This window comes from Lutjanus erythropterus, chromosome 18, assembly GCF_056507025.1.
Source record: "Lutjanus erythropterus isolate fLutEry1 chromosome 18, fLutEry1.hap2, whole genome shotgun sequence".
Lineage (NCBI taxonomy): Eukaryota > Metazoa > Chordata > Actinopteri > Lutjaniformes > Lutjanidae > Lutjanus > Lutjanus erythropterus.
In genome coordinates, this window is record NC_139334.1 from 18,766,588 (window position 1) to 18,887,634 (window position 121,047).

The window sequence follows — 121,047 nt, forward strand, 5'->3', positions numbered from 1 at the left end:
CAATATGAAACAACAATATTTAGATATATTAATTCCAATTCCACATTGCCAAATATTTGACCAAACTTTCATTTCTGTACAGTAAGAGCGATAGAATTGCCTTTTATTTGTAATAGTATGTACAGAATATAACATGCAACATTATTGCATATTTTTGTAGATTATAAGACATAGCTCATTTTTAACTGATTTACTGTTAAAAGTATTTATTGATACGCAAAGCTACATCAAATGGACCAAAGAAGCTGCTTACCCTGCACAACTTTTGTTTCTGACTAGAAAAACGACTGACTTTAGCTGCCGATATAAGACTATCCCAGAAATCTTTGATCGTCACATTATAAAGTAAATAGTATATTTAAAGATATAGTCAAACATAAAAAACATTAAAAATCAGCATTCCGTTTATTTTGTTTTAGTATTAAACAATACAGTATGACAATATTTAGTGGGAATGCTTAAGGCATTCCCACTATTGTTCTTCTATTCTTTATTATTAGTGGGAATGCTTAAGGCATTCCCACTATTGTTCTTCTATTCTTTATTATTATTATTATTCTACTTCCGTACCTTTTTTAACATGTTTCAACTCCTTCATACTTTATGCTATTTAAACCATTCAACTATTATACTGTTCAGCTTTTTTAGGACATTGCTGGTATTACTTTTGAGCTTTCTCACTTTTATAGTTTTTACACTATTAAACTTTTTTTAACCAATTTTTACAATGGAACTCTATGGGGAAAATCTTCAAACCTGCTTCTTCTGCTACTACTACTACTTTTGCAACTAATAATACTGCTTTTGCTACTACTACTACTACTTCTGCTACTACTACTACTATTACTACTACTTCTACTACTACTACTACTACTTTTGCTACTACTACTACTACTACTTCTGCTACTACTACTACTTCTGCTACTACTACTTCTGCTACTATTAATACTACCTTTGCTATTACTACTACTACTTTTGCTACTATTACTACTACTACTTCTGCTACTACTACTACTACTTCTGCTAGTACTACTAGTACTGCTACTACTACTACTACTTCTGCTACTACTACTACTTCTACTACTACTACTACTACTTTTGCTACTACTACTACTACTTCTGCTACTACTACTTTTGCTACTACTTCTACTACTTCTCCTACTACTACTTCTGCTTCTACTACTACTACTACTTTTGGTACTACTAGTACTACGACTTCTGCTACTACTACTACTACTACGACTTTTGCTACTGCTACTTCTGCTACTAGTACTACTATTTCTGCTACTTCTGCTACTACTACTACTTCTGCTGCTACTACTACTTCTACTACTACTACTAGTACTATTACTACTACACTGTAAAACTATTATTAGTTTTAAAGTGTAGTAGTTGTTTTTTTTAACCAATTTTTACAATGGAACTCTTCAAACCTGCTTCTACTAATACTACTACTACTTTTGCTACTACTACAACTACTTCTGCTTCTACTTACTACTACTACTACTGCTACTACTAGTACACTGTAAAACTATTATTACTACTGCTATTAAAAAACTACTACTTAAACTGAAATACTTGGTGCTACAGATACTGTTCAGCCGTTTTAGGACATTGCTGCTATTACTTTTTGGCTTTTTCACTTTTATAGTTTTTGCACTGTAAAACTTTTTTTAAGTTTTACAATGTAAGTCTATGGGAGAAATTTTCAAAACCTACTCAACTTTGAAATTGCACCACTTCTGCATATTTTGTGCTACAGAAACTATTCAAACATCATTCTGCTTGGCTCTTTCGGCACATTTAGCCTATTAGTCTTCAACTTTTGTAACTTTTATTCTTTTTACAGTCTTCAACTTTTTACAGTACTCGACTTTGAACTTGTACTGCTTCTGCATACTTTGTGCTACAGAAACCATTCAACCATCATTCTGCTCAGCTCTTTCGGCACTTTCAGACAATTGCTCAATTGCACAATTTCTGCATACTTTGTGCTACAGTTATGGCGTTTTCAGCAACTTTTTTCAAATTCTTTTCAGCATTAAGCATTCCCACTGCATTTCCGCCAGGAAATGCAATTTTTCTAGTTATTATTATTCTACTTCCGTACCTTTTTTAACATGTTTCAACTCCTTCATACTTTATGCTATTTAAACCATTCAACTATTATACTGTTCAGCTTTTTTAGGACATTGCTGGTATTACTTTTGAGCTTTCTCACTTTTATAGTTTTTACACTATTAAACTTTTTTTAACCAATTTTTACAATGGAACTCTATGGGGAAAATCTTCAAACCTGCTTCTTCTGCTACTACTACTACTTTTGCAACTAATAATACTGCTTTTGCTACTACTACTACTACTTCTGCTACTACTACTACTATTACTACTACTTCTACTACTACTACTACTACTTTTGCTACTACTACTACTACTACTTCTGCTACTACTACTACTTCTGCTACTACTACTTCTGCTACTATTAATACTACCTTTGCTATTACTACTACTACTTTTGCTACTATTACTACTACTACTTCTGCTACTACTACTACTACTTCTGCTAGTACTACTAGTACTGCTACTACTACTACTACTTCTGCTACTACTACTACTTCTACTACTACTACTACTACTTTTGCTACTACTACTACTACTTCTGCTACTACTACTTTTGCTACTACTTCTACTACTTCTCCTACTACTACTTCTGCTTCTACTACTACTACTACTTTTGGTACTACTAGTACTACGACTTCTGCTACTACTACTACTACTACGACTTTTGCTACTGCTACTTCTGCTACTAGTACTACTATTTCTGCTACTTCTGCTACTACTACTACTTCTGCTGCTACTACTACTTCTACTACTACTACTAGTACTATTACTACTACACTGTAAAACTATTATTAGTTTTAAAGTGTAGTAGTTGTTTTTTTTAACCAATTTTTACAATGGAACTCTTCAAACCTGCTTCTACTAATACTACTACTACTTTTGCTACTACTACAACTACTTCTGCTTCTACTTACTACTACTACTACTGCTACTACTAGTACACTGTAAAACTATTATTACTACTGCTATTAAAAAACTACTACTTAAACTGAAATACTTGGTGCTACAGATACTGTTCAGCCGTTTTAGGACATTGCTGCTATTACTTTTTGGCTTTTTCACTTTTATAGTTTTTGCACTGTAAAACTTTTTTTAAGTTTTACAATGTAAGTCTATGGGAGAAATTTTCAAAACCTACTCAACTTTGAAATTGCACCACTTCTGCATATTTTGTGCTACAGAAACTATTCAAACATCATTCTGCTTGGCTCTTTCGGCACATTTAGCCTATTAGTCTTCAACTTTTGTAACTTTTATTCTTTTTACAGTCTTCAACTTTTTACAGTACTCGACTTTGAACTTGTACTGCTTCTGCATACTTTGTGCTACAGAAACCATTCAACCATCATTCTGCTCAGCTCTTTCGGCACTTTCAGACAATTGCTCAATTGCACAATTTCTGCATACTTTGTGCTACAGTTATGGCGTTTTCAGCAACTTTTTTCAAATTCTTTTCAGCATTAAGCATTCCCACTGCATTTCCGCCAGGAAATGCAATTTTTCTAGTTACACATATTTTTCACTGGCAAATATTTTGGCCAGTCTTTCATCTCTATAAAGCCTACACTAAAAACTCTCTTTCTTTGGTAAATGTGATATTTGTATGCTAATAATATAGCCTAAATCATAATAGCATCTTAGATCAAGATTCTGGCAATGACATATGGGCCAATATTCTTTATTTATATATGTATACATATTTAGAAAACCCAAAATGACATCAGGGCACTGAAACTAAAACTTTCACTGTTCTTTTTAATAGTTATGCAGGATTATAAATAAACTAAATTAATTAATTTAAAAAATATATACTAGCTGCTTGTATATATGCTGCTTATAAAACAATAAATAAATAAATAGTACATACATACATACATACATAGATAGATAAAAACCAAATTGCATTATGTTCAGTGAAAAAAAAATTATAAGACAACATATATGATGATATCACTATAGACTGATATAGCTATGCTAGGACAATTGAGCCTATAATATCGGCTGACAGATACGTTGGTTTGGCTCTAAGATGAGATAAGAGTCCAAAATAGGAGTAGAAAAGAGCAAGTGATAAATAAACATACAAATAAAATAGAAAATATATAAAAAATAAAAAAATAGATATACTTTTTCCTTGTACTGATATATAAATAAATGTATGGGATAAAGCTGCAACAAATAGGGTCAAATAGGTTGTTTATACCACAAGTTTTTAAATGGATATATAAGTGTCTAAACAACAGCATGTTTTGACCAGCTGAGCTGAGAAAGCTCTGCTCAGCTGGTCTCATATTATATCATCACGCAGCCTCCTGACATATGTCTCGCCCAGCAAACAGACGTCCCCTGTAACTATAAGCCCCTGTGCCCACAACTTCCCTCGTCCCTCTTCTTGCATAATAGCGTCTTGTCTGCACGCTGCAGCTGGAGCATCCCAGTGACCCAGATATAATGAGAGTTTATGGCCCTCTGCTCCTCCAGCAGCAGCCTGCAGTGCTCCGACTCCACCACCAGCCACATGTCTCCTCTCCTCCTCTCTCTCTGCCATCACTCCATGACCCACATCTCCATGGTTACCAGTCCAAAATGGCTCCAAGGAAGAGGCTGCACGTCGAGCACTTTACAGCGATCATGATGACTCGTGGTTGTGGAGGAGAAGTAGGGTGAGAGTGAGTTCAAAAAACTAAGCACAGCGCAGACAACAGTTTGAGGATTAGGGTGACTTCTTTCAGACACCCTCCCTTCATCAGGCTAACTAGGCCACGCTCATTGTTGTGATACTCTGATTACATGCAAAGCTGCAATTATTATGGTGAGCTGCCATGAATATGTAAACCAGCGGACAAAGGCAGTGGAGCATGAAGTGTTTTTAACAACACCATGAAGCCAGACATTCAGACATAAAGACTTCTTCACCTGCAGGACACTATGTCAGAATCCCAGGTGGAGTGTGTGTGTGTGTGTGTGTGTGTGTGTGTGTGTGTGTGTGTGTGTGTGTGTGAGCAAAATTTGCACAACTATTACGCACAACTGCTTCGATGACAAACAATCTTAGTCATGCCAAAAGTTGCCATTAATCCTTTCACTTAAGGACCAGTGTGTAGGATTTAGCGGCATCTAGTGGTGGGCCTGCAGACTGCAAACACCTCGTCCTACCATCCCCTTTCAAGCATGTAGGAGAACCTGTACTGTAAAAAATCATGAACAGGAATTTAGCGGAATCAACTAACCTTTTCTCATTAACTTAAGTTTAATTTAATGAAGTAAATTGAATTGTGAATCATCCTGAACTGATATATTTCACAATAATGACCTGCTTTCTGTAAATTATCCCACTTATTAGGTTGTTACTTAACAAACAAAATCAGTTATTTGACACCAAATATCAATCTTAATATGATTTTAGTGATTTAAAAAATATTTTATTGCTGTTTCAGAGAATGGTGTCCATAACGACAGTCTGTTCTTCGGAGCAATGGTCTGTTATACACAAATTACAGACCTTAGAATGATGAATTGAATAATCAGAATCAAGTTTTTAACAAAAGTAATTAAATTAAGTTTCTAAAGAAAAATGATCAGCATATTAGTAGATTTCCCAGCTTGCATTGTTTGAGAGTTTAAAGTCTCTTGAGATCCTTTTGTTTTACAATTTGAAGAAAACAAAAATGATGAAAACTTGCTAGGTGTCTCTAATACACTTCATTAAAGACAAGTAATGGTTGTTTGTTCTTAACAACAACGAAAAAACTGAATCATGATGACAGTTAGTATTGAATTCAATCACTGTCTCCCTTACAGTTAAAATTTAATAAAATCATAGAGAGCAGTTTCGCATCTTGTCTTTGTGCCAAAGCTGGAACAAAGAAGCTCAATCAGGACCAGCTGCAGCTGTGAGGTCTTTGTGTGAATTGAAGAACTGACTTCTCAAACTGAAAAAAAGTACAAAGAACTCAAATTTGTTTGTAATGTTCGTCAGTGTGACTGAAGATTGTTGGTTTAACTTGATATGTTAAGGTTTTTGAGCGCATTTTCTCATGTACAGCTGAATTAGTAGAAAGTTCATTTGGCCAGAAAAGTTTATTTGAATCGTTACAAAATTACTTCAACTTGCCTTTTCAAATACAGTCAACTTAAAATTTAGTTAAACTTAAAATGTGAAAAGCCATATTCACAGCCAGTTTGCTTTGTCCATTCTGAAACAAGGTGGTTCAACATTGCGACCACCATGGAAGAGAACTCACATCATCTGCAGACATAAACATACTTCTGAGCACCATGTTCCATTCCTGCTATATTCTGCAAATAAAGTAGCTTATTCAGTCAACAAAATAATTCTGGAGTGCATGTTTGGTGTAAAAACAGCAGCAAAACTGGAGAAATGGAGGTCAGAGATCAACATTGTGAATCAAAATTATATTCCTGAGCAGATTTAACTCTGAAGTATCAACAATTAGCCTGTAATAATATGAGTGAAGATTGTTTGTCTCCATTGTGGGAATATATGTTACATTTTGTACCCAATACTCCCTCTCAGTGGCTGAATGTTGCTGATGTTTTCACTCATACAGACAGAGGCACTGTTTTCTAGTTTGTTTCTTGGAAAGCTTCCAGCTTCTTTTTTGAACATTACTTGAAATGTTTATTTTTGATTGTTCTTTTGGCTATTGGTCATCAGGGTGCAGCTTCACTATGCTATTATTCATGTGCCACTTATTTGGGAACAATTGGGTTTACAGATTTAATTCCAACAAAGAAAAACTCAGCATGATTTTAGTTTTCAGTGGAACAGAAACTAATCCGCTTATGCCATCGGGGGGGAAATTGTTGCACACAATGGGATGAAAAATCAAAAAATATACTCAAAGGTTTATGAATTTCTTTTGGCTCTAATTTAAACACTAGCTTCATTCTTTCTGTATGAAGTTCTGTGCTTTTTAATCACATTTACAGACTTAAAATGAGAGCATGTAAACAGAACTCTGCACACTTGAACAAAAACAGACAAATTGACCAACCTTGCCCTGTTTTTCAGTCACTCCACAGACGAGGAGGTGTCCCACTACAAATTGTAACCTGTGATTGGAGGAAAGCGATGTCAATCATAGCTCGTGCTCGGCGTGGATACGCAATCACAGCTGCGTCAAGACGCACGCAGATAAACCGGAAAATAAAACAGCATTTGCAGGTCAAAATAAAAGCACATAAGTTTAGATTTTTTTTAATACTGCATATAACAGACAAGGGTATTAGTAAACTAAAACTTATCTAAAAATTAAAACTAGGTGTGTAATACATTTTCCACTTCCCACAGGTTTGGAAAAAAATTAAGAGTATCAAAAAAATAATATAAGAACAGTATCATTAAGAGAGTTTCATCATATTTTTACCAGTGGATTTTATTTACCATTTTATTTTACTTATCTTAATTATGACTTCCCATCCCTGATTTTATGTTCATTCTTTTTATGTGAAGGACTTGGTGCATGTAATTTTTTCTTTGTTGTAAAGCTGCATTTCTTGCATGATAGGTGCATACAAATTAAATTTATTGTTGTTGTTGTTGTTGTTGTTGTTGTTAAATAAAACTAAAAATTAGACTTCAGAGAAAAGAAAAATGACAGAGACACTATAGCATACTTTTAAAGCTAATATAAAATCAAATAAAAATGTACAGAATATACCTATACCTGTGTTTGTTTTGTAAAACCTATTCTGACCCTCTTAAATTTTGTCCTTGCCCAATATCCTTATATTATAATAATAAAAAACTAAAACTATACACTGAAACTAATTAAAAACTAAACATGTTTGAATATTAAAATGCATTACAAAACTAGCTGAAATAATAATCTAAAAGCATTTAGTTTATCTTTGTTTGTATTGTAATACTTATTCTGAATTTCTTAAATCTTGCCCCTGAAACTCAACAATAATCAATAATTTAACATTTTTAAAATATTTTATATTACTTATTTAAAATATTAGAATACACCTGGAAACTGAAGCTAAACTGTAAAAAAAAAAAATAATAATAAAATAAAATAATAAAAATTTAAATTAAAAGTAGAAACTGGTTAAAAATACAAAACTATAATAACTCTGGTATTGGGCGTGCTTAACATAATGTTTTTAATACAAAATTGGCAGAATTACCACCTTATACATTGGTTAAAAATATCAAATTAGTTTTTATTTATTCGTATGTTCACCTTGAAACGTTTTATCCAAAGAAAGCATCTTTATTGTGACAGGATAACCGGAAGCTGCAAGTATTGTTGATAGTAACTTGACGCTGGTCGCCATCGTCATCATCTGTACGCACGGCGGCGACAGGAGCTCCGGAATCGGCTGGCAGGGACTGACGGGTTATCCCACCGCTATTCTGTCTCAACGCGAGGAAAAAACACTGACAGAGAGTAGAAAATATCGGCGGTTCCCTCAACGAAAGTCCCTCTGCAAACTCCGATGGATTAATCTTGATTTTTCTGCGGTAAGAACGCTTTTTTTCTCTCTCTCTCTCCTCTGTGTTGAATTTCAATTGGTGCACCCGCCTTGTCCCCTATTTTGCGATGTGGACTGCGAGATGAATTCATCTCGGAACAGAAAGACAGAGAGCAGAGGAGATAAATAACACACCGTGGCTCGGTGTGTTCACTCCAGTCATTCTTGCAGGTGTAGCTGCACGTATTTGCCCTCAGAGGGGGACGAGCAGAGGAGGTGGAGGTGGTCTCGTAATGATGTTTTGCAGTGCTGTGATTGTGGAGAGGGGGCTCTTGTGTTGCAGCAGCAGCAGCAGGGATGGATGGATGCGCTGCAGAGCAGAGCAGAGCTGACCACTGAGGCCATGCACACACATGATGAACGCCACAATGGCCTGCAGACAGCCTCCTATTGATTCACCCCAAAATAATTGTCATATGCTTTGAGCTAATTGCATTGCCGCACTGTTAAATATCCAATTAAAGCTGTCCTAATCGGGTTATCTGATGTGTGTGGAGGTGCAGCCATCCATCTTGGAGGCAAACACCGGGGATGATGATATATGAACTGTTGTGTAGCTGCGAGCCAGAGCCTCATGTGCAATAAGTTGTGTGTTACTTTGTAAATATGCACTCAGCAGCAGCAGCCTGGAGCTGTGAGCATTCAGCTTGTCATTGGTCCACGAACGACTACACAATCACATGCGTGATATGTATCAAATGTGAATGAAAGGAGGTGCGTATTGTGGTTCATGGACCATGTTCATTTCCCCTCAGGCCCTCTCTGTCCATACAAGTGAGCCTTTACTGGCACGTAAGCTGCTACTTGTGACTTTAAGTTCAAATGAGAGCTGCAGCTGGACTGGTCTGTTAGTTGTCAACTGTTAAATTAATCACCACTACTCCAGTTAATCGTTTTAAGTCATTTTTTGAGAAGAAATGTTGAAATTCTCTGCTTTCAGCTTCTCAAGTGTGAATATTTTCTGGTTTATTTTGTACTCTTATGACAGAAAACTGAATGTCTTTGAGTTGTGGACAAGGCAAGACATTTGAGGACGTCATGTTGGCTCTGTTAAGCATGGATCAACGTTTGTCACCATTTTCTGATATTTTATGAATTGAGAAAATGATCGACTGAATAACTGATGAAAATAATCATTAGTTGCATCCTAGTTCAAATGAAACATATCATCACAAAGATGAAATATTTACCCCTATAAGGGATTACTTTAATGCTTTGGTTAAAGCAAAATGTGTTCATTTTCAACACATCTGGGAGGCTAGTTTGTTTTTGTCAGTAAATAAATGTCACACACACAGCTAGGGCTGCAGCTAATGCTTTTTTTTCATTTAGAGCTGATCAGCAGAATATTTTGATAATCAATTTATCATTAAAGTCCTTTTTGAAGCAAAAATGCCAATCATTTGATGGTTTCAGCTTCTTAAATGTGATGACTTGCTGCTGTAGTAGTTGTAGTAAAACCAAATATCTTTCAAGTTTGGACTGTTGATCGGTTTCTGATGTTTTACACACTAAACGGTTATTCAACAAAATAATCTGGAGAGAGAGTCTACCAGTCAGAGATGTTACGATACCATAGTTGAATTTTTATTCAGCATTATGCTAGTACAAAAAAACAATACTCAATACTTCTTTTGATACCACAACAAAAATCAGAAGTGTCCTAGGTACACATTTCTGTCTTTTTTTAAATGAACAAACTGCACACAGTGCAGGAAAAAGTCACTAAAACCTGTCTGGTTGTACTACAAGTCAAATTTCAGGCAGGACAGTAAAGACTGGACTGAGCTGAAGCCTTGAATGGGCACTTAGGTCATTTGTTTTATAGCTTTCATATTTTTGCCACTAAAATTAATGGATATCGTAGAATTTTAAATATGTGGTATGGAAAGAGAATTGAATTATCTATACTCTTGACAACCTTCCTATCAATTAATCATCTAATCTTTGCAGCCCTGCATGCAGCACTCATGTGGCTCATCATCCTTCAGTTTGCACTTTCTATCAACCCGAGTGTTTTTCACTTCTACCAGAAAACGTCCAACCCCCATCACTGTAGAGACCCACCACATCATTATTTCCAGTGGATTGTTACATTGAACGTTGCCCTCCACTGGCACCAGATTTGGAAAGAACCGTTTAAACCCCTCAGTGCAGACTGACAGGCAGAATCTGCTCCTGTTTGTGGAAAAAAAAAGAGAAAAAGTTTTTCTAATTTGCCCTTTTCTCCCATTTGGAAAATATTCATCTACGAGGGACAAATCTCAGTGACTAAGTGGACATGCGTTTACAATGGGCTCAGTGATTTAACAACATGACTCAACATACTCAACTGTGAACACTGTGACACCAAAACACAGCTCGGCTTAAACCCACACACGTACATACTGTATGAAGCTCAGCTGTGGGTTTTATAACTAGTTCATTCAGTATGTAAAGAATGCTTTGAAAGCCTAAACAGTGCGTTTCATTGTGCTGATAATCTTGTAGCAGAGTGAGATGTGGCCATTGTCTTGTTGTTGACACGTTGAATGAACTCAGTTGTCCGACACAAGCAAATATTGTAACTATTCAGAGAATGGCAGCCATAAGGAGGAGATTGTCAGAGTTGTACCAAATCCAGTAAACACACCATTGAGTTTTATACGCATTTAAATGGCACGCAGCAGAAAATGATCCTCTTTTAGGTTGTTTCTTTGGTGAATGAACAGAAAGTTGAGTCCTGGAGTTGAATAAGGTCGCCGGGAGTGCGACTTCAGTAGGAGGGGTGTGGGAGGTCTGACCTTGTTTTGTGCCATGTCAATGATCTGAGTGTACAGGGACCCCTCACTTCAAATTAAACAGAGCTGTCTTGTTACAGTCTGTGTTGAATTGCAAAATGATTGTAGTCTGGAGAGATCTGCAAGTTCATCAGGGTTAAATAATGAAGGCAGTCTTAGACGTAATGACCAGTTTGTAAGTCAAATTTCCACTGTTTAAAGCACTTACGTAGCTTAACTATAGAAAAGAAATAACATGCAGGTCAGCTTGTTACCAATTAAATAGCATATTCCCATTGGAGCTAAAGCCATTAGCCTATTATTTTGAACTATTTTGATCATTTTCAAGCAAAAATTACAGAAAAAAAATCCCTGGTTCCAACATCTTATGTAAGTATTTGCTGCTTATCATACATAATAAAGCATTGAAAGACTTCGGAGATTGTAATGGCCTTTTTTCTACTATTTTCTGACATTTTATAGACAGAAAGATTAACTGATTCATCTTGACAGTAGGGCCGCAACTAATTATTATTTTCATTATCAGTTAATCTGCTGATTGCATTTTTAATTAATAGATTAATCTTCTTGTCTGTGTCACAAATTGTCCAAGTCCAAGGTTAGATTGGTCCAATATTCTCTAGGGTTTTTGAGCTGTTTGGTCCAATATTCTTTGGTCCAATATTCTTTAGTCCTCATTCCCCAGATTGATCCAATATTTTCTAATCTTTTAGTCCTGGTTTAGTCCAGTATTCTCAAATGTTTTAGCTCCAGTTTGGTCCAATATTCTCCAGTGTTTTTGTCCTGATTTGGTCAAGTATTCCCTAGTGTTTTAGCCTCATGTTGGTTGAATTTTCTCTAGTGTTTTGTCCCCAGTTTGATCTAATATTCTCTAGTCTTTCAGTCCTGGGCTGGTTCATTATTCCTATATTGGTTCTTTTGTCTTTTATCCCCTGTTTGGTCCAATATTCACTAATGTTTTAGCCCCAAGTTGGTCCAGTATATTCTCTAGTGTTTTAGCCCTTATTTGGTCCAGTATTCTCTAGTGTGGTTACTTTTTAAGGATTTGTTTTTGTTTCTTTAGTCTTTAGGTAGGCAGGAAATGGGGGCAAGAGTGAGGGCATGACACAACAAAGGGCCACTGGCGGGAAGCGAACCCATGGCTGCTGCTGCTAAGGACTGATATCCTCTGTACATGTGCTGCACGCTCTACTAACTAAGCCACTGGAGTGCCCCAATATTCTCTAGTGCTTTAGCCCCCGGTTGGTCCAATATTGTCAAGCCTTTCAACCCCAATTTGATTCAGTATTCTCCAGCGTTGACTCCTTGTTCGGTCCAGTATTTTCAGTGTTTTAGCCCTAGTTTGGCCCAATATTTTCAAATGTTTTCTCCCAAGTTTTGGTCTAATATCCGTAGTGTTTTGGTACTGGGCTCATCTTCAAATATCTTGTTCTGTTCGACCACTAGTCCAAAACCAAAAGATGTTTTAATTTGCAATGATATAAAACATAAAAAGCAGCAAATCCTCAAATTTGAGAAGCTCTTAACATGTTTTGAGTTGATAAACAGTTAAACAACAAATTAATTATCAGATGTGTCATTGACTGAGCTGTCTGTTGATTGACTAATTGATTAATACAGTAAATATTTCAGCTCTGTAGTGAATCACCACCAGTACTCTTTATTATTTCAGTCCACACGTGTCATTTTTTTTCAGACTGCACATCTGTCTGTTTCCCAGGCCTGACGGACTGTCTCCTGTTAAATCCATCAGTTATGCTGTGTGACCCTGACATGTCTGTCCTCTTTAATTTAGTATATTGATCTGGCAGCTTTACTATAAATGGCTGAGAGTATCTCATTATGGCTCGCAGCTCTCTCTGTTGCTGTAGATGATTAACACTTGTGCCCGTACAGCGTCAAAATAAAGGCCATCATTTGGGGAAATTAATTTCCACTTGATTCCAGCAGCTGTGACTGATGTAGTAGCATTAACCCCGTCCTGTCCCTCTACATTCAGATAATGTTGGCGTCGTCATTCCTCTTTACTTCCTGATGTGCAGAGATCTTACTTGCAGCAGCATTGACAAATACTATCCAACAGATTTGGCCAGACATCAAAGTCAGATTTCAGACTGCATCTTGAGCCAATCAAAATGAGGAGAGTTAATGCGATACCCTTGCCTGTCTGGGTTTTCGTGTGAAAGTCAGATCCTCAGTTTCTTTTCCTCTTTCTCTGCCTTTTGCTATTAACTGTTCCAACACAACCACGTAGCGATGATCCTGTCATACTCGGACCTTCCACATCACTCCACTGTGGTCCTCTCTGAGGCAGGCTGTTCATTTGGGTCTGAAAATAGCGTGATGAGTGTTCTCGCAGGCCGAGGTGGTCATGCGATACCCAGGCAGTGCCACGGAAAGGAACGAGGCCCGCGGCTGTGATGCCATCATCTGCTTTTTTTGGGGAGGGGAGGACTTGTGCCGCAGGTCGGGCACGGAGCAGTCTAGTATTTGGCTGTGTGTCTCACCTAAAATCATGATGTCGCAGGGTTTTGTCTTGACATTTTGTTGTGATCCATAGTATTCATGTGTGTAATTGAATAACAGAGAGTAGTTGTCTCTTGGATCCAGAGATGAATGCTTCTGTTATTCTGTTATTGTAAAAATGTGATAAATCTGCCTGTTGCTGTCAAGCTTAACTTGATAAACCTTGATTTATGTTTATCTCCCTTAAAGGAAAGTGTTTCTTAGGTCCAAAGATGGCAGATTTTCCCAGCAAACCAAATCAGCAACATCAACAACACGTGATTCATATGCAAATGTTTACTAAGCGAAAACCATGCCAAAAAAACGATACTCAGAAAGGGAACATATGTACATAAACAATACAAGATGGCCTAGTTTCTGTGCAGCAGAATGGTTACAGACATGTTAAAGCAATGGTAGTCCCTGGCCTTTTTACTTCAAGAGCAGGGAGATTTTCATAATCCCCACAGGCAGCACGACGACGTGAGATCTCCCCTCATTTACTCTGATCCCTCCAGGAGGGGATGCAGTGCTATTTCAATCACTGCAGTTAAAGAGAAAATGCACTAGAAAACAGACTTTACCTGCGTTATCTTCCCAGGCAGCTCAGTTAATATTTCCTCGCCTGTGCAATTCTCCACCAGAGTTGTCAAAGATTTTAATGTATTGCTAAGCCTGTTTCCAACAAGCAGGAGGCTCTTCAAGACTGGATCACTGTTTTAACTTGTATATGTGTTAGAGCAGCAATGATTAGTTGATTAATCAACAGGGCTGTCACAATTTCAATATTAAGTTGAAAATTGATTGAAATGAGTTTTCGGTTTCGATAATGAAAAAAAAGGCAGACTTAACATTTCTCTCAGTATTTTATTTTTGTTTCCACTCCCAGTGGAAGAAGAAAAGACGTCAGTGTAACTTACCAGCTGTTATATTACACTTAACACTTATAACATATTAGACCATCCTTTTAAAGAATTTGAAAATGTAAATCCAATAATTCATTGATCTTTACAAATCAAGACTAGGTAGTCTAATAAGGGCATAGCCATGACTGCTAAAAAATGTTAAAATTGAGAATTGTGACCTCAAAAGGGAAGTAGAATCATGGATTTGAAGAATCATGACACCTATTATCATAAATATTTTGATCATCAATTGCCACTCATTTTTTTAATATTTCCATAATTTTGGTTGATTGTATCAGACTCGTTTTCATTATTAGTGTAAAAGTTGTCTATAAAATATCAGAAAAAAGTGCAAATCAGAGTATCCCAGAGCCTGTGGTAACATTTTTAAACTGCGTTATTTGTCCAGTCAACTGAAAAAACAGCTTTATTTCATGATCTAGAGCCAATGAACCATTTTCAACTCAATAAATCTTTGAATTTAGGATTTTTTGTTTGTGAAAATTAGTGCTGCACAATTTATGGAAATTTTATCGAAATCACAGTATGGCTTTCTGAAATTTTCAAATTCACTGAAGGCAAAATGTGCAACAAAAAACTTTTAAACGACTGAATGTCGTGAAGCAGAGATGTCCTCTCCTATAAAATCTTCATTTGATACAGATTCATGCAAAAAATCACAAATCAAAATAAGTAAAAAAAAAGTAACATCATGTCTAATATCACAGATCATATTGCGATTTCAATATCAGTCAAAATAATTGCATTTAGATATTCTTTCAAAATCGTTCAGCCATAGTGAAAATTTCTGTTTGCAGATTTTCTAAATTGTTTGACAACTGTGTCAAAGTCTCACCAGTATCGGAAAATACCTCTGATTCAGCCTGAAATGCAACGGCAAGTGGGCAAGTCTATATGCACCGATCCAATACCACGTAATTTGTTAACACAGAAATTGGACCCTGTTACTTCCCAGCAGTGTTCTGTATTCCTTTTTTTGTCCAAGATGGCGAATTCATGTTCAGTGGCATTAATTTTCTCACAATGATAGCAGTCATATCACATCCATACAGTGTGGGATTAGTATACTCTGTATCAGCCGACAAACTAAGTTCCCAAATCAGAATCAGCATCAGGAAGGAAAAAATGGTTTCAGAACATCTCTAAGAAAACAGATGTCACTTTCTTATTTCTACTGTTTTGGGGAGGCTTGTGCATTTCCCCTTAAATGGAAATTTTCAGCTGAACATACATTTTACGGTGAGTTTTTACTTACCTGTTATACTGTAGACAGGGGCGTTGTAAAAACCAGAAGATAGAAGATGTAGATATTAATGTCACAGAAGATTATTTGTTATTTTAAGGACTAGTAGACACTCAGCAGTCCTCCTCCTCCTCCTCCTCCTGCTCCTTGTATTTCAGTCTGTGGTCTCAGCTTTGGTCTGGACTCATACTGTAATGCTACCGCTGCTGGGCTTGTTTCTTTCTGGGTATTTAATGGGCTTTTATTGGCAGTAATGAATCACAGTGATCTCCTATCTGCAGTGGCTCTGGTCTTCTGTTAGTTAAGCAAGTGTGGAGCAAATGTAGGACTGGAGAAAGTGAAAATGCTGTGCGCAGGAGGTGAATTCTGTATTTTAAACTTCCATGTACCTGTGGGATACACGTATTTTGATATTTGGATGTTCATAGTGCACATTATGTGTGATTTGTCTTGTTTTTAAATACGAGTCTTGTTCAAGTGTGGTTTCCAACTCAAACATGACGTCCACAGATGAATCCATCCAATTTTTTTCTTCTTTTCTTTTCTTTTGTTTGTCTTTTTCTGCTCATTTCTGGTGTCAAATGACAGTGTGACACCATTAATGTTGGCCTATGTTGACCTGGTTATTTGAATTTAGTTTGCTTATTTCAGTGTGTGCTTTCAAGCACCACTTTCACAAAAACAAATAATCCACTGACTGTAACCCAAACTATACACATTCCCTGACCAAAAAGCAGCAGGAAGGAGAAAGATATCTTATTATTACCTGCTCCTTTCTTAATAATAACATCAATACAAATGGCCGTTTTCATTTCACAGATCACAGATCATACAAATTCAACTCAAATACAGTAAATTACATTAATCTCAAGATAAATATCATTCATAATGTCCCGTTATTTTTCCGCCTTTTTCTAAGATTGAATAGTATTTGAGCAACATTTTAATTTTAACTATTATTTGATAAACTTGATAAACAGTCTTGTACATTCAGAGGTTTAGTATTTGTCATGTGCAGCAACCAAACATGGATGTACAGTAAAATTTTCATTTGTCTTCAATATTGGATGCTTTGAATAAAGTTAAATACTGATGTCCTCGATGTCTGCTGTACCCTGGTGCAGAATTCAGTGTGCAGCAAGTGACACATCTGTTTGCACTTTTTTTTTTCTGGTCTAGGCATTTGGGTTTCTTGCTGGTAAATGTAAAACAGGCCTGAAGGAATTTAGTCAAACACTTTGTAGCGTTCTGTGTGACCATTAAGCTCTGGCGTTCATCAGTTCATGTCTCTGATTCCAGCTTCTTAAGAATACTTAAGATTTAAAAGTTCAACGGTCTTGAAAAGTTCTATTTTGCGTCACCTTAAAATGACAAACTTATCGTTTATTGAAATTATTTTTGGGACAATATATCATCCAACACAAGTATTGATGATGGCAGGCCTACTGACTGACTGACTAGGAGTCCAAACCTGAAAAATATTTAGTTTACAATCTTAGAAGATGAAGACAAGCTGAAAAATTTAACATTTGAGAGACTGGAAATGGTGAATTTTTGGTGTTTTTGTTTAAAATTGTTACTTAAAAGATAAGTTGATTATCAAGTAGATTGAATTATTTGATTGAAATGTCTAATATTTTAAGCTCTAACTCAGATGTAATGAGCCAAAACTGTTCCTTCCTAAATCTTTAGATTTGTGATGCTGCTGCTCATTTTTATTTACATTAGACATTGCTCATTTTCACTTATCCTGGCCGAATACTTTGGCAAACGCACTTTTATAAGCTGCAGCTGCACTGTCGGTGTGGATCTGATCTTTAGCTGAGGTCAAGAGTGCTGTGATAGTTTCCCTTTTCCTCCGTCTGCTGCAGCTCTGGCGTTTGCCCCCTAGCACCACCTCCTCCCTCAATCCACAGCGACTGTAAACAAGTGTGTTTCCAATTAGTCGTCTCCGAAGTCAGCTGGCCACTAAAGCTGATGAAAGACAACAGTGCTGTCAGCGGTCTCTTCCTGGCCCTGTTGCACCGGCTTCATGAGCTCCCAGGGCTTAAAGGGGGGGCACGGTGAGCCGAAATGTGCATTAGTTTAACTGGGTCTTTAAAGACGGTAAGGCTCTTTTTAATTGGCAAAGCAGATTGCCTCACTCATTACAGAAACTGGTTTAGTTTTGCTTTAGTGAGGCCAAATGCTCCGTCAGTCAGTCTCCCTCATGACGCTGAGCGTAGAGCCAGGGAGTGGTTTGCTGTTAAGGGTCTCTGTGTGCGTTTTAACTTGCTGCTGTGAATCTATAGACAGGTTTGTGGCTCCTTGTAAAGAAAACAAAAATAAAGTGCATGCCAACTTGTAAATGCAATGGACGGGTGTAAATTCTTCTCACAACTGTGGCTGTGCAGTAAGATGGAAAAACAGACTGTGATAAATAGAAGTACCAGAAAAAAACTGTGATCAGCCTCTCAAATATGTTGTGTTCTATTGAATACAAGTCAAAAATGATTTGAAAATCATTTCATTCTGGTTTCATTTACATTTTACACAACATCCCAACTTTTTTGGGAATTAGGGTTGTATTATATGAAACTGAATATCTTTGGGGTTTTGACTGACAAAACAAGACATTTAAAGATATCACCTTGGACTTTGAGAAACTGGGATGGACATTTTCCACCATTTTATAGACAAAACAATTAATCTATTGATCTAGAAAATAATCATCAGTTTAACTGATACTGAAAATAATCATTAGTTGCAGCCCTAATGTGAATATTTTTTGCTTTAAATTGTAATAGTGCTGACAAATTATTTAATGCCAATTTAAACTGGATGTTCTCAGCATAAAGTATCTCAGCACACGTATTTACAACAGTGATCACATTAGCCTTCACTGCAGCTCTGTCACATTATGTTCCTCTGTATAATTAGTAATGGAGTTTAAAGTATCGTGTTTAATTTCAGCCTAATTGAAAGGTTTTTCACCAGGCTCTGTGCGAGTCTCAGAGGAAGCTCTGAAATAATGGAATATTGAATCATAATTTCCCCAATGGAGACGGCTTTCGAGCTATTATTTTAACCTACGTACTAATTTCCTCTCCGTCTCTCTCTCTCCACCCACAGACAGTAGAGAATGGGCTGTGTCCAATGTAAGGATAAAGAAGCAGCAAAACTCACTGATGACCGCGAGGCCAGCCTCTCACACAACTCGGGGTACCGCTATGGGTCCGACCCCACGCCGCAGCACTACCCCAGCTTCGGGGTCACCACCATCCCCAACTACAACAACTTCCACAGCGGCGCCACACAGGGAGTGACCGTGTTCGGAGGAGTCCACACGTCCTCGCAGTCTGGGACGCTTCGGTCTCGAGGAGGAACAGGTGAGGCTGAAGAAAGTCTTTTTAAAAAGTCTGAATGCTTGTGAGATGGTTCAGATACAAGGCAGCTGTTTAGTAACTAGAAACGTTTGTCAGGTCCAAGTCTTTGAGGCTTGTAGCTGTTCTAAAAATAATATTTTGTGCAGGGATTGACCGATATTGTTTATTTGGAACCCATATACAGTACCAGTCAAAAGTTTGGACACATCTGCTCATTCAATGTTTTTTCGTTATTGTCAAGCATGGAATTATGTTGTCAGCAAAAATGAGAAAACAAGGCAAAATATGTTTTGTATTTTAGATTATTTAAAAGCAAAAGGACGCTTCCACACTGTCCTCTGCACTTTAATAATGTTGTTGTTATTAATTCTATGAATTCTAATATTCTAATCAATCCTGCAGCCTATACCACATTTTGCTCGCTGGTAAGCTTAGCTTAGTGTAAAGACTGGAAAAAAAAGGAAAGACCTAGTCTGGTTTTGTCTGGAGGACATGGAAAGAAACAACAGTTCCTACCTCCTACCTATGTCACTACTTGATCTAACCAGTACATAACATTTGTAAAGGATAAGATGTGTCTTAAAGGGCAGACTCACACAATATAATACAATATGGCAACCCCTCATATCACACCTTGCATGTAGAAGTTCTTGAGTTGGAGGAACCTCTGTGGCTCAGTTGGTAGAGCGTGTGCTCCATGTACTGAGGCTGTCAGTCCTGCTTCAGTGGCCGTGGGTTTGATTCCAGCCTCCGACTCTTTGCTGTATCTCATCCCACCGCTCTCTCCCCCCCTTTCATGTCTCTCTCCAGCTGTCCTATTCTAATGAAAGAGAAAAGAATCCCGAAAAATACTTGAAATATGAATTCCCTGAGTTGTAGGCTGTTTTTACACACCATTTCATTTTATTTAATCAGTAAATGAGCGACTACTGAACAGGGAATATTTTTTTAATTAATATTTTATATTTTCATTCTCCTTTTTACATTTATAGCCATTTGTAGTATATTTATTATGTATTTCTCACTCCTTTTCAACACGTATTTTTAAGCCTTCAGCTGTTGTAACAAGTGAATTCCCCAGTGTGAGATCAATAAAGTCTGTCTTATCTTATCTTAACAGCAGAGGTTTAGGAAGTTGAGAGGACTAAAGTAGGAAACTAGTGCTCCAAGATCTTATCTGAGTTATCTTCCTATTCTTACTCTTATTCTCTTTTATTTATTTAGTATGTAGGCATTTATTTTATCTGTCAATTTTTATTTTATTTATTCTATTTCAAAACATTCACCTTTCCTTTTTAATGCTTATTTTCAAAGTGTTCAATCTTAAAATACAGTTCTCATATATTTATATCACCTGTTAAATATCTCTGAATGTATATGAATATAGTTTTGTTATTATTTTACATAAATGAAAATGAGCATTGACAAAAACAATATATGGAATCTATAATTTCCCTTAGCTTAATAAAATATATCTGAAACAGAAAGTTACTCTGTCTGGCCAGCAAATATCTTTGGACAGAGCCAGGCTAGCTGTTTCCCACAGTTTCCAGTTTTTATGCTAAGCTAACCCAGCTGTGGCTTCATATTTATATTACAGACATGAGGTAGCTCTTTATTTATTCCTGTGGGGAAAAAAAGCAGAGATATGAGATGAAAGGAAACAACAGTAAATAAGGGAAAACAAACAAATAAATGAGACAATGCAATAATATAATACAGTGCAATAAGAAATAATAAAGAGTAGAGATAATACTGATACTCATACCGGTGTGAGAACAGGTACATCAATAAGCAGAAGAAGTATAGACTAGAGTATATAGAGTTTAAGAGTTGAGGGTGTATAGTATAAAAACAATGTAGATGGTGCAGTAGACCGTTTACATCAATAAATTTAATTTTATTAAATGTGTAAAGTGCAAAAACAGAACAAAAATATTTATGAGCAGTGCAAACATTTATAGTTGTCATTATAAAATCATCAAGAGTGAAATTTATGAAAGAACAGGTCACTGGGTAGTTATAAAGTGAGATATTTATATAAAGTTGTGCAAACAAGCAGAGTCAATGTGAGTTGTGATATGTATAAAAAGTAGTGGAAACAGGATCCACATGGAGAGTGATGAAATATGAGATGTGTAAAAAGTAGTGCAACCAGACAGAGTCAGTGAATAGTGATGAAATGTATAAAAACTGTGCAGTGATGCACAGTGGGTGAAACAATAAATTAGTTTTACTTATTTATTTTTATTTCCTTTCCTCTCATATCTCTGCTGCTATGAGACTGAATTGTTCCCACAGAGGTAAATAAAGAGCTACCTACCCACCCGAGAGTGGTATCAGTCTCCATCTCATTTGACTTACCGCAAGGAAGCGAATAAACATATGTCCAAAATGTCGGACTGTTCCTTTAGGACAGGGTGACTTTGTGGAAGTGGAAAGTTCTAAAATATGCCGCTGTCACTAAATGGAGGTCAAATTACAAACAGGCCAATTAAAAGAGAAATAAAATGTCAGTCGAAGTTGTAAAGCTGTAAACGTCCGTGAGGACCACTCACTGTCTGGCCCCCGTCCAACATTCAATAAACAGCTTCATGTCGGCTGAATGTTGACTGTCTGTTATACAGTATTTGTCCGGCAGTTTTCACTTTCAGACATATTTGATGATTTAAATCAACTCCGCTCAGAGTTTCTTTCCCACCTGTATTCTAAATAAATATGTAATTTTTCTCCTGTGTGTGCTAAAAGTGTGCCGCTGCAATAAATTCACGTTTCTGCAGAAGATGAATGTCCACTGGCTGAAAGTTAATGGAAAAAAAGAGTGACCTAAATTATCGCCGGTACTCTGTGAGACACATCTGATGAGCATAAAGATCAGACGTTGTGCTGAATAGTGCTTTCTGTGTTTGAGGAATGGGCTTTACAGTCGCACACTTAAGATTTTAAAGATACATATGATGTGTGATGCATAAATAAACACCATCTTTTTGCTTTGATGTCAACTACTTATGGATTTTTTTTTTACCCAGCACAGATAAACACTCTGCAGAGTCAGCACCACCAATTTGTATGAATAAGAAATTACTCCAGGAGGGCAGCATGAAGCAAGCTTCATATCTGAGACTGTAAAGACAAGACTCAAGACTGGACTTAAAAAAATAGTCAAACAGTGAACTAGGGTGGAGTAAAACCTAAAACCTCATCTGAACCTCCCTGTGAAGACATGAACATGTTTGTCTCTGCGACAGAGAGCAGTTAGGTGTATTTCAGGGGTCACTGCATGGACAGGGAAATGTGCAGGACTTTACTGCAGTATTGTAGCTCTGACTGTCCAGGGATGATTCAGATCAAATCAGAAAATTAAATCATTTTACAGTTTGAGGCTTATTAAGAGATACAGGGACTCCAGGGCCGCTGCAGATCACATCAGATAAATTGGATTGGCCTCAGCATTCCTAGAGGATCGTCTCTCTGATAAGGCTTAAAGTCAGATTTGTGTTTTGTATGCAAAACAAAGAGGTTTATTTATGTGCATGCTAAACCAGTAATAATAGATTTTTGTATGTTTTGTTTCTTTTGGCAGGTGCAGACAGTGCAACAAGCTGTAGTATCATTAGAAAATAGATGGTCAAGGCGACTGCTTTTGTTTATTCAGCTTCTCCTTGTTTGAGTTTTAGTGGTGGATGACAAACAACCAGTAAGATGTTTATTTAAACAGCAATGGTGGTGCGTTGAACACCCTGTTGTGTGCACATGCGCACGCCGCTTCATGCCTTTTTAATATGGCTGCGTGTATTTATATGTTGTTACTGACTGGATGACACCTGTGGCACGCTAACCAAATGAGAGAAAACATATCTCAAAGGCTGTTCCTCACCGTTGTGCACTGTTTTGTGCTTTCATTGCAATTGATTAGATTTTTCCATTTGATGCATTGCTAATATAGACATATTGATGAGCTCATCTTTAAATGGTTGTTATATTTTCTTTATAGTCTGATTTTAAGCTGCAGTCAGTATTTTTCATTAACAATGTCATGTGTTAAATGACTGTATGTAACGTAAAAAGAGTCACTTGCAATGACAGACTAGGAGTGGGAACCACCAGAATGAATCTGTGAATTACTCTGAAAATAAGGCACCAAATGACCTTTAAAATTTCTCCATTCAATTTGCATGTTGTTTAAAAAAATAAAAGTACATAGATGGAACTGGAGAATTTTAAGTATCTGGGGAAAAAAAGCAGCAGAAGAAATAGAAAAGGGCAGTAATTCTTACTGTCATCATGTAACCAGCAGCCCATGTGTTCAACAGATGAACAAACCCAACAGTAACACCACAATGAAAATCTCAACATAACACATAACCAACGCATGTCACTTTGTTTTCCTGCAGGGGTGACTCTGTTTGTGGCTCTTTATGACTACGAAGCCCGGACCGAGGATGACCTCAGCTTCAGGAAGGGGGAGAGGTTCCAGATCCTCAACAGCACGTAAGTGTGAAAACATCTGCATGACAGCATTTAGGGTGGCGGTCGTGTTTTCTCTCTCTGTTTTTCGTCTGTCGAATGTCTGAATGCTGCATTTGGAAATGAAAATGTTGTTTCACAGGCACAGACAGAGGGAACGGGTCTCTTATAGACCTGATGTGGCTCATTAGTGTTATGTTAAATGCAGGGTCTGACAGATTTGTCATGTTTTGATGGTAGCTTTATGACAGTTTGCATCATAGAAGTAAAATATCTTGTTCTGATGTGAGTTTCTCTGCTTTCACATAATACAATGTGGTATATCTTGAGTGAATAGCATCCTTCTTTACTAGACTTTTCTGTGTCTCCATACGCATTTCAAGTGACAAGTGACTTGTCATCATGCAAAAAAAAAGATAGAGAGATAGCTACATCATTTGTTTACAACGATTAAATGTTTTGTTTTGCTTTGTTGTTTTTTTGTCCCTGTTGTAGCCAATATGCTGGGACAAACATTCAATGTTTTTATACAAAGCAAGAATCAATTTAACATGTAAGATATGCAGAATCTACAAAAAGGTCCAAATAATTAAGAATATATTGAAGACAGTATTGCACAAAGTTTGTGAGGTTTCTCCCATCTCAACAAATCACAAAATTGCACAATTTAATAAGCATATCTGCAGACCACAGGTAAGAAAAAAGTAGCCTATGGTGGTTACTATTCACTGTATTTGTAAAATTTTACATGTTTACTGTAAATATAATATCTTCTTTCATACATTTACTCTTCTTTCAGTCTTTTAGTTGGTGCAACAAGTGTGGGATAAATAAAGTTTATCTTATCTTAAATTAAAAGAGGCCAAACATGCAGTTTGCACTACAGTGAACCAAATGATGTACGAAATAGTACGAAATAATCAAACAAACTAAAGTACCAAATGATCTCGGAGCTCTCCACCTGTGATCAGATCACACAAGACACATGTTAAGGCCAGGTGTAAACAGCCTACGACTATGACTACGAGCCAGACAGAGACCGACAGCCAACATTAGCTCTCCTGCTAAAGTCTCCATCTTATGTAACTTACAAACATGGACAGGTTCATACGGGTGTTTGAAATCCTTGAAAGCACTTGAATTTTAATGTTGTAGTGTTTTCAAGTTTGAGAAGTGCTTGGATTTTGAGTGAAGTGCTTGAAAATGCTTGAAATTGTAGTTGCATCACTTTCATAATAACCTACCTGACTCAGTAGTTTGCTTTTTAGATAAGCAAATAAAATAAGACGCATACCGGCTCAACCAGTTTGTGTAGGATATCAAGTCTACTAACAGACAGGTAACACATTTTGAAACATGAAACTTTGTTGTTTTCTTGCAATTTGTCCGATTTAATGTGAAAAGGGAATGGATGAAATAATCATTTTGAGTATGTATATATAAAATTTTAATTTACCACAGCTGTGAGGTGCTAGAAAAGCTTAAAATGCTTTAAAAGGGCTCGAATTAGACTTTGGAAAAGGTGTTGGAACCCTGTGAACACACATCTTGTTCTGCATCTTGGGGTCTAGAACGAGACTAAACAAACATTCAGGAAGTGCACTGCTAATGTCAGTTTGTGGGCTAGTTAGAAGCTCTGCTGCAGCACATTAACCAGCATGTAAATGTACCTGCAAATATGCTTTGGTCCAGTGAGATGTTGGTGTGCTCGGTACTCTTCAACGCCACAAACAAAACTCTGTTTGCACATGACATGTAGGCCACAGTGCAAGTTTGTTTACTTTGTCTCTTGTCTCTCTGGCAGCCTGCCTGCTGCTGTCAATCAAACACGTAGACAGACACGCCCCTCCAGACGGCTGAGACAAACAATCACATTTCTCCAAAGACCTTCTTTCTTCCTTAATAATAATAAAAAAAAATGAAAATGATACATTTAAAAAACACAGTGACAATATTTCTGAGTACAAAAAGGGATGACTAACCAATTTCAGTTGGACTTTAAAGAGATGATTCACAGTTGGAGCCCACGCACCAGAAAACAACTGCTTTAAATGTTTTTATGTGCTCTCTGCTCAGCACTCAGAGACAAGACAGCCAATAAATCTGATCACCCACAACTGAGTGTTTATCTGTGCCTGTCTGCGCAATGTGTAAATGTTGATCTGTCTCTCTGTTCATCCTACATCTCTCTCTGTCCTTCTCTCCTCAGTGAGGGGGACTGGTGGGAGGCTCGTTCTCTCACTACAGGTGGAACTGGTTACATTCCCAGCAATTATGTTGCTCCAGTGGACTCGATCCAAGCAGAAGAGTGAGTGAAACTTTTTTTTTTATACGAGTCTCTGAGGCACAGCAGCCTCATCAGCAGAGAGCATGTCATGAATATTTGAGAGCTCATCTCACTGCCTTTTGTTAAACGTGGCATAGCGGCACGGACGCTAAAGACAAACACATTTAAAAAAAGTTTAAAGCGCATATTACGCTCCACAGTGTGACTCCTTCTGTTTCTCTTCCCGCAGCTGGTATTTTGGTAAATTAGGTCGAAAGGACGCAGAGAGGCAACTGCTCTCCAACGGCAACGCCAGAGGCACTTTCCTCATCCGTGAGAGTGAAACAACCAAAGGTACTCTGACCAAGCAGCAGCTAACATGCTGACATGTTGGGTGCTTTTAAAGTTTGGAAACACACAGAAGTCTTTGTGAATAAATAAGTACTTAAGAACACTTTACTTAAATTTGCAATGTGGCAGTAAAAGCTGTTTATTTATAGATAAACTCATGAAATCATTGCAACTTAAAATTCAGTGTACTGGGTTAGTTCAGATTATTTGAAGTGGGGTTGTATGAGGTACATATCTATAGTCAGTGTATTACCTGCAGAAGATGGTGGCACAGCCCCGACATGGACAGTAGAGAGGAGTACTGGTGTAGCAAGCTAAGCAATGCACTGCAGAGCACTAGAAGGTGACACAACAGTGGATTTTCACTCCCGTCTCATTCCAGTCCCACAAAAATATTCCTGTCTCGTCCAGATCCCACAAAAATACTCTTGTCCCGTCCCAATCCCCAAAGAATGGCTCTCGTTCCTTTCTGTTTCCGTCAGTCTACAGTCCACACACATCATGCGCTGGTCAAGTGGCTGCAACCAGAGCAGACAGGAGAGAATAAAAAAAAGACGACAGAATGACTCATGTTTAAAATGAAGAAAATTGAGGTTATTCCTGTGTTCTGCAGGGTAAAATGACATTTTTGCCATTGGAGTTTAGTGGCTTTCTTGACAGTAATATTTGGCTTATGTCGAGGAAAAGGTTGTGTGACAGCATCTTACATTTTCATATTTAATCATGAGTTTTAAGTGGCTAAATTATGTTTTTCTGCTGACCCTGATCCTACACTGGTAATCCTGCTATTCCCCCAAACTGAGGCCATGCAGACCGCCAGCTACTGTAGATAACACACTGACTATGGATAAGTACCTCACACAACCCCACTTCAAAAAGTCCAAACTATCCTTTTAATATCATGTCATTAACTATGCAGCTGCTCCATATTAATTGCCCTAAATCTTTGCACAATGTTCTTTATATGCACTCATTTTGTTCCAGTCTACTTGAATCCACCAGTTTTCATTGTGTGTGTGTGTGTGTGTGTGTGTTTCTGTTGTAGGGGCCTACTCTCTGTCCATCCAGGACTGGGATGACATCAAGGGAGACCATGTCAAACACTACAAGATTCGCAAGCTGGACAGTGGAGGCTACTACATCACAACCAGGGCCCAGTTTGAGACGCTCCAGCAGCTCGTACAGCACTACTCTGGTGAGGAAAAACCCTCCTGACATGATGTATCTGCTTTCCCTCTGCTAACATTACAATGTCATATGGTTTTATACAGTTTAATATGGTTTAATATCATTTAAAATTCTAACCGTATGCTTCATCCAGCCAGGGCTGCAGGGCTGTGCTGCCGGCTGATCGTGCCGTGCCACAAAGGCATGCCCCGTCTGACCGACCTGTCCGTCAAAACCAAAGACGTGTGGGAGATCCCGCGGGAGTCGCTGCAGCTCATCAAACGTCTTGGCAACGGCCAGTTTGGAGAGGTCTGGATGGGTGTGTATCTTTTTGGCATCCTGTTTTTGGCACAAATGAAGAATTGGACAGCTGTGAGCATCTGTGTTGTGAAACACACTGTATGTGTTGGATGATTCAAAACTAACACCCAACCAATGTTACCCACAGGGAGGGGTGTTTGTTATCACTGATTTTATTTAGAAATTTACATCCTGGATACGTCTCTGCATGATCTCAGTATCCATTTATGCTGGATTCCCATGAAAGGGCCTTTAGACTAGTTAAACTTGGTATATATGGGATTTGTTTTGCCTAATTAGGTTTCTGTGACATGGTTTATCTAAAGTCAGTTCAGACACATGCTGTCTCAGTTCATCTGATTTCCGTAACAGTTAATTTGTCCCATATTGGTTAGTAAAATGCTCCATGTGTGTCTGATTTGCTGAGATCTGAACTTATTGTTGGTGCCACAAACATTTATCACGGTATAAGTCAAATCCTAGAATAGATTCTTGTTCAATAAATGTTACAATTAGAAGCATCTTCTTTATTAGTCTGGCTCAAAGCTACATTAAATCCTTAAAATCTTTAATGCATTATTTTTAACATTAACGTTATATGTCTTCAATATAAAGGGTGATGTTACTTATGAATAAAAGATAAGTAAGGGATAATGTACTAATAAAAAACTCTGACAGTGTTGTAAGACTTGAATCACCCTGAATGAGTTTATTTCTCATTCTTACACTGCCTTGTTAAATACTCAGTTCTGATTGGTCAATTAAAGCTTCCTAGCGTCTGTTATTTATGTATAGCAGATGGTTGCTATAGACACAGTTCTGATCATAGACTGCAGAAAAAATAAAATCATTGTTAAATCACTAAAATCATTTTAAAATTCACATTTTGTGACACAAGTGTGTGCCAAATATTTTTTTCTGCATGTTGGCATTTATTTCCAATAATGACCTGCCTACTGCACATTATCCCACTTATTACACAGCCGTATGCTTAAAAAAATATATTTGACACAAAATATGAATTATTTGATTGATTTTAAAATGTATTTAACAAAGTCACGTAATAAACTGTGACGAAAGTCAGTCTTCATTTATTTTCTCTGTTATTAATAACCATACTTTTTTTCATTGACTTCAATTTTATTGCTCTGATTTTGTCAGGGTTGGGTCAGATTACTGTAGTAATTGCATCAGAATTTTTGTAATTACTAATGTATTCCACTGGATTGCAAAAAAGTAATCTAATCTGAATACTTCTGGATTACTTCAAAATCAAACATTGAGAATACTGCACCAAGATCTTAATGTACTTTTTTTCCTTCCATACCTCTTTACTTAGCATCATATTTTTCAAATGGTGACCATCTCCTTTTCAAGATAAAATCCTGCTGAAATGCCCCCTAACATCTGGACAATTACCCTTTAACAAACTCTTTTTTTTTTCTGTTTGTCAGGCACATGGAACGGCACCACGAAGGTGGCGGTCAAGACTCTGAAGCCCGGCACCATGTCGCCCGAGTCCTTCCTGGAGGAGGCTCAGATCATGAAGAAGCTCCGACACGACAAGCTGGTGCAGCTGTACGCTGTGGTGTCCGAAGAACCCATCTACATCGTCACCGAGTACATGAGCAAAGGTGGGTGTGCTGTGATAAACTGACACTAAAAAAAGACTCTATGAATTTTACATACATGCATCTGTGCACACACCTACACATTGTGTACATAATTTATTCATCTGCATGGACAGTCCTGTATGTGTCCTACTTCACAGCAGAGAAACTCAGTTTCCACAGCAATAACTAACAAATAAAACTCTCAGCCAAGTGTAACATGTGGCAGGAGTCCCAGAATTGATGTCACATTAGCTGAAACATTTTGCTTCAGTTTTCATCCAAATCTGAGTTAAGATCTGGCAGCTGAAGACAATACGACACAACAGATCCTTACTCTGTTTTCATCTGTTTTTTAGGGAGTTTGCTTGATTTCCTTAAAGATGGAGAAGGACGAGGCCTCAAACTGCCAAATCTAGTGGACATGGCAGCTCAGGTACGCTGCTGGAAATAATCCAAGTCTTGATGCTGTGGATTTGTTACCAGAGCACTTTGAAAGAGATTTTCTTTTCCATTAGTTCACTTTAATCATCTCCAGCTGTATTTACCCAATTAAGCTCAGTGTTGCACATTTACAGCCATTTTCATCTAGACCAGCCATTCCCAAACTTAAAATTGCAGCAGCCCAATTTGAAATCTGAAAATGTTCTGCAGCCCACCGAGACCTTTGAATCACAACTCTGATCAACGCACAAAACTAAGACCCTATATTTCCATATATTTTTTTTTTGTTTCATAAACAGAACAATTCTATGTGAATGCAATGCAAATTGATAATCCAAACACATCACAATTTGTAAACTCGCATATCTTTAATTTTTAACTCTTGTTGCACCATTGTTCAGGGATTCTGTCAACTGTGATTCTGGTGTTAACATGAGGGGTCACCAAATGTTGTATAACACCTGTTAATTAAGTTTAAAATTACCGTAACATATCTAGAATTGTATATTTACATTTAAAAAGAAACAAATGAAACAAAGCCATGGGATTCAAATCACGTCTTACTTTTCATTTATCTGACTTCATTTAAAACTTTATTTTTAATGACCTCTTGCAAGCCACCTGTTGTACCTTCACGACCCACCAGGGGACCGCGGTGCACAGTTTGGGAACTTTTGAGATGTTATAACAGTATTTGCAGTTTCAATAGGAAATTTGTCATTTTAACAGACCAAATGGACAAAAGAGAAGATAAAATTAGTAATTTGTCATTATGATTGGAGCCCTCAGTCGATGCATCTGTTCTGAAGCTGTGCTTCATCACTTCCTGTGGGTCGATAAGTAATCATACCTGACACTTGAGTTTATTTTGCAAATCTGGCAATTCTGTATATATTCAGTGAGCAGATGCTCCTCTCTGTTGCAGCCCCTTTTATGTAGGCATGTAAAATGGTTGTAAATCTATGTAAAAATATTTCTTAGTTCAGATTTAATCACCTTTAAACTGTTCAGTGATGAAGATGATGAAAAAAATGACTCCATTTCCCAGGTGGCAGCAGGCATGGCATATATTGAGAGGATGAACTACATCCACAGAGACCTGCGCTCTGCCAACATCCTAGTTGGAGAAAGTCTGGTGTGTAAGATCGCTGACTTCGGTCTGGCCAGGCTCATCGAGGACAATGAATACACAGCAAGACAAGGTAGGCCAACAGTGTTGGGTTGAACCAGCTTTTGCAAATCCATCTCTAAGGGTTTTGTGTAAAATCTTAGTAAGTATTTACCAAATTGAGATGCATCATTAAAACTAGCTTGTAAAGACTTAGGTAATGTCTAAATCGGTTGCTGGGGAACATTTGTAGTGATGTGGCGTTGTCAAATCAGCAGCAATCAGCAATATAAAAAGGCAATATTTAGCGGCATGTATTCTTGTGTTTTTTGTGATGTATCTTTTGGACCTGATTGTTGTCTGTACTTTCATATGAAACCTTTTATTTTGTCTTTTTCTGCTAATCTTGACCAGGACTCCCTGGCAGGAAGGATATTATATCACAATCTGACATTCCAGGTTAAATAAAGGACAAATAAAATAATAACTGTAACATAACTTTGAAAATTACTTTTTCAAACATGACTGTATTAAACTTAACCGCCAACCCCTTGCAAAATGTAGGTAAGACTTTTATTTATATGCATAGGCTTCATGGAGGTATGTATCTCAGGGTCAACAGCATTCATACAGTTTAGACCAGAGGCAGCGGCTCACAGCTTATGGAGGCAAATAAGGTACTTTAAAATTCATATCACCCTGCCGCCACAATTTGCATCAAAATACTGCTCCTTATAATACACATATTTTTATCTTCCCGAAAATATCATAATCTCAGATGTCCATTTTGAATTAATGGGCATAAATCTGCATAAAAATCACAGAAAAAAGTTGCGCATTAAATTCTAGAATTTGCCTGAGAATCATTCAAGTTTTCTTCAGTATCGAAGTGATCCAGTGATAGATGTCAGTGCATCCATGGTCACTTTGTAAACCAGAACTGTTTGAACAAGTTTGCCAAAATGTAAAGCTAAAAAAAAAAAAAAGGGGCTCAAATTGCAGCCCGCAGTGTAACTCGCTGAATCAATGGCAACATTATACTTGCTGTTTACGTCACTCACAGTTTGAAAAACCCCAGTTACTGGGTAGAAAATCTGATTACGCTAATTCTAACTTGGCACACATAACTGAGATTCCTAAGTGTCAAGTCAAGTCACAACCATACAACATAGTACCTCTTTTACTCACATGTTAGCACGCTAACAGCTAATGTAAAATAAACAGGGCTCAAGTTGTGGATCACAGGTGAGATTCTAATCAAGTATCGGTGTAACTATGTTGATCATATTACACTTTACCTCTTTTACTCACACATTTACATGCTAACATCTAACGTAAAAAAATGAGAGTTCATGTTACGGCCCACAGGTTACTGGGAGGAAAATCTGATTACAGTACTAATACTAACCAGATACTTATACCTGGCATATAATTGGCAACCATAATATATAGTACCTCTTTCAGTCATATATATCATATATATGTAGCAAGCTAAGCTACAATAAAATGACAAAAGTAGCTTAACTATATCAAAGCTATTTTTTTAAGTAAAAACAAAGTATTTATGTATCTGTCTGTCTGTGTTTAGTGGTATATTTATTAGCCCCCTTCTGTACTAGGAGCCATCTAAACAAATTGAATTGAATTGAAATCTTTATTTCTCATTACACAAGTGCAACGAAATTACCTTTGGTTACAACTTTTTTTACAACTAGTTGTGTTGTGTTTAAGTATAATCATGTTTAAATTAGTAAGCACTTCATACATATTTTATATAACTTACAAACAGCTGCATCAACCATAGTTTAAAGAGTTACTTTTGATTTATTGGTCCCAGTCTGCAAATGTAATGTTTTTACAGGACTTTGTTGTAATAGAATTTAACTTGTGACTTGTGAACCCATCTGTTGTCTGACTTTAATGTTTTTGTAGTATACTCTTAGTCCGTAACCACAGCATCTTCTGAAATCTTCACTGTCAGAGGAAAAAGCTGGCGGGCTGGCAGATGACTTGTTCCATTTAGTGTATTCCAAAACACATTTTACACACAGCCACATACACACACACTACTTTTCAGAATAAGTGCAGTAAATGAGCAGGAATGTGTCTTGGTGACACCAGCGGAAAACTGAAGCACATGTGGTTACAGCACGGCACAAAGACAAAATAACACATTTGTAGGCTACGAGGGCACACTGCAGGATTTTAGACACGGCACATGTTAAACACAAAAATCTGTCACTGTGTATCTCGTTGGGAGGATGCAGAAGAAGAGGCCCTACCCTGAAAAAAAAACAGCAAACCTCCCCTGACTGTGTTGGCAGACGTGAACTACACCAGGAGGACTTCCAGGCTCCGTTAGTCACCCTGTCAACACGTTCAGTCACTCATTTGTTAGCAATTCAAACGTTTACTTGTTCAAGTAAACATGGGCCAAGTGCAAACTGAGAGACAGAGAGATAATGGAATTGTTCCGTTTTTTCCCCCTGGTGGGATGTTATCATGTCCTCATGTCTCCTCACTAATGAAATCACAGTTGAAGGGGAAAAAAAAAATCATACAGACGAAACTGACCTACTTACTCCTTCTGCTTGAAATAACAAAAAATGTTGCGGCAGTTTGAGAAAGTTTTAAAGGTTAAAAATCATGCATCTGAATTTCTTTCAGGTGCAAAGTTTCCAATAAAGTGGACCGCACCTGAGGCCGCTCTCTACGGGAAATTCACCATCAAGTCAGACGTGTGGTCGTTCGGCATCCTGCTGACCGAGCTGGTGACCAAGGGCAGAGTGCCGTATCCAGGTGAGTGTGTTCAGCTGCTCTGCGGATTATGTAATCGTCACTCGATTCCAGATGATTGCCTGTGTTTGATTAATGCAGAGTGTGTGAGAGTGTTAGAGCCTGCTGAGATACGAGCCACCACGGTTCTGTATGCTAAAAAAAGAGCAGCGTGTTGCATAATGTACATTACATTGTGCATTATGCAGAGAAATGTTCCCAGATGACTGTGTGGACATGTGAAATGTTGCCAGACACATTTTGACAGTATGTTTGAGGCATTTAAACTGATTAATTTTTTATAAACCACATAGCATGAGTAGAAAATAACTATCAGTAGTCTCATTGGCGTTTATGAGTAGGTTTTTCATATACTTGTGCTGTTTAAAAACAGAGATTCGGCTTTAATTTAAAGGCCCTGCACACCCACGCAGGCGTTCCAATTACTCTGTCTGATTAAATCTGTAGGTAGGTGGAAGTTTGGTGGAGCTATGATGGGAAATATGTGCTTGCACAAACTCTATGTACTAAAAATAATAATAATATCAATATATGTTCTGCCCTAATAGATGAAACAAAACTAACAGGGGAGTCAGTGAGATGTGACACAGTCTGCACATGCCCACACAATCCTGAGAGGAATTCTAATCACGTACCTGAGAGGGTGGACTAAAGCTGTGCAGGGGCTATAAGCAGATAAAACAATGTCTATTTTAATTTTTCTCACCCAGTAATTGCATTTCTTGTTGATAAATTGTTTTGTCAAGGAAATATCAGAAAATAGTAAAGAAATACCTCTTGTAACTCCCAGTAGGATTGTGTGAAGGTGACATCTTCTAATCAACAGTCAAAAACCCCTAAATATTCGGTTTACTATCATATAAACAAAAAAAGCAAGTCTTCATATTGAAACTTCAGCAAATATTAGGGCATTTTCACTCAAAACGATTATTCAAATTCAATCATCAGAATATTTCCAGATTAATTTGTTTTCCCTCGACTATTTAACTTTTATTTAACCAGGAGGGTCATTTTGAGATTAAAAATTCCTTTTTTTGAAAGAGTCTTGGCCAAGACAGGCAGCTGTATAAAATAATAACAAGTAATTAAAACGGATACAAAAGAAAACAGACACTGTTACAATACATACCAAAGAATAAAAGTGCAGTTAAAGCCATGCATCCAACAATCTCATTTTAAGCACTGACACCCCAACGATTCCATCTCCAGATCTTTCAAAATGGATTCAAAAGCATTCAATGAAATGAGACAATGGAGTTTTAAAACTTTCTGTGATGTTTTCCGGTCTGAAGGAGCAGAGTGTCACAGCACCCGGTTCCCAGTCTCTGCACAAACATTTGGCACAGACGACATCTAAAAGTGTGTTGACCACAATCACTCTTCCGTGAAAGTACAAAGATTGGACGGGAGCAGTCCAAGAGTGGCCTTGTGTATGAAAGTATATCAGTGTTTGCTCCTGTTGGTGGCTAGATCAGGTCATTTCTCCTCAGAATAAAGCTCAGAGTGGTCTTGACAGTTAGTGATGAATGTAAGGCAGCATAGTAATAATCATACGCAGTGCCATATCATATAAGGAAAACTACAGGTGTAAAATAGAAAATTAACAATGGCTGATTAGTCCATTTCTCACAGCAGCCGTTTTGACATGAAATAGTAGGTAAAATAACTCTCCCAACCCTGACCGTCACACTGTCAGGGTTTACTGGGACAGAGAGCGGAGTGGCCATTAATGGTATGCTTTTCCTGCCACAACAAGTCAGAATGGCTGCTGTGGAAAAAGCCAGATCAGGCAGTAAAAGCCTGCGAGCTAATTCAGGCAGACAACTCCAGTTTGCTGTATTTAAACTGTCAGCGCTCACTGTCATGCCTGCTGCCACACCGCTCACCTTAAAGCTGTGCTGTAACTGACATCTGTCACCTCCTGCTACTGTTGCCCCCTCTGCTGTCAGTCATGTAGCATTTAATAAGCTCCACCACCGTCTGTGGGCTGTGAGACGGTCTACCTTCCTCATGAAGTTAGTATAGTCCTTTGTTAAAGCAGCCATTTTTAACCTGAAATAATACTGTCAACTCAGGCTTATCTATGACGCTAATTACGGTTCTGTTCCATTCAGGTCAGACAGCGTCAGGGTGCTGCTATTGTGCATGTTAGCTCACTGGAAAGGCTCCGCTACACTAAATGGAACAGCACCTTAATTAGTATCATTAACTAAACCTGTGTATACTTGGTATTACGTATCAGTATGGCTGCTGTGAAGAAGAATGTCTATTGTCACTCCTCGTTCTCTGCTGTGCAGAGCTTGGTGTATCCTTGTAAGGAGTGTATAATATTGTTTTGAATATTGTTATGAATTTCTTGTTGACATGTGTATTTTGTGTTCCTCTCTCCAGGCATGAACAACAGGGAGGTCCTGGAGCAGGTGGAGCGAGGCTACCGGATGCCGTGCCCGCAGGACTGCCCCACGTCCCTGCACGAGCTGATGGTGCAGTGCTGGAAGAAAGACCCGGAGGAGAGGCCCACCTTCGAGTACCTGCAGGCCTTTTTGGAGGACTACTTCACTGCCACTGAGCCTCAGTACCAGCCGGGGGATAACCTCTGAGCACCGCTGCCTTCATCTCACGTCATTTCCCTGGCTCTCCACCGGAGGGAGCCAGTCTCCACCTATTCTCTCTGTCATCCTGTGGCTGTGACGATCTTAAAAAGCTCATCGACTGACTTCCTGACTTCCAAGCTTCATACGAACAAACAGGGACGGTGCAGCTCTGACAGCAAACTGACGATCAAATCAAAAGGATGTGTTGGAGGAGATGACTGAAGAGTTAAACTGACTGCCATGGATGAACGAGATGTGTTGTGTAACTTGTACGTAGTGTAAATATAAATTGCTTGTTTACTTATCTCTTTTTGTTTCATTTTATATTACTTTTGATATTTTGGAAATGTGTGGATTTTTTTTTAATCCAAGGTCAAAGTTATTTCACACTCTTAGAAGTAAAGGTTCTAATTAGAACCATATACAGTTCTTCAGCTTGTTCCCGATACAACCTTTTATGAAGATTCCACCTGGAATCCTTACACGAGGTTCTATCAAGAACCCAGCAAAAAGGGTTTCACCCAGAACCCCCTATGAAAGGTTCTATGGATAACCTTTCTATGGCATAGTGGTTCCACCCAGAACCTCCCTGCTGATACTATCCACAACCGTTCTACCTTCCACGGCTGCTAATAGGATCTCTCCTAAGGGGTTCTAACAAGAACCCTTTTATATTCCGTGGGTTTCACCTAGAACCCACCGTAGGGGGGTCCTACTGAGAACCCTTTTAAATTCCAAGAGTTTGATCTAGAACCCACCCAGGAGCCTCTATTCAAAACCCTTATATGTTCCAAAGGTTTCAGCTCGAACCCACCCGGGTTCTTCTAACAAGAACTCATATTTCATATTTCAAGGGTTTTATGTAGAACCCACAAAGGGCGCTCTAGCCAGAACCCTTTTATATTCCAGGGTTTCATCTAGAACCCACCCAGGGGGGTTTACTGAGATCCCTTTTGTATTCCAAGGATTTATCTAGAACCTTCCCAGGGGATTCTACTGAGAACCCTTTGAAATTCCAAGGGTGTCACCTAGAACCCTCTTGTCTTCTGAGGGATCTAAGAAGAACCATATTATATTCTACAGATGAGGAAAAAAATTCTTGAATTATTGAATCCCATGTATTGTATATTGTGGTCATCAATCATTTTTAGAATCTATGTTAGAATCAGATTTTTAAATGGACCCATTTGAATCATGGGTAACCATCTGAATATGTGAGGCTGAGGATCTTTAACTCCCGTGACTTCAACAATCCTTGAAGAACTCTTTCTTACAAAAAGGATTCTTTGGATGAAAAGGGTTCTTAATGCAACCCTTAGTCTTACAAAGGACCGTTGAAGAACCCTTTCTTTAAAAAGGGGTTCTTCAGAAGCAAATGGTTCTGGGTGGAACCTTAGCCCTCCAGCAAGAACCCTTTTTGAACCCTTATTTCTAGGAGTGCAGATTTACAGCTCGTAGAAAAACGTGTGAGGCTCACAGTTGGTAACAAATCGTGACATAATAATAATTGTAGGAATGGTAATAGTTAGACCTCGTGGACCGAAGTATCTCCCAAGTTTTTCTGGAAGTCCACCGACCTTTTTTACGAGGTTAATATAACAAATACTGCTCTCCTCTTCTCAAGGAACTTAGATGTACTATAACACCTGTTCTTGCCTTTTCATGTTTAGTAATATTCTTATAACGTAAGGGAATGCCTTCATGCTTTCTAAACACTAACTTAGTGCATCATGGACTCTTCCACCCAAACTTGTATGCCATTATATGCACTAATATTAAGTGCATTCATCGCATTTCAGCTTCAGCCAATGATTTTTAGATCGGCTCAAAGTAATTTTTAGTTCCTGCTTCTTGTAGTTGAAGAGGAGGCTGACTTCCTCTCCAACTGCAACCATTGTTCGGCTGACTGCTTATTATACTGGCAATATTTTAATAATGTATGTTGCATTATTGTATGGCAGCAGGCTGTGTAAGAAACTCTCGTTGTCTTTTTCGCTTCAGCAGTCAAACAAACAAACAAACTGCCACTCACATGACGGGAAATGAAGGATACGTACCTGTGTTTGTCCCTCCATAATGTGTATCTGGAAATAACATGTTGTTTACGAGACCAAACATGTTTATTTCAGTGTATTATTTTGCTCAACATCTCAGCCAGTCTCATATGTGGTGAAAGGGATAGGTCGGATTTTTTGAAGTAGGATTATATGAGGTACTTATCCATAGTGAATGTATTACCTACAGTAGATGATGGTCAGCACGCCCCCAGTTTGGAGAAGCTGCAGAAGTACTGGTGTAGGAAGCTAAGCAATGTTCTGCTATTGACAGAGACGCCAGAAAAACACATTTTAGCCACTTAAAAAAAGGCCCACTTAAAAAAAAAGTAAGCAAATATCAGTTTAAGTGTACGCTTTTACATTTTTGTTGTACATTTTCATCACTTTACTTGAAAAAGACACTGTCCAAAACCTGTATATACTTTTTTTAAACACCATGCTGAGGATATTTCCACTGAAGCTGAAAAGTACATACATGTTTTGGAGCAACATAGGATGCCATCCGGACAAGGTATTTTTTGGGTAAACTGATGAAAATGTTCAAAGTATAGCGTGCACTTAAACTGATATTGATTTCTTTTGTTGTTGTTGTTGTTGTTGGAAGTGGGCCTTTGTTAGGTGGCTAAAATACATTTTGCTGCTGGCCCTGTCTACTTAGTTCATCGCTTAGCTTTCTACACCAGTATTCCTTTTGCTGCTTCAAACTGCTGTGAAAATGCCAACTACTGTAGGTATTGCACAGACTATGAATAAGTATCTCACACAACCCCGCTTCAAATAAACCAAACTATCCCTTTAAGATTACATAATTATGTGATGTTTTTTTTTCCAGGGAAATCTGCAGCTCTGAATGACATTTTTATCATCCTCAAGTATCAAACTTCTCTCTGCGCACGAGAAGGAGCATTCCAGGTCAAGACGCCATTTCTGTGTGTATTTAAGTTGTTCTTCATGGGTGGAAAAGTGAGCAAAAACTAGTTTTTGAATCACTTTGTTTGACCCTGATTCTGTAGATATACAGAAAATGTTTTTTGGTCTCTGCATTATTTATTGTCTCTGTCTGTTACTTGTACACAACTGGTTTTGAAATAAACAATCTTGCCATCATCGTCCTGTGGACTTGGAAACAATAACTACGTTTGATTTAAAAGCTTCTCTGACAATTAACTTTGAGAACACCGCAGCCTTAACCTTTTTCAGCACCAGGGGAAAATTGACAGCAGGAGTCAATCATTAAAGTGTCAATAGACACACCTGAAATTAACGCGGTTGTTCTCTGTGGTTTTCCCTCAGGCTGAACTTGACTGAGCTCAGAATATGCAAATCACTTACTAGGTCCACCCAGCAGTTGGAGAGCAGTCAACTCCATACAAAGTAGTGAATCAGTGTTTAAAAGGATAGTTCAGTTCCATGATGTACTTATCCATTATGCACTACTCACAGAAGATGGCAGCCGATACACTCCCAGTTTGGAGCACTGGTTAACCTTTGTTTACAGTCACTGGTTGAAAGAGGCAGAGAGGAATTGCAGCATGGAGGCTAAGCAATGTACTGCTGTGGACAAGGTCAGCAGCAAAGCCATTTTTAACCACAGAAAAAAAAAAGCCAACCTAAAAATATCAAGTACACATAGATGAACAAATATTCCGAATATTTTCACTTCTTTATTTTGCTATCTAGACAGCCTTTTCTAACAGGAAACCACCATTATGTAAGATAAATATCGCTCTCTCCAAACCGACCAATTTTCTTTGGCAAAATCAGTAATTTTACCTCACAGAACACAGGAGTTGCTGGTCGATCAGTTAATTTGTTTGGGTTCCTGAGCGACTTTGGTTTTTAATGGGTTATTTTGGATTCATTGAAATCACACAATAACTCAAACGCATCAACCGATCAAGGCAGCGGTTGACCATCAGCTCCTGCGTCCTGCAAAGTAAAATTTGTGTTTTTTGCCAGTGGAGATTGGTTGCTTTTGACAGAGCAGTATTTGGCGTATATAACAGGGGTTTTCCATTGGAAAAGGCTGTCTGACAGCAAAGGTAAAGCAGTGAAAATATCCTAAATATAGCGTACACTTTTTTTAGGTGTCTGAAATACATTTGGTTGCTAACCCTGGCCACCGCAGGGCATTGCTTAACTTCTGAAATCGGTACTCCTGCTGTTTCTCCAAACTGTGAGCATGTCAACTGCCATCTACTTTAGGTAACACACTGAGAACCTCATAGAACCCAACTTCAAACAATCCAAACTATCCCTTTATTTTAGAACCTGTTCAGTTTGGGTTCATTAAAAAAATCATAATGATCTGAGCTTTTTAATTGTTTGGATTTTCTGTTCTGACTTTAATACTGAATTCTGGAGTTTTATAGGAATATAGGCTCTTGCTGGTCATTTTACAGCCTCAGTGTATCATTATTACTGTCTTATTGTTATAGCTGAACATTAACATTTTTTTTTATTTTTAAATCCCAAGATTAAGACTCCACTTTTAAAGATTATCCTCCCCAGCTAAACTTTCCTGGCAGATCTGGCTGAGCAACACAAACACTACATTCTTTGCTCTGATTGGACGCAGCTGGAGCTGTGAAGAATTTGCATATAGCAGGCTGCAGCACACACAAGCCTCTGCACTGACAGGAGTGTTAAGAATCCAGAAAGGAACAGGTAGGTCATTGTGTCTTGTTCTTTTCACATGAAGTCCCTTTAGTCTTGTTATGTATAAATGTTATATAGGGACATGTTGTCATGCACTGTATAACCTATATTAACATCTGGCATAATTTCTTGAGAATAATATATGAAAAATGTCTTAGTTAAACTATATATTAATCATTCTGCCAATTTACAAAGAATTCTGTGGTTTTTCTTCTAACTGATGAAGATTTTTTTCTGCCTCTGTTACTTGCAGGACAACAGGCTTATTCTAAGGTAACCTGGTTAAGATGGAGAAATCAGAAAGGGTGCTCTCCACAATGAATAAATCAGATAATTCCCCTCAACCTTTTTTCCCAGAAGTCACAGTAAACCAAATTTTTCATGCTAATCCACATCATGATAGATTAATTCCAAGCTGTTGCATGGATGCAGATTATTTCTGCCAAAAAACCCCATGTAGAGTTGGACAAGTGAACCAAGAGTTCAGTCAGCCTGCTTGTGCTGTGCAGCACAAAGAGCTGATGCAGCGCAGAGAGCCGGGAGATAGAGTAGCAACTCCTGCGAGGATGAATCTCCATGATCAGCTACCTGATGTCTGCGGCCCTCGTCCTGTGGGAACCAGGGAGAGTGACGTGAGAGCAGACTGTTACTGGGACCGTGGACCAAACCAGTGTGGAACAACCAGACCGGCAAACAGAGACGCAACAAGGTGAGGAACCAAACTAGAAAATCAATCAAATAATGGAGTAAAATTTGGATTTGCTTCATTATCTGTTTTCATATATATTCAGTGGGGAGGATGAATACAACTCTCAGCTTCAGAGTGATGAGGAGGATCTTGAGCCTCCTTTGCCACTAAAATCTGATGATGAGTGGCAACACTACAATCCCTTTCTACCTCCTCACCACTACACGCACAACCATGGTAAGGACATTTCTATTACAAATATTCAGTGGTGGAAGAAAAACTTTAGTTAAATAAAAGTCAAAATAGCACTGTGTAGAAATACACCATTGCAAGTAAAAGTCCTGAATTCAAAATGTTACTTCAGTAAAAGTACAGAAGTTGTATCATCAAAATTTACTTCAAGGGCCAAAAGTGAAGGTACTCATTATGTAAATGGCTTCTTCCTCAGTTTTAAATCATTATAGAATAATATATTATCCTTTGTTTTTTATCACTAATGGATGAAAGAGCATTTTAATTTTTGAGTTTGTCAACGTGGAGCCAATTTTAGATGCTTTAATACTGAGTAGATCAGTAGAATAGAAGTTCTGCATTATATCATAATCATATGTTTCTTGATGTAAAAAAGTAACAAGTAACAATATGTTATCAAGCAAATGTAGTGGGCTACAAAGTGCAATATTTCCCTTTTTCACTTTAGTGAAGCAGAAGTATAAAATAGTATGAAATGTAAATACTTAAGTAAAGTAAAGGTAAATTGTGTTTAAGTAGAATACGTGAGTGAATGTAAAAGTCACAATACAAAATACTCCATTCCAAGTTAAAGTCCTGAATTCAATATTCTTAAAGTAAAAGTGCAGAATTATTATCTGAAAATTGCACTTGCAGTATTAGAAATAAAAGTGCTCATTATGCATCAGAATGGCACCTTTCAGAATTGCATTATTATATATATTTGGATGATGATTACTGATGCAAGAATGTATAAGCAGCATTTGTAGTTAGTTGAGGTGGAGCAAAGTGTAATTGCTTACTATTTATTAATCAGTATGGAGGAGTATTTCAATCTACAGGGTAACAATGCATCATATCTTATTAGAGGATCTAATACTTTGTATATTTTAATACTTAATACTTTTTAATACTTTGGTGGAAAATGTGAATAGTCTAGTAAAGTAGAAATACCTACAACTGTACAATACTGAATCGGTACCAGAATCAGAACTTAATGTCAGGTGTTTTGGAAGTGAATTGTGAACAATACAAATAGTGCACAGTAATAAATATTGAATGAATATACAATACGTACATGGGGTGGATGATTGTGTACAGCAAATTCAGTAGCAAGTGGGGGTTTGTGAGACACACAAAAACCTTAAATAAATAACTTAGTATTATGGTAATAGATTTATATCCCTGAGCCCTCAGGAAAACTGGCAGAAGACTAGCCATGATTGACTTGTAGTGCCGCTTACCATTACAGCACTTGTTGAACAGTAAACCTGTCAGTTATTACTTGCTGTGACTGTGAAAGTAAATAAATTATTGTCAGTCCATGCATTCTGGATTTGGCAATTTTCAAAATCAGCTTTATGTCTCAAGAGAGACATTTGATTTTTGTTGTTAGGTTAGCTAACATGAGCTTCAGGCATTTAAATGTGGAAACTATATCTGCAGATCGTCATCATGCTATGGATGTCAGGTATTATCATTCAGCAGGAGAAGGGCAGCACAACTTCAATCTAGGCAACAGGTATCCGCCTCAGCCGTGTCACCACTCTGCTCCCTGCCTGCACAGAAATCCCTGGGATCACCCTCACTGGTAAAAACAACGAATATTAACCTGACACATCTGTACACAAAGTTCCTCCAACCTCTGTTAATGTTTAAGAAAAATGCAGTAAGCCAGGTGCTGCAACTGTTGGTACTTTGCATATTACACAGACACATCACATGTCAGCACGATTCAACTGAACAGTCTTTGTTTGTTTTCACTTTCTTGTTGCTTTAGGCTCCAGCGTCAGGAGAACTTTATAAATGACAGCGTGGCTCAGGGAAGTGTCTCGGTTAATGTGCCTCAGTTCTTCGCCCCCCCTGTGGATGGAGTGTCACAGGTCAGCGTGATGAACCTGAACTCCGTGGGGGCAGAGGCGTCACTCTCACATCCACAGGAGAAAAGAAGAACCATCAGCCTGCCTGATGTGTGCCGTGAGTCACTTTTTAAGCCTTGTTTCCACCCTAAGTACCCAGGACTTTTAGTCCCAGGAACTATTTTTCAAGGAACTAAAAGGTCCCCTCAGCCCACTATTGTCTGTGTTTCCACCATGGATGAAACACCCATGTAGATTAATTTAGTAATTTATGCGTGCCCCACCCTTTTGAAAAGTACTTCTGTCTGAGCAAGGACTTTTTAGCAGGTAAAATGATGTCCCTGGAGCTAAATCTAGACCCTGGTCCCTGCGGTGGAAAGGCACAGAGTACCTCCCTGGGGAAAGTTCCTGCGATCACTATGCAGATTTTGTACTTTTGTAATTTCACCCCCAGGTTTAAAACCATAAAATGCAGAATTTTTAAAAACTTGGGACTAAAGAAATGTCAGTATTAAAAATAACAAATTCTCCCCTTTTCATATATGGATGTTCAGTGAAAGTCCAGTCAGTGTTGATGGTTTGTAGTCAACTGAAGCAATAAATTCCTCATGGTGGCATTAGTACATTGATAATATTTGAAAAAAAAAAAGAAGCAGATTCCTTTGGCTCCTTCTGGTTGTTTTGTTCAGGCACGGTGGATTACTTGCATTTACAGGAATCCACCACGTCTGACCAATCAGAGCCAGCTTCCACCCTAAAACTTAAGTCCTGGAAACCGACCTGGAAATGAGACTCAGCAATCCATCTTTCTACAGACTCGCCTGTGTACCTCTTTAAAAGGGAAGGTGCTCATGTTTTGGGCATGTGGGCTATTTTGGCAACTCGGTCTATATTTGATTAAAATAATTCTTGCACGCACAGCAGATAATTGTGATAAGGCAATTAAACTTAACTGCAGACAATTACTATCATAAAGTCTCAGCAGGGACCAGGGTGTGTTACCGTAGTATGGTATCTTTATAAACCCGCCAGTCCTGTTTAGGGGCTTGTGAAAATTTTTTTTTATGAAATTGATTTTAAGGATGCACTGTTGTTTCTGTGCTTCTGTTGTTTGAGGTGAGCAAACTTTGTGCACTTCATTTTGATTTTATGATCTGTTCTCTCTGCAGGAAACGTTTTTATAACTTATTCTTTGGACATTTCTTCAGAGATAGTCCCCTTCGTAGAGTTCCTGACAAAGCAGGGATTTCGACCAGCTGTAAGCTACTTCCTCATCACTCAAAAGTCATATATTAAAAAAATAATAATAATAAAAACAAGGCACTTACAGCCCTGAATTTTAATTCCACAGATTGACCTATTTGACAACCCAGTCAGATGCATGGACATCAACAAGTGGAAGGACAGTTACCTGAAAGATGTAAGTGAAAAGTTAAAACCTGATTTGTGTACATTTTTGTACTGTTATTATTATATTATCACATAAAATCAGTAGTAATACTTGTACTAGATAATCAGTAATGACTAAGAAAACAGAATCAGACTGAATGTGACTATAATAAGTGAATGAATACTCCATATTCCATGTTTTAACTTAAAACTACAGTTGTTTTTCAGACAGTGAATATCTCTAAAATGTGCATTTTTTTAAAACAGCCTTCAACCCTGATCATCATCGCCATCAGTCCAAAGTATAAAGCGGACATTGAAGGATCTGTAGCAGATAGCCATGGCCTACACACCAGATATATTCACTCTATGGTGAGAGCATATTTGCTCTTCATTTGAATGAGACATAATCGATAATAGGTTCTTAAATGTTAAAATATTCTAATTTTGCCAGATGCAGAATGAATTCATCCAGCAAGGCAGCTTGAATTTCAGATTTATACCGGTTCTCTTCCTCAACGCAACCCAGGTCAGAAAGGATTTTTTAAAATAACAAAGCTTTTTTTATTACTCTGACTTTTTGCAGTCACTCATATTTTTTCCACTCTTTTCCCACCATTTCTCTCCCTCCCTCTCCCTCGCTCTCTCTCTCCTAAACCTTTCTCTTCTGTGAAAATAAAACATGTTAATGCAGAAACACGTCCCATGTTGGCTTCAGAACACGCGTGTTTACCGCTGGCCGCAGGACACCGAGGATTTATTACTGCGGCTGCTCAGAGAGGAGAGATACGTTCCTCCTCCTGTACCTATGGAGCTCACTCTCATCATCAGGCCTGTGGCCCCCAGCTCTGCAGCAACACTGTAAACACACACACCTGTGCTTATGCATGTGTGTGTGTGAGTGTGTTTTGATGATTTGAATATTGTGCAGCTTGTGTATTTTAAAATCATGGAATTGATCCAATCTAAGCCCATATTCTAAGATGTGTTGTATCTAGTGTATACTTGTTTTTCAGCTGTTTGAATAAAGGTTTTTCTCTATGTACCTGTTCACGCATATTAGTGGTGCGGCTCTGGGGATGGAAAAGTCTGCGTGTCTGTCTGTTAATCAAGACTGAAATATCTGAACAACTACTGGATGAATTGCCTGAAGTTGTTCAAACATTTATGTCCCTTTTTTTATCAATTATTATTTATTCACCCATCAGCTGTATATGGTTTGGGTTTTGTTTTTGTGAGTAGCATAAAGGGACCAACTTATAACACTCATCTCATTATGCAACCCTGTGTTGTAAAAAGGTCAATAAAGTAATCTAGTAACTTGTAAATGATTACATACAGTATACACGGCGTTGCACTTGTATGTTACTAAAAGGGTCACAAGATGGCACTCTTTTAATACACATGCTGGATCTCTTTTTTAGGTTCATCGGTGAGGTGATTTATAATTTTGGACATGTTTATTTTAAACTGACACATATAAGCAAATGTGAGAACATAAAGAGAAATTGATGAGTAAAAAGTTTAACATGGTAAACATTATACCTAGTTAGTTATGGCTGTAGACTGTTTTGTAATACTTTCAGGGCAAATATGACTGTCTTTCAACATATTTATATTTTACTTATTTACCTTCACTTGTTACCTTCAATTATTACCTTATGATTTATTATAAAGTCACCCATTCATTATAAATACAGTTTTTGTGTGTTTTGTTTTTATGAGCAGCATAAATGGACCTAACAGCATCTCATTATACAACCCTGTGTTGTAAAATGATCAATAAATTAACCTGATATCATAACCATTTCTAGAGCATACTGTACTATACAGTATACAAAGTTTACACAGCATTAATAAACACAACAGGTTGTTAAGAAGATGGTGCTCTTATGAAGCACATGCCAGACCTTTTTTTAGTTCACTGATGAGGTAGTTTATAATTTTGGGAATGTGTTTATTTTGAAGCTGCTGCATTTAAGCAAATGTGAGAAGAACACAACGTAAAAAGAAAGTGATGAGTAATTAAAAATCCCTGTGAACAGAATTGACTTTACAATATATATTTATATATGTTTATAGTTTAAGAATAATGTTTTCTGCTGGTGTTGGACTCAGTGAGACTTTTTAAGGGCAGTTTCCACCTGTGTTGTTGTCCATTCCTCATCTAGAAGCACCTGATTTGTTCCAGTTTAGTGGGCAGATTACCACTCCAGTGAGGCTGCCCAGTTCAGCCAACTGATCTTCGACACACACGCCTTCAACCGCCAAAAAAGGCCTGCCAGAGCGGCTGGTGTGCAGAGCTCCGGCTAAGAATAACCCGGACCTTCTGGGGGGGATAAAGTTACCTTGAAGCCCCCCTGTGCTGTGCTCTGACCTATACCCATGTGAGGCACCAATAACACTGGGTGGAATATTCTGACTGTTCCCCCTCACCCTACCCAGCCCTGTGCTTAGCTTGGCTCTTTCCTTCCCCTGCGTTGCTTCGCTTTGCTCCACCGTCCCCAGACCCCCCTCTGCAATGCTGCCGCACTGGCAGCTCCAAATTCCCCAACACCTGTGAAACTTTATGTTTGACTTTCCATTTTCTTCATTTTCTTTTTAAACTCGGAAAGGATCAACCTGTGGATTACATGGTTCAAGAAACAAGATCCTCAAGTGGAAATGGAATAATTAAATAAATGGGACTTTTTTTTTTTACTAACAAGTGGATGCCGATTGGATTCATACTGAAGCTGTGATTTTTCCATTCACTCCTGCATGAGGAGGCTTTGCCCCCTACTCAAAGGATAATACCTGAAAGTGTCTCCATATCACCATGGCTGAAGGTAGGACTGATACACCTGCATCAGCCCTCAAATTAACAATTCTTATTGTTTCTTACTGCGTGGTACAGCACAGAAAGCCTAAATAATATATGCCATGTAATAAATAAATGTCAATGTTATGATGCTGTGTGTCCTCTTAGGAAAATGTGTTGAAAGTCCGGTGCTATAAATACAGGATATCATGTAGCCAGAGTCTTAGTATTGCTCTCCTGTGACAGACATGACTGCTGCAGAGCCTGACCTCTGCTTTTCCAACAACTTTCTGTCTTTGCTATTTAAAAATAAGCTTTCCTCAAATGTGATGTGCTAAAACAAGTGGCATTTGACAAATACATATTTTCTCTGACGAAATTCAAGGACTAAAATGAATTGAACAGGTGGTTTTCCTTAAGAATAGGTGTAAATTTGTGGTGAAATACTGACACCATCTGTCCATCCAGAATAAATCAGTTGCCTGAAGGGACCGTTTTGAGTTTTCATAACACGGCATTTGTATATGAGGAAGTGAATCATGAGTCAGGCATGCTCAGAGTTCATTCACAGACAGAAGGTGTCTCTAACACCTTGGCACCTTGTCCATGTTGGAAAGTATAGCAGTGTTGCGGCACTCACACTTATTAGTTGACGGTGGTGAGGATATTAAATACCATCACAAGAATTTTCCACTGCAGTAAGCAGGAATCATGCACATATATGTTTGGATATCTGATTAAATCAGAATGACAGATTCCTGTCTTCTCTGATTTTAAAGGTACAATATGTAAGAATTTCATTTTAAAGGTCCAATGTAAGATTTATGTGGGTTTATTGGCAGAATTTCAATATGATATTCATAAATATGCTTTTCTTTGTGTATAATCACCAGATAATAAGAACTGAGGTTTTTATTACATCCACAAAGGGCAATGCTGCACTGCCATGTTTCTACAGTAGCCTAAAATGGACAAAGCAAACACTGTCTCTAAATTCGGCCTGTGGCGTTTTGTGCAAGTTTCGCAGTCACCAGGGAAGAGAGACACAAGCTGTTCGTCATCTGCAAGTTCACTGCTAGATTCCATTAAATCTTGCACACTGGACATTTAAAGGTACAATGTGTAAGAAATTTAATTTAAAACATTCAAAAATAGGCCTCTGAAGATGGTGCTGAATGATGCTCGTCTTCCACTCCTCTCCTGTCCCCACCTGAACTCGCTATTTCTTTACAGTTCCAGGGTCAGAATCTTGCTTGAAACCTCTGTGAGTCACCTCAGTACTCTATTCCCTGTTGTCAACTGGCCTCCGTCGGTCTTGGAGGTTGCATTCAGTCTCAGGTCTTACTTAGGCTGGTTTTGTTCCACGCTCACTTGGCTCACCAGCGTTGCCTGCTAACTTCCCTCCGGGCCTGGGCCTTAAAAGCCTCCTCCTGGTGGTCCAAAGCTATTGTGCACAGCTAACTGAGCTAGCTAGCTAACAGCAGCTACACTTAGCTACAGTTAGCTATAGTTAGCTACAGTCAGAGGTTACCCTGATGATATGCTAACCTGAATTTGTTTGGCATATGAATTCCACAGGTGACCAATTCTCACATACTGCACTTTGCATCAGAATGTTTCCAAATGAAATCTCAGATAATTTTTTATTGATTTAGATAAAATGCTCTTAATCAGTTTCATCTAATTCACATAATCGGTCAACATCAGGACATGATGTTAATGCAGCACAGAGGCAGAGACTGTTATTTGATAAATGCAAAGGTCAGACACACTGTCTCCACCGTGTTATGTTTAAATCCTTTGATCACAAAGGAAATATCTCTCACCTGTCATGGATTAGCTGCAGTGTGTAGGTGAGTGAGGTAGATGAGAGTGTAAAGGTCAGTGGATAGGATATTATTTTCCCAAACATGTCACAGTGACTTCCTTGTCAGACATGTGTCTAAGAGATGATACTGTATTAAAGTTATAAGTTGCTAGTATTAAATTGAGTTTTTAGATCTATTGGCTATTTGTTTGTTTTTAACAAGATATTATCTTCAAGGTAAAAATATATCTGGAATCTCTGCTTCTAAATTTTGTGCAAGAAGGTTATATATCATTGTTTATCATTTACCGATCCACATCTTTTATTAACGGCCCTAAAAACACATTTTCTCCATTGGCTTTTTACTACAATGTGTCCTGACACGAACACACAACTTTATGTTTTAGTTGGACCGCACCAGAGATTTCTGCATTTGTTTTTATCGCTGATCTAAAATAGGTTTGGCTCAGCTGGGAAAATGTTATGTAATTTATTTCTGTGCACAAATCAGAGTTGACAAAGATTTGGATCAAAACTTGATGATAGCTGTGTGGCTGTTTGTTGACGGTAAAGAACGAAGGTAACGCCAGGACACCTACTCAAAAATTAACATTAACAAATTCAACCTTGTGAATTTTTTGAGTGTTTACTACTAATATGGGTGAGGTTTTCATTGTTTGAACAATCTGACCTGACGAAGATCCAAGTGGGATTGAAATGCTGTTTATTAAACTTTTTGTGGTATGGAGTAAGTATGCAGGCATTACGTTTTTTCTTTTGACGCTGTTTGAAATAACCTCACGTACTTACATGGTGTGTGTACGATTGTTCTTCCTCTACCTGTTAGTTGTTGTTGTCTTATCTGTCAATCAAATGTGATCAAACCACAGAGTCCTCATGAGACAGTTTAGAAGAGTTTTTGAGTTTAATCTCTTAATAAGTAATACCTAAGGATACTTTTCAGAACTTTAACTTTGATAAATGTTTATTTAATTGGGAATATTTAGTGGGAAACACACACACACACACACACTTCCACAACCCTGAAATCGAGGTTTTCAAGGCTTACAACTAATTTATATAAAATTCTAAATTTTAAAAAGAAAAATCTGATATCATTATATTGGCTAATGTTATTTTTTTTTCTTTTACTTTTGCATTTCTGCATTGCCATACATGCAGATGCTGATATATTTGCAATAATAATAAAAAAAAATACATAGGCATTCATATGTTTGAAGTTGCAAAAAGAAAGTGCAAAAAAGAAAAAGAAAACATCTGCATATAACACTTTACCAAAACACATACTGTATGAATGAATTATGATCAATATTGACCTGCCTGTTGCTGAGCAATAGGCAATAGTGAGAGCAAAACAAAAACATTTTGATGACTTCTCAGAGTGACTTCAGTATCTTTTCTCCTCCTGTGCAGCCACTGGGGCCGATGGAGCGCCGGCCACACAGGCGAGCTCTGTCAGGGCCAAAGGTCTGGGGCTCCTCAGGAAGCTGAAAATGTCTGCAGAGCTGGTGATCGCCCTGGCTGCCCTCCTGTCCTGGGTGGTGGTGGGAGTGGTGATGTTTGACTTTGTGGAGTACAAGGCAGTCCCTGGTGGGTCACACACACCTAAAAAAAAGTATCTCTTTAGAACTTTAATCATCAGTAAATCATGCATATTTACCAATATGTCTGTTATTATTCTCAGACATTCAGCAAATCATGACGGACCCTGTTCAAGCTGTAAACGACGCTGTTGATGAAGTATCCAGTCTGCTCAATAAGTTCCAAGGTACATACAGATACTTGCTGCATGTCTTTTTTGCAGCATTGAAGCAAATATTATAATATCTGACTGTTATTTCTGGGCCTCTAGAATGTGCACCTGATTTAAGTGACCCCGCATCTGTAGCCACGTACGCTGCTGAAGAAATATCGGCAGCAAAAGATGGAGTTGTTCGCTATTTTTCAGATGAGGAAGGTATGAAAACAACCAGCAAAGAAAGACGTTAACGTTTTAACATACATGTGATGTAACCACGACTCTAATAATAATCTCCCTCATCCAAACCCACAGGGACTTTCTACCTCAGCTATGTTGACCCTGTGGTCATCGGAAGACGAGCTTTCCATTCAACTAATGATTTCATGTGTGGAGTTGTGGGCTCCTTTAAGGACACGTTGTGTGCTATCATGGATACTGTAATGGATACTATATCGGGTGTAAGTAAAGGTATGTATTCTGTATTTTAATGCTTATTTCTAACTGAGAAATTTGCCTGCCGTTCCTTTTACTTCACAAGCAAATAACATGATAATAAACCTAATTATCTCAGTAAAAACACTCATCATTTGACTCATTCTAATAAAACTGTACTTATATAATTTTTGCCTTGTTTGATTATTAATAAATTAATGTTTCCCTCACAAATGTCCTTGTTTTTCTCAGGAAAAATTGACCTCAGCTTCATGGACCCTGTGGTCATAGGCAGAGGGGTCTTCACTGTTACTAATGAGTACATGTGTGAAGTGGTGGGCTACATCCAGAGTGTGCTCTGTGGCATTCTCGACACTGTTCTGGATGTAGTGAAAGGTATTTACTCTCCTCTAATCTATAATCTCTTAATATCTTGAAATAACTATTTAACTTAATTTAACTTGATTATGGTGTGGACTCTAGTCACATTTCTTTGACTAAAGTTAGATTTGACTCACGAATTTGATGACTTTAGACTCGAGGTGACAAAAAAAAAAGACTCACCAATAACTCGAGACTTCACCTGGACTTCAGCCTTTCAACTCAAAAATACTTGATACCTTCATCCAAGGCCAAAGATGAAAAAGTAAGCTATGCTATTTAAAATTGTGCCATATATCAAAAAATTTTCCTTCATGTCCTGAATAACGTTCTTAACGTTCTTCATTCTCAGCAAGTTGACATTTAATCCCCCAGATCTACTTTGAATCAATCCGACAGCATCCAATCAATCAGTAAAATTTCTTATTAGAAGGAATAAACTTGTTTCTTAAATGAGTAGGGTTGTCCTATGCCGCTGTATTTTAGCATTAGTCATAATGGTGGTACTTGGAGAGCCTCAAACGCAACAATTCTCAGATTTGTTTCAGGTGAAGTTGCACAATGTACAGTAATCCAAGGCCAGTATTAACATAGATACATCGTGACTTGTTTAGGACTCGAAACTCAAAGTTAAGGACTTGGGACTTCACTCTAGACTTGAGTGTTTAGACTTGAGAGTTACTTGTGACTTGCAAAACAATGACTTGGTCCTACATCTGCTGTGTAACGCAGAATGCAGTGCATTTTTGTACTTATTTATTTTCCTTTTGTTTAATTCCTCAGGAACCATTGACATCACCTTCATGGACCCGGTGGTCATTGGCAGGGACACGTTCAGTGTTATTAACGACACTGTGAATGGAGTCATGGGGTACATCCAGGACGTACTCTGTGCCATCACAGACAAAATACTGGACATAGTAAAAGGTACCTGCTTCATATTTTAACCTTTGTATTGTTTGTGGAGCAATATGTACATTAAATGTCATTACGTCTGTAGTGTTGAATCCTTATTTGTTGCCTTAATTTATTACTAAATCAACATTATTACTCAATAACTCTTATGTGTTTTTTATGGGTGTATAACAGTACTAGTAAAAATGATTAATTACTGGCCAATAACTTTTCCCGTTGGTCTCTAACGGTCTTTTCAATTATCTGTATAACAAAAAAATATTAATTAAATTTGTTGAATGTAGTAACTGACTGGAGGTTTGGCCTGAATGTCTGTTGTTCTTCTCAGGAACCACTGACGTTAGCTTCATTGACCCCGTGGTTATTGGCAGAAATGTCTTCAATGTTACTAATGACTTTGTGAGTGGAATGGCAGGATACGTCCAGGGTGTGCTCTGTGCTATCATGGATGTAATACTGGACACAGTACAAGGTACAGTATCTGTCATGGTCTGTATCTAATCTATGTATTTGTCCTACTACAATGTGTGAACTGTAACTAATTACTTAAGGAAAAAATCAGGTATTTGTGCTGTACTTGAGTATTTTCATTTTATGCAGCTTTGTTGGCCTACTTCTACTCCACTACATCTCAGAGGAAAATATTGTACTTTTTACACCACTACATTTGTCTGACAGCTTTAGTTTCTAGTGAGTCAGATGAGCTTCCATACCCTTCCAGTCAAATGAAAACCATGTCTGTACATATACATGGTCACAAACATATGATGATCTTTTAGATTATGATCCATTGCTGTAAATCAAACTACCCAACAGTATATAAAATAATTAAAATTAGCACAACCGTCTATGATGGTTTGCAAGCATTAAAATGCAGCATATACACACAACAGTAATGTTAATCCAAAAACATTGTATATAAAAGTAAAACACTGACAGTTACTTTGCATATTCAGTATGTTTACTTTCAATACTTAGTATCAAAATTGATCTATAAATACATTTCCACATACAAACAACTGTCACAATATATCATACAATCCACCCTCACTTTATATGTATATGAAAATGTTTTGTTTGGATTCGCTGAATATGACAGAAACTTCTGTTCACAGTGCTGTTTTGTTAATTTGTTTATCATTTTGACGAAATTTTATATTTACAAATACAAATTCTTGAGCAAAAAGATAAACTTTTCAGAGCTGAGTCACATATCAAACAATACATTAATACTATAGCTCAAATACACAAAAACGCTGTTAAAAATATAGCTTTACAAGATATTTATTTATTTGGGTCTGTTTTTTTATACGACGACTTTTGGTCCCCCTGGTGTGTTTGTGTAGATTCAGGTGATATACACAAGGTGTTGTAAACTTCTTGCAGTAAAGTTGTTTTTTAAGAAAGGGGTTTTGAATGCTGGACTATTTTCATGGTGTTGTATTGATAGTTTTATTGAAGTAAATGGCCACTTCTTCCACTGCTGATATAATGTATACTGTTCCACTTTGACTTCTCTGTTGATCAGTTATCCAGGATGCTGTGGGATTCAGCCCCGTGTCAGTTCTGAAGAGAACAGCAGAAATCACCACAGAGCAGATAAACATGCTCGTGAGCTACGTCTCCTCCATGTTTATCGGAGAACAGGGTCAGTTTTAACACATGATGGTATTTAACATATCAGCTACAGTTCATTACTACCACTGGTATTTCACTGTTTACATTTGATGTGATCTGTCTGAACTAACTTTTCAGGGATCATGCCTGAAGTATCCATCGATCCCATGAAAATTGTCGAAGACGCCATGTTGGAGTTCACAGACAAGAAGGATTTGTTTGTGGCTTACATGTCGAGCATGCTTGTTGGTGATCAAGGTATGCTTCTTTGCATTAGTTAAATACAAAACTATTCAAACTAAAATGCTTCATTACTATTGATCAGGAAAGATAAACACCCACATAGTATTTAAAGAAAAATATGCTGACTCCCTGATGCATATGTTAACATACTTTATTTTCTTGTTCTAGGTGAACCTGTTACCACGCCAGGTGTAAACATAGTGACTGAAAAAGGTTTCACTTTTCATTAGTTTTAAAACACCTAAAAGCATCTTTCTACAACTGACTGCAAGTTACACCATGTCTTCTTCTTGTCTTTGTTTAGAGGAAACTGTAGAACCCATACCTGATATAAAATTGGTACAAAGGAAAGGTAAGAAATGACTGTATTTTTCTGTTTTTACTTGCTGTGACACTAAAAGATGTTTCTTAAAAATTAAGATTATTGTTTTTCATTATTTTAGGAGAATTTCTGCCACCTTTTGAAAAAGGTAGGAAAACACCACACTATAACTTTAATTTTGACAGGTGCAGTGTGTGTTGCCAGCAAATACACTAGTGGCCTTTCATGCATGTTTGCATTTGAATTTTTTTTTCTTTTTCCTCTTTTGTATGAATTGGTCTGGTCTCTCTTATGTCATGTTCAGTGTAATACAGCAAGTGTGAAGTACAATGAAACTGTATGTCGATCATGTTTGAATAAACATTTTGACTTATTACATCATACCATTAACAAATATTCACCATAACCACTGTATACCTTTATTCCTTCATTGTAATAAATGTCTATATTGGGTTTTCAAAGTCTGAGACTGTGGGACTCCCTATAACATTCAGACTATTCTATCTATATCTACTAATGTCATAATAACTAATGTCATATTTTGTCATTTTCGTTCACTGAGCCTCCCCTGAAACTGTTTGGAGCCTCCCAGGGGAGCCCCACCTCACACTTTGAAAGCCTCTGGTCTATATGATTTGGCGACTGCATCTCTTCCCCATTTGTTGGCTGTGACATTTCATGTAACTCTGCATTCATGTGTCTAACCATTACATTGGTTTTGTTCCAATCATCATTGTCATTAAAAAAGATGTATGTAATACTGAGCATGAAAAATCATCTTGAATATGTGTCTTTTGGTGTTGCATTCCTCTGTTGCTTTCCCCTGCATTGTCCAAGCATCTTCTGTAAAACCGATTGATTGACCAACTGCCTGAATCACCTGTATTTCAACAATTTAAACATCTCTCTATGTATGTATCTGGATTGTTTGTACTGCGTGACAAATGTTTTTCGTGTGAAATATTTCATTTTATCTTTGCATGCAATCATACAGTACAAGTCACACCACATGTTAGATTTAAGCACATTATTTACTATAGTAAACGAGTGGTATAGTGGTGGGAAGATGTTTTTCTTGTTGCCAACAAATCCCATGAAAAGACTAAAGCCAGTAATGAATTGATCCAACTAATTAGTCTTATCTATGTAGCCAGATATCTTATTTTTCTGTCAATGTGTTATCAGGAGACAACATTGAATAATGTAATTATAATTAATGAGTACAACGCATCATTCCTTTTAAGCAACAGATTGATTTTTATGAGTCAGAACAACACCAGTGATATGATCTGAGAAGCCCCTGAGAACTGTGCAGCACTGTTATGCACAAGCGCTCACTGAGCTTAACAAAACAACACCAGGCTGCTACAGTATAACCATACAGACCTCTACGCATTTCTGACTGGTCACTTAAAAATCAAGATTTTGTTTTTTTATGAAGGAGATGTCTGATAACCAGGGCTCAACTCTTTGTGTGTTCACATTCTGATGCTCTGAACTGTCCAGTTTGCTCATTATCATATTTAACTGTGACTGTCTGAGCTGTTTCAAAACTGCCTTATGAGACTTTTACACACTGTGCTGCACATATACATGAATCAAAATAGAAACTTCACATGGAGATTCACAGTCCTTGCACCTTCAGTATACTCCCAAATGGACATGTATACAAACAACTGCCGACACCACAGATGTGTGACCCCCCACCTTGCACTCGGCATATTCATGTTTCAGCTGAGGGTGCGAAGAATGCTTTCACACTCTCGCAGAATTGGCCCTGCCTACAATCTTTACTATGATGAGCACTGATTTTGAATCAATCCAATATACAATGGTCTCCTGCCATAAATGCTAACTACAGTATGAAATGTAAGCAGCAGAAAATAGCCACAGCAAATGCACTATTTACTGCTCTGACAAGTAAAGTTTGCTGAGCTGTGCATCACCCAGGTGTTTTGGGAAAATACTGAAAATTAATCTTTATTTATGTGACACACTTGAACTACCATTTGATTGGTTTTGGTCATTTCCTAAGATTTGTTGACAGTAAGCTAATTTAAATGATATAAACATATGAAGAAAGTCATGAACTGCAGCATGTGGTGTGTACTAAACAATGTGATGAATGTTCATCGTCATTGTTCCCATTTCACCCCATCAAATTCCCTCTGTACCATAAAACAAGCTTGGAGATGCATTTCCATGTAAAATGACAAAGATAAGACAGGTCACATGGGTTGATGATGCAGTTGCAGAGATCATGCAGGCCGCCAAAGAAGAAGCTGCTGCTGCTGCAGAGTTAAGTGAAGCCCCTGACTCAAAGGTAGAGGAGGAGGAGGCTGAAGTTCCCGCTGAAGCTGCCAGTGAAGAGGCACAGGAAGATGATGATGGTATTCACACGGTTTTTCTTTAATAGTCTCAATCATTAGTCAGATACAAGATCAATTACAGGCACTAAACTTGTAACTATCACATCACATCATAGTGAAACATGTCGACCTCGAAGAAACAGAACACGAGCCATCACCGGAAGATGAGAAGAGCCCTGATGACGACAGCAAGGATGCAGAAGAGGTTGATACTGAGGAAGAAGAGACTAAATCAGAGGAGCCTGCAGCACACATGGAGGAAGAGGAGAAAGAAGATGAGAAAGGTGCTGGCACAGAAGAGGCGGACGAACTAAAACCAGAAGATGATGGACAAGAACAAGAAGAGGTAGACATTAAAGCAGAGGAGGCTGAGGTAGAGGAGGAGGAGAAAGAGGAGAGCAAAGCTGAGGAAGCTTTGATAGTTGGGGAGAAGGATGAGGAGGAGGTAGTGGAAGATGAGGAGGAGGAGGAAGAGGAGACCAAAGAAGTTTTGGCAGATGGGGAGAAGGAGCAGGTGGAGGAGGAACCAAAAACAGAAGATGTAGTAGAGGAGGAGGAGGAGGAGGAGGAGGAGGAGGAGGAGGAGGAGGAGGAGGAAGAAAAGGCCAAAACAGAATATTTGGTAGAAGATGAGGAGGCAGAGGCGGAGGAGGAGACAAAAACTGAAGAAGATGCAGCAGATGAGGAGGAAGAGGAGAAGACCAAAACTGAAGAACATGCAGTAGAAGATCAGGAGGATGAGGAGGAGGAGGAGGAGACAAAAGCTGAAGAACATGCAGTAGAAGATAAGGAGGAGGAGGAGGAGGAGGAGGAGGAGGAGGAGACAAAAACTGAAGAACATGCAGTAGAAGATAAGGAGGAAGAGGAGGAGAAGGAGACCAAAACTGAAGAACATGCAGTAGAAAATAAGGAGGAGGAGGAGGAGGAGACCAAAACTGAAGAACATACAGTAGAAGATAAGGAGGAAGAGGAAGAGACAAAAACTGAAGAACATACAGTAGAAGATGAGGAGGAGGAGGAGGAGGAGGAGGAGGAGACAAAAACTGAAGAACATGCAGTAGATGATAAAGATCTTCATGAAGAAAAAGATGAAGAAAACATTGAAATAATTTACACTGATGTCAAAGAGGAGTTTGTAAAACCTGATGAGGATGATCAAGCTTTAGACCTGGACGATGAAGAAGCTTCAGAGGAAGGAGAAATACAGGACCAAGTGGAGACTGGTGTGGAGGTGGATGATGAGGACGAAGAAAAAGAACCACCAGTCCAACAACTTGATCTTAAAATCCTGTCAGCTGAAAAACTCGATAATGCCAGTGTAGTATCTGTACCTGATGATGATGAGGAGGAGGAGGAAGAAGAAGAAGAAACAACTGATCTCAACCAAGATGATTACTCCGACATCATTGATGATCATGATGAAAACAACAACAACAGTGAAACCGGCAAAACTCAACCTAAACGGAAGAGAAACGTTCGCATTCACTTCGAGAGGCTCAGAAGACTCGGCTCCAGAGCTGAACACGGGCACGAGAAAGGTACAACACTTTTGACCATTTTACCATTATCATCACACGTTTTCATCATTTATTCATTATCAGGACATGAAAATGTGTCTGAATGGTGAGTGTGTTAATAAATATGGAATGTGGAATGACAGTGTGAATATTCATAATGTCTTTTCAAACACACTGAATGTTTTTTTTGACATGACTAAAGGTATTAAGGCCTAACAGGTAGGCTATTTATGTTTTATGTTGTATGTTATCATTTCAGTACTTTTTGTTAACAATGTGTTTGTTAATTCGTCAAGTGACTGTGTTACTCATCAAACAGGGCATTAAAGTTTTCAACCAACAGAATGATTTTCATCATATAAGAGATTAGATTAAACTTTTAGGAAATACTTGTTTGCTGTTTTACCCAGTATCAGGTGAGGTACTGTATATATCAGACTACTGTCTATATCTATATCAGAAATGACAGGCTACATATATTTATAGATTCAGGGTGACATACTTTTCCCTAGCATATCATTGTTGCCAATGTCCATTGCAAATAAACATAAAGGCTCTCAGAAATCATAGAAAAAAGACGCTCTTTATATTATAAAACTTGCTTGAGAAACATCACAATTTTAAGTTTTCTTTATTATCAAAGTAATCTAGTGATAGTTGTCTGTATATTCTTGGGTGAATTGCAAATATGAACCTCTAATAGCTAATTATACCTACTTTTATTGGCTCTAATTTGCCAAACTGAAAACAAATATAGGTGAAAATACCTAGCTGTAACCCATAGCTAACTCACTGGCTCCAACGCAACTCTGTACTTCCTGTTTACATCCACCAAATCATTCTGTGAACTGTAATTCCAAAACTAGGAGCATTATGATTCACCAAATAGAAGTAAGACAAAGAATTATTAATGTGATGTATAATTATGTTGCACTTATGTTGCATTAATAGTTGCATTGACATCTTATATTCCTGGAACAGGACACTTTCCTCTTTATATCCACCAACAAACTGAATTTTAGTATAAACTTCTTCCATTTTATTTTATAGTACACACCCCATTTGAAAGATGCCATGCAATTGTTAGAACAGCTTATTATTCTGAAACCCAAATAGTCTCATTAATGTCCCATTGGATCGAAAGCCCATTTGTCCGATAGCCCTTACTGTGTGTATTTTCCTAGCAATCAGCTTTTAGAGGGTTTTATTTTTGGGTGTTTGTTTTCTGTCAGACGAATGGGTCCAATGCAACATTGTTCTGACTCTTGGGGTTTCAGAATCCTGGGCTACCAGGACAATGGGTAGCCCCCATTTTTCTGCGAGCACTTTTTAGCTAAATTAGGCAAAGTCCCTCTGAAGGTTTATATCTTGTGTTATTTGCACAAATATGATGATGGGATTGCTTTTTTTGATTGCCCCGATCAACCTATGTGTGCTTCTGACTGTAAAGATTATGTTAGCTAGCGAAGTATGCATTGACTGAGTGTGCAGAGTGTAAAATCTGCATTGAGTTCAGTCTGGGATCATGATATATTCCAGTTCCGTAAAGGAAACACCTTTGCCATGAACCTTCTCCGTGGATGACTTCTGTTCCCAACTTAGAAAAGAAAAGCTTGTCCGCCTGACCAACTGCTCCCTGTATTTGACACCCAGCATTAAACTGATATGGATCTTCTCATCTGACTGCAGGAGAGATGAGCACATTTCCTAAAGTGTTGGTGTGTTTCGTTAAGAGACAATTATAGAGACGGTCTTAACTAAAAACTGAAAGATGGACATCAAGTCGAGTTTTTTATAGATCAGAGACTCATCCTGATGAAGGTGTGAATAGCTGCAGAAAGAGGATCTTGGGACTAATATGGTACAGCACTGATTAATTAGCTCCTTTAACAGTGCTATTTTTCTCTTTCTGATGACTCAGTAGAGACAAATCTATTTCCCAACTGAGTGCTTCAGTGTTCCTTCTTTGAACCCAACAGTCATTGCCACAGAGACTGAGCTATTAGCACAGAGAACAGCTAGATGGAGCTAACGAGCTGAGAAAAACATTGATAGATTTCTGGATGAGGACATGAAAAAACACTCTCATGTCCTGAATGATGTTTCCATCTTCACATTATGTATCACTGACAAACGATTACTAAATAGTTATGTATTATTACTTTATATACAGCTCTGCAGGGTAACTCTAGGTCAGATTTTAACAATTTAACACCATTTAGCTTTTGGTGTGTTTTTCATCATAGTGTAGCGCTGTAGTGCTTATAGCGCTTACGCAAGCATAACTGTTTGTCATAACGACTAACAGGTCTATTAACTGGTTAGAAATGCACTGTTATGTCCTGTATATTTTTATACATTTTTGTGTGATATACTTTAGTTCTCAAAGAGGCAAAGGAAAGGCACGCAATAAAAGAAGTTAAAGATGCCATTATTAAAGGTAATATGTTTAAACTGTCCACCCTCTTCACTTTGTTCGTTACCAAAGTCTGTATTATATTTGAGCATTTGTTCTCATTAAATGCATTAATTTGGTATAATTTAGTGAAAACAAGAATGCACAAGAGCGCCTGGTAGTGTTGCCCATGAAGATATATTGTTATTCACAGAGCTGAAAGCCACAGAAGCTGAAAAGGAGGAGAAAAAAGAGAAAGAAGAAATAAAACTAAAAGAAGAAATGCCAAAGGAGGAGGGCAAACCCCTTGAGAAGAAACCACAGAAGCCCAAAGGTAATTATACAATGCACACTAAATATTGTATGTGTATATGAATATGCGTAAAAAAACAAAAACAAAAAAAAACACCTGTTGCATTTTGTAGAGTTTATAGACAAAATATTAAAATATACATGCATAAATGGTCCCTATTAGCACATACTGCTAGTAGTGTCCAACATGATGTCAACAGATGTAAACCATGAGTATGTTTTCTAAACAAATTGTTTTCTGGTATTAGAAACATTCCCTCCTGTGTGGAAAAAATACACTATGTCTGTGATACTTTATGTTATATAAAAAAACTGACACTTTGATAAACTTTTAGAAGAGAAGCCAAAGCCTTCTGAAGACAAAAAAGAAGTAAAGAAACCAGCCAAAGAGGAGGCAGAAGTAAAGAAGCCACCCAAGGAAGAAAAAGAAATCAAGGAACCACCTAAAGAAGAGAAAGAAGTGAAGAAACCTCTCAAAGAAAAGAAAGAAATCAAGAGACCACCCAAAGAAGAAATAGAAGTGAAGAAACCTCCCAAAGAAAAGAAGGAAGTCAAGAGACCACCCAAAGAAGAAAAAGAAGTGAAGAAACCAATAAAAGAAAAGAAGGAAGTCAAGAGACCACCTAAAGAAGAAAAAGAAGTCAAGAGACCTCTCAAAGAAAAGAAAGAAGTCAAGAAACCAACAAAAGCAGAGGCAGAAGTAAAGAAACCTCCAAAAGAAGAGAAAGAGGTCAAGAAACCAGCCAAAGCAGAGGCTGAAGTAAAGAAACCCCCCAAAGCAGAGAAAGAGGTCAAGAAACCAGCCAAAGAAGAAGCAGAAGTAAAGAAACCCCCCAAAGAAGAAAAAGAAGTCAAGAAACCTCCAAAAGAAGAGAAAGAAGTCAAGAAACCAACCAAAGCAGATGCAGAAGTAAAGAAACCCCCCAAAGAAGAAAAAGAAGTAAAGAAACCTCCCAGAGAAGAGAAAGAGGTCAAGAAACCAGCCAAAGCAGAGGCTGAAGTAAAGAAACCTCCCAAAGAAGAAAAAGAGGTCAAGAAACCAGCCAAAGAAGAGAAAGAGGTCAAGAAACCTCCCAAAGAAGAGAAAGAGGTCAAGAAACCAGCCAAAGAAGAGAAAGAGGTCAAGAAACCTCCCAAAGCAGAGGCTGAAGTAAAGAAACCTCCCAAAGAAGAAAAAGAGGTCAAGAAACCTCCCAAAGAAGAGAAAGAAGTCAAGCAACCTCCCAAAGGGGAGAAAGAGGTCAAGAAACCAGCCAAAGAAGAGGAGGTTGAGAAACCAATCAAAGTAGAGGCTGAAGTAAAGAAACCTCCCAAAGAAGAAAAAGAGGTCAAGAAACCTCCCAAAGAAGAGAAAGAAGTCAAGCAACCTCCCAAAGAAGAAAAAGAAGTCAAGAAACCAGCCAAAGCAGAGGCTGAAATAAAGAAACCTCCCAAAGAAGAAAAAGAAGTCAAGAAACCAGCCAAAGCAGAGGCTGAAGTAAAGAAACCTCCCAAAGAAGAAAAAGAAGTCAAGAAACCAGCCAAAGCAGAGGCTGAAGTAAAGAAACCTCCCAAAGAAGAGAAGGAGGTCAAGAAACCAGCCAAAGAAGAAAAAGAGGTCAAGAAACCAACCAAAACAGAGGCTGAAGTAAAGAAACCTCCCAAAGAAGAGAGAGAGATCAAGAAACCAGCCAAAGAAGAAAAAGAGGTCAGGAAACCAGCCAAAGAAGAAAAAGAGGTCAGGAAACCAGCCAAGGAAGAAAAAGAGGTCAAGAAACCAACCAAAACAGAGGCTGAAGTAAAGAAACCTCCCAAAGAAGAAAAAGAAGTCAAGAAACCAGCCAAAGAAGAAAAAGAAGTCAAGAAACCAGCCAAAGCAAAGGCTGAAGTAAAGAAACCTCCCAAAGAAGAGAAAGAGGTCAAGAAACCAGCCGAAGCAGAGGCTGAAGTAAAGAAACCTCCAAAAGAAGAGAAAGAGGTCAGGAAACCAGCCAAAGAAGAAAAAGAAGTCAAGAAACCTCCCAAAGCAGAGGCTGAAGTAAAGAAACCAGCCAAAGAAGAGAAGGAAGTCAAGGAACCAGCCAAAGCAGAGGCAGAAGTAAAGAAACCCCCCAAAGAAGAGAAAGAAGTCAAGAAACCTCCCAAGGAAGAGAAAGAGGTCAAGAAACCTCCCAAAGCAAAGGCAGAAGTAAAGAAACCAGCCAAAGAAGAGAAAGAGGTCAAGAAACCAGCCGAAGAAGAGAAAGAAGTCAAGAAACCTCCCAAAGTAGAGGCTGAAGTAAAGAAATCCCCCAAAGAAGAGAAAGAGGTCAAGAAACCCATCAAAGAAGAGAGAGAGGTCAAGAAACCTCCCAAAGTAGAGGCTGAAGTAAAGAAACCAGCCAAAGCAGAGAAAGAGGTCAAGAAACCAGCCGAAGAAGAGAAAGAAGTCAAGAAACCTCCCAAAGTAGAGGCTGAAGTAAAGAAACCAGCCAAAGCAGAGAAAGAAGTAAAGAAACCAGCCAAAGCAGAGAAAGAGGTCAAGAAACCAGCCGAAGCAGAGGCAGAAGTAAAGAAACCTCCCAAAGTAGAAGCTGAAGTAAAGAAATCCCCCAAAGAAGAGAAAGAAGTCAAGAAACCCATCAAAGAAGAGAAAGAAGTCAAGAAACCAGCCAAAGCAGAGGCTGAAGTAAAGAAACCTCCCAAAGAAGAAAAAGAAGTCAAGAAACCAGCCAAAGCAGAGGCAGAAGTAAAAGAACCTCCCAAAGAAGAAAAAGAGGTCAAGAAAGAAGTGAAGCCTAAAGAGGAAAGGAAAGAAGTGAAGAAACCCTCTAAAGAAGAGAAGGAAGAAAGGGAGCCACTTAAGGAGAAAGAAATTAAGAAACCCACAGAAGAAAAAGAGGTTAAAAAGCCCTCAAAAGAGAAGGAAGAAGAAAAGCCTTCCAAAGATGAGAAAGAAGTCAAGAAACCACCTAAAGAAGAGAAAGAAGCCAAGAAACCCAAAGACGCCAAACCCAAAAAGGCTACAAGGAAGATTAAAGTAGTCAAGAAAGAGGTTGCATCTGTCCTGAAGAAGGAACATCTTAATGTTACAAAAGCAGGTGAGACAAACAGTTAAAGGGGTCAAAGTGACATTTTGTCTTCATTTTGCAATGACACATCATACTGCCAGTTGTTAAATGCAATAGAAAAAAGGGTAAAAGACAGTCTCACCTGAAAATCATATGATTGGTCATTTGTTCAGCTTGAAATATATATTTATGTCCACGTAAATCAGTGTAAACCTGTGTAAACCTTAAGCTAAACTGTTTGACAAAACAAAAACAATGGGCAGTCACTGAATCTTAAAATATAATGAATAAAGAGGAATCAGCCAGTATTTTAAAATTACTGTTCTAACAATAGTACATTGGCTTGGGTCCTAAATAATGTACATGGTGTCAACCTGAAATGTCAAGTGACAGACTGAATTCCATCCTAGAGTTAAATAAGACTAAAATTATAGTTTGCAAACTGCTACCAGTATATATTGCTCAATCCTCCAATGATGCAGTAGGTAGAGTAGTGCAGTAGGTGGATTTAATGTGAAGTTAAGATGAATTAATGAATCTCACCTTTGAATATAATAGAGGTTCCTGAAGCCCCCAAGGTGAAAGCCAAACCAGAACCTGCAAAGAAAGGTATGAGCATGTTTTTATTGTTTTGTTTTAATTGTTAATTAATTGGTAAAAAAGAAAAAAAAAAAGAAAAAAAAGTAAATTGAATTTGATGTTATTCATTTCTCATAAGTCTTTAGCCAGCTCATTCAAAAACTGAACTCAACTAAATTCAAATTCATTTAAATTTTGCATATTTATTGTTTATTGATACACTGATTTTTATGTCGCACACATAAAAAAAAGTTACGTATTCAGTGTCAGATAATTAAAGATAAGATAATAATATAACATTTACCTTTATATATAGCTAAGGTTTATTTGATGTCATATTTTTCCACTAGTGGCAGCTCCCAAGGAGGCTAAGAAGGAACCAAAGGAAAAAGTCAAACCGGCTAAACCAGGTAATGCAAAGACTCAGTGATCCTGCAGTCTAAGATAGTGTGGGACTGTTAAAAATGAAAAAAGGAAATACATGTTAACTGAAACACTGGAAATCCTTACATCAACTTTTGCCAAAATAATACAGTACTGCTCAACAACACCATAATCAAAACCAAATCGATGTGCAATAACAATATTGAACTAATGGAAATATGAATGTCTATCATACATACCTAATAAACTGGCAATAGAGAGTATACAAACAGAAGCATGATCTCCAAACCATCCACAAACTACTCTTATGAACAAAACTTTACTTTGCAAGAATGTGTTTTTTTTTTCCTTTTTGTGCAATGATGGCAGGGATACTAAACAATGCTAACTAGCCCTTCCCAGAAAAACAATCTTAACCAAACATTTTGTCTATTTTCTGTTTGCTGACACTGATTTTTATGTGTAGCACACATAAAAAGTAATACACTCAGTGTCACAATAAACATCCATCTTTATATATAGCTGAGGCTTTTTTGATGTTATAATTCTCCACCAGTGGCAGCTCCCAAGGAGCCAAAGAAGGAACCAAAGCAAAAAATCAAACCTGTTAAACCAGGTAATGCAAAGACTCACTGATGCTGCAGTTTGTCCCATTTCTCGCTCAGACAGAGAGGAATGATTCTTGTCTTTTCATGCATTGATCGCAAGAATTCTAACATTATCAATAATGTGGCATTGTAGAAAATATTTATGATGTAAACTAATCAATCAAAAGTCAACAATATACTAACTTTATGTCTTGTGTTGTGACACAGAAGTTCCAAAGGAGAAGGTCAAAGCTGCTCCTGCTAAGAAAGGTAACACACATTCACTTACACACGTTTTTATCATGAAAAAGATTAATTTCCACAATTTAAATAAAACTAATAAATGTTGTGCTTCTACTACTACACTACTCCTATAAAGAAAATTATTTTCATATACTGATGGCAGGGATACTAAATAATGCTACTGTTAGTAATGACCAGATTATCAATTTACACTGTAAATTTTTTTATGTAAACTTTAAAGTGTATTAATCAAAAAGTTGTACGCTAACTTTATATCTTATTTTGTGACATAGAAGTTGCAAAGGAGAAGGTCAAAGCTGCTCCTGTTAAGAAAGGTAACACACACACATATATTATGTTCACACATCACAACTTCTTGATAATGTTTTAATTACCAAAGTGATTAGTTTCCACAAAATGTCATTTTCATCATTGTGCTTTTGACACACAGAAGCTGCTGCTCCCAAAGAAAAGGTCAAACCAGTCTCCTTGAAAAAAGGTAAGAGTGATGCATGTTATAATACACAACAAAATATCAAACTTCACTTCTGACTGCACTTACAATTTGTATGTGTATTTTATTTCCACATTTCTGCTGACAGAAGAGGTCGCTCCCAAAAACGTCTCTCTGGTGAAAGAGAGAGTCAAAATCGTACCTATGAAAAAAGGTAATTTTCTTTTTCCGGTTTATATTTATATATGTTGCATTGGTTTCAGTTTCTGTTTTAATGAGTCAGTGAACCTAAGCATACATTATGTTGTTTTGTTTTGTTTTTCATTTGTTTATTTGTCTGTTTTTTCAGAGGTCAAAGTGCCAAAAGAGAAAGTCAAAGCAGTCTCTGCAAAGACAGGTACAGCACATACAAACATCAAAATGTTCACAACACCACAGGGTTTCTTTAGCAGCTGAGGTTCCATACATCCTTAGATCAACACTTTACCAAATTATATTGTGCACCCCAATTATATCAATGAGGATTTCCTAAATAAACTGCAAAAACAGCTAAAAATTGACTTCTATCAACAAAGTTTTAGACTTTGTAAGAATGATCCGAGTCTTTTCATGCACTGTTTAGATGCTCCAAACAAATATTTAATATTTAAATATTTTGTTTGCTGACACTGATTTTTATGTGTAGCACACATAAAAAGTAAGATATTCAGTGTCACATAATAAACATGTATCTTTATAAAAAAAAGCTAAGGCTTTTTGATGTTATAATTTTCCACCAGTGGCAGCTCCCAAGGAGGCTAAGAAGGAACCAAAGCAAAAAATCAAACCTAAACCTGTAAAACCAGGTAATGTAAAGACTCAATGATGCTGCAGTTCATCCCATTTTCTCACTCAGGGGAGGAAAACAAGAATGATTGTGTCTTTAAATGCACCAGTCACAGGGATATTAACTTAAGTTAGCAATGTGGTGCCAAATGATTTGATGTAAACTTTAAAAGTGACTAATCAAAAGGCAAAAAGTCACTAACTTTGTGTCCTGTTCTGTAACACAGAAACTCCAAAGGAGAAGGTCAAAGCAGCTCCTGCTAAGAAAGGTAACAGAGTTAAAACTGTTTGATGTTTTCATCACCAAAATGATTTATTATAACATTGGAAGTAAAACTATCCTGCTGTAAGAATCATTGTGCTTTTGACACACAGAAGCTGCTGCTCCTAAAGAAAAGGCCAAACCAGTCACCTTGAAAAAAGGTAAACATTTTGTATGTTTTAATACACATAAAAATATCAAACGAATGTCATCTTGAGCTGCACTTACAATTTGTATGTGTATTTTATTTCCACATTTCTGCTGACAGAAGAGGTCGCTCCCAAAAATGTCTCTCTGGTAAAAGAGAGAGTCAAAATCGTGCCTATGAAAAAAGGTAATTTTCTTTGGTTTATATTTTTATTGGTGACAGATTCTTGTTTTAGTGAACTGAGTCAATGATCTTACCTGTTTTTGGTTCTTTTTCAGAAGTCAAGGAGCCAAAAGAGAAAGTCAAAGCAGTCTCTGCAAAGACAGGTACGGCACATTTTAAAGAATTCAAACATCACAATGTTCTACTTTTTCTTCTGCAGCTGAGGTTGATTTATATTAATGAAGGCAGGCTAAATAACAGAAACACCTTTCTGTATAATGCAATAATGGAAGGTAATTGTAATGTATGCTGGTAGATTACTCAAGTTAAGATCATATTTACACTTATCTGTTTATGGGAAATGCATTCTTCATATGAATTCTAGAGCAAAATCTAATCTGATAAACTGGCAATATATAGTACATAAACACAGTATATAAATACTGTTAACACAGGTCATGTTCTTCATCACCTTCCAAAAAAACTGCTGACAACTACCAAAATTTACACTTCTCTAGAATAATTGTTTGGTGATTGATTATCTAATCAATCTTAAAGTAGTCCTCTCCAGAAATAAACCTAACCAAACATTTTGTCTATTTTTTGTTTGCTGACACTGATTTTTATGTGTAGCACACATAAAAAGTAATACACTCAGTGTCATAATAAATATCTATCTTTATATATAGCTGAGGCTTTTTTGATGTTATAATTCTTCACCAGTGGCAGCTCCCAAGGAGCCAAAGAAGGAACCAAAGCAAAAAATCAAACCTGTTAAACCAGGTAATGCAAAGACTCACTGATGCTGCAGTTTGTCCCATTTCTCGCTCAGACAGAGAGGAATGATTTTTGTCTTTTCATGCACTGATTGCAGGAATTCTAACATTATCAATAATGTGGCACTGTAGAAAATGTTTATGATGTAAGCTAATTAATCAAACGTCAACAATATTTTATGTCTTGTGTTGTGACACAGAAGTTCCAAAGGAGAAGGTCAAAGCTGCTCCTGCTAAGAAAGGTAACACACATTCACTTACACACGTTTTTATCACCAAAAAGATTAATTTCCGCAATTTAAATAAAAAAGAATTACTGCTCCTCTGAAGAAAACTTTATCCTCTGCAAGATTTTTTTCTCTTCATGCACTGATGGCAGGGATACTTAATGATGCTACTATTATTAATGACCAGATTATCAGTTTACACTGTAAATGTTTTTGATGTAAACTTTACTTTAAAGTTTGCTAATCAAAAGGAAAAGTTACACAAACTTTGTATCTTGTGTTGTGACACAGAAGTTCCAAAGGAAAAGGCCAAAGTAGCTCCTGCTAAGAAAGGTAACACAGTTACAACTGTTTGATGTTTTCATCACCAAAATTATTTATTATAACAATGGAAATAAAACTATCCTGCTGTAAGAATCATTATGCTTTTGACACACAGAAGCTGCTGCTCCTAAAGAAAAGGCCAAACCAGTCACCTTGAAAAAAGGTAAGAGTGATGCATGTTATAATACACAACAAAATATCAAACTAACTTCACTTTGAACTGCAATTACATTTTGTATGTGTATTTTATTTCCACATTTCTGCTGACAGAAGAGGTCGCTCCCAAAAATGTCTCTCTGGTAAAAGATAGAGTCAAAATCGTGCCTATGAAAAAAGGTAATTTTCTTTGGTTTATATTTTAATTGGTGTCAGATTCTTGTTTTAGTGAACTGAGTCAATGATCTTACCTGTTTTTGGTTCTTTTTCAGAAGTCAAGGAGCCAAAAGAGAAAGTCAAAGCAGTCTCTGCAAAGACAGGTACGGCACATTTTAAAGAATTCAAACATTACAATGTTCTACTTTTTCTTCTGCAGCTGAGGTTGATTTATATTAATGAAGGCAGGCTAAATAACAGAAACACCTTTCTGTATAATGCAATAATGGAAGGTAATTGTAATGTATGCTGGTAGATTACTCAAGTTAAGATCATATTTACACTTATCTGTTTATGGGAAATGCATTCTTCATATGAATTCTAGAGCCAAAAATCTAATCTGATAAACTGGCAATATATAGTACATAAACACAGTATATAAATACTGTTAACACAGGCCATGTTCTTCATCACCTTCCAAAAAAACTGCTGACAACTACCAAAATTTTCACTTTAGAATAATTGGAGTCTTTTCATGCACAGATGCTTTGATGATTGATTACCTAATCAATCTTTAACTAGTCCTCTCCAGAAATAAACTTAACTAGACATTTAGTCTATTTTTTGTTTGCTGACACTGATTTTTATGTGTAGCACACATAAAAAGTAATACACTCAGTGTCATAATAAACATCTATCTTTATATATAGCTGAGGCTTTTTTGATGTTATAATTCTCCACCAGTGGCAGCTCCCAAGGAGCCAAAGAAGGAACCAAAGCAAAAAATCAAACCTGTTAAACCAGGTAATGCAAAGACTCACTGATGCTGCAGTTTGTCCCATTTCTCGCTCAGACAGAGAGGAATGATTCTTGTCTTTTCATGCATTGATTGCAGGAATTCTAACATTATCAATAATGTGGCACTGTAGAAAATATTTATGATGTAAACTAATCAATCAAAAGTCAACAATATACTAACTTTATGTCTTGTGTTGTGACACAGAAGTTCCAAAGGAGAAGGTCAAAGCTGCTCCTGCTAAGAAAGGTAACACACATTCACTTACACACGTTTTTATCACCAAAAAGATTAATTTCCGCAATTTAAATAAAAAAGAATTACTGCTCCTCTGAAGAAAACTTTATCCTCTGCAAGATGATTAATGACCAGATTATCAGTTTACACTGTAAATGTTTTTGATGTAAACTTTACTTTAAAGTTTGCTAATCAAAAGGAAAAGTTACACAAACTTTGTATCTTGTGTTGTGACACAGAAGCTCCAAAGGAGAAGGTCAAAGCAGCTCCTGCTAAGAAAGGTAACACACATTATTATTATTTCTTAAGCTGCAAGCTTTTGATAATGTTTTTATGACCAAAATGATTAATTGTCACAACTGAAATAAAACTATCCTGCTGTAAGAATCATTGTGCTTCTAAAACACTTAACGACTCCTATGAAGAAAACGTTAGACTTTGCAGGATTTTTTTTTTTTCTTTTCATGCACTGATGGCAGGGATACTACTGTAAATAATATTACAATTACTAATGACCAGATTATCAGTTTACACTGCAAATGTTTTTCATGTTAACTTTGAAGTTTACTAATCAAAAAGAAAAGCTACACTAACTTAGTATCTTGTTTTGTGACATAGAAGTTGCAAAGGAGAAGGTCAAAGCTGCTCCTGCTAAGAAAGGTAACACACACACATATATTATATTCATAAGTCACAACTTCTTGAAAATGTTATAATCACTAAAGTGATTAGTTTCCACAAAATGTCAAAGAAACATTTTGCTTTTGACACACAGAAGCTGCTGCTCCTAAAGAAAAGGTCAAACCAGTCTCCTTGAAAAAAGGTAAGAGTGATGCATGTTATAATACACAACAAAATATCAAACTAACTTCACTATGAACTGCAATTACATTTTGTATGTGTATTTTATTTCCACATTTCTGCTGACAGAAGAGGTCGCTCCCAAAAACGTCTCTCTGGTGAAAGAGAGAGTCAAAATCGTGCCTATGAAAAAAGGTAATTTTCTTTGGTTTATATATTTTTACTGGTTTCAGATTCATGTTTGAGTGAGTTTGATTTTTTTGGGGCGGGTTGTGTTTTTTCAGAAGTCAAGGTGCCAAAAGAGAAAGTCAAACCAGTCGCTGCAAAGGCTGGTATGGGACATTTTAAATATTTCAAACATCAACATGTTCATGAAACCAAGGGGTTTTGATTTTTCACACTGAACATCATCTAATAATTTATTCTGTTGCAGCTGAAGTTTCAAAACAGAAGCCCAAACCAGTCGTGACAAAGAGAGGTAAGACCTCACTTCATAGTTACATTTATCAGTCTAGTATTTTTTTTTTTTTTTTTTCTAGAGTGACAAACCTTAAATCTCTTTAAATAGAACCTGCTCCACTCAAGACAAAACCAACTCCAGCAGTCAAAGGTAAGAGGACACTAATCAGAGCACTTTACAATAAGATTGCCCTTATAAATTGTTTAAAATTGGGCTATTAATTAGGTTGCAAATACTTTATAAACATTAATAAGCTGTTACAACAGCTTTTCCTGTGCATTCATTTTTTCTTACAGAGGCAGAAGTCCCACAGAAAAATGTCTCAGTAGCAAAGGAGAAGGTCAAGGTTGTGCCGCTGAAGAAAGGTACCTCTGTTTGTTCACACAGCTCATGTTTTTGTATATGCTCACGTCTACAGTATCTTTCTTATCTTTCTTATATTTCTTATCTTCTCTTTGATAGTGCCTGTAACTCTAAAAGAGAAAGTCAAACCAGCACCAACTAAAAAAGGTAGTTACACAGATTAAACTAGTTTTACCAGTCAAATCATCCATATTCATACCCAATATATAATTAATGTATTTCTGATTTTTATTTTCTATTGTTTCAATATTATTTACATATTATTTAGTATATTTTTCACAATTTCCAATTATATATAGTGTAGTGTATAAATAAGCTTCAGTTTTAAATGAGTTATAAAAAAAAAAACATGAAGTGGCCAACTGGACTTATGTTTTTGTTTTTATAATTTGCTGTAGAGGTTGAAGTTCTCAAGGAGAAGAAGGCCGAGCCAGTGTCTCCAGCAAAAGGTTTGTTTTTCTTTGGTGTTACCCTTTATTTCACTGTGTATTTGTCTTTCTTTCCTACTCACTTAACTGTATACATCAGAATTAAAAGGGTCATGTATTTTCCTAGCACCCGTTATCAAAGCAAAGCCTAGAGCTGCTGAAAAGAAGAAAGGTACTGTGTTCAGCAGGAGTGTTTCTGTGCTGCTGTAGAGGCTGTTAGTGTGTGTCTGCTGCTGAAATACTCATCCAGCCTACATGCTGTACTGCCATATGATAACAACTCAAAACAGCAATGTTCAAAAGATTATCATGAATAGAAGTTTGATATTTTTATAAAAAGACATGCTGAGGTAATATTTTTCTTGTGATCATCCAAAACTTTTTAAAACTGCTTTCTGTCATTTTCAGATTTTAACTTGATTTTAACATTTACATACTTTGCAATAAGCTTTCAGATTTGTAATAATAAATTGCTTTAACCTACAAAAGACTAAGAGCACAAGAACTTGATATTTTGGAGATGCATGTTTCACACAGCGGAGATGACATGCTTTATTTAAGCTGCATTGCATAGGCGTGAAATATTTTCTTGGCTTGCAGCTTTTCACATAGAGCACTGTAACGTGTTCCCTTGTGTCTTTTAATGCAGAAGCTGTTGTGAAAGAAAAGGCAAAGGTTAAACCCTCACATAAAGGTGCTGATCAGTTGTATTTTATGTCTCTAATATTCCACATAATATAGTAGAGGTGCATTTTCCACTTTTCAGATGAAAAAGCTGTAACCTCAAAGCAAGACTGAGATGTTTCTCGTGCTTAATAGCGCCAATCTCGATCACATCTTCAAGAAATGTGATGTAATTTCAGTGGATTGTTGTCATTTATCACAAAACAAGAATTATCACAGCACTTTTTTTCTTTTCTCCCATCAGAACCAGAGGCCAAGCCAGCTGTTGCCAAAAAAGGTAAAGCATATTCATCATTGTCTTGCAAACAGCAAACTATCCTCGACATATCAACTGAAATCAATTTAATCCTCTTATACTCAGCTGTACCCGAGGTTACCAAGGAGAAGCCTAAGCCGGCTGAAAAGAAAGGTAAATATTTAAATGAAGCAAGACATTGTATTTTGTGTTAATTTTTAGGGTGTGACCATTCACAAGTTAAAACTTGTCTTTCATTGGAACCAGTTCCTCGCAAAACAGAAGCTGTGAGAAAGAAGGAAAAGGTTGAATATCTCCTAAAAAAGAAAGGTAGCCTGCCAAAATCATCTGAGTGTAGATGATTTTCTGGGGTTTAAGCTTAGAAGAAATACTAATCTACACTCAGTTGTCAGCTTATTAGGTACACCCAGCTAAAGGTGCTGCAGTTATTAAGTTCAGTTTGTTTGCAGCTTGTTTTGCTTTTGAATTGAGTTATACTGCTTCAGTTTTAGCTTTGTGTACCTAATAAACTGGCAACTGAGTGTATATTATTATACTGTAGTATCACTAAACAATTGTGTCTTGTTACCACACTAGATAACAACAGAGTTATTTGCTGAGTATCAATGAATGTGCACATTCTTATTTACTCAGAAATCAAAGTACCAAAGCCCAAAGTCAAACCAGCTGTTACAAAAGGTACAGAATCCACATTTACATCTCACATTGTCATGTTTGGTGACACATACATAAACCTTTTGAGTTAAATGTAAAATAAAAAACTAAAAAACAAAAAAACTTTAATGTGCTGTAATTATATGGCAAGCAATGCCACCGATTTATTGGAGTATAAACTTGGTATTTCACCTTTGTGGGTGTGGTTCTGCAGAACGTAGCAGTGCATGTTTCAGCAGTTCACACAGACAATATGGGATCAGTTTATTTAATGAATGTTAAATATGAAGGCACTCAGCTGAATACACTGTTCATGTTTTCCTATCATTTGTATATTTGATCTCATAGCTATATAATGTTTTTTTTTCAATTTGTAGTTTTATTATCATTTTTTTTTTAAGTATTGAAAAAAGACAGAAATAAAATAATATTTAAAAAAAAACATTAAGAAAAATAATAGATATAATATTTTAAACTGCTCTCTTATACACCTCAGCTGTTTTATATAAGCACAGTGCATTGGCTTGGCTAAGAGCAAACTGAAATGAGCTAAAACCAAAGCTGTCTGTTTGTTGACTAACTGCCACTAATGTTGAAACTGATCAGGCTGTGGTAAACTTACTGCCGGAGGCAACAAAGAGCCTCTCTTCTGTCTGCAGGCAGAGACCTGCAGACAGTGAATCACATCAGTATCAGATGGAGGAAGACAGAGGACAGGATGAACGATAATGATTGATGTTAGGATGTTAGATTTGTTTCCAGTAAGATATTAGTGAGTTTATATAATGACTTTGCTGTCGTAAATATTACCATTGCTCTTCTATTTATTGTTAGTTATAAAAATATTCAATTCTAATTCTGTTCAGACTTTTTTTTAGATATATAATATTTTTAAAAAGTTATCGTTTAGTACTAGAAAAGTAACTATAAGAGTACATTACAGTACAATAAAAGTACTAGTACTAATTGTTCATTTAAGAGACCTGTCTTATTTTCTTTTTTTGAATATTACTATACTTAAATAAACCAAAAGTAATTTAATGGAAAAAATTGCAGAGCATGCAATATTTCTTATCCGATTAGTGGCCAGAATTATCGATAGAATACTTGATTACTAAAATAATCACGTGACGCAGGTTGTAAGGCACCGCCTCCAAGTGAAATACCAAGTTTTAAAGGAGCCCCTGTCACAAATAAACATTTATTAACTGCATTTGTTTTTTCAGTAGAAACAGTGATCTATATAACCAGTGTGATTACAGTCGCAAAATGTAGGTCAGCTCATTCTGCAAATGCTCTGATTGGATTTCTCATGAGGAAAAGAAGGACTTTGCCTCTGAGATCAGCAACAAATGACTGTAGAGAGCAGTAAAAGGAGAGGGATTCCTCTGCAGACGCTCCATTGGAAAACATAATCCTTACTGTGTGCTTGTCTGGACAGGTATAGAGCTTGCCTCTGTTACTCACCTCTTACCTTCAAAATCCTGGAGCTGAGACTCCAAAACGAAGGCTACCCAATCAACCAAACATTAACGGTGTGTTGTAAATGTTGTAATGCTATATGCTCCAGTTATAATGAGATCTATGTTTAGGATAAATAAAAGCTAACTGTGGTAGATGTGATAACATGTAGAGAATATGAAATATCTAATATACTGTACTGTAGGGCAAGAGGCTTCAGAGGAGGCCAAACTAATTTTAGCCGAGTGATTTTTACTTTGTGTATAATAAGGAAAGGGCATCATATATAAACTGTACATTTGATGAGATGGAAATCCTGACAGAAAGCAACAAATAAAAGAATATAAATGCTTCTTTCTCATAATCATGAGATGTTTAATTTATTAATCTCACTGTATAAAAATACACAAATGAAAGACCCATATGAACTGCTAATGGGAAAAGGCATAAACCATTTTTTTTCTAACTTTCTAACAATAATAGATCTTTTTCATTGAAGCCATATTGAAATCAAATAGGATAAACATAGGTTAAGTGTTACCAGTGCTACTAATTAAGGTCCCATTCCATTTAGTGTAGCAGAGCCTTTCCAGTAAGCCAACAGACAACTCTGTTTGACCTGAATGGGACCTTAATCGGTGTCACTGGTGAAAAAACAAAATTGGCTGCTGTGCAAAAGGTCTATTACAGCTGTGGAGTTATAGATTCCTCCTGCTATGTGAGCTGCCTTGAGCTTTAAGGAATTCAGTTTTGTTGTGGGAATGTTGTGGCTCACGCTGCAATTTGCATTTCTGGACAATGTTGCTTCCGCTCTTGAGTTCCTGCGTGTCCCAGCTGCCCAGGTGTGTGACCTTAATTTTCCTTTTGCAGAAGTGGAGACTCCTAAAGAAAAGGACAAGCCTGCTGCAGTGAAGAAAGGTACAGTGATCGGAACAATGAGTAGTTTGATTTTACATATTACTATCATTTAGATCAGTTTATTATGCAACAAGAATCTCAACTTGGTGATGCATTTGAGGCTATTTTACTAAGATTTTATAGTAGATTATATATTCTTCCACAAACAAAAGAACTGTTTGTTTTATCAATTGCATTTTCTCCCTGACGACACAGTCATGTTCAGGGAAAAGACCAAACCAGTCCGAGTAAAGAAAGGTACATTTGTGGTGCTTCAGTAGAGGCAGCACTTCATGTAACCAGCAGTGGTAATCTGAGTAATCTGATTACAACATGAAGGCCACTGCAGTTTGTAAATGTAGATATTTAGAGGGGAAACAGCCATTTTATCTGCTGCTGCTGCTGCTGACGCCTGAGAATATTTTCCTGCAGAATGTGAAAATTACAACTTATGGACGTGTTTTTATTCAGCAAGAAAATATTGCTATAAATCTCAGATTTATAGGCCAAAAATATAGAATACTACAATATTGTTTTTGTCTATAAATCTTAGGCTTATAGCTAATAAGTTTAGAGTTTCACAATATGTTCTAGTATCTTACTGAAATGCATGCTAGTATTTTTATTTTACTACCCCAAGAAGTTTTTTGCTTTGCCGTGAGGCCTTCGGCATGCCTGTTCATAACAACATAGATATAATTTTGAAGAAATGCTGCAGTAAATTAACCACAGACCTCAATGTCAACATGGGACTGCAATAGTAAAACATGCATAATGCCACAGTGGTAAGAAAGAACCCCCCCTTTTTACTTTCCCAGAGGCGTAAACAATATTGTAATTGTCTATTTCTCGCCACCTTGTGTGTGTTTCATATTTGTGGAACAGAGCCTGAGGTTTTAAAAGAAAAGGTGAAACCCAGCGCAGCAAAGAAAGGTACTGCACATAATGAGCTTTGAGTACATCAATAAATCTACAATATGTCATAAAGTTGTGAAACTTCAAGTACAAAGCAGCTGCTGGATCATTTGGATTAATTATGATTTCTAACCACCAACCTTGTGATTTATTGCAGAGGACAGAGTTCCTAAAGAAAAACCAGTAAAGAAAGGTATCATGGTTGTTTAAAAAACAGACATAGCGACCACACAAACAATTGACTGTACACCTATACTAGATCTGAATGATTCATATTTATTTATTCATTTTAGATAAACCAGTTGAGAAGAAAGCAGACAAAGAAGAGAAAGCTAAAGGTACGTTGTGCAATTAGCACTGAGCCTAAAATCTCCGTTGTGGAACTTTTGTCTCCTCCTTCTAGCGGTGAGAGTTATGACACAAATACTTTTAAAGTGTGCTTATGATGTATGTTTACAGTTTTCCGCCCTGCTGTACAGAAACCAGATTTAAAGGTGCTGTAAGTGACATTCACGGCCACTAGAGGTCACAATAGTCCACCAGCATCTCAGACCAAAACAAATGCGCACTTTGTTTACTCTATAAAGTTGGGGGGAAAAAAATGATAGCATCATCTGCACTGCTTAAAAAACTCAGATCAAACCATTTAGCTGTAATATGAGAAATTACCACACAGACACCGTTGCTGCATTGGCGCTGCTACTGCCAGCCTTATTTTTGTACACTGAGCTTGCAGAAGAGCTGTGAAGAGTAGAAAAAAGAAGAAAATTATAACCAGGAAGCGGTGTGATTTCTGTCTGTGTGAAACACAATTCATATAAAAAATTATCACCAGCAGCTGTAGTTAATAATCATTCGTCTTTTGTTGCTATTTACAGAGGACAGAGTTCTGAAAGAGATACAGGAGCCTGCAAAGAAAGGTTTGTGAAGCAACTAAATTTTGAGTGTTTGAAATTAAGCACTGGGGCTTTACTTTATTCCGCACAAAAAAAACAACCTCTTTTTGTTGCAGATCGACCTGCTGAAAAGAAAGTTGCCAAGGAGGAGAAAGTAAAAGGTATTTTATAGAGGAGCTGTAAATTAAGGTAATATAACAGTGCATTATTATAACAGATAACATCATGCTCTCTCTCTGATAGCGGAGCCCTCTGTATCAGACAGCTTTCTAATGGAAGGTGAGTCCAGATTCCCTTCTCATAGGGTGAAATATCACATAAGTCTGCAAATTGCACGCTCAGTCTTCTCTCAGGATGCCAGAGAGAGGCGAGGAACATATTTTACTGAACTCTACTGTAGCGTATTGTTCTGTGCCGTGTCTGACTCCACAGATGAGATGCCCTACTTCCAGTGTTTCTTTGTGGACGAGGACGAGGCCCAGTTCCCGTTCTACGCCTTCTCACCGCTGCAGATCTGAAGCTTCAGCCTGAATGCAGTCTGAGGTTTACAATTTAGTCAATTCACTGATAACGACAAGGTCAGGTCACGTCACGCCCTGCGCTGCGCTGCTGAAACGCAGCCTGTTCTGTTCACTGCTGGTCTGCAGGAGAAAACCCTGGACAGCAGAGGATGATGGGTAATTTGTGATGGACCGATTTTTATTTTTTTTTTAATTTCCAGATTTGGTTGAGCTCTCGTACCAAATACATGCAGCCAGTGTCATTCCTTTACTTTTTTTTTTTATTTTATTTTCTATTTTTATTTTTTGTGTTTGATTCTTTTGAAAGGTGGAATATAAAGAGAATATTTAAATGGAACAATACAATAATTTAATCTTTGTGGATCATTCATTTAGATTCTCACAGCACCACATGCAATTAAATATGATGGTGCATTTTTTTAAAAGAGGGAATATAGTGTAGAATGCGTTCAACTATGCTGTAAACAGGGTACAAAAATGGCCACAATTGCTGATTCAAGGTGGACAGGTGAGGTGTTCAGTTCCTCTCAGCCCACCGTTACTTGAAAAGTGGTTTGTACAATAATTGTACATACATTTTTATTCTCAGTCATCTGTGTAATTTTAGCTATTTTCTTCGTTGCATTGTAGATGACAACTTATCCTGCTTTCAAAAGCCCTTGAATCAACAACTGGGCATTTACTGTATAGTGTTTGTGCATAATTGCACGATCCTTGACGTTATTTCAAGGAAATGTCTCACACATATTCCTCTATTTCTTCCCTAAAGGGTACAAATCGTTAATGAAAGAAACAGGTTTTTTTTTTTTTGTCTGTTTTTGTCTGTTTGTTATGTGTCAAAAGGATTGACTGTGCACTGTATATGAGAGCTCCCAAACACACCAACACTACCTTTAATAAAGTCTTATTAAACTGCACCAAGCCAACATGTGCACCAGCTCCTCATTTTGGAATTAGTGCTAAAAAAACAAGCAAGCAAACTGTCAGAATGAGGCCTGAGTTCATAATATTAACTTCTTCTACCATCAAGTATCAGATTCATTCTATAACTGGACGGCTTGGAAATGTTGGAAATGTGTTTTCCAGCTTTTTTAATTTGACACTATTTGTTTTCAATCAAAGGGAAGTGAGTAAGTCCACTTCTTGCACTGTTAGCTAAGATGCTTTACCAGCTCAAACATTAAAAGTGCAGGATGTGATGAATTTGCTGTCAGTCAAAAGGCTGCTGTGGTAACGGCAATTCCTTCGTAGACCAAAAACCCACGATCACTAACTTTGGTCAGTGGCCGTTTGTCTGTGCAAAATGTAGTAACATAATATGCTTTAGCAACCTTTTGTGCAGAACATAACATAACAAAATGTAATGCGAGGAAAAACGTTCCGAGTGAACTTTATAAAAGTAACATCTATTTTATGTTTTTAATATGTAACATGATATTAATGCATATCTTATATAATAGCATCACATTAATTGTGCAAAAACAAACAGTAACAGGATTCATATGAATATCCTGTGCTTGTGATGCACAGTATGGATGATTTCAGATTGATTTTGAATACTATAACTGGTCAGAAATGAAGTCCAAGGCGTGTGTTTGAAATCTCTGAAGAACGAGGTATGAAAGATGATGACAAGAGAGCTGCTAGATTCAGCTCCTCAACAGATTTATTTGTCAGCGACGACAACAACCGTGCTGTTGTTAACGTGATGACGTTGGGTGTAACACTGAGATGAAACATCTGTCATGACATCTGCGGCGTCACGTGTTCTAGGCAGAGGATCTCAGATGTAAAGCAGTACATTATTTCTCAGCTCGTACCAGCTGTTGTTTACATATGGCTCTTTACATTTCGCTCCATATGTTGCTTCGTAGAGGCAGTTATTACAGCTTGTGACACTAATCCAAAGTCTACTCAAACTTAATCCACTTAACTTTTTTATTAGAATAACAGAAACACCATAGATGGTGAATAAGATCCTCTCCAGTGACTGTGCTGTAGAAGTTTTATTGAGATGCTGCGCCAACACAGGTGACAACGTCTTGGAATATCATTTGTTACTGGATTTTAGGAAAGAAGACAAAGTCATGTAACACATATCAAAGGACATTTTGATTCATGGTGACGACAAATATTTGTTTCAATCATTTTAACTGAATTGTATCTAAAGACTCCCTTTAACCAGGTGATCATGTGCAATACATACATTTATGAAAATCTTAGTGATCAGAGCGCTGTACGTTTGTCTGATAGTCCTTGAATGAAACATGCATGACGTGTGTGTGTTTTTGTTTTATGCTCTCAAATGTTTTTGTGATATTTTCTCCCAACTTTGAGAACAGCAGCACTAAATAATTGAATTTATTTGACACCAATAACTGACATTTGTCAAGCAGTTGTGTTGCTACACAATACAGTATAAGTATACCTAACCATTCATATTTAAAATGATCTCATTGTAAATATTTAAATACATGGAAAAACTGTTTTATCCCCTGACACATACTACTGAAACTGCTGTGTAACTGCAGTTAAAATCACCTTATGTATCATTTGTTAATTACATCTTCCTTATGCTTGTGAATAGTAGCAATCTGACATTAAAACAAAAGCAATGCAAATGCCCGTCTTGTAAGTCTCGTCTTTCTCTAAACGTGCAAACAACAACATTACTAACACAAAAAGAAGTCCAGCTTTATTCTCAGGTCATGCCATTATTTTGTGATCAGGAACAAAACAAAATATTTCCCAAGATTAACACGATAGTTATTTTCCCTCAAGTCATGAAAAGTTTTACTCACTGGTTTCACCTGGATAAAGTCATTATTGCCATATTTATATTATTTATGCTTGCACTGCTGAATCTGCCAATCAGCCATTATAGTGTTTATATATTTATTTTTAATTAATTCATTTATTTATTTATTCATTTGTATATTAGTGCATGAGTGTTAGGGCTGTATACAGGTGTTTAGTCAGTCAGTTTAGTAGACAATTCAATCTGCATCCTACCAGTATATATGTTAATCCCCCAAGATCCCAGTACATTGGTATTTTTAAGAGCAGCAATGTAAACAGAAACAGAAAACTATGATATGACGTCATTAAGAACAAATTGATTGACAAAGTCATGAAAAGTTCTAATTATAGAATAAAGTACTTGTGAGATATGACAAAAAGTATAGCACGAGGTCTGCAGGTACCTCAGTCAATAGGATTAAGGTTAAAAGATGTCACAAATTTTTTAGATTTTATTTATTCATTCAAGTATTTTGTTATATTTTTTTTGAATTCTTTCATCCAAAATGTTGTTTCAAAGCTGTCTCTACTAGGGATGCGCCGTTCTGTACTTGGTACTGGTCTGATTTTGCTGTGTACTATCCCTGTAAGTGAGGGGAAGAGATATTGTCTGATTGGTTTTGTTATGGGCAGATATTCAAGGTTGTGTTATCAGCATTAGACATGAAAAACATCTAAAAAACATCTGAGTCAGACTTCAAAATCCAACACATTCACTATGCGTGTTATCATAGAATGAAAACTCCCTTAATGTCATGATGGCATGACCTCAGTTCACTCAATGGTTGCTGCAGTCCTGGTGAGTGTGTGATGTGTTTGAACAGAAAATAGTGAAGAGCAGGACAAACTGGAGGGGATGTACGGCGGGCGTTCAGGTCTTCACACCGTGTTTCTCTAATGAGGCCAGCGAGGGGTTACTACAGGCCAGCTTAACACCACAGACACAGATTCCACACAAAGAGGAAACTCCTGCTGCTCTCCTGGGAGGACAGGCACTGAGGACAGAAGAAGAAGATACACTAAACTGTTATCTCCCACTGTTTCTCCCACATAAGCTCCTTTCTTATGTGTGAATATTGTGACCCGAACTAGTCTTTTAACTGTTTTCACTCCCAAATACTTATGCAAATGACTTGGCCCACTTTTGTGAGAGTAGAGGCAATTTTTTGGCAAACTATAACTGGAGCATAAAGATAGATTTTAATTGGAATTAATTCAGCGGGCAACGGTCAAATGAGTTCCACTCCAGTTACCACAGTTTCTTTGTGTCGCAAGCTATTCAGAGGTGGCCAAAAACTTGGCAGCCAGTGAGTGGAGATGAGAAGAATGGCCACTTGTAGTCCATAGTGCTCAGTAGGCGAGACACAGCTCACAGGGGAGGACGGGGAGGCTTCTTAAAATGTGGGAAAGACGGAGGTTAGATGGGGGTACTTTAAACTGGACAGGAGCTTTAAAACTGTGTCCTCTTTTTTCACAACAGCTAAAGATCACAAATACTTTATTTTTAGACTTTGAACTGCTAAGGGTTATTGGATTGATACAAACTGTCTATATCCTGTCATCTGTCATGCCAGCAGCAACATTCAATCACGGTTGGTCCACACACCATCGAATGATGCCTCTACGTAATGACACCACGACTAAAACCAGATTATCCCGAGGCCAGTGACATCACCACCCCCTCCCTCGTATCTGACCATCTGGGGGTTACTACAGGACGTTCATTCCCGTGAGTTCACGCTGGTCACACACTGGCTGCTGCTGCTGCTGCACGGCCGGCTCTGGCCTGCGCCGTCACCCTGCAGCTGTCACCTGGAGCTGACCCGTCACAGGGAGAGCACTGTTCCCACAACTTAGGTTGATGTATGTGAAAAAGAAATGTTGGACTGCAGCCCGAATGAGAAAGACAGCTCTGCTGAGATAAAATGGTACTAATACAGGGGTTAGGGATTATTGTATGTGTAACGGGAAACTCAGAATACAAAAAACTGTGTTCCATTACAGTTACAAAAAAGATGTAATCAGACTACAGATACATTTATCAAAAAATGTGAATTATTACCAGGATTACAATTTAATAATACATCAAAATAAACTAAAATCGAGGATGATACACTGACACACATTACAACATTTTTGAGTCTCACAACACCACTGTGATCTCAGTGAAACCAGCTAATGTCACTGGTGGAAATTTCGACATTATTTTTGTGTTTAAATCAGAAAAGGTAAACAACACCACGGCACAGTGACAGATCAGCCTTCAGATGTGAAAATACTGTCATCATCCAAGAACTCAACAACTAGTTTAAATAAACATTTACAGGTCAGACCAACCGCTAACATGAGCTACACAGACCACGTTAGCTACACAGATCAACTAACATTAGCTACACAGACAAGCTGCTACACAGACACTGTTATCGTTATCTACACAGACCAAGCACTAAAGTTACAGCTAGTTAACCTGTCAATACTTCTACTATTGAAAGTGACCAGGATAGCGTATGGGTGAAAACACAAGCCCTAGAAGTAAGTCGATGTCATTTAACTTTAGGTTTGAGTGTAGTGTGAATACAATACTTAACAAAGTACATTTAAATAATTAGAATTACTGCCATTAACCTTAACGTGCATTCACAGATAAAAAGGAAAGAATAAATGGACAAACAATTAATAAACTTGCAACAAACATAAAACATTATATTAGGCTAAACAATTTCACTATATTTGGTATTGTGGTAATCCAGAGGTAACAGAAAGTAATCAAATTACATTATTTTATTATTGTAATACTTGGATAAGATAACTGGAGACATTTTAACAGGCAATTGGTGATTGTATTGGAATACATTTTTAAAGAAACCCTCCCAACCCTATTGATGGAGCTCTCATTACCAACTGAAAAGTCTCAGACATTAATTTCATTCAAACATTTTATTTTTTCCCTTTTTTTCACAGAATGAAACAGTTTTAGGCCTTTCACAGTATCAATTTCTTACAAAAGATCTTACAAAAAAAAGATTTCCCAAAATATTTATCTCATGTTACAACAAGTGCAAATCACTGCATACAGTAAAAACATCACTTTTTGTTGAAAAATAAAAAGGAGAACACCTTGTTGTTGTAGTGCAGTGGGATGATTTGCTCGTTCAGGATGATGGTGGAGTTAGGCCTTCTCATATGTGCGGACTGCCTGGACTCCCTCATAAGTCAAAGTCTGTGAGGCAGAGGAGAGGAAAAGCAAAAACAGCAAATGTTACATGATGGCATTTAATATTTAGCTGTGATTTTAATGCAGTGTCTAGAAGTCATGCATGCTGGATGTGAACTTGTCACAATTCCAGAATTTTTAAATGAAAAATGCTCAATACCTCTTTTAATACTGCAGCAAGAAGTCCTAGGATAATTTTAGACTCTTTTTTTTTTAATGAACAAGCTGCACGAAGTGTTGGTACACTGAAAAATGTCTGGGTTTGCTCTGCAATAAGCCAAATTTCATGCAGGACAAGGTCTTAAGTGCTTAAATAAGCACTTGGATCATTTATTAACATCTTTCATTACTATAAGTAACTGGTATTGCACTGTCATAATCCTTTTGTTTGTTTTATCCTTTTGACAACCTTAACTGGTTTTCTTTAATCCATCTGGGTCATTATATCTGTTATTGCAACACTGCAAATGCAAAGTGAGGCAAGTTTATTCACCAACAAGGCAATTCAAAGTGCTTTATATAACCACTCCGAAACTTCGTTTACGGAGCAACTGGCTCCGTGAGAAATATTATGACTATAATTTCTCATCACTTGTCACAGCAGAGTTGTTAAAGTTTTTCATTATGTTTCATTACTGTTTTAATTTTTGTTTTCAAATAAGTTTAGTTTCAGTTAGTTTCCAGGGTGGATTTGCTTGTTTCAGCTAAGTTTTCATCATTTAAAAATGTTTAGCTTTGGTTTACTTTTTATTAGTTTCAGTTTTATTAGTTTTATTACTCAGTTATACATATATATATAAACTAACATCATTTCCTGTATATCTTTAGTTTGGTTTAGTTAGTTTTATAACTATACATTTCAAGTTACATTTTGTTTTTTGTCTATTTTTTTATTATTTTATTTCAGTTAACTAAAATCTTTTTGCACACTTACTTTTACTTCAGTTTTCTTTATTTTTAATAATAATCTTGCTTCATATCATACTCCATCAAGCTGAGGGTGTAATTTAATCTTACCATCACCATCTTCCCATCCTTGATTTCTCTGACAAACTTGGTCTCTTTGCCGTCCCACCTCTGCACTTGCACAAACTTGTCTCCCTCCATGGTGAAGGTGGACTGAAAGCACAAGCACACAGTCACAGGTCAAACTGCTGCAGCTAGGACACATGTCACGCCACGGTGAAGATAATACCCTGATTTTCACGCAGCTTACTTTGACATGTCGGTCATCTGGTGTGGTCTCATCAAACTCCTCTCCCAGCTTGGAGGAGAGCTCAGTGTTCCTGAAGGTGCTCAAGGTTTTCACCACCACTTTGTCCCCATCCTGGCCGATAACTACTGTTGGTTTGGTCACATTGCCCACTTGTCTTGTGGCAAAACCAACACCTGTCAAAAAGAAGAAGAAGAAAAAAATACAATAAAATAAAGTAGGGATGCATTATATTGTATGTTGTATTAAGACATGTAAACACATTTGAACAAAAATAAGAACTGACTATCCCAGAGACACGTTGCAGAATAAGCAGAACCTGCAGCAGATAACCTTGCTCACACTGCAAATAATTATCCTTTATTTTAATAAGAAATAATTAATTATCTTACCAAGTGCCTTCATGTAGTCATCAAAGTTCTCGCTGTTCACCAGTTTCCATGTGGCACAGAAAGCATCGACCATTTTTGCAGGTGTTACTGGTCCAGTTCGATCACTAACAACTGTCAAACAGCCGCTGGTCTCCCTGAAGTAAATCTTACAGCCTGTCTGCCGGCCAAATTAATACTCTGACAAAGGCGGGAACTCGAGGTGCAGCGTGAAACCTGATTGGATGTTTCAGAACCTGTTCCAGGCTGTGATTGGTCGTGGTAAAACGTACTGTTCATTTAACATAATATATGAACGATGAGTGTGAACCGTTATTCTCCGTGATGAACATGGAGATATAGTTAATAATAGTTTATTTACCCCAAAAAAAAAAAAATAGATGAGTATATGTGTTTGATTTGACCTTAAATTTAAGCCCTTAATTGCATTCATTCAGTTGAGCTAATAGTTGGTGAGATATATCACTGTATACCTCTTGGTGGTGCAACAGAAACAGTCACTGAGATTCATAACAAGGGAAATCATGAATGAATTTCATAACAATCAGTTTTATAGTCATTGAGAGAGTTGTTTATTCACAGAGCCATGTTGCTATAGGTTCAAGCCAAATCACTGTGGTTTAAATGCTAATTCTAATTAGCATGATATGATGGGTAATTACTACTATATACCTTTATTGTTGATGAAATACTTCCTGCAGATACAGTCTGACACAGATACAAACAGATGTCCACTGTCATTACACAGCAGATCAGTCTTTATCAATAACACCAAAGATGGAGTCAATAACACTAGTAAATGATACAAAATTAAATTTCACTCTTGTTGAGTATACTGTCAAACAGTTTTCTTGCATCTGCATAAAAAAAAAAAACATGAAACAAAAAATGCAAGCAGAGTATAAACATCACAATTCATACAGTACAGGCATCATTTTATCGCTTTTTTCAAATTAATTATCCACAAGAATAATTTTGGCTACACCACATTAGTTACAAAGACCAAGCACTAACATTTAGCTTTAGGTTTGAGTGTAGTGTGAATACAATACTTAACAAATTAAATTTAAATAATCAGGATTACTCCTATTAATCTTAACATGCATTCACACATAAAAAGGGAAGAAACAAAACTAAAACTTTGTTTTAGGTTTGGTATTGTGGTAATCTAGAAGTAACAGAAAGCAATCAAATTACATTATTTTATTATTGTAATACTTGGATAAGATAACTGGAGACATTTTAACAGGTAATTAGTGATTGTAGTGGAATACATTTTTAAACAAACCCTCCCAACCCTGTTGATGGAGCTCTCATTACCAACTGAAAAGTCTCAGACACTAATTTAATTCAAACACTTTATTTCTTTCCTTTTTTTCACTGAATGAAACAGTTTTAGGCCTTTCACAGTCTCAATTCCTAACAGAAGACAAAAAAGATTTCCCAAAATATTTATCTCATGTTCAAGTGCAAATCTCTGCATACAGTAAAAACATCATTTTTTGTTCAAAAATAAAAAGGAGAACACCTTGTTGTTGTAGTGCAGTGGGATGATTTGCTCGTTCAGGATGATGGTGGAGTTAGGCCTTCTCATATGTGCGGACTGCCTGGACTCCCTCATAGATCAAAGTCTGTGAGGCAGAGGAGAGGAAAAGCAAAAACAGCAAATGTTACATGATGGCATTTAATATTTAGCTGTGATTTTAATGCAGTGTCTAGAAGTCATGCATGCTGGATGTGAACTTGTCACAATTCTAGGATTTTTTAACATTCATTTGTTGTTTGTTTGTTTGGTTTGCTTGTTTCAGTTTAGTTTTTATCGCTTAAAAATGTTCAGTTTAAGTTTACTTTTTATTAGTTTCAGCTTTATTTATTTTTTTATTTTTTGAAGGGTATTTGCCAAGGGTAAGATTAAAGAACTTCAGATTAGCTCTTACAAGCAACTGACTCAGTTATACATATATAAACACCCGACTCACAATAAACTGATGCATCAATGACTCCTCATGCTTGTTGTGTTGACAAATTTGACCAAAAGACTTAAACTAACATCATTTCCTGTATTTTAGTTTGGTCAAGTTAGATTTTTATTTTTGTCTATTATTTTTATTTTATTTCAGTTAACTAAAATCTTCTTGCACGTCTTGCTTCATATCATACTCCATCAAGCTGAGGCTGTAATTTAATCTTACCATCACCATCTGCCCATCCTTGATTTCTCTGACAAACTTGGTCTCTTTGCCGTCCCACCTCTGCACTTGCACAAACTTGTCTCCCTCCATGGTGAAGGTGGACTGAAAGCACAAGCACACAGTCACAGGTCAAACTGCTGCAGCTAGGACACATGTCACGCCACGGTGAAGATAATACCCTGATTTTCACGCAGCTTACTTTGACATGTCGGTCATCTGGTGTGGTCTCATCAAACTCCTCTCCCAGCTTGGAGGAGAGCTCAGTGTTCCTGAAGGTGCTCAAGGTTTTCACCACCACTTTGTCCCCATCCTGGCTGATTTTTACTATTGGTTTGACCACATTGCCCGCTTTTCTTGTGACCAAACCAACACCTGTCAAAATAAATAAATTAAATAAATACAATAAAATAAAATAGGGATGCAGTATGCTAGATACATTTAAGATGTGAACATATCTGAGCAAAAATAAGCAACGACTATCCCAGAGACACGTTGCAGAATAAGCAGAACCTGCAGCAGATAACCTTGCTCACACCACCAATCATTATCTCTTATTTTCAGAAGAAATAATTAATTATCTTACCAAGGGCCTTCATGTAGTCATCAAAGTTCTTGCTGGTCACCAGTTTCCATGTGGCACAGAAAGCATCAACCATTTTTGCAGGTGTTACTGGTCCAGTTCGATCACTAACTTTCTAAATCTCACACTAAATCTTACACCCTGTCTTCCGGCAAAATCAGTATTTCAACAAAGGCGGAGACTTGAGCTGCATTGTGAAAGCTGACTGGATGTTCCAGACCCTGTTCCAGGCTGTGATTAGTCATAGCAAAATGTGCTGTTTATTTGACTAAGGTATGATATTGCCTTTAGGCAACATACCCATTTTTGGCCTTTTACACCCACATGATACATCCCCAAATATGATGCAATACTTTTAAAAAAACATGGCAAGACCATAAAGAACCAATAACAGTGTTTTAATTTGTCACATGACTCTCTAGAAACCAAGCCAGTGCTTTTTTTGCAGACTTTCTTACACAGATCAGCTCAGCTTTTGTCTCCACAAAAATGGTCTGAAGATGTCCTTTCCTGGTCTTTTTCAGTCTGGAAAAAAAATTGATTAATGGTCCAGTGTGTAACATTTACACAGATTTATTGGCAGAAATTGACTATATCATACATAAGATTGTTATTTATTATGGTTAAGTCAACTTAAACTAATAATCTTATGTTTATGTTACCTTAGAAATCTCCCTCCATGCCACTGCATGTCACTGTGCCAAGTTCACTGGCACTGTTCCTGCGGGGCCGGACCTGGTGTGTCTATATATGCAGGTGGGCGGTCTCACCTCATCCTCTTTCCTTCTGCTCTGTGATCTCCTCGTGGAGGTGGCTGCAGTCTGGCATGGCAGGTCTGTGGCGTGGCAATAGCAGGGTGCATGGCATATCCACTTACACAGCTGACTGCTGAGGCACTGGGAGACGGGTCGCTCCGTTATGTGTGCTGTGGGTTGCGTCTCGTGCCTGCACGTGTAATTGTGCCACAGCTTTTGGTGGCTCTCCTCTGCCTGCTTTCAGCTATGCTCTGCCTTGGCTAACGGCTGCAGTCAAGTGGGTGGCCTGTCATAGGCCACCACTTCCTGGGATGAGGCTCTACTATCTTGGCTCTACTGTTACACTGTTCTGCCTCTACGCTTCTGATCTCTCTGGTTTTGGCTGCACTGGGCTCTGTTTTGTGGTGTGGCTTTCTCCTGAGGCTTCGGTGCTGGTTGGAGTATTTTGACTCGGGCCGTCACTAGGCCCGACAACCATAACCATGCAGACTCTTAATTATTAGTGAAAGCCCCAACCAGCAGCCATTATTAGACCCGTAATTGTATTTTAATGTGTACATCTGGTTGTTTACTTAGAGTTAATTAAGTTTCCATTGTCAATTTACATTTCTGTTGAGTGTTATTAATTCTGTACATTTCATTTGGACTTAGGTTTTGTTTTGTATGTTCTGATTCTAATTTTAATTAAACTGAATGTTTTATTGGAACACGTCTCCTGCTCTGGTAATATTGAACCTCTGTGCCTTAAAAATTGTTTTCTAACTTATAATACAATTTACATAATATAAAATATAATTTCCTGGGGGTGAAATTCCCAGAGCGGGTCCTCTTTTATGGAGGCCGCCAACTTGCGCCACCATGTTTTCAACGGCTGCGCAGAGTGCATGCATTACATAAATACCACAGCGCCAATACGGACGACGAAGAGGAGGACAGATGAGGGTGTTTGCTGGAAAAATCTTGTTTACTGAAGGCTGACAACTTAAGTTTTGACCAGTGGATTATCACAGTTATTATTTACCACAAGACAAAGCAGTGGACTGCGAACCCTCATCCTCAATGAAGCAAGAACATGAGGAAATGAAATGAAAGGGAAACAGAAGGGCGCCCCTATAGCTCAGTCGGTAGGGCGTGCACACCATGTATTGAGGCTGTTAGTCCTCTGCAGCGGCTGCCGGTTCGAATCCTGCCTGTGGCTCATTTGCTGCGTGTCATCCCCTGTCTCTTCACCCCCCTTTCCTGTCATACCTTCAGCTGTCCCTGTCAATAAAGGCAAAAATGCCCAAAAAATAACCTTAAAAAAAAAAGAAAGGGAAACAGAAGACAGCAGAAAGACAAGGACTGACATCAGTTTGGAGTTAATTTATCCTACACGCGTTATTGCACCCTACTATAAGATAGTACATGGCCATGGGCATAACGCTAATTACTCACAAGTAACTTTTCGTACCATGTCATATGCTTCAAAAATTATGATCAGGACGCGCAAACATGTTCAAAGTTTCGCGACCACCATAGGTTCTCCTACATGCTGGATGCCCCTAAATCCTACACACTGGTCCTAAAATAAGAACAATGTTTGTTTTTTTTGTTTTTTTTTAGGATCTTGACAGCTTTTTCTAGAGGATCTTATATGCATTTCTTTCTAAGAATTGCCAGTAGGATGAGGAAAGCATTAATGTGTGTACTAAATTTCATGGCAGTTCAGCTAATAGTTGTTGAGACATTTTACTCTATGCCTCCTGGTGGTGCGACAGTAACAGTCACTGAGATTCATGGCAGGGGAAATCATGAATGAATTTCATAGCAACAGACACTGTTCATAGAGCCATGTCGCTAACTAGCATGGCTAAGAAGCTGCTGGGCCCAATTTAAATCACTGTGGCTCAAATACTAATTCTAATTATCATGATGACAGATAATTACTACTATATACCTTTATTGTTGATGAAATACTTCCTGCAGATACAGTCTGACACAGATACAAACAGATATTCACTGTCATTATACAGCAGATCAGTCTTTATCAATAACACCAAAGATAGAATCAATAATACTAGTAAATGATACAAAATTAAATTTCACTCTTGCTGAGTATACTGTCAGTTTTCCTGCATCTGCTTCAAAAAAACAAAAAACACAAAGCTTAAGCTTCTACTTGGCACTGATCAAGGCCAGATTAATACATGAAAGAAAAAATGCAAGCAGAGTAAAAACATCACAATTCATACAGTATAAACATTGTTTTATCGCTTTTTTCAAATAAATTATCCACAAGAATAATTTTTGCTTCCCTGAAGGTCACATATAGTGCATGCAAATGAAACATTAAATGTTCCATGATGAAAAGTCATGTAACTCATGGATCTTAATTTTTACATCATCAAGGGAAATGGTGACAGAATTTTAATGTATTATTTTACAGAATAATTCTAGAGCAGCAAATTCATCTGGCATCTTAGCTGGTTATATAAAACAATGTTTGGATTCCTTTAAACGTTAAATGACAGATTGAGGTGGGGGTGAAGACTGTATGGTTTAATTTTCAGCTCTAAACAGGGTGAATCAATAAAAGACAATACAGTTACTTAATCATTTGTACAATGTGACGCAAAGTAAACAAAGGCAGACGTGTGCCAAATTATGTATCAGTGAAATACTTTTACTTAAAGCAGGGGCTTTAACAGTTTAAAGTTTGGAAAATAAAATAAAGAAGTATCACAACAGCTGGAGGGGAAAAACAGTGAGGGCAGCAGAGGTAGACTGAGAGAGGTAGAGAGTGAGGTAGGGAGGACGGAGCAGCACTGCGGCTTCTCCATGTTAAGGCCAATCTCTCCTCTCCCTTATCAACCTAAAACAAACCCACAATCCAGATAAACGTGTTATTCTCAGCGCACAGTGACAGGTTTATTGTATGTTATTAGCAACAGTGCGACCTAATGATGTTTGATTTCCTATGACTGTGGCTTTTTGTACTGGACAATTTATTAAATATGTCAGTTAAAAGCCACTGGCTGGTGGCTACCAGGAATCTTCTTTGCTACAGTTTATACAAAATAGTATATAAGATAGAAATGCCTGTTAGCACAAGTGTCAGTATATAACTTCCAGTACGTAATAGCAAAAAACTCACAAGTATAAACTGTCTTCTCAAGGCTGATACTTTCAGTATAAGATTACAAATTAGCTACTGACCCATGCAGCAAAACAATCTGTTTTCCTGAATGTCACACTGTCTTTAAATATCCCTCATAAAATTAAGGTAAACAGCAATTTAATTAAATAAAGGTTGTGTGTGGTGGTTGTAATTTAGAAAGCAAGATAACAACTCCAGTAATACTGCATAGACAATGCAATTGTTACTTAACAGTGAATCAAAAGGCCAAAAGTAAAATTCCTTCTCTTCCTGTCAATAAATCAAACAGATAAGGAATATACTTACAGATAGACTTTAGTTGGGTTTGAAAGATTTGTGGAGAAATACAGTAAAAGGAAAAAAAAAATGGCACAAAACTGATGTCAAGCGGATTGTCCTGCAATGTGGCAGTTGCGTGTGTGTGCATGTGTTTTATAGGCAGTTCTGATTTGTCCATGTACAGGGTGCTATCTGAATACCCCAACGTTGATTGACAGCGCCACCTCTGGTTTCCTGGATTTTGTTGGTCCAGTCTTCTTCTGTGGTCCAACACCATTGGAGCCTGCAGCCTGTCCTCTGAGAAGACACAAGGTAAAAGATTTTACTACAGGATTTTAGATGGAAAAAGTCACATAATTAGACTGAACTAACACAGTGTTGTTGTATTACAGCTAGGGCTGCAGCTAAAATTTATTTTCATAGTAGATTAACAGTTGATTATTTTCTCAGGTAATTGATTAATAGTTGCTTGCTTTAAAATGTCAGAAAATGTTGAAAAATGTTGATCAGTGTTTCCCAAAGCCCAAGGCGACGTCTTGTTTTCCTCACAACCCAAAGACATTCAGTTTAGTGTCATAGAGAAGCAAAGAAACAAAAAAGATTCATATTTAAGAAGCTGAAATCAGACAATTTTGGCTTTTTTTCTTAGAAAATTACTCAAACCGATTAATCAATTATAATAATTTAATAATAGATTAATCATTTCAGCCCTAGTTACAGCTGGAGTTTAAATGCAGTTGGCACAAAGATGATTTCCAAACATTAAATGGCATTTAAAGGTTTGAAGTCCCACCCTTTCCTGTGTTGCTCTGCCTGCTCTTTGAGCCTCTGCTGGCCCTGCTCATCCTCCACGGTGACAAAGTCCCTGTTGTTGTCAATCAAAAGATTCTGCAAAAAATATTAAGAACATAACAGAAAGATTTAAGCATTTATTATAAATAATTTTGGCTGCAAGTAAGAAAACTATATCACAATGGTTATAGCCTGAATGCCTATATCACAAGACTGAAGACACAAGCTGAAATTAAGAAGAATATTTATGTGATGTAGAAACTGACCTTTTCTTTAAAGTTGCAAGTAAGCAGATCCCAGGCTTACTGGGTCAAATGGACACAGTACTTTAATACTACTGAACCCAGTGATTTATTGTGTGATTTTTAGGGGTGTAAATAATGAACTGAATTTTCATCTAAAGTAAATCAATGAATGTGAAGTATTTTGTACTGTTAACAAGTGGTTTTTATTCCAGTCTGTTCCAAATATTCCCTGACCTGTTTTCTTTTTTCAAATCAAGGCCGTAACGGATTCATTTTGAAACAAAAAATGTTATCAATACCTTGATGCCGATTGTGTCACCATCTTTGAGATGAAATGGTGCTCCCAGTAGTGATTCTGCCTTCTTCTTTTTTTTCTTTTTGGAAACTTGCTGGTTCTGAAAGTAAAAGACACATTATTCACTGATAATAACATACAACACTCTGAGATTTTCAGCTGATGTCTTGTGAAATAAAAATTTCACAAGTTCCTGATAAATTGGTGAACTCAGTGATCAAGGCTGGCTCTACTATTGTTTGCCACTGTTTGCTAAGATTCATGCAGTCAGCATTTCTTTCTCATATTCTGCCCAAACTCTCAGAAGCTTTACCACTTCCTTTACCATTTTTACTATTGCACAACAGAGTGCAAGTATACGTAACAGGAAAACCAAGAAATGACTCTCTTCTAATCTTACCCAGTTTGAGATTTCTTCCCAGGTGTGTTTGTCTGGCTGGTGTTTGGCCAGCAGCAGAGAGTCGGGAGAGAGGCCATAGTGTGCAGCCAGACAAGTGCGGAGAGAGCGAGGAGAAGAATCACGGGATGCATCCCAAACCAGCTCCTCTGGAGGGTAATAACACCTCTCCCCTGGTATTCCCATTTTAATGTTCAGCAACACTTCTTTAGGACTTAGGGGCAGAAGGACATAAAGAATTTAACTGGGAAATAAAGAAGGGCCCTTCTCCCACCTTGGAAGGATGCTACAAAATGTTATGCATAAATCAGAAAACTGGTAACATCCCAACCCTTACCCAAGATCTTCCTCTTTTAGTAGCTGTTGCACACACACGTCTGTACCACTGGTCAGCTTCAATTTCCTGATCAAGTGGAAACATGTAACCAATGACTCAAAAGTTATGCATTTATCAATAATAAAGATAACCTGTCAATTACACATGTAATGGAATAAACCGTGAAAGAGGAAAGCGTTCATACCTGAGTGTGAGCTGTTGTCCTCTGAGGATTCTTGCCAGCCTCCGACCCTCCAGCTGCCAAACACGCATGAATGCAGTGGTTGGCAAACACACATCCTGAAGGGCAGGCAGCGTTAACACCTGATACAGAAATAGAAGACAATGAAGCAGAGAAAAATAAGCAAGTTTATTATTTAAATACCAGTCACAGTATCGCCCAGTAATCTAAAATAAGAGTTTGCTGGCTAAGATAACCATGTATAATAAATTGTAATGTGCATGAAATGACAGAATTACACGTGACTTTTCCTTGTTCTGATATCAGCATTTCATATAAGCCACTGGTCACCCTGTTCTCTAAATATCGGCACTGGCAATTAAGAAAAAAACTGTTTTGCACATTGTAATTGCCCCAGGCCCAGCAAAATGTAAAAACACTGAGTATGAGTAATGAGTATAAAAGCCATTCGGATTGTAAAGTACACAAAAATCAGGTTTAAGCCTTCCTCGTATTGCATTAAAAATCAGAAATAAATTCATAAAATAAAGGAAACACTCACTGTAGACAGTTGTAATATCTTTGTGTATTCTTAATGCTACTGTAAATGGAGTTGTGTCTCTCAATCTTAAACATTTTTACAACAAACAACAACACAGTTCTGAGTCCCCAGTAAATAGGACTGAAAACCTCTAGAATCCAAAAGGATTCATTTGGGATCTTTGAGAATTACCTAACTAGTATAAATGACTATCAACCCATGCTTTCCATATACACAAAACCTTCATACCTGAGTCTTGAGATCCTCCAGGGTGGCCTCGTCCGATATCTCCACCTGCCCTACACTTCTCAGCTCTGCCATGTTGTTGGCATACAGAGGAGGCGAGTTACTTTGCGTTTCAGCCGCACTCATAATTTCCAGCATTTGCTCCTCTGTGAGGCCGTTGTCAGTGTGATTCATTTCCACTGAGCTTTTTCTGGGATCCAGATACAGCCACACGGACAGCTTGAGAAAACCCTTCGGAGGAAGCTGCCCCTCTGTGACAATTAATGTCTCTCCATTGTTTATCTTCAGCTCTGACAGAGAAGCATCCTGAGAATGAAAGTATTATTTCAGACACTGCTCAACATTTTGGCATCGTGTGTGGGTTTTTACTTACTTATGTTAAGTTTTCATTTAAACTTTTTGTTGCGTATTTTGTTAGCTTTTCAGATAATATTTTCCACAAATTTTGCCTGATGCCAAGTATAATTTCAAAAGATACATGAAAAAGTATACCTTTTAAACAGGAGCAAAAACAACATATATTTGTGAGCACAGTTTGATTTTGGTCTGATATATTGTTCACACAACAGCCAGCAGCTCACCTCATCCATAAGTGGCTCTCCAACCTCCTCACACCAATCAAGTCTCCTCAAGTGCCAACAGGTGCCTGCAAACACACATTTAAATGACATTAACAACCAGAAACTGCACCACAATACTAAAGTAAGAATTGTCTGATTACATTCATATAAAAGCAGATATAATCTTTGTGATTCGATGTTGAAACTTTGAGTTTACAGTGAAATACAGGTTACAAACAGTACGATAAGAAAAAACATTTTACCATCAAGTCCAACAGCATCCAGCATTGCCTTTAGACACTGCAAATAACAATCAGAAAACAAGAGTTTTAAGAAGTACACACACGTAGCAAAAGCACATATAAATGTTTTACAAAATAAGCACATAAACATTTTCTCTTCACCTCTTTGACAGTACAAGTGTTCTCCACTATTATATCCATCTCCATGCCAACAGAGGGCGCTGTACCCACAGAGAAGTGCAAGAAAAGCTGCAATGCATAGAGAAAAGCTCTCGTCAATCAAGCAGTATAAATGCTCATAGCTCCTCGGATTAATTTGTTTAAAAATGTGGGATAGGAAAGGTTTACTGGTACTCCTGTGCAGCTGCAAGTACAAAGGATTTATTGAAGATTTCAAATAAAAGACACACCTGTGATGCCTTGGGGGCATTCCCCGGACAGAGCGTCAGTGTGGTCATGAGTCGCACTCCTGCATCACGAACACTCAGCTCCTCACACACTGTCAGGAAAACCGTCATAAGACAACACAAGTGCACTTAGTAAATATAATTAAACATCAAAGACACATGATGAGAAGAAACATTACAAGCAGGGGGAGTACCTTTTAAACATTTTATGAGGGGGCAATGTCAAGGAACCTCAATATTTTGTTAAAATGAGGGGGATTTCCAGCTCTTTAAGTTTTCTGCACCATTAAAATCAGCCCGAGGTAACAAATGACACAGTACCTGGAGGAAGGAGTTTCCCTGTGCAGTCCACCTGCCTCAGACAGAACTGTGCACCTGGTCAGTGAGAATAAAAACAGCTGATTTAAGAATGTATTTAAACACACAAAAAAAATATTACATGAAAAAAAATATGGGAGTTCCTGAGAAAACTGCCATGGTCAGTCATTATAGGCAGATAATAATTTATCAATATCTTCTATGTTAACCCTGGCAAAATCAGAATGGCCTTTATTCACCAAACATGTATACAGACACAAGGAATCTGACTCCAGTTTTTCATTGCTTGGGCATCAACTTCATGTTCAAAGACATATTGTGCAAAAAAAAACTGACTTGAAGCATATATAAAAGCTTCAGGTTGCAGTTACAGAGACACAACCAAGTACAGAGCTGCAGACACGGGCTGACAGAAACTTTTTACTGTAAGTGTTGCAATAGAAGGGCATTCACATGGATACCACTGTGAATCAACATTAACCTCTTATGCCTAGTTCTAATTCAGCAGTTATTTTACTGAAAATAACGCAAAAATAGCATAATGCATTACAGACTAATACTGCAAAGTAAGTTATTACTTTCAAATAAATGTTAACTTACTGTACTTGAGCTTTGCATTGCATTATTAAAACAAATATCGACTCAGACTCTGTACATATAGTGACACTGACTAATAATGGGAAAGGGTGGTTCTTATGTTTAACATGAAGCATCTTGCCTGGGGGTTGCTCCTGTAGCTGCAGTTCCTCTATAGCCCTCTGCTTCACCTCACACAGCAGCTGTGAGAGAGACACGTTAAGCACGACTAAATTATTTTTTCAGGAACAACAGTGTGATCCTTGAATGGAGAAGTAAAGTGGAAGAAGAGACAAACCAGACAAAAGCAAACACAGCAGCATCAAAATTACTGACCATATTTCCTGTAGCTGGAACCTTGATCCTCCTCCTCTCCTCTTCTTTCTCCCCTTCTCCTCCTCCTCCTCCAGGTGGTTGAAACTCCACCTGGAGCCACCGGCAGTCAGACGGTGTAGTCACAGTGACAACGTCTCCGTTTAGAGTGAACATGCTAAACAAAGTTAAGAAGACAGTAAAGTAGTAAAACACACACCGGAGGGAAACCGTATTTACACACATTGCGGAGGATTTTACCTGCTGTCGAACGACTGTGGCTCCAGCACCAACAGTGCGTCTCCATCTTTCAGCGACAGCTCTTTTAGCGTCCGCTGCATGTCAGCAGGGGGGAACAACCTCCATCCGCTGGCCCCTCCTCCTTCTCCTGCCCCTTGGTCTCCTCTCTTTGCTCCTTTATGCTCCTGACACAGCAGACTTTCCTTTGGCTCCCCCAGTGCCTCCTTCACCTCCCCAAGAGTCACAGCACCAGCAAAACCTCTCGCCTCCTTTTTAAGCCCCGGGCCCCCATTTTCAAAGCCTACTCTAGCCTCTTCACTCTCCGTCCCATCCTCCACCTCCTGTTCCCCATCTTCCCCCAAAAAGGGACGGACTACGGTCAGCAGCACTGGTTCCCACTCAGCTCCAGTTAGGACAGTCGCACCACACACCTGAAAAGAGAAAAACCAGTACACAAGTTGGACATTTGGGGTCTTGTCATGTTTGGTTAATGACAACGAAATGTAATGGAATTTGCATTCACTTTTTTTCTTGAACTTTTCTGCAATTTTCTACTGCTCCGTCTGGGTCTTTATGCTGTCTCTTGTCCCTCTCAATAACCATCATGTCTCCTTGACCTCTTCCCATCATTGACCACTTTTCAGCAGGACATTTCATAGGAGGGTTTCCAAAAGTGGGGTGCATGACAGTAAAAATAAAATGGTGGTGTAATGGTGTAATTTTGGTATTCTTACTACAGTTCAGTTTAGTTCACTTCAGTCCAGTATTCTTAGTACCATTCAGTTCTAACTACAGAGAGTTTGGAGAAATGCTCTGAGATGTCCCTGCACTTCCATGTGCAGACATGGAGAGTGGCAGCAGCAAAGACCCTCCACAGGATACAGAACAGAACAAGCATCATTGACAACAGAAATGACACTGATTAAGTTAGAGACAGAATAAAAAGGAGGAACTGAGGCTGAGGTGGGCTGGAGAGCAGCTTGCACAGGAAACAGCTTAAATAAGGCCCCCTGTACGAGATTTGCTAACTGGATGCATAGAAGGGAATCAGCTGTGCTATCAGCTGATATAGCTGGGATTATGAGCTGAGCTTGACTCTGTAGACTCTTTGATAGCATCTGAATGTGATGCTTTCACCATGGCAACTATACATAGGCTATTTTTTTAAGGTGTGGGGGATTGTCAGTCTGGTTGGGATTTAAAAAGGGGGGCATGGCCTAAAAAGTTAGTTAACAGCATTAAAATATCAAACCTTTCATTCCTTATTTCACAGTACGGTGCTGCTTTGATAACACGTCACTGGCAGCTGTATTAATATTTTTTTAATATTTTTTAATATTTTAAGGACAACAGATTTAGGATTAAAAAAATTTTCTTGCATGAAGCCTCATATGTTGGACTGTGTCTTTCCTCACCTCTCTGCCGTTCCACACAAACAGGTCAGAGTTTGTATGAATGCCTGCGCTGTACAGGGAGACACTGTCATCTGCAAAGAGTACCAGAACCAGAATGTAGTTAACACATTTTTTTAAAAAATGTATTCTATCCTCTTGAAAATATTTTGCATTCAAGCATCTCACCTGTAAAGGTATTATAGAGATGGAGACCTGCAGGAAGACTCTTGGCAACAGTCAGAGCCATATCCCCCTCCCACAGTTCCTGCATCTACAGAAACAAATGCAAAAAAAAAAATCTGAATTCTACCATTCTTTTCAACATTTTAAAACGCAACAGCTAATGTTTTTGGAAATGACGTCACCTGATAAATAGCTAATCGAAGATCTCCAACGGTCTTTCTACGGTCAAAACTCAGAGTGGTGCTCCCGTTCTGCTCTTTGCTGATTGGTTGCAGGGCTCCATTTTCTAGCCTGTAACTGGGCGCCAGATGGAGACGCAACTCCACAGTGTTGTTAGTGGCTTCAAACTCTTCACTGTGACAGAAACAATGTTTACACAATTTAAGTAACAGACCAATTTTCCTATTTTCTATTGTTTTCTATGTGTTGATCCTTACTGGTAGACATTTTAGATGTCACTCAAAATATCAGACTTTTACGTCAGAACCTGACAGCTAAAAGTGTCATGTGATAATAGTGTGTCTGTTTTTTTATATACCGCATTTTCTGCAGTTTGTTGTTCTCCTCCTGAGCCATCTGAATGAGGTGAAGAGGAACTTTATATTGGGGATTGTTCAAAGCTGCAAATATAGAAGAACACAAAACATATTAATAGCTAGCAGTCAGTCAGTCATCCAGTTACTTTGCCTTCTGTGCACTTGATGACAAAACTATTAATAAATTATCAAAATGAAACCAGTGATTAACTGTCTAACTAATTGTCCCACTGTATCAAATTAACCCACTTTTTCTTCTGTTATTTGCCTCTTCTCCATTTCTTTCTCTGATCTGACAAATCTTTTCCAATACAAATGCAACACATGGTGTCCATTACCTTCACTGGGCCTGTGCAGCTGTGTTTTTCTGTAGAACAGCATGTATGCGCTCTCTTTGCCCTGGAACTGCTTCTCTATGTCAGACTCCCTGATGGAGGTCACCGTGGAGTCATTCAGGTCAAACCAGTGGCTACCCTGCTGACAGACAGGAAGAAACACCGTGAGAAACAGGCACCAAAGTAATCACAAGATGGCTAGCAGGAATACAGATGAAAAATAGAACGAACTAGGTCTTCGCAATTTCATTTTAGACCATGAATTCCTGCTAAAATGTGACTGCTGCTCCAGTACCTCTTGTTCAGTCTCTGGCTGTTGTTCAGGAGCTCCGGGGTCAGAGGGTGTTGAAGGATCAGAGTTAGTGGTCTGCTCAGGTGGGGCAGGGGGCTCGGTCACAGGGCTTGGCGGGTTTGCCTTCAGTGCCACTCGAGTACCACTGGACACCAACATGAAAACGTCATTGTGGGACTGCAGGAACTACAGCAAAGGAAATAAAGTAAAGACACAACAATTATTGGTATTGCTACAAAAAAAAATAAACTGGTATAGGCTTCAGAAAACACCAGAAATTATTAAAGATTCAAAGAAAATATAATACTATAAAAAACAAAGAAATCAAAATTACCTTTCCAATGGGACCGTAGTGTTTTCTGAACTTTTTGCTCCAGGATGAACCAATCTTATCCATGAGTTTCTGTCCCAGCTGGTCCATCAAGACACTCTTTGATGGCTCCTAGTAGAGAGGAAATTAATAGTAAATAATTAAATGATAGTCTCAATAACTCAACAAGGAGAAAACATGTATGAACTGGACAAAATTAAGGTTTTAGATTGTTGCTACTATACCTGGTCAATAACAGCAGTGAGGACAGACAAAGGGTCATCTTCTTGTAGTTTTGGCTCACACACTTCCTTTTTGACCTCCTCCTTGGCGTTCTTCTGGGTCTTGGGTTTGCATTCCTCCTCCTGACAACAAAATAAATAGGCTTTTCCTTATGAACACATTCAAAAGCTGTAATGAACTATATTTTTACATTTCTGATAGTAATGCACATCAGACAAATCTACCAAACTTTGAATTAGTAATAAGCTGTTTTTAATAAAGCTGACCAATCATACTTTCATTGTCACTGTGATATGGACATGCTATAAACACATCGCATAAGACTGCCTAAAATGCAATGAATAAGAAATAACATTTTATTTACATGCATCATGCATTCACACTCAGCATGCAAACATTTTTAACCTATCAGATGGAGCCCTGGATACATGAGCCATGTATTCACACCCTTTGGTCAGTCAGATAAAGCCCTAGCTTCCTATCAACTCATCCTACTCAGATTAATTGATGACAATTTGGTAGTCACTGCAAAGTTAAGTTGACAAAGACTGGAGGTGGAAAAGAATAACATTTTATCATTTTAGATTAAGGAAAGATGACATGTTATAAACACATGGACAGTGTAAATCATGCCAAAGTGGAAAAATTTGTTGATTTATCTTAAGTCATATCATCATCTCAACAATGAACAATGTCATTGCGCACCGCAGGTTTTCCTCATATTGTAATGATTTGGTTTTTAACTTAATTTCATGGGGAATGACCAATTAGTCCTTAGTCACCAATGACACTTAATAAAATATGTCTTTTTTTTTTTTTTGCTCGTATCCTTGTGTTTGGTCTTGTATTTTTCTCACCGGTGGCTCCCATTGGCCCAGCTGGTCAATGTCCCTGATATAAGCATGGTAATGGCCACCATAGCAGCCACCCTTATGTATAATCACAGAGAACAGCTCATAGGAGTAATCAGAGTCCTCTCCATCAGTCTGTAAGGAAGGAACACATCATAGTCAACTTATAAATCAACTTAATATAAGTGAAAACCCACAACAATCTAGAGAAGTTGTGTTAAATGCGCCTAATTTAATGCACCTAAGTTCAGGTACCTGTTCACAAAATGGCTGTAGATTGATGGTGAAGGGGAAACTGTAGCGCCCCGTCTCCTTGTATCGCTCACATTTGGCAAAGTCAAAGCTGAATCTCAGCAAAGACATTGTCATGAATGGAGGGAGCTTCTTAAGCTTTGCAGACTGAACAAGAACAAAGGAAATAGAAGAAAGGAAGGTGAGAAACAGAGAAAATAATGATGTATTTGTATTTTTATGTTTTAACAAAGCAATAATTGTTCACATCCCCAGTTTAAATTCTCTTTTCTATTCAGTTAAGTGAAGAAGAAGAATTTAAACATCTCTCGAGGCTCACTGTATTATAACCTTTGTTATTGTGTTGACGCAGTCTGAAAGCTGGCACTAACCTTGGCAGCAGTGACCAGCCTGTTACACTGTGCACAGCGGTACAGGTTATTGCCCTCAAACAACTCTTCCTCCACAAACATGCTCCACAAAGCCTCCTCCAGACTGGACAGGCCACAAACACAAACAGTCAGGTCCAGGAAGTCCTCCTAAAAAAGTGAGTTAATTAATAATCATTGTCTTCACATTTAGCAGTCAAATTTGGGCCGCAAGGATAACTCCTCTAGTGTCAGTCTAACTAAATCTTACTGAGCCAAAGACAAAAGGTTTTCCTAACTGTAAATAATAGACACAATAAAAAAGAGCCAATCCTGCAAACACTGACACACCTGTCTCTGACTGACGTTACCACACTCTTTGCAGACAATGCTGTTGACAATGGTCCCATGGTACAGCCGGTGGATAAAAGTACTACCAGAGGTGTCCACAAGAGAGTGCTCCAATGCACTGAACAGAATCCTGTTCAGCTCCTGAACATCATGCTGATTGGTTCCCTGACAGACATTTACAGAAAAAAAAGGATCAAATAATGAAAAGAAAGATGGTGTGTCCCAGTTACATACAATGACCTAATAGTATACAGAACATAATATATTAAACCACTCATCGTATATCGTTTCTGTAGTCACTATAGAAGAAAGCAATGTACTGTACCTCATGGGATACATCATGTCACTTTTTACTTTAAACCCATCATTTACATACAGCAACTTTTAAATTTTTGTTTGTCTTTTGCATAGTCACTCTCACCTCCCCCAGCCAGAGATTAAGTTACACTTTCCGTTTGGATGATTTTAGAGGTCTGGTTCAATTTTAATCACATCACTGTATGTACATTCTTGACCTAGAAAACATGGATATGTATTATCCTAAGGCAAATTCTGTGAATGTTTCTGTCTGCTCTCCCTCTTCATGTATGTATTTTGCATGACTGCAGCTGGGACGCCTCCAGACAAAATGAAATTCCAATCAGGTTGTAGTTTGAAATCCAGTTTTGTGACTGCGTGCATGCATTTCCTGGAAGGTAAAATCAATCACTGAAATGAGAAGTGTAACATGAGCCTCTCTTTCTCCTTCTTAGTGGCAAAGATAATGGACACAGACCTCGCTGCTGTTCCAACCAAAGCTGTCAGTGAGGCTGGCGGTGGAGGCGCTCTGCTGGTCCACCAGCAGCAGACTGGCAAACAATCTCTGTAGCTCCAGAGGGATCACTCTGACCTGTGGAGAAGAAGGAAAAAAACGTATTACATATCACAAAAACCACGTATAACATTACATTTATAGTTACACCTGCAGTGTAGGCCATACTCGCCAACCCTCACAATTGATACAGGAGACTCCCATTTTTCATAGCCCTCACCCGGTTTCCTCTCTGGATCACAATTCTCCTGTATTTCTCATGAATTAAGAAGATTTTTCACACATTTTTGCTCTGTTTCATTCTCACAGCCTGTTTCTGGTACTGTACACGACTCTAAAAGCCTACTGTCTCCACACAGACAACAAAAACAGCTACACCAAATGTTGCTTCCTGGCATGCACATAATGTGGAAGGGACTAGCACACACCCAGTTCTCATTCATACTCATGCCATGTCCTCCACATTAAGTAAGAAACAGAGAGAGAACTGGATAGTACCAAGAGAAAGAAATACACAAGCAAATTTCAGATGGAAGATTTTAAATTAAAGTGGGGACATTTTTCTAAGAGCATCTTAACTAGTAAACTCTTAAAAAACATTTGTAAGATATTGTATTTAAAATATAATATTCACTGTCTGTGTTATTGTGCTCAAATTTGAAACTGGACTTGGTAAGGCTGCCGTGGTCAGCGAATAAGTTGTTGGTCACACACAGCCACCTATTTGCAAAAAGATCTACTTATTTTCATTCTTTAAAAGTCACCAGTATCAAGGAACAGAAGTCTATGACACTCAAATTTTGGAAAGTGTTGTTCAGGCACTTACTTTGGCTCCTGGTTTGTCTTTGTCTTCCAGGCATCCTAATTCCTCTGGCCCCAAACTGAACAGCTCCTCTGCAAACACACACACACACACACACAAAACAATCAAATAAACAAAATAAACAGATAACTTCCTTCTGGTTATTTACTGCAGTAATGGCCCTGAATCTCATCACACCTAAAGTAAATGTAACCTGTCCTTACCTCTGAACTCTGGGGTGAAAAGCAGGGTCTGAAGCAGGGAGTTGAGGTAGCAGGTGCCCCCCTGGTTCTTGATGCCGCACAGATTGCTTCTTCCTCGAGGGGAAGGGGGCTCGTCTCCCCCTTTTGCAATTCTCCCCCTGGAGGAAGTCGAAGCGAAGCCTTCCTCCTCCTCTTCCTCGAAAAGATTCCCAAACATGCTGCCGTGTGAGTTATTTACTCAGTTTTCTCTCAGTTATATGCTGGAACTCGCAGTAAATGGTGTGTTAGCACTCCGCTATGCCCTCTTGCTATCTCATCTTGGTCTTGCCGAGTTCTCTATTGACAATGGCCGGACTGACTCTAAAATAAGAAGATTTCACAGGGCTAAACATAGCGACTATTACCGGATTTATATGCGTTTGACTCGCAGTTACGTTGTTTAGCTAGCTTAGCACGCTAACAAAGGCAAATTAGCCGCAGTCCGACACTGATGTGCAGCTTGACAGCTCAGCGAAAATAGAGGCGAAAAAATCAGGCTGTTTCTAACGTTAACGGTCAGTGTCACTACGACTAACAAAATGGCGTCTTCTTATCTAAACTCAAACGGCTAATTTAATTATTATAACCTCTGACACACACTTTCTTCCTCTGTGTGTCTTAAAACAGGTAACAAACGAAACGTAAATAAAAATACCATCGGAGAACAGTAGGCAGCCATGTTTCTTCCTGGCACAAAATGTAATGGCGCATTGTGGTATTTGTAGTTTTCCACCCAGCAAACGGTCGCGTCTTAGAAGGGAAACCGAGACTCGCGAAAGACCTCGCGAGAACGATAATTTTAACCAAACTATGCTCTTTTCCGTACCCTTATCTAGTGGCTGTTGTCCTTAAACCAATACAGATTTTAAGCGTTGCTGCATTATAAAACAAAATTAATTTGCACAGGGTCTGCAATGGAAAGACGACACAGCCAGATCTCGCGAGAGTTTTGCAAATCAAGGGTTCCCTTCTTGACACGGTGACGAACACAAGCGTACGCGCGCACACACACGCACACACACACAATCAATATAATTGAAGGTACTTTCATTACTTAGCCGATGTAGATGAACATATTAAGTCTGATTTATTGTCATTTTAGCAATTAACTGTCAATTTTATTTATTAACATAAAAAATCATGTTTTATAGGTACATTTCTTTTTACAGCAACAATAACTAACAATAAAAAACAAGTTTCTGGCAAGTCTAGTCTTGAAGTCATGTGACTTGTAGTCAACATGTTTTACAATGCACATGGAACAAGTTAGCTTTTGGGGTTTTCTGGCAGAAATCTTGCTATTGTAACCCAACCTATGATTTTTTTTGCCCCTAAACCTAATCAAGAGGGCTAACCAACTAACTAGAGCTATACCGATTAGTTCATTAATTGATACGTCGATTGAAAGAAAATTTGTTGCCAACTATTTTGATCATTGATAAACCAATCCAGTCATTTTCAAGCAAAAATGTAATTTGCTGGTTCCAGCCATTTAAATGTAAGGAGATTTGTTACTTTTGTGGTTGGTTTTGGACTGTTGGTTGGTCAAAAGAAGCATTTTGAAGATGTCATTTTGGGCTTTGGGAAAATGTGATGAGCATTTTTCATGATTTTTTGACATTTAATAATTAAAGTAATTGAAGCCCTACTCCAAACAGCTTTTAGAGTTGTTTGTATTTATAGAGGCTGGCAACTATGTGCCGTGGGCCATGCATACCAATCTTCACCAGGTATTTCATTAGCCATGAAATGGCTTGTATAAAAAAAAAACAGAAGTTATGTACATTCTTTTCAGCCTGCAGGGTATGTTTACTGTTACCGTCCCACAAGCTCCAAATGAACATAGCTGAAGGTTAGTCATACACAAACTGCTATTGTTTTGCATATAAACATATTAAATCTGGTTTATTGTAATTTCAATAATTTACTGTCACTTTTTATATGTAATTCATGCAATCAGAGGCAAACAAGTAATAATCAGTCAACACACATTCCAGACAATAAACAGAATGTTAAATATCATTATTCAATGTTTTTACAGAAAGATAGAAAACTTACAGAGACATGTTTAATTTCTGTCAGACAATTCACACGAACAGATAAACATATTCTCGGAAAATGTTGTGCACCTGATAATGAGGTACATCGGTTGTTAACCTAGCACCACTGATGTTGTGAGGTAACTGTATGCAGGGATGGTAATTATACTACATTCCCTCAGCCTCTTGGAAATTTCTGAGTAGTAGCCACAAGAAGTTAAATTTTAATTATTCTTTTTCTCATAACATTAATTCATTGAACTGTTTAATTATATATTTGACTACATTTTATCTCCTCACATGATGGTTTTCAAAAACAGGTTTGAAACTTGGATAAAATTCTTGTGGCAGAATACTAAATCATTTTATCATATTTCAATTTCATTTAATATTTTTTCCTAAAACTGTCAATTTTAAAGACATTTATTGAAAGAAATATCAAAATCATTCTTTAAAACCCACTGTGAATAATTTCCCCGCCCCTTTTTGCTCTGCGCTCCCATAACAGTTGAGCAAGCTTGATACCTCAATCAGTTTTCTCCTTTTTCTTAAAAGTGATATATATCTTAAGTTTGCCAGTGTTAGATTAGCTAGCAGGTTAGCTAACGTTTCACTAACATTAGCTAACTTAAGATGTAATAGGTCCCCTAGCGACATAAATTAGCTTAGCACATAGCATAACTAAGTACAGGAAACAGGAAAGGAGAAAGCTGACCGAGGGACGGGACTTAGGATGGGACAGTGGTTAACTGTAAAAACCTCCTCAGGTTGTTAAAACCCCCACATTTCCAAGAACAATAGTAAGGTCATGACCTTAATAGTTGCTACTAGCTGCTGACTCTATGTAAATTACAGGCACAGAATCATGAAGGCACATTTACTTAAACACATTCACACATTTCAAACATTTTTTCAAACATTTTCTCACACTGGAACACACAGACAGTAACAAAGAAGAACAGCACGTACACACAAATAAATACAGTGCACAAAACCACACTCTCTTTGTTGCCTAGTATGTTTTCAGTTTGAACACTTTGGAGAGAGGTGCTTTGGCACTGGAGTAGATCAGATATGATTCTCCTTTAGAGCTGAAAAACTCCCAGTCACTGCACCCGATCGTCGGGAGCCAATGAACGGGAACAAAGCCTTCATATCCCTGCCACCTAAAAAAACAAACAAAGAAGAGGAATCAAATCAAATCTGCATTTGCATCTGCTTAACAAAAGGCTCCAGACCTAAAATTAGCTGTCAGACACTTCCTGGTTCCTAGTGAGTTCTCACATGTCAAAAGTGTGTATGCTTTCACTAGTCTGGCTCACAGGAATAAAATAAATCTACATTACAACAGGGTAGGTGTATGTCTGCGAGACGGCCATCAGAATGGATGAATTATTTCTCACTGTGAGGCGTGCTGTTGACAAGTTGAGTACCTGTAGAGAATGCTGTTGAGAGAGTAGGATTCTCCGTTAAAGGAATTAGCGACAACCAGAAAATATTCCTCCCCGAGGCTGAAGAACTCCCAGTCCACTGCACTGGAGAGACAGAAAAGGTATGTGGTGATGACGAGAGGCTGAAATGGCAGCAAACAGGTTATTACACAGGAATTGTTCTAATAAATGTTTGCACATCTGTACCTATAGGTGACAATATCCTGGAAGCGGACAAACAGCTGTCCATTCATGTCCAGTTCGTAGATGGTGGAGTTGATGGCATATCGACTTGGTCCATTACCATGGAGTCTGTGTCCATTGGCAACGACTAAGAAGACTCTGCTGCCAATCTGAAACATTTCCCAGTCTGTGGCACAGAACGTCTAAAATTGTAAGTGAGAGAGAAACCATGAGTGGTAGTGTAACTTCTTCATGTTCACAGTGGAGTTTCATCATTTTCTTTAAAGCACTTTAAGTACTATCGACCTATAGTTATTTGAATACAGTATAAAGACAAGATATTTAAAGTTCAAACTGATTAATGTAATTGTTTTTTGTAAATATAACACTTAACATGTTTTAACACATGCAGAATGTGTGTCATTGTCTTGCTGAAATAAGTAGGGGTGTCCCTGAAAAGGACATCGTCTGGATAGCAGCATATGTTACTCCAAAATCTGTACAGTATGTACCTTTGAGCATTAATGGGGCCGTCACAGATGTGACAGTTACCAGTAATGCCATGGGCACTAACACACCTCCATATCATCACAGATACTGGCTTTTGAAGTTAGCACTGGTGACAGTCTGGATGGTCTTTTTCCTCTTTAGTCTGGAGGACATGACGTTCATGATTTTCAAAAAACGATCTGAAATGTGGATTCGTCAGACCACAGCACGTTATTTGTCAGTCCACCTCAGATGAGCTCGGACTCTGCAGGGTTTCTGGATGTTGTTGATGTTTGGCTTTCATCTTGCATGGCGGCGTCTTAACTTGCATTTGCAGATGCAACAACAAACTGCACTTGGTGACAAAGGTTTTTCCAAAGTTTTCCAGAGCCCATGCAGTGTCCTTTATATAATTATGTGGACTCTTAATGCAGTGCAACCTGAGGGGTCAAAGGTCACAGCGTTTCAATGCATGCAGACTCCTCACTTTTTGAGTCTCTTAATGATATTATGGAGTGTAGATGGTTAAAACCCTAAATGTTTGTGTTTAGAAATGTTGTTCTAATACTGTTTGACTATTTGCCCATTCAGTTTTCCACAGTTTGGTGAACCTCACTCCATCCATGCTTGTGAGCGACTGAGCCTTTCCAGTTAATCTGTTTACCTGTGAAATGTTCCAAACAGGTGTTTTTTTTTTAAACATTTTGCAACTTTCCCAGTCCTTTGTTGCCCCTGTCCCAACTTTTTTGGAACGTTTGCAGGCATCAAATTCAGAATAAGTGTATATTTACAAAAAACAATAAAGTTTATCAGTTTGAACATTAAATATCTTGTCTTTGTACTGTATTCAATTAAATACAAGTCAAAAGGTTTTTGAAAATCATTTCGATCTGTTTTATATTTCCACTTTACACGGCATCATGGTGACTTTTTGGAATTTGGGCTATAGAGAAAGTTTTTCTGATTATCCTTTCTGGGTCATTAGTCACATTTACTGTATTTCCACAAGTGTTTTTGTATTTCCGTTTTGTGTTTTTTGGAAAAATTATAAAATGAGTCCCCCTATGTGATTAACAACTAAATATAGTATGATGCATAAATGTCTGTATCTCAACAATTACCACAAGTTATATCAAATACTTGTCCCCTTTAAATTCAAAACAACTTCAACTTTTTGGTTCAAACTTGGTTTCATTTAAATAACTGCTTGAGGCACATCCAATATCACACAAAAAAGCAAAGATTAACCCTTGGCCAAGGTCAAGGTGGTGACCATAAACCTTAATGTCTCTGGTTCACATCCAAAGATTAGAGAAAAGCCCAAAAAAATGAACACATATTTGAGCAGCAGGACTCATTTATCATGTTATGGCCCCTTAGATTAATCTAGTGACCCTTTGGAGGGGGCTTGACCCCTAGCTTGGGAACCACTGGCCAAATTACCCATCTAGTTAATACTAGTGCGACATTGGAAGAAATACCATTTACATCACATTGTTGCATCACTATTTACAATCTGATAATATCATATATTATAATATATCACTCAAAGGACCAAGTTTTCCATGGGATGAGTATTTCTCCATTTTTTTAAAGGGTAGGTCTGGTATTGTAATAAATGGGTGAGTCAGTTTTAAGACACCAAAGTCAGACGATAACACAAACAAACTAACCAATCGAGACAGCAGTAGACCAACAACAACCATGTTCTATGAAGTAATATTACTCTTTTGTCTTTGGACATGGTAGCTTTGAACAGAGCAAGAGTTCCTAGTTGGAAAAGGCCGTCTGAAAAGATGCATCTCTGTAGAAATCCTTTCCATAATGTTGTCAGACACTTAAAATACCAATCTGACCCTATCAGTAGCAAAATCAAGCACTGTACACATTTGCCCCAAAAGATGTTGACGTCATTGCAGCCTGTTTTGCTGCTGAGGCAATCTGCTGGAACAATACCAAAAACTGAGCTAAATTATTAGTCATTCAGATTTCAAAATATATTGAAAAATAAATAAATGAATACATTAACTGGCCCCAGGTTTAAAAATACCAGAATTCCCCTTTAAGTATATTTAGCAGATAATGCTTTTGTGGCATTTTGGATAACTTAATTTTAATGGACTCAATTACACTGTTGCATTGCTACTTTTGCTCAAGTAACAGATTTGAGTACTTCCTTGACTATTGCTTGCTTGAACATATAGATGGAAAACCTGAAAGAGAAACAGTTAAGACACCAATGCATTAAAAAAAATGTATTTTCATACACTTGGATGATTTTACATGATTAACTTCCAGCTGCCTGAAGGTGTTCTTAAGAATCCTCACATCCAGCTGTGGAGTTCCCCTAAATCATCTCCTAAAGGTTTCTCATGTGACTATCAATATGTCAACACGCTCGCCTCAAATGTGGCTGGATTCAAATATATGACTCACTATCAGTTACATGTCAAAGCGCTGCCATCGCTCAAGCAAATCATGGCAAACCGCACGCTCTATTTTTGGCCCTGTCTTAAATGTTCCTTGCTTCCCACCTCTCTTTCATTACTGTTTTATCTCTCCCCATTTGTATTCTCTTCCTACTGTGTGTACAGAGGGGATGATTTTTCATTCACACTGATACAGATCTCATCAGAGGAAATCAAAGCCCAGCTGGTGAGAAGATAAGCATGGAAATCATGCCGAAAAATGCTATATTTAAGTGCTATTAAGTCTAATATCCAGCCATGCCCAAAACTCCATCCAAATTTACCCTGTATTGTGGTGAGGCATCAAACCAATGGTTTTTTTAATTAAGAAAGTGAGATTTGGGCAATTTTTCAGGACCAATTACACATTATTTTTGCTGTTTCATGTTCACCACATACCTTAATTGTTTGGAACACCTGGAAGCTTCCATTGACCCAGATGTAGATGACTGAGTCCACAGAAGTGGTCACTCCATCAAAGGCATTTGCGACCACCAGGAAATGGTACGGTCCGACTGTGAAGAACTCCCAGTCGTAGGCCCCTGCGGTCGGCAGCTTCTGGTGAACCTCAAAAGACTTTGTTAACTTGTTCCATTTGTATATCACACTGTCTATGGTGTGATTATCATTACCTGCAGGACAAACCAGAAAGACGGAGAATGCATCAAAGTAGTTTAATATTTTGCAGATGTCATTTCAGGAATACCGGTAGTCAATTAATGGATATAAGTTTTTACCTTGTCTATGATTGGCCACAGCAAGATAGGTTTGTTGATCGATGTTAAAGGCCTCCCAGTCTCGTGCACAGTGGGTCTGCAGAGTCTGGAACCGCACAAACCGTTTCCTTTTTTTGCTCCACTTGTAAATCACAGAGAAGTCCGTCTCTGATTGTTTGTTAAGATGCTTGTCTGGCCCTTCACCAGAGTTAGACACCACCAGAAACATCTAGATTGAAAAAAAAACACAGGGAAGATCAGCTCTCCAAACTTTTTTTTTAACAGGTGAATATGTGTGTGTGCTTGATTCATATCCCATAAACCATCTCTTGCTTTTGGTCACACCTTCTTGCCCATGCTGAAGTGTCTCCAAGCGAGAGCTTCATATGTGCTGATGTTCTGGTAGAGCTGGAAACCTGTGTGGCTCCACAGATACACAGCAGAGCCAGAAGCTGTTGACCGATGAGCCATAGCAGCCATCAGACCCACACCGGGTACCTGGAACACCTGAAGATTGGATTAAAAAAAAAACACTCTGGTCTTGAAAAATGCAGGACTATATATTTTTCTTGTCTTGTGCCTTCAGAGTTTTTAAATACAGTGAGAATCCCTGCAATAGTGAATTAGACTGGACCTTTCAGTGCATTTTTGATTTCAAAGGGGTGTCATCAACACACAGGTCAAAATGCTTCTGGATGCCACTGCATAGACCGACAACCAGTTAAAACACTGAAACTTGACCTAAAACCAATCAGAGCAAGGTGTAACATCTAGACATATCATTTCATTTGGTTCCCAGGCTAACAGACACCTCAATTAAACACAAATATTCATGTTGTTAAAAAGTGAAAGGATACCTCTACGTCATGTGTCTCTGAGCTGGTGATGAGGACTTGATGTTCCAACACGTAGTCCAGTCGTTTATGATCTGAGGAGATGGAGACGTCAGAATTCTGTCACATTTTCAACCTAAGCTTAGTAAAAACGTAAACTTTGAATAGCCATATTCTCACCCTCCAGCACAGCGATCCACATTGTACCATCACAGAGGTAGAGACCTTTCTTAAGCGGATTGAACCACAGCTGGCCTTGTAGAAGCTCTGAACACGACTGCTCCAAGCCCACAGACACTCGCTCCTTTGCTTCTGACAGTTTGTGATCAAAACACAGAGACAAGCAGGCAATCAAAGAGGCAGGATGGCAGCCACACAGGAAAGCATAAATGTCATGTCTTAAATTATACTGTATCAAATGTCTTGTAAAATGCATCTGGAAGGTACCATAGGAGGTCACATGGCTGTCACCCTTCTTCCCAGTGATGGGCAGGTCTGAGAGAAGTGGTGGTACTGACAGAACTGACAGCTGCGGTTCAGAAGAGGGGCAGATGTGATGGGTGGCATCCGAACCTGGCACCAAAACCAGCTGTCGCAAGAGACCCTATACAAGGGGCAGCAGATAAGAAGGAAAAGATGTGACTGTCTTAAAGCAAACAGTGGTTCAGCAGCTTATTCCTTATGCGAGTTATTGATAAATAAATATAATTCTTACTGAATACAAGCCTTTCCATCTCCCCCGACTGCCAATGTGGAATCTCGATCCCTGAATGTTGAGGTCTGAGGGGAAAGGCCTGGAGGGAGCACTGTTCATAATAAAAAGACATAATTATTTCTAATAACTGAGGTAAGTTGTTTTTGTTCTATAAATTAACTAAAAGTCTGTGTAATTAAAGTAGTCTCCGTTCTGCCTCTGATTTTGGGACCGAGACAGGAGTTATATAAGCACTGTATGGGTGCTGATATTCCTTGCTTCTGTGCACCAGAGGGAGTTTCCACTAAAAAACCATCTATCACATACTGTCAGGCTACTATGATATGGCTTCAGGGTGCAAGCAGATTTGGAGCAGTGCCACTGTATTGTGGTGACGGATCTACTATCCCTCAAGGGAATACAGAAGGAACAGGAAGAGAGCGGGGTAGGAGACAGACGGCAAACAGAAGCACCCAAGAGCAACCAAAAAAATATCTTAACTTACATTTCCAGGGGTGGTCTACAGTCCATCGTGAGCCTCACATTATGGCTATCGATGGTTAAAACCAGAGTGTGCCACTGGTTATCGGCCAGTCGTGTGCCTCGAAACCCCCAGTGCTCCACGACCCCTCTGTGACCTCTAAAAAGGAAGTGCAGACGTTTTCTCGAAAGCCTGAGTCCCAGGATGAGTCGCCTCTCCTTATCCTCTCCTTGTTCGTCCCCCCCTTTAGTCCTTTTCCCTTTGTCACTCTCAGTCTCCTTCTCTGCTTGCTCCACTTTTTTTGACTCCATCAAGGAAAAGATGTATTCATTTTTCTGAAAGGCAAACAGAAAAAATGCTCACACTTTGTTTGGCAGGAGTGGAAGATAACAAAGTAGATTTAAAAGTACTATACTTGGGTACAAGTTTGTGGCACCTGTACAAAAAATTCTGTTCATTACTTGATAATTTTTAAAATAGCTGCAACCTTGCATGTACTTTACTTGTATATTTCATCTTCAAGTTATTCAGTACTTATTGTCAACTACATTTTGATTTAGATAAGTACATTTAGCTGATATAACTTCTTTACTTCAAGTAAGACGCTGCTGGTATTTTCACTTCAGTAAGGAATCTGAGTAGCCAACTTTTCCTGGATGCTCACCTTGGCTGCAGTGCGAGTGACTTTTAGTGTCACGACAATGGAGAATTCTTTAGGAAAGAGGTCGCAGTTCACCAGCAGCTGGGAGGAGGGAAAGCTCATGGAGCTATGGGGGCTCGAGAAATATAGCCCCCTCACCCCTCCAGCCTCTTTTATGTTCACCCCGGGCACAAGTTTGGAGGGGTCCCTCTCGAGGACAAAGGACAGAAGATCCAGAGGGACCAAATCTGAGGACAATGAGCAAATCAAGAGGTCAGAAAGATTGTTTTACTGCTTAAGTCTGCTATACTGTCAACCAGTTGTTCCTAATCTTGGGGTCGGGAGAGGTCACAAAATAAATCTGAGGGGCCCTGAGATGAGATAGCAAAGAATCATAAAGACTTTCTGGTTCTCAAATAGTGTCTGTTTTTCAGACTTTTCTGCCAGGTTATAAAGATTATTGAAACTGAAAACTAGAAAAATCAGAATCACTCAGAAGTAATCCACTACTGTACCTAAGTGCAGTATGGACATACTTTTCAAGTTCTTTATACTTTTACTACACTACTTTTATTTGGCAACTTAAATTACTTTTTACTTTGCAAATTTATATTTCTGCAGACAAAATATATTAACTTATTATGAATTATGATGATTTGTTATAATTTAACTGCCAAACCATGTATACAAGTACAGCTGAAGCAGGTGACAGAAGATTAATTTGCAATTATTTTGATCATTTTTCATGCCGAATGCTGAACATTTCATGGTCCTAGCTTTTCAAATGTGAAAATTTGATGCTATTGATTATAACCATTTACTATTTCTAATCACTTTTTATCATTTTGAAGTCTGTATTATTCATTGAACAAATTAAGCACCATGAGGATGCCACTTTGGGTAATTACAATGCCATTTCTCACAATTTTCTGAATCTTTACAAACCAAAAAAATAATTGACTGACTGAGAATATAGCCAGTAGATTAATGTTTAATAAAAATAACCACTAGTTTGATCTTTATATAAAATAAAAATACCCATTTTTACTTTTAATACTGTAAATACAAGTAACATTTTCAATGCAGGACTTTTCCTTGTAATTGAGTATTTTTACAGTGCGGTACTGGTACTTTTAAGAATCTAAACATAGGCTAATGAATACCATATGGGGTTACAAGTAGACATGGGTTTGTTTTAAGGAGACACACATTAAAAAAGGGTGGGAACAGCTGCTATAAACTAATAAATCAATTAATGGCATTGCACGCTTTAGTCCATGACTCCCCCAGTGTGTGAGAAATAGCCCTGGGTGGTGGTGGAGCTATAGGAGGTTTTAGGAGGGGTTGTTATTAAGAAATACTCTTTGAGAAGCCAGAATAATGGAAGAGAACTACTCCAAAATTGATGACACATGTTTGTCCCAATTCCCTGATGTGTACAGAAATGTTGTGGAATCCCAACCACATCCAATGTCTGTACTTGTTTGTGGATGTTAAATGCAGTTAATATTGCACGCAACACTGCAAACGCTCCCACTGTACTATAAGCAGATGCAGACAGTTGGAATTATCCAAAAGAATTTTAGCTGGAGGGGTTTCCCATGTATTTAGATGAAACTGTAAACCATTCACTGGATAATCATTAACTCAAACATCTGATGTGTTGAAGTGAGCTGAGGTAATAAGACAGTAAAGCTGAAGTTAAGAGGGATAGTATAGAATAAAATGGTACAGTACCTGTACACTGTCTCCATGTGTCTGTGGTGGTGTCAGTGACCCTTAACCCCAACAGGAGAAGCTGCACAAATATCAGCGATGACATTATAAAAAGCATGTTTGGTTCAGTTGCCAGCTGATACAAATGTCCATATTGAAGGTATTTATCTATGTCCTGCTCCTTTTGTCTCTATGTTAAGTGACAAGACACACCAGACGACTGTGTGTTCTTCATATTTATACAAGTGAACATTTTCAGATCTTCAAAGAAAAATGTCTTCTCAACAAACTGCCGAATGTCATCCAAGCTGTCCTGGCAACTTAAGAATCACTGTATTTAAGTAGTAGACAGTCCCAGAGCATCTGTGCTTGGAGAGGAATCCATTCATCTGTGTGGAGATTCCTGCACCTGCAGCTCCTTTTAAACAGCAGCAGAGTCATGCAAATCACTAACCAGCCTGTCACTCTTCCTCCCACAACCGCCTCTGATGACACAGAGCTGCCAGAGGGCTGAGCTGATCCGCTCCGTGTGTGTTCATGCTCACTTTTGACACACAGACTGACTGACAGACAAGAAGACAGACAATATTTTAATGTAATGATAGAAAACTCTTCTATACACCTGATCAGTGCATGAAAGAGACGTATATACAAAAATACACAGCAGAAACAACCACATCACAATGCAACTTGTATTAGAATATTCATATTATTGCACAAAAGACAAATCCAGACATTCACTATTAGAAAAGGGGCCTGGCAGACAAAATACCTCTTTTTAATTAAAAGTCAACCTAAAAACAACAACAGAACATACGTGACCTCTGGTGCACTAATGCATAGATGGATATGAGCTGAGCTATTATCATATTAGCTGTTATCCTGTAGTTTATTACCTGAGAAACTGAGGCACGTCCATGAACCCAACTGCGATATTAAAGTCTCAAAGTGGGATTATTACTTGTTGAAAGTGTAATGAAGTCTGAGGACAGTGAAATTAGGAAAACACTGCATTGGTAAAGCACTGAGAGACACTGGTGGATGCTGGTGGCCCCATGTTTGAAAAAGCACTGCATCGATGCGCTCTTGAATGCTCTTATGGTAGAAAAAACATAGTAAAGTGTCTTAAATAGACAAAACATAGTAAAGTGCACTCTAGGGTGCCTATATGGTAGAGAAAGTGGGTTGAAGTGGCCTCTAAGGTGCCTTTCCAATGCAGAAAATGAGATGAAGTGGCCTATGGGTTGCCCTTTAAATGGAGAAAACATGATCCAGTGCCCTCTAAGGTGTCCAACAGTGGACACCAATGGATAAAACATGATGCATGCTAGCTCCAGTAATTAGTTGGCCTCTACATACCTCTGAATGGGTAAAGTTAGTGGTTCCCTGTGTTGTTATTGCAGAAGTCTAGTAGTTGTTCTACTAAACCAGGGTTTGGAAGTGTTTCACTTAAAATGAACCAAATCACAACTATCAGCACTCTGATTCTCCACCACATACTTTTTTTTTTTTTTCCCTTGACCCTCAGACAGCCTGAGACCACCACTGCTAACAGAGCCTGAGTCACTTAATACTTTTGTTGCATTTATTTGAACCTGCTTAAATTGGGTAACTGACAGCAACTTGCCTTTCAACTACTTTCCTAGCAATCTCTATGGAGGTTTTAATATCCAGTGGTTTATACCACTTCAAATAACTTGATAAAATCATTTTCCAGAGTCTATTTGAGCCCGGTTTGTTGGTTACTACAGGCAAATAATCAGACTTCCTTTGGAGAGATGTCGGCCTCTCGGCTCATGTCAGATCTCTCTGAATCCTCTCATCCACCGGCGGCCGTCACATTTACAAGGCAAATCCACTTTGTCTCTCCTCCTCTCGTCCAAGTTGAGATCATAGACTGCGCAGAGATCAGGATGCAAGATATCAAGTCTCTTCTTTTCCTCTATCCATTCATCAATCTCTCTTCCTTCCAGGCATGGCAGGGCGTGGGTGTTGCACCGTCCTGTGTGGTTTCAGTGGGATCTGTTTAGATGCAGAAAAGTTAATGCAGATTGTTCTCTCATGCGCACGATTTTCCTTATTCCTGGTTTGACTCATCACCTGCTGCTATTAGTCTTATCACTGATCCAGCTGTGCTGAATGTGGCCATTCAGTCAGTGTATCAGATGAGATCTATAAGGTTCTAAATCAGGCACCAGGCGA

The 121,047-nt window shown here is 37.9% G+C and overlaps 7 protein-coding genes and 2 long non-coding RNA genes across 13 annotated transcripts; 4 read left to right on the forward strand and 5 right to left on the reverse strand.

The window, feature by feature from the left end:
* Positions 1 to 8,444: 8,444 nt before the first annotated feature.
* fyna (FYN proto-oncogene, Src family tyrosine kinase a) lies at positions 8,445 to 38,064 on the forward strand. Its single transcript, XM_084743142.1, has 12 exons — positions 8,445 to 8,614; positions 19,191 to 19,447; positions 23,839 to 23,935; positions 26,121 to 26,219; positions 26,428 to 26,531; positions 27,574 to 27,723; positions 27,850 to 28,014; positions 29,450 to 29,629; positions 29,965 to 30,041; positions 31,098 to 31,251; positions 33,825 to 33,956; positions 36,345 to 38,064. Exons 2-12 carry the CDS (start codon positions 19,201 to 19,203, stop codon positions 36,551 to 36,553), a joined length of 1,614 nt encoding a protein of 537 aa, XP_084599268.1. The 5' UTR covers positions 8,445 to 8,614; positions 19,191 to 19,200; the 3' UTR covers positions 36,554 to 38,064.
* A 3,007-nt stretch (positions 38,065 to 41,071) lies between these two features.
* On the forward strand, positions 41,072 to 46,470 carry LOC146310913 (uncharacterized). Its single transcript, XM_084742575.1, has 10 exons — positions 41,072 to 41,271; positions 41,516 to 41,971; positions 42,054 to 42,187; positions 43,628 to 43,772; positions 43,962 to 44,158; positions 45,210 to 45,298; positions 45,392 to 45,460; positions 45,697 to 45,801; positions 45,884 to 45,958; positions 46,124 to 46,470. Exons 2-10 carry the CDS (start codon positions 41,550 to 41,552, stop codon positions 46,292 to 46,294), a joined length of 1,407 nt encoding a protein of 468 aa, XP_084598701.1. The 5' UTR covers positions 41,072 to 41,271; positions 41,516 to 41,549; the 3' UTR covers positions 46,295 to 46,470.
* A 1,312-nt stretch (positions 46,471 to 47,782) lies between these two features.
* Positions 47,783 to 82,603, forward strand: LOC146310914 (uncharacterized). The gene is made up of 57 exons (XM_084742976.1): positions 47,783 to 48,257; positions 51,471 to 51,647; positions 51,742 to 51,825; positions 51,910 to 52,014; positions 52,111 to 52,266; positions 52,483 to 52,626; positions 53,395 to 53,538; positions 55,055 to 55,174; positions 55,282 to 55,401; positions 55,555 to 55,599; positions 55,691 to 55,738; positions 55,830 to 55,856; positions 61,975 to 62,034; positions 62,204 to 62,323; positions 65,265 to 65,360; positions 65,889 to 65,939; positions 66,260 to 66,319; positions 66,850 to 66,909; positions 67,109 to 67,150; positions 67,417 to 67,458; positions 67,575 to 67,622; positions 67,726 to 67,791; positions 67,927 to 67,974; positions 68,357 to 68,422; positions 68,606 to 68,671; positions 68,778 to 68,825; positions 68,933 to 68,998; positions 69,091 to 69,138; positions 69,698 to 69,757; positions 69,951 to 69,992; positions 70,269 to 70,310; positions 70,417 to 70,464; positions 70,572 to 70,637; positions 70,730 to 70,777; positions 71,358 to 71,417; positions 71,617 to 71,658; positions 71,886 to 71,927; positions 72,422 to 72,469; positions 72,577 to 72,642; positions 72,732 to 72,779; positions 72,881 to 72,925; positions 73,016 to 73,057; positions 73,204 to 73,272; positions 73,370 to 73,417; positions 73,669 to 73,719; positions 73,826 to 73,870; positions 74,627 to 74,659; positions 74,744 to 74,791; positions 74,885 to 74,947; positions 77,624 to 77,671; positions 78,536 to 78,583; positions 78,723 to 78,758; positions 78,859 to 78,903; positions 79,444 to 79,485; positions 79,578 to 79,622; positions 79,705 to 79,740; positions 79,894 to 82,603. Exons 1-57 carry the CDS (start codon positions 48,248 to 48,250, stop codon positions 79,977 to 79,979), a joined length of 3,609 nt encoding a protein of 1,202 aa, XP_084599102.1. The 5' UTR covers positions 47,783 to 48,247; the 3' UTR covers positions 79,980 to 82,603.
* On the reverse strand, positions 63,132 to 65,153 carry LOC146310915 (uncharacterized). Its single transcript, XR_014772279.1, has 3 exons — positions 65,019 to 65,153; positions 64,929 to 64,958; positions 63,132 to 63,161 (listed from the first exon to the last, which is right to left on the reverse strand). It is a non-coding gene; the product is annotated as an uncharacterized LOC146310915 (long non-coding RNA).
* Positions 82,604 to 85,703: 3,100 nt separating the features above from the next.
* Positions 85,704 to 87,756, reverse strand: LOC146310916 (fatty acid-binding protein, brain-like). Its single transcript, XM_084742660.1, has 4 exons — positions 87,601 to 87,756; positions 87,212 to 87,384; positions 87,013 to 87,114; positions 85,704 to 86,001 (listed from the first exon to the last, which is right to left on the reverse strand). The coding sequence occupies exons 1-4, from the start codon at positions 87,671 to 87,673 to the stop codon at positions 85,951 to 85,953; spliced, it is 399 nt and encodes a 132-aa protein (XP_084598786.1). The 5' UTR covers positions 87,674 to 87,756; the 3' UTR covers positions 85,704 to 85,950.
* A 370-nt stretch (positions 87,757 to 88,126) lies between these two features.
* LOC146310917 (fatty acid-binding protein, brain-like) lies at positions 88,127 to 90,558 on the reverse strand. Its single transcript, XM_084742662.1, has 4 exons — positions 90,373 to 90,558; positions 89,989 to 90,161; positions 89,790 to 89,891; positions 88,127 to 89,228 (listed from the first exon to the last, which is right to left on the reverse strand). Exons 1-4 carry the CDS (start codon positions 90,443 to 90,445, stop codon positions 89,178 to 89,180), a joined length of 399 nt encoding a protein of 132 aa, XP_084598788.1. The 5' UTR covers positions 90,446 to 90,558; the 3' UTR covers positions 88,127 to 89,177.
* A 3,608-nt stretch (positions 90,559 to 94,166) lies between these two features.
* On the reverse strand, positions 94,167 to 107,880 carry usp40 (ubiquitin specific peptidase 40). 2 transcript variants are annotated; one of them, XM_084742627.1, is made up of 30 exons: positions 107,139 to 107,880; positions 106,939 to 107,006; positions 106,077 to 106,190; positions 105,302 to 105,466; positions 104,975 to 105,121; positions 104,607 to 104,750; positions 104,358 to 104,486; positions 103,503 to 103,622; positions 103,282 to 103,389; positions 102,951 to 103,133; positions 102,659 to 102,794; positions 102,323 to 102,404; positions 101,967 to 102,138; positions 101,788 to 101,872; positions 101,623 to 101,693; positions 100,229 to 100,638; positions 99,992 to 100,145; positions 99,798 to 99,858; positions 99,083 to 99,136; positions 98,765 to 98,853; positions 98,517 to 98,603; positions 98,376 to 98,412; positions 98,134 to 98,198; positions 97,556 to 97,858; positions 96,790 to 96,908; positions 96,606 to 96,671; positions 96,272 to 96,482; positions 95,876 to 95,971; positions 95,333 to 95,427; positions 94,167 to 94,836 (listed from the first exon to the last, which is right to left on the reverse strand). In XM_084742627.1, the coding sequence occupies exons 1-30, from the start codon at positions 107,332 to 107,334 to the stop codon at positions 94,728 to 94,730; spliced, it is 3,876 nt and encodes a 1,291-aa protein (XP_084598753.1). In that variant the 5' UTR covers positions 107,335 to 107,880; the 3' UTR covers positions 94,167 to 94,727. The 2 variants fall into 2 exon arrangements, with proteins under 2 accessions (XP_084598753.1, XP_084598752.1); XM_084742626.1 differs by having other exon boundaries at positions 102,659 to 102,797.
* LOC146310919 (uncharacterized) lies at positions 107,218 to 115,918 on the forward strand. Of its 3 annotated transcripts, none has more exons than XR_014772292.1 (3): positions 107,218 to 107,342; positions 110,839 to 111,019; positions 115,798 to 115,918. It is a non-coding gene; the product is annotated as an uncharacterized LOC146310919 (long non-coding RNA). The 3 variants fall into 3 exon arrangements; XR_014772290.1 differs by lacking the exon at positions 115,798 to 115,918 and adding an exon at positions 111,889 to 112,018; XR_014772291.1 differs by lacking the exons at positions 107,218 to 107,342; positions 115,798 to 115,918 and adding exons at positions 110,620 to 110,747; positions 111,889 to 112,018.
* LOC146310920 (thrombospondin-type laminin G domain and EAR repeat-containing protein-like) lies at positions 109,919 to 119,248 on the reverse strand. Of its 2 annotated transcripts, none has more exons than XM_084742630.1 (13): positions 118,867 to 119,248; positions 117,154 to 117,377; positions 116,514 to 116,824; positions 116,030 to 116,120; positions 115,762 to 115,918; positions 115,495 to 115,623; positions 115,339 to 115,409; positions 114,827 to 114,988; positions 114,503 to 114,710; positions 114,165 to 114,397; positions 110,833 to 111,011; positions 110,629 to 110,730; positions 109,919 to 110,361 (listed from the first exon to the last, which is right to left on the reverse strand). In XM_084742630.1, exons 1-13 carry the CDS (start codon positions 118,961 to 118,963, stop codon positions 110,208 to 110,210), a joined length of 2,118 nt encoding a protein of 705 aa, XP_084598756.1. In that variant the 5' UTR covers positions 118,964 to 119,248; the 3' UTR covers positions 109,919 to 110,207. The 2 variants fall into 2 exon arrangements, with proteins under 2 accessions (XP_084598756.1, XP_084598755.1); XM_084742629.1 differs by having other exon boundaries at positions 115,495 to 115,626.
* Between the last annotated feature and the right edge of the window lie 1,799 nt (positions 119,249 to 121,047).

Bases quoted from the DNA above. Each gene is read 5' to 3' on its own strand.
- fyna (XM_084743142.1), top strand. From the start codon at position 19,201: ATGGGCTGTGTCCAATGTAAGGATAAAGAAGCAGCAAAACTCACTGAT. The intron at 23,936-26,120 runs GTAAGTGTGAAA...TTCTCTCCTCAG, and splicing joins TTCCAGATCCTCAACAGCAC to TGAGGGGGACTGGTGGGAGG. The intron at 29,630-29,964 runs GTGGGTGTGCTG...TCTGTTTTTTAG, and splicing joins CACCGAGTACATGAGCAAAG to GGAGTTTGCTTGATTTCCTT.
- LOC146310913 (XM_084742575.1), top strand. From the start codon at position 41,550: ATGGAGAAATCAGAAAGGGTGCTCTCCACAATGAATAAATCAGATAAT. The intron at 45,461-45,696 runs GTAAGTGAAAAG...TTTTTAAAACAG, and splicing joins AGGACAGTTACCTGAAAGAT to CCTTCAACCCTGATCATCAT. The intron at 45,802-45,883 runs GTGAGAGCATAT...TAATTTTGCCAG, and splicing joins CCAGATATATTCACTCTATG to ATGCAGAATGAATTCATCCA.
- LOC146310914 (XM_084742976.1), top strand. The intron at 65,940-66,259 runs GTATGAGCATGT...TTTTTCCACTAG, and splicing joins ACCAGAACCTGCAAAGAAAG to TGGCAGCTCCCAAGGAGGCT. The intron at 73,871-74,626 runs GTACTGTGTTCA...TTCTCCCATCAG, and splicing joins AGCTGCTGAAAAGAAGAAAG to AACCAGAGGCCAAGCCAGCT.
- LOC146310916 (XM_084742660.1), bottom strand. From the start codon at position 87,673: ATGGTCGATGCTTTCTGTGCCACATGGAAACTGGTGAACAGCGAGAAC. The intron at 87,385-87,600 runs GTAAGATAATTA...TCTTTTTGACAG, and splicing joins TGACTACATGAAGGCACTTG to GTGTTGGTTTTGCCACAAGA. The intron at 86,002-87,012 runs GTAAGATTAAAT...TCTGCCTCACAG, and splicing joins AGGATGGGAAGATGGTGATG to ACTTTGACTTATGAGGGAGT.
- LOC146310917 (XM_084742662.1), bottom strand. From the start codon at position 90,445: ATGGTTGATGCTTTCTGTGCCACATGGAAACTGGTGACCAGCAAGAAC. The intron at 90,162-90,372 runs GTAAGATAATTA...TTATTTTGACAG, and splicing joins TGACTACATGAAGGCCCTTG to GTGTTGGTTTGGTCACAAGA. The intron at 89,892-89,988 runs GTAAGCTGCGTG...TTGTGCTTTCAG, and splicing joins CAGATGACCGACATGTCAAA to TCCACCTTCACCATGGAGGG.
- usp40 (XM_084742626.1), bottom strand. From the start codon at position 107,334: ATGTTTGGGAATCTTTTCGAGGAAGAGGAGGAGGAAGGCTTCGCTTCG. The intron at 99,859-99,991 runs GTCAGTAATTTT...TCTCTCTCACAG, and splicing joins TTCCAGCTACAGGAAATATG to CTGCTGTGTGAGGTGAAGCA. The intron at 98,199-98,375 runs GTAAAATGTTTT...GTGTGTTTGCAG, and splicing joins GGATGCTGTTGGACTTGATG to GCACCTGTTGGCACTTGAGG.
- LOC146310920 (XM_084742629.1), bottom strand. From the start codon at position 118,963: ATGCTTTTTATAATGTCATCGCTGATATTTGTGCAGCTTCTCCTGTTG. The intron at 117,378-118,866 runs GTACTGTACCAT...CATTGTCCTCAG, and splicing joins CACATGGAGACAGTGTACAG to ATTTGGTCCCTCTGGATCTT. The intron at 116,121-116,513 runs GTAAGTTAAGAT...TATTATGAACAG, and splicing joins TGTAGACCACCCCTGGAAAT to TGCTCCCTCCAGGCCTTTCC.